This window comes from Lepisosteus platostomus, chromosome 3 (genome assembly GCF_059453375.1).
Source record: "Lepisosteus platostomus isolate fLepPlt1 chromosome 3, fLepPlt1.hap1, whole genome shotgun sequence".
NCBI classification, from domain to species: Eukaryota; Metazoa; Chordata; class Actinopteri; order Semionotiformes; family Lepisosteidae; genus Lepisosteus; species Lepisosteus platostomus.
In genome coordinates, this window is record NC_142613.1 from 65,813,155 (window position 1) to 65,935,050 (window position 121,896).

The window sequence follows — 121,896 nt, forward strand, 5'->3', positions numbered from 1 at the left end:
GTTCCAGTTTTTAATGGAACTGAATTGAATGGATATACAATTATTTCAACTGTGTTAATCATTTTGATACCAATCATGTTGGGGAACAGTACAATGAGAAGTCCTCTATGGCCACTGTTGTTTACAAGGTGTAAGGAAGATGTTGCATTGCATTCCCATTTAATACCCTCTTTGATCCCAGGTGCTTTTGTATGGTTTTTGCTACGTTTTCCACTGGGAATTAGCTTGAATTGTGCAGGAAGTTGATTTTAATGACACAACACTAACGTTCTGTCATTTCATTTTGATATAACTATTCTAGCCTCAAACAATAGCACAGGGATGCACGCATCTGTCTGATCTCCATGGAGGACCATAACGATTTTATTTTTCTCATTAAAGCACATTATCTGTGAAGAATGAAATCATCAGATGAGTGTTTTAACAGCTAAAATCCTTCAGTTGTCTTTAAATCCACTTTTCAAGTAAGCCCCTGCACACAAATAAATCTTCTTTCATTCATTTAAAAATGAAGTCTCTGTACTAGAGCAGCTCATAATACTGTTTTATGTGGAGAAAGAAAACGTAGCTCATGAAGTGATTTTCTACGCAAGGGAAGCCTCAGCTCAAAATAGCATATGACCCTGCTGAGCAGTTCGTGAAAAGTAATTACGCCTCCAGAGCCTCCGTTTCTCAGTTGTGATCCTCCATGGGGAGTCTGACTGTCCTCTTGTATTTGCATTCTGCACAACGTGATTGCAGGGCAGTGGCACTGTGGTGTCAGTGTCAACCTGCATTTCTGCATGTGCAAGGTCGCGACAAGCATTATTGTCTTTTTTCTCTAAACAAGGCAACACATAAGGTGTGTTCACGCTTCAAGTTTATTTGCCATTTGTAACAAGTACATTGGAATTCTTATTTGGTGTGCAGTCGCATTTGCTGGTTTCTGTTCATGTGTGTACTTGAGAAAAAAGATACTCCCAGTGGGGTATTACCGAACAGGAACACAGCCGGTTTCCTCTCACACTGATCACTGCAGTGCACGTTCAGAGTTCCAGCCGCCAAAGTTCTATTCTTCACCGAAATCGCTTTTGTAATGCCAGTTTCCTAGCAGATGCTACAACGGCACTTTCTAAATACAAAGGACTTTAAATGGATATAGCTTTTTATCCTTTTGTGTCTTCGTCAAAGACGAAAAACAGTTTTGTACCTACAGAACTTTTCGCTTACTGCAGCAAACGAGGAATGCAGAAGCACACCCGGAGAAAAATCCTGTGGTGTGTAACACTCTTGTTTGAAAAACAGTACTACAGCTGTGCTGGTGAAGCAGTATGTGGCGACAGAGACCTGTGCACACTGCAGGCCGGCTTTGTTGAATTGTTAAGGACTTTGTGTGGACTTTAGGATTTGCCGTGTTGTTAAAAATGTCTCAAAAGCAGCTATACTGACTTTGCGAAGACAGATGCTTTCTAATTGTCAACTGTACTTAATAACAGCTAATATACTAATGTATGGCTTTTAAGCTATTTGATCATGTATCTCAGCTAAAATGAAGTACCACAATAAAATGGTCACTTAGAACCTCCTATTTGCTCATTTGTATGTTTTTGTGGATTCTTGTTTAAAACTTTATCTCAGGATCTTTTTCCTCTTGTAATTCATATACAATTATGACATGATATTGTTAAGGACACATTGCTGATGCAGACATACTGTACATGGTACATATCCATACTGAGTTCTATTTAATTCAATTTATTGTCATATATGAAATACTGTAATTACAGTATATGGCAAAACAGCGTGTAATAATTTGTTTGGTTTTTTTTTTTAAAACATGTACAGATACAGAAAAGGATCAAGGTATACGTTTAGTCACAGATGCGTAGCTTCATGTGTGGGTACAAGTACTGTTATAGGCACAAACACAGATTCAGCTACAGGTACCAGTACTGTAGATACAGGTAAAAGTGCAGATGCAAGAACAAGTACTGTTTACTATAGATTCAGATGCAGGTACAGATAATTCCCAGGTTACACAAATGCAACATGAATTTGCCTAATCTCATGGTTGCACATGTTAATTTGACACAGGTTTGACATTACAGTACCCAGCTAAAAGTATGTATTAGGTGTTTTGTATTCATTATTTTACTTTTTTGGAGTATATTCTAAATAGGAAGAATGGTTTATGCATATATCCCTTATTGGTTTAAGAAAATATACCAAGTTAAATATCAGCTATCAGAAAAAGTAAGATACAGTATGTGAGACTGCTCTGTTTGAAGCAGCTTGAGTGAGGTGTGTCTGTCAGTGTGTATTGGCTGCCAAGGAACAAGTAAAGGTTAATTCCACCCTGATAATCAGAAAGGAAAAACAATATGTTTCAGGTGTTGTCCCTCCTTCAAGTTACACCTCTTATATTTAGATGGTTTCCTCCTCCATTACTACAAAGTTTGCAGATATGAAGTCCAAATAAGTCAGCTTATTTAGTCATTATTTGCTTTTTCTTACGTTTTGACCTGTTGTTGATCTATACATACAGTAGGAATTTGCAAAGTTGGTGTTTGAGTACTAGAGTGACTTCTGTCTTGTTCTAAGGTATAACCTCATTAATGTTTATTTAATAATTAATGCCGCCACTTTTTATAGATTTCTACTCACTATTTTAAGCTACCTTTACAGTACTATGGCCCAGAAACTGCAAACCTTCCAGGTCTGTGTGATAACGTCTAAATTACAATAATAAAAGAAAGCATATTTCATACCTTTAAACTAAAAGGACTCAAATCCATCTTGCTTTTCACCATGTTATCTGACATTTTCTCTGATTTCAATTGGATTCAACTGCATTACATATTGTGACAGTAAGCTCAATCTCTATGGAAACTTAATAAGTTAATATGTTACACTTTAAATTATACCTTCCCCTACCATGTTTACCAGATTTTATAATAGATACATTTATTGGAGAATTATTTGTCTTAGATGTAGACAATGTGAAGGGGACTTTGAAGTCCAGATCTACATTGGAGATAGAAAAAAAACAGAGCACTGACTGCAATTTGTTTTGGAATTTAGCCCTTAAAGCTCTGATTTTACAGATGAGAAAAATCACTGGCTTTTTCTTGAATTTCTAACATTCTTGTGTATGTACTGTATGTATCAAATGCAAAGCTGGCTTAATAAGATTGTCACACCGATCAAACGTTTTTGTTTGATTGGCAGAAATCACAGCTGCAGTTACAAACTTTACTTAAAAAATGTGTCTGTGGTACTTTTTCATTTTGAGGTTGTCTATGGCAGAACATTCATCTCTGAAATATACAGACATTATGTCAACCATGTAGACAACTGTAATATTTCAAGTCAAAGTCAGAGCCCTAAAAATATTGTCCTTATAATCAAATCTTTTCCTCATCATTTTATTGGTTCAATGTTGCATTTTAGCTTTCAGTAAGCTAAGCTTTTTATCATTCCCCTAATTACTATTGAAATTCTAAGAAATTTTATTGCAGAGGTATAAATATTGTCAGCTGTACTATGAAGACATAACTTTACCCTGGATTGGAGAGATTTTAATAACAGAGATCAACGACTTCAATACTATGACCAAACTGTAACCAAGGGTTATTTGTCTCAGTTTCAAGATGTTCTAAATGAGGCCAGAGTTAGATCCTACATGATTAAATAAGAAAACATCTCAAAATGTGTGTTTCTGGGATCTTCAAAAAATGGCTGGGAAGTCTATCCCAGCAAGCAACAGGTTCAAGATGGTACACCCAAGTTTGGACTGACACTGACACACACTGACACACACATTCACCATGGCCAAATTCCTGAGGCCAATCAACCTACCAGTGTATCTTGGGTCTGTGGGAGGAAACTCTTAGCAAAAACCCACATGAACAACAGAAGAATATACAAATTCCACACAAATAGCACCCCAGGAATTGAACCCAGGGCCCCAGTACTGGGAGGCAACAATTGTAACCACCGTGCCACTGTGCCTCCAAGGTTTTGACTTTTTAAAATGTATTCGGTAATTTATTGCCACTTTTGACTTGAGTTTTCACTACTTAAAACATTTAACGTGAGTTATATCCATTATCTGGGTGCAGTGTAGTAAGTAGGTCTCTGAACTCATAACTGCTGTTCCTTGAGTGAGACTCTTTGCTCCAGTCCCTCACAGCTACTGTATATAAATGCAGACTAGAATTGCCAGGGGACCACTCACTCTGATGGGCTGGTGACCCATCCAAAGGGGAATCATGTGCTCTCTTGTTGGCGTAATGCCACAGAAACCTGAATAAACTCTGGCTGAATGAGATGTTGTGTGGCTTGGATATGGAAATTACTCAGTACTAATAATGTGACATTCCTATGATTATTATGATTCTGGAATGTGGTTTGATTTTTTTGGGGGGGAAATAAAGATAACATTACATACCTTGAAGGCGGCATCTCATCTTACAAACAGAATTTATTTTGTCTGTCTGTTAAAAATCAGATACATAAAATAAAAAGTCTGCCATTTAATTTTCCAAGACAAAGGTCCTATGGATAGTTGCTTCAAATGTTGTGCCTCCAGCTGGCAGTGACATTTCCTTTTTCATTTTGAAAACAGGCAGTTATTTTAATCCCTTTTCCAGTGTCATCTGAATTCATAAAAAACATCTTAGCCATTTCAATAAATTATTTTTATATCTCAAGGTCTATTGTAATTTAATAGGTCATTTAAACCCCAGTATGAGCTTTCTGTTTGAAAACTTTTACATTTCAACAGAAAGCCTGACTCTAGGATATCTGCCAGAAAATAATGAAAGCTACAAGGAGATTTAGGGCTTTATAGTACACTTTAAAGGTACAGTGATGCATTACTGTGGCTGTTTTACTTTTGTACCTAACCTTTTTAGATGCCTGGAAAAATCAAAACAATTGCTCTCATTTTGCATTTTCTGAATGTGAAGTGACTTGCCCCCTTATACTCACCTGCATTCAGCAGTGCTTTCACATTGCTAACACACATTTTTATCCTGACCTTAAACATATAATTTAAAAGCAAAACGTGTGCAACAGCTCGTACATCTACCCATCCATTATCAGAAAGGTAATTATCTGAGTGAGCGTCACAAGCCAGTTACTATTCCAGGAGCAAAGGGAGCAGAGCCGAACTGAGCTGGGTGGGAGCTCTATTCATCTCAGGGCCATGAAAAAGGAACGTTTCATAATTGTCAGAGCTACTGGAGCAGCAGAGAGCATGCAAACTCCCAAAGCAGAGGCGTTCAAAGTAAGATTCAAACCCAGACTCAGCTGTAGTGAAGCACAAGTCCTAACCACCACATCACTATATCACCTAGAAAATGTTCAGTTTAAATGCATGTATCAGTCATTTCACTGTTAGTTCACTTATAGCTTTGATAATACTGATAATAGGAAATGAACAATGGGAAATAGAATTAAAAAAAGGGTGGGAAGAGACAACATAAGCTTCTACAAGACAAAAACTGGGTTCTGTGAAATACATACTAAAGGTGCATGGGCCTGCAGTTTATTGTCTTTAAAACTGTATATGGCCTGATATGAAAATTGTGAAAAATCATTAGATATACTCCCAATTAAAAAAACATGACTGATTAAAATGTTGTATTGCAGTGAAAGACTATGCCAAATAGCTTGGAGAGCTGCTTCAAGTTTGTTGTGCTAACTTAAAGAGGGGCAACAGTGCCACCTCCTGTCCTGAAAGAGATTAAGAATATAAATCAATTAGGTCCATTAAGTACAGTATAAGCATTTGACTTCCGTGAAATATCCAGCAAGTAAAAATACTTGTGCAGACATATATCTATTTTGAGCATGCAAAGGGATATTAACAGTTACAACACTATATATTATATTTAAAAGGTTCACACACCTTTCAATATAAATATATAAATATATGTCAATTCCTCAATTTATTAAATATAAATATCCCTCATACATGGCAATCCTCTCATAAGCAGTCATTCACACTTGCTGTCACTTTTGAACATTACAACTTTGACAATTTGTCTCTATGAGCTGAAAGCACTAAGGATTTTTTTTCTGTTTTGTTTTCTTAGCTGCCAGTTCCCAGCCTATCTATCCTGTATGTTACTTTGGCATGCTATGAATGTTACTGTGTGCTACAGTACATTACTTAATCTTCTCAAATCAATGCCTACTCGTTTATATTTTTGTTTCTCTTAAAGACATTACTCTTGTATTCAATTATGACAAATACTACTGTGCTATGTGCAATGATATTACAATTACAATATAAAAATTTAGTTTTTTTTAAAAACAAGATAAACCTAAACTCACTCTGTCATAACTTTCTTTCATGTTCTTATTTACATAGGGGTATGAATAAAGGGTACAGTATATGATATTGGCTATAATGTACAGTACATACCGTATGTGATGAAATTAATGGGTTTTAAAGTTCTTTGGACTTAGAAATGTTTAAATATTTCAAAGTGACCAGTTATGAGAGACTTAAATCAGGAGTTTGGATAAAAACATCAGCCAACTAAATAAAATCAATAAACGTCAATACTGTACAGCTTCCTGGGAATGGTGTTTTCCACAATGAAGATAACTGTGAGAGCTAAAATCAAAAATATTTTTAAAACAAGCATTTTTAGATATCCAATATGAATTTAGAAAAGGAAAGTCTTATTTCACTAACTCACTTGAATCCAAGACAAGCAAAAAGGCCAGCTGATGACTAAATCGTACGACGTATTTACTAGTCTGATATGGCTGTATTAAAGTTCCTCATAAAAGTTAATTCACAAAATAAAGGCTATAGAAATTCTTAGCAACATGCATGAATAGTCTGATTAATTCAATTTAAAGGTTATACAAATACAGGAGTAGTGGGAAACACTTTCTACATTCCTCTATCACAATAATGTACATAAGGAATAAAAAAGTAAACAGAATGCTTAGGTATATATTGTGAAAATTAAATCAAGGGGGGAATATTATGTTCAGTTTACCAAAATAAAGAAATTGTAAGACTTTCTATTATTAACAAGTATAATTATGTAATAATCATAACTAATACATTTTTTTCATTTTTCACTTAACATGTCTTTCCAATAACATTTCTTACTAAAAGCCAACTCTACTTGCTAGATTTTATTCTTATTTTTGTCCTTTTTAATTCTTCACTTTGGAATCTTCTTATTAAGTATTTCCAAATATTTTGTCTCTTGTGTGGTCTAAACACATTGTCAATGTGTATATGTGTATATGTGGCTATATCATATTATGTGATGAAAAGCACATATGCCCAGTTCATCACGGCTGTCAGATTTTGACTAGTGGCCTTGATTCACATCATCTGGGGTATACAAACCCACCGGTGCCTCATGCTATGGGTAAAAAGAAGAAAGAAGGAAAAAGACAACAACCAGAGGGCACTATCTGGAGACCTCAGAGGAGTCTCCATGGGCACCTCTTCTGCACTACAGGGAAAAAGATTAACATCCCCTCCTTTAGGCAATCAGATGCTAATTGTTATTATTTTAACATTTTCTGTGTAGTACTAATTTTGAACAGTCTGTAGCAATTAAAAGAAACTTTTACTCATACTGGCTTGGGCCTCTGTCCTCTTTCAAACCTAGAGAAGAGAAACTGATCTTGCATCTTAAAAAAACGATTCAAGTAAACTAAAGTGTTCAGTGTAAGATACGGAGCGTACATTGTGGCTAAAATCTAGTCTGAGGAGGACAACCACAATTTGTGGGAGTGTAACTGATATTGTCACTGTCTGGGAAAGAGTAAGTTTTGTAAAAAAAGAAAAGGAAGAAGAATGATTTGTTTTTTCAGTAAATTTTCAAAGACAGTTTGAAGGAACTACATTTCTTCAGTTTTGAAGAATGGAGATTGAGAAAAAATTCAATTCAAGAGCATAGAATTGTAAGCGGCATGGGCAGAGTCAACCCAGGGGAGTATTTCTCACTCAGCAGTGAAACAAGGACAAAGGGTCACAAATGGAAACTAAAAGGGTATCCGTGTAGGACAAAGAAAAAGGAAAAGCATATTTTTATCTTTTGTGATAAACATTTTAGGTATTCAATATGGGAATAATATTTGAAAATAGATCTTGAGAAATATCTCAATTTATTTTACATACGGTAAATGTATGTCAGCAAGCACGTACTACCCTTAATCTGTTGCTTACTGTTAAAAAGCAATGTTAAAATTAAAACATAGCGAAATAAGTAAAATAATATTAACTAAACATTTCAAATCTCGAAATGCTCAATTTTTAAACAATAATATTAGAGAACATTATAAACAAAGCACATCAACTAAATCCACAAAAAACAAATGGATGAAGCATCTTTTAATCGCTATAATGATCAGATGGTTTCCTCTGGAGGAAGAGAAAGGATAACAGGCTCTTCTTCAAATTCTTTGTCAGACGTTCCCTCATCGAGTTCTGAGTTTTGAAACGTTGTCTTTGAAACGTATTTCACATACTGTGCAGCTCTTTGGTTCTGTGTGAGTTAAAAAAAAATCAGACTTGCCTCATAGTTTAAGCCTCATTGTGTCCCTACAGTACATTTCATACAGAGCCAATGTGTCATGAAAGAAGAAGCACACACACAATGTCAACACAAAAACATTTTAGAACACATAATCCAGGTCCTTGTTTTGCTAAAATGTCACCTTCACACTCTTCTTTACTACTTTACCAATACATAAACACTAAAGTCTTAAGCTGTTAACCGCAATCTATGAAGCTCTGCCATAATACAGTAGCTGCCATTTTTCTAATATTTCAGAAATGTACACTTAAAATGTTTTGCACTAACCGTTACCTCGGCAAAATTGTTGATGTCATCCCATTGCCTGATCTCCCGAGTAGACTCACAGATGGTAACATTCATGATGCTTTTGTGGCTCTGCACTGCAGAGCGTTTCACAAACGGAATCATGGCAAGAATAAAGGTGGCAACCACATCCAGAACTCCAGCAACCACAAAACCAAGATTGTAGGTTCCTGTGAGATCATTCATCCAGCCTGCCAAACAAATCGGTTGGTATGTGTGGGACATGGAGGTAAAACACAAGACAGATCATATTAAAAAAATGAGTGACTAGAATGTATGACATAGCAACAAATACGTAAATGACATTAATTGACTTTACTCATTTAGCTCAATTAGCAGATCCCATTCCACATACACAGGTGCAGGGTATTATATGTCCAGGTAAGGAAAATGAACTATTCAGATCTCACAGCCTCTTTAAGTGTAGCTAAGATAACTAAAGGTTAATGCAAAGTCTTAATTCAAAATAAATTAAATCAGCTTTGGACCAAACAGTGCTTATTACAAGAAGATGTCACCAGGAGCTAGATTCACAGGGAGATAGTAGTTTTCATTTCAGGTTTCATTGGGTCAGACTGATAACATTTAGCAAGATGAGCAAAAGTTCCTAAAATGCATGAGAAAATAATGGTTTTCTCTGATAGTTCTGTTTGAACCCACCTGTTTTTCCTACAGTTCCTTCACAAGACTTAAACTCTGCTGCATTACCTGCATAATCTGCAGCAGTGAATGAAACACAAGCAACATAACCCCAAAAACAATATAAATGAATATAAGTTATAAATGAGAGGAGGCCATTTGGCCTATCTGACCAGTTTGGTAGATCCTATCCACAAGTTTCTTGAAACAAGCCAGTATACCAGACTAAATTACACTGATAGGTAGACAAACACCTAGTTGTACAAGATGTTTGTACTACAAACAAGTACAACTCTTTGTGTAAAGAAGTGTCTTTTTCAGTTTTAAATCCAAGTAGTTTCCAAGTAGCTTCCAGTTCAAGAAGTCTCCATTTGTGTCCTCTGTCTCATGCGTCACTTTTCATTCTGAAGAAGTCCACTGCCTTGACTTGGTCGATGCTTTTGAGGATTTTGAATGAAGTATCATATCCCCTTGCAATCTTCTCTGTTCCAAATCTATTAATGTACAGTTCTTTCAGTGTGTCAGCGTCATTCTCTCTCGCCCCCAGATAGAGATGTATTTCATGTGGTTGGTCTTCAGTGGACTAATTTCAGAATAATATCTTACTTTATGACAGATTTTGTATCTAACCAACCTATTATTTCAGAAGCAGGGACAGAAAGTACTGTACATTGCAATTCTCAGGTCTAGCTGAATTGTTCAGAAAGGGACAGGTTCAACGTGTGATATTAGTGAGCTTTTTGTTTGGTTTCATCACCCTGTCCTAGTTATCTTATTAATTCTAAATCAGGCCTTTGTAGTGCTTTACACATAACATGCCTTGATTTAAATTATATGCTTTTAACTATGTACAGTCTTTTTCATAAGTAGTTTATTTTAGCTCAATGTTTCCCACTTTGTATTTATAGTTTATGTTGTTGCTACCTGCCTGAAAAACCCTGCTGTTATCCACATTAAATATTACTCGGTAGGTATTTGCTTGAGCTTTATATAAATCATTTTGAATTTTTTTTGCTGTAGGAAGCTGCAGTCACACTCATTCCACACACGACATTTATATTATTTAACACCAGAAAACTAAGACGAGTTACCACACCTTTAGTGTATGATTCCTAGTATACCTTGTGTGAGGGTAGGTTGTCTAGTGTAATACAATACATTATACACAGTATTGTGTTGTGTACACAATATTGTGTGTGAGGGGACGACAAGGTGGAAACTTTAGACAAGATGGAAACACTTGCCTGAGCTACATTCCTCAGGAAGCTGTGGGCAATATCCTGCCTCCCTCAGTCACATGATCAGTTGGGAGAATGCAATTGGCCAGGTGGCGACCTAATAAAACAGGAAGAGAGGCTTCCAGGTCCTTCAACATCTGCCATCTGAGACAGAGGGCAGATCCCCTGTTCTGCAATTTCACCAGAGGGAGAGGCAACCAACCAATCACACAACTGTGGAGTAAGGAGCATGGAAATTGTGAGTTCTGAAACTTTTCTGGGTCTTGGCGAGAGACTTGTTTTGGGGCCGGTTGGTAAACAGCTTAGCTACAGTCTAGCTGTCTGTGTAGTAGGTCAAAGGGGATCTCAAGCTTTTATTATCATGTCCATTTTAGTTATTTTTGTATGCAGTGCCAACCATAATGGGTTTCAAGTTCTTTTTGCTGCACTGGTTTTTGTAACTGTGTCACAAAAGGCGGCGTTTGTGAATGTTTCCTTTTGAACAGCCTGTTAAAAAGATCTCTGATATGGCACACCATGCCTGGATGTGTCACACTTGCCTCTGATTAGGTAGATCAATCTAACCAATTTTACCTTCTTATCTATGCAATGTGGAGAAGTATTGACAAAAATTGACCACGAATGTTAGGGTATATAGGTAAAAGTGCAGTATTCAAATCAAGAGATGTTAGAAACATACCATTCAAGATGTCATTCAGACTGTTGTGCATTTTGATCACCAGGTTATGAAAATGATTATGTCTCTAGAATCAGTTCGCAGAACAATAACTGATACATTATTAAGCTTAAAGGAATGTCCTACTCGGACAACTGAGTAGTCTTAGTCTTGAACCAAGAAGACAACAATGGGTAGTGAATCAAAACGAACAATTAAACCAGAGAAACCAATGGAACCAGAGGGCACAAGTGGGAACTATGGAAAAGTACTTTCAGAACTTAGACCAGGAGGCATGTTCTTATGCAAGCGTTGTGGAAGTGTGAAACTGTCTAAGCAGGCACCCTGGCTTCTTTAAAGATGAGAGCCTAGGATCAATTCATTTCTAGGAAGAAAGCTAAAAGGGCATATCCGCTGATATGATGGAAGAAGCATGACTATGAGGTTTGTTTCTGATCCCAAAGACATTCACTTTAAAGAAGTGTCTGCTGTTTTCAGTCCTTAATTAATATGAAAATTTCCACATACCTCTTGGAACACTGTTTTATTCATGAGCTCCACACGTTAGCTCCCTGGATTAATTTACCAATACCTTGCAGGATTGTGAATACATGAATCACGTCTCCATGCAATCTCTTTTCCAGGCTTAAAGAGCTCACTTCCCTCTGAGTACAACATTAATTTCAGGAATTAATCTGATTACTGTCCTTCATACTTTTCCAGAGCAGCTGTAACCTTGTTGTAATATAATGTTAATTTACCCGATTGACGGTTCGAACCAATTGAACCAAATTTACGTTAATAGCCATTTATGTAACAGACCATTTTACTGGAGTAATCTGAGTGCAATATGTTTGCTCAAGGGCACAACAGCAGCGCCCTGCCCAAGACTGGAGACTACCACAATTACACAATTACACAAATACACAGTTACACATACAGAGCCATAATAATTACTTCCCAGTTTACAAACACAATTAAATCTGTTTCAACCTTGCTGTTTCAGACGGTCTAGAGGAAATCTGCATAGAAATTATAAAGAAAGTTAATTCACTTTTCTAATATATTGAAAGGAACAGTGTCCTGTTCCGATGTGAAAATGAGCTCTGCTGACACAATCAAGGCTTTTGAAGTCAAGAGCCAAGATGCAGACAACCTCCCCAACGTGTAAACCAGCTTCACGAGAAAACTCAAACTCAAACAACTGAAATGCAAAGTGCTCTCGCACTAACCAGCAAACGGTGGGCCAAAGGAGCTGATGGAATTCACGGTCAGCATGAAGCCCCAAGCTACTGGCATCCGTTCTGCCCCCATCAGATCGAAGGTGAGGACAGGAAGCAGGATGTAGTTTCCTGCATCTGCAAATCCCAGTAACAATCCGAAGGCAATGAGGGAACCGTAAGAGTAAAACAAGGGAAAGAACAAGTACAAGAGCCCTGGAAAAAAAAGCCAAAGGCCACAGATTATGTGAAAAGGTCCTCCTCATGTATCATGTTCTCATGTCCTAATGTTGACTGATATTCATACTCCCTTTTAAAGTAAAATGGAAGTTAAATACATAACAAAATTATTTGTTTTTTTTTGATGATCTACCAGTACAAATCATGCTTATTTGCACAATGCTTATTTTGTTTTTCCTTTAACATTGATTACAGTTAAAGAGGTCGGATATGTGTTATGTGACTATGGCTTCAGGTGGCATGGTGGCACAGTGGTTAGCATTCCGGACGCGTTGAGACTCTGGGATCAAACTCCACACAATTTGGGAGGCTATCTATGTGGAGTTTGTATGTTCTTCCCATATTCACAGGGGTTTCTTCCTGGTTCTCCAGTTTCCTCTCACAGTCGAAAGACATACTTGTGGGTTAACTGGCTTCCGGAAACATGGACTTATGGACTGGTGTGAGTGTGTGTGTCTGTGTCTGTGTGATTGGGATCCCATGCAGAGTACTGTATATGCTGCCTTGGGCCTGTTGTTTGCCTTGAGGTTTTATTCGCAGAAAAGTGTGATTTGGTACAAATACAATCTTTTTAAAAATACTTTCATGTAATTCTCTTTCACTGATTGATGTTTATTTGTGTTTGTATCACTGTCACCTTTCATGTAAAGTTTCAAAATCATAAAATAATACATATATTAGCCTTCAAATGAAATTAGGAGAATTCACTACAGTGCACTATTCAACTATGAATGTTACATTCATTAATAAAGTGCTAAGTCTAGGTTCCTATCAATGGCTAGTATGATCTATTTGTGTTACTGTGTCAAAGCTTTGCGTGAATCCAGATAAAGGTGAAACACACCTAGTTACTCCGAGGGAATTAAAAAAATATATATAACTGAATGTAAGCACGGGTTTTAATGACGAGCCCCACTATAACAGCGAATGAATGGTTATTATGCTAGAGACAGGGCATACATCTATACAACTGAGACACAGCAGCATAGTAAGGCTAGTAGATCTTATACCATACTGGCTTCTTCTCTAACTTCACTGGAACAGGAGATGACATGAAAGAGACTTTAAACACTACAACGACATACTATGCATGTGAAGTAAAAATAGTGTCATCAAATGAAACAGAACACACAAATAACATTACTAACTACCAGCTATATTAATATTAATTCAAAGTTGTTGGGTGACAAACACAGAAGGTCAACAACCCAAACACACAACTTTAGTTTTTGTGACCAAGTACAGAAAACCTTTGAGTTTATATATATTACTCGATATTATAAATATATCTACATATATTACTCTAATATAAATATGTTCAAGATGTAGAGTTTTCACTTACCAACTAAAAACACAGATCCCTGGTTGATGTATAGGCGATTAATTCTTTCAGAGTCACAGATCTTCCCAAAAACGATTCTGCTTATCATGCTGCTTAGCCCCAGAACCAGCATGATATTACCAGCCTTGGAAGCTGAGATGGACAACTGAGTCGCATGCTTTAGCTGGGAAACAAGCCGTACAATTATCTCAACACTACTTACAGCATTATGAGATATACAAAATATCAAGTCATGTATTTCAAAACAGGAATGACAGAAAGGCACTACCAGCTTGCTTCTGTAAGCTGTGATAGTGCCCACCAGGTAAACTTCCCATGGGACAAACATTTCCAAGTCCATTCCCTAAGTATAGTAATAGGGGACACACTGTTCTGTAGGAGGGGCCAACGTTAAGACGAGATGATAACTTATTCATGAAAGATCCCTGGGCACAGTTTGTAAGAGTAGGGGTGATAACCCCAGGGTCAGGGCTACATTTCACTGAGTATAACAATCTTGCCTCTCTCAAGTTCCCTCTTAATTCAGTTGTTAAAACAGTTTCATACTGTACTTCTCAGCCTGACATGTTGTGCAGCTGGGACATAATGGCTGCTATGGGTCACCCCTGATAAGTAACTCCTATAAGTAAAGCACTTTGGAGAGCTTTGGGGTGTAAATTAATTTGAAAATGCAATTAAGAATAATAGCATTCACTGCAGTGATTACTGAACATCATAACCTCTTCAGGGGATTAACAACAAAGGAAACAGGGAATATTGCATCCAATGTTCACATGCCATAACAAAGAAACAAAACAAAATGTGACAGGTGCACATAAATCTACTGTACATTAAATGAGGAGAAACAGCAGCATCTTTCAGAGAAAACAATTCTGAGTCAATAAAAGTAATATAATAGCAATGTAAGTTTTTCAGGTGTGTATTTGCACACTTCAGGACCGTAAGAATTTAACGAACAGTAGAATTGGTTTTCATGAAATTGAACTATGGAGGTATTTTTTAGATTTTATTTTAATACTGTTGTGTAGTTATCAGTTAGATAGATAAGACGTTATTGATCCCGAAGGGAAATTGATGAAAGGGAAAGGGATCCCGAAGGGAAATTGAATTGATGTTAATGTGATATGGTGTGAGAGTGTGAGTGCATGTAGTAAATTAGTTGAACACATTGGTAACTAACCTAGGGAAGGTTCATATGCTCAGTAACATTGGCTATTTTAGTTCCTTTAACAGTCTGGAATAAAATCTATTTAATCCAGAAGGTACTGTCATTGCTCATCCTCATTACAATTTTACAATAAGTTGCCTTTATAGAATGTCCTTCCATGTTTAGTAAGCATTTGATTTCCAGAAAGTTACACAAACATTTCCAGAACCGATCGTATTACATAGGTTTTGCTTATTTTCAAAAACAAACATTTTACAGGTCTTAAATTTAATTATTATCATACACTTCTAATTTTGTAAAAACATTTCAGAAAAAAAACATAACACAATTACACACCACCTACCAGATGCACGAAGGGTATGAAGAACCCAAACTTTGCAAAGCCGTTTGCTAATACCCATATCACAAATACCCTGTCCTTCCACAGTCCAAGATCAACAACATACTTCCTCAGAGGGGAGGTTTTTAGGTTATCAGCTACACTCCGGGAGTGACCTTTAAAGTTTGAAAAAGTTTGAAACATTTGCATGAGGCTTGTCAGCACAAAATAAATATATGGATATTTCTCTATGAACTTTAACATAGACTCCAAAAATCAGATTTAACCTACTGTATACATTTGAGTTGCAAGCTTAATTCTTTTTTATTATGCAAGTGTCACATACATACCTTCAGAGGATTGCATATATCTTCCGCAGTGTGTATTGCAAGAATAAAGGATCACATTAAATAAAAAGGGAATATACTGTAAAACTATAAGGTTTGCTTGTTCAGGTTAACAATTCCAGAATTAAAATGCAATTTTCAAAATGCTCACATGATGGCAGGATTTTCCAAGATACAGCTCATGTTATCTAGCAGCCAAACAAGCTACATTAGACTGACCAAAAAGCTTCCTCGTATAAGGTTTGTTCTTCATGGTTTGCTGCACTTCAAGGATTTACATGCTGTTCTGCAAATACTTAAAATGTTGTATGAGCGTAAAAGAAAACATCCTCAAGAACACCCTGGTGGTCAATGAAGGAAGACTATGCATAAAACATTGATTTATATGTTCAAACGTCGTTCTCAGATTTCAAAGAGTAATCAAACATGCATTTAAAACACCATTATTAATAAAAAAACAACTAATTCATAATATAATCAAGGGGCAGAAATTCAGACGGCAACTTTTGTAACCACGGTCTCAGTTCTGTAGCAGATTCAACTTAGTCAAGGTCTGACATGTAAAGTCTCTCAAAAAAATATCAGTTCATCCAATTTTGGATGTCTGACAAATTCTGAGTACTAAGACAGATCCAAATACTGTAGCTGGAATTTTTCAGGAGGAATTACCTCTAGATGCCATTAGAATATCTCTGATGTGTATTAAACTCACATCTCTGATCTGGATTAATTCTACTGATGGTAATACAAAAAATGCTAAACTCTAGAATAGAACTTTAAATTATTTCAAGTACCTGTATCAGCTTGGCAATACAGGTTGCACTCAGTAGAAATATACAGTGTAGTAACCATAGTATTTTAGATAGCATCAGAACCATGTTCACACAGACTTATTATACAGTAGCAATTCCAGGATTCCAATAAAACATTAGAGAAGCCATAAAAACCCTTTACATAAGCTAATTATTTATTAAATGCATAGTGTTCTGCGTTATCTGTGTTAATTTTCATTTACATAAATTGAAATTCGAAATCACTGCCTATTTGCTAGACTCTAATCTAGCTAAGCTTATTCATTACCCTTTGGATAGGGATGTTATTTAAGTCATTATTAAACAAAATTATTTTAAAACATCACAGTTATGATTATAATGTTCTATCAACTATCTCATTGATGGAATATCTTATTAAACAATTATCAAAAACAAATGCACCATCATATGTGGATTAATATCAATGTGTTCACCATCATAAACTGTATTAATTGGTAAACAGCAGGACTGTAATGCAAGTTAAACAGGGATTCTTGAGGGGATCATCTGTAAACTATACTTGAGATACTGATCAGGTAAAACACTAAGAGGCTGCGATGTTAAGAGAAACACAATTTGCCATGTTTCGGAATTAACAGAGTTTTAGTATCTCTAACTGAGAATTGGACAAATGTCAGTTTAAAGGGAAATCATGCACCAACAATACATCCTTCATCCTTCATTATAAGTGAATTTTCATGAAGATTTATGAGGCAGCTCTGGTTTCCTCCCACAGTCCAAACAAAACCATATGAGTAGGTTAAATCAGGCATGAGTGTGTGTGAGTGTCTGTGTCTGTGTCTGCCCTGCAATGAATTGGCATCCTGTCCAGGGTGTACCCCACCTTGCACCCATTCCTTGCCAAGACAGGCTCCACCCCCCAGCTAACCTAAATAAATGGATGGATTTATAATGCTCTCCATAATTTTGACTGCCAGTGTGACGGATCGTTGTTTCAGTTTTAAGCTTTTCCTTGCACTTTTCAGTGCTAGCTTAGTAAAATGTCATGCAAATGTGATCCATATTTTGTACCTCTTGGATTCAGCGGTATATATGCAAATCCTGCGATTATACAGAGCACCATTACAGCAGCGAACACACGGAGGCTCTCTCTCCAGCCCAGAGCAGCAATAAGGAACTGGTGAAGACGGGTCTGGATCAAAGCACCTGCTGCTCCTCCAGACATCACTATTCCTGTGGCAAAGGAGCGCTTGGTGGTGAAGTACTGGCTTACCATGATCATACCTTTAGGACACAAAACCAAATTGTTATCACGTTTTTAACATTAGTTTAATCCTGCAAACATGTAATGCTATGTTTTCTTTGGAATGGTGTTTTAATGATACTGTATATGGAAACCATTTAGGCATGGATGTAATTACTGTGGCTAAATGTGATGGAAATGCATTCAGCTAGTTTGGTTATTTTTTTAAACTGAACTGTGAACGTCTTGAATAATGGAGGAAATTAAATAAATGTATCATTATATAGTTCTTTGTTGAGAGTCTAAAATATCAAAGTGAAACTGATTGGCTCGTTAGATATGTAAATACGTTTTGAGCATGAAAAAGGAAAATGGAGATTAACATAATTTCTTAAATTACAGACAGCGGTATTTGCTTATCTCTTCTTCGAAAGTTAGCTATCTTAAATGATCAGTTACGCCTGTGTTAAATTCTCACAGATTTAGTGGGCTTACTATCATTTCACACAAAAAGATGTACAGTATATGATAAAAGATGCAAATGGTAACACGAACTGACAATGAAACAAAAAAGAAAAGTTTTTTTTGGTTTCATTAGTAAAACATTAGTACTAAAACATTAGTATGCTCTGCACTAGTCAAGGCCCTGCCAATGTAAGAATGTAAAAAAAGTTGAAAAAAGGTATAGGGACAGTGACGTTAAATTTGTCATTTTTTCTGTGTATTAATGAAATTTGGATTTCAGATCAAAATATTGAGCCAAAAGTTTAGAATTTCAGCTGTTTCAAGGTATTATTTTTCATACATATTAAGCCTGGTTAGTACAATATCATTAATTGTATTCAATTCTCCCATTTCAGTTGAGCACAACTATTGGGATAAATAACTGACAGGGGTTTCTAATTGCTTGGGTGTTCCATGTTGCGTTAATTGTCAAAACATAAAAGAGCTATGAATGTATAGCCTTGGTTCCAGTCTTTGGGGTTTATGTTTTGGGTCTGCTTCTTGGGTTAGAAGCATGATGCCACAAGGGGCAGAATCCTCAAGGGGCGTTACTTTCCCCAAGGCCTCTCTGTGGTTTTAGAAGCTTTCCCCTATTCAAGATGGCTGACTGGACATGCAGCTTCCAAGAGGCTGGATGCTGGCAATCACTGGACAAGGGATTAATTATGCTCACTGCTCCAGCACACATAAATATAGCACATCAAACTAGGAAGAAGGGGTGAAACATATGTATAGGAGAAGAAGCCAGAATAATAATGACAGAATCATCACATCAGCCTCAACTCTCACACAGGCTGAGTTACCACTAAGCCAGCCTTACTAACACACTGATAGGGCACAGGCTGCTGACTTTCCCTTTAAGCCTCAGGGCTGAAGATTTCTGCCACTCAACTATCAAGTATGCCTTTGGGCTGAAGACAAACACCTCCTCTACCACCTTGAGTGCCTTGGACAAAATATCACCCATTTCTCTTACTGTGTTGGATATCGAGCTGGTATTGTACAGTACAGTATATGGTCCCTTTTAATAAACATACATTTGACTTCAAACCTGTGTGTGGGGTGTATATTTGACAGGGTCCCCCTGTGCCCCCTACTGTTAGCCAACCTACACAAGGCACTTCACAGAAGTTGCAAACCAAGATGGAGATTAAAGAGCTGTCTGATGGGAAAGCAATAGAGAACAAAGGAATTTCCAAGTAGAATCACTACAGACACTCAGAATTGACACAATGCAATGCCTTGAAAAATGAAGAAACTGCTGTAGTAGTAAGCAAAGGCAAAGATCAGGTTGTATTAGGATGAGGATGGCAGATAATGACAGAAAAATACTTTAAACTGTGAAGAAAAACCCTAAAGTAACAGCCAAAGAGATTTCAGACCATATCCATGGGTTAAAGTAACTGTATTAATTGTACAAAGGAGGTTTTTATTGGGGAATTAAAGTATAAGGGCCTCACGGCAAAATACAAACCTCTCATCAGCACTAAAAACAGAAACGCCAGATTATAATTTGCAAAGAAGTACATACAAAATTGAGCCACAACAGTGTTGAAACAAAGTTTGATTGACACAAGAGACGAAGCTAGACCTTTATGAAAGGAGCTGAAAGGCAAAAGTGCAGGGAAAAAGGAATTTGATCCTGCTTATGATCCACCAGTTCAAATGTAAAGTGCGGTGGAGGTAGCGTCATAGCTCAAGCATGCATGACTGCCTCCTGAACTGGCTCACTGGTTAATAGCAACAATGTAACTGATGATGGCAGCAGGAGAATGAATTCTGAGGTGTACAGAAATATCTATATGTATAATTCCACAAAACTGCCTCCAAATTCATTAGGTTGCAATTCACCCTGCAGCAAGACAACAACCCAAAACACACTGCACAACTAAGGAGTTCAACAGGAAGCAGTGGAAATATTTATAACAGTGTCCTAATTAGAATCCCACAGTATTTAACATGCATTTTACTTGTGAAGAAGCATCAAAAAGACAGAAATCCCCACAGACAATCAACAACTGAATGTGGCTGCAGTTAAGGCTTGGTGATAGCAACATACAGTAAGGGGAGTCTGGTGATGTCGATGGGTCCCAAAATTGAAGAAGTCATTACATGTAAGGGATATGTGACCAAATACTAAATTCACACTGATTTAAATTACTTAAATTTGATTCTAACCTGAAATTGGAGAGTGGGAGAGATAGCATTTTTGTACCTTTGCCTCATATTTGTCTTTTGATCAGAAATAGAAACGTCAATAAGCGCACATAGAAATGACAAACTTCATTTTCCTATCGCAATCATTTTTTTTTCATTGCATATATAATAGGGTCTCGCCATCCTCAGGGGTTCAGAGTGCAGAAAACTGTTGTGAATTGCCAAATTTGCATATAACCAAGTCCACTCCTACACCGTTGCATAATGCACTCCAGTACATAGTATACAGTATATAATTAAAATACATAAGTAACCCTCATTTACATGATACTTAAAGTACTAAAGCATTGGCTTCAGGTTAATCAAAATAATAGTGATAAACAAAACAAAATAAAAATAATCACATAATTATACCAATCGGCTAAAACAAATGACATGAATCCTTCCTCCGTGTCCAGCGGATGCTTGCATTTTCTCTCTCTACCCTACCTTTCCAGCTATTTCCCTGCTCCACGATCAGAACAATCCACTATAAGAAAAAGGGCAATAAAACTCTCAGTGAGCCTATGAGCCTGTCCTTCCCCACGCTGCCGCCACAGAACTAGGAGCAATCATTACCATGCTGAGATGTGGATGATGGGGTGTGGGTAAGATCCTAGTCTGTGCGATTAACATCCTTCAGCTCGGTCTTATCCTACTGTGCTCTTCTTCCATCCAAGACCCCATCGGCCAGATCGAATCACGATTAAGCAAATTCACCAATGTTAAATTTGCAGATGTCAAGACCCTACTGTATATGGTCCCTATAACACTGTATTGTTCCTATACCATCTGCTAGGTACAAACCTACAAGAACCTCACATACCTGGTGTGAATGCAAAACTTGAACCCAAACCAGTGAGGAATCCATGTGTAAAGAAAAGAACTCCTAAGCTGGGAGTGAACGATGAGCACACAATGGAAATTATTATGATAATTGATCCAATTATTGATACTTCTCTGGCTCCATATTTCACAGTCAATTTTCCAGAAAGTGGTCCAAACATCATTATAAGTCCATAACTGATAGATCCTACCCAGGCTGAAGAAAACACACAAACAATTACTGTACTATTCTAACTACATAACAATATACTGTATAGAATTTCCTGACAATGTCTGTAAGACTAATGCACACATACCGATGTGAAATAGAAACTGGGCAGTGTGTAATTTACGTGCTACAACAAAAAATTCAAGATATATGCTTCATACTTCTGTTTGATCATCAACTCTAATTATATGAAATCACCATTTTTCAATTTTAAAGTGAAATATTTAGACTTTAATGTTTTCCCCATGCATGATGTCTTTTTGACAAAAACAATCAGTTCTAACAGGCAAGTCTACCTTTGATAGGTGTTTGTACGAGTAATAATAAGCAAGGTAGGAATTCAGGTGGGTAGCTGCGTCAGCATGCGTAGGCTGCAAAGGAACAAGTAATAGGTTTATTCCATGCTGAAAAAAAGAAGAAAGAGAACACAACGTTTCAGCCGTGGAGCCTTCTTCAGTCACGTGAAGAAGGCTCCACAGCCGAAACGTTGTGTTCTCTTTCTTCTTTTTTTCAGTATGGAATAAACCTATTACTTGTTCCAAGGTAGGAATGTCTGCTCACTTGCATACATGAAAGATTAGGTCATGTCCAGTAAACTACCCTTTCTTTTCCAATCTGCGAAAATGCACAACATTATTAATATCATGTTGGAATGGGGTTACCTATTGTAGAATCTGCTTCCTCATATGTTTCCAGAAGACTGATGAGGTAGACTCCAAAGGAATTGTGAAATCCAAGAACCAGCACATTGAAGATAAAAGCTGACAGCACCACTACCCAGCCCCACCCCCCATCTGGCGGCTCCTTCACTGGGGCCGGTCTCCGAACCTGCCCTGGTACTGGCTCATCCGAGTGAATCCTCCTGAAGGGAATCCTCGAGAAGAAATGCATCTCACTTTACTTCTGAGGCAAAAGAAAAAAAGAAATGACCAGACCTTGAACGGGTAAATGAATCTTAAAGGTCCAGATCGAAAGGTAATGCATAATGCAATTCTTTGCCCTGGAAAACATGAGCATAAAATATTAGAATATCCCAGGTGTACATTTGGTATGTTTGCTGGAAATAAAACGAAAACGGTTTTATCTCATATCATGCTATTCATTATCGTTTTATCAACGGTGCCACGTTTGACCTGTTCTGCTTTTATCTGACTGACAGCAGCCTTTTGTTTCCCTTGGATCTCATAAATCCCCCATGGCCCCAGTCTATCACTGTGTGCCACAGGGTTCAGTCTTGGGCCCTTCGCTTTTTATTATTCACATGCTTCCTCTCAGTCAGATTATGCGCAAACACGATCTGTGGTTTACTCAGATTTACATTAAAAAGTCTTCCCCTCTGATCTCCCTTCTCTGTCAGTTATCTCTCATTTGTGTGACATCAAGCACTGCTTGACATCAAATAGCCCGAAGCTAAATGGCGACAAGACAGAAATATGGGTGGGCACCTGGAAAAGCGGGAGAGTTTCACAGTAATGGTGGATGGCTTCTCCATGCAGGAATCAGCTGTAGTCAGGAAAGTGGGAGTCACATTTGATCCCATACTGTCTTTTGAGCTCATAAAACATTTGATTGAACCCTCTTTTTTTCACCTCCGCAATATTGGCAATTCAACGTCTGATGCTGAGTAACCTATTCATGCATTCATAACATCAAGCCTCGTTTCGGCAACTCTTTACTCTGTGGGCTCCCCAACACTCTTCTCTGTAAAATGCAATATGTCCAAAATTCTGCAGCTACCTTGTGACACCAGACCTTGGCAGTACAGTATATCATTCCTACACTTAAGTTTCTACATCAGTTGCCTATAAAGTCACGATTTCAATACAAAATCTTATTACTGACTTTAAGGCCTTAAATAATCTGGCTCCATCTCTAAAGTCCATGGTTACACTACCTTCCGTAGGTTCTGTTCAGATGAGGCTGGCCCTTTGTCAACGTACCCCCTACTTAATCCCGTATTTTTGGCGAAAGCGTTTTTTATGTTGCTGCTCCATTGTTATGGAATGCTCTTCTTCTGTCTCTTCAAGAGGCAAATTCTTTGACTCTCTTCAGATCTATCACCTTTTTACCATGGTCTATGAATGATTGCTCTCCATTATATCCTGTATGTTCTAATTTTATTTTTTTCATTTACTTTTATTATACAGTATTTAAAAAAAAAATCTATTTCTTGAACTTGAACTTTATTGCCATATGTAACCGGTACATGTACTGTACAATGGAATTCTTACTTACAGAAAGTCCCTCGATTGTTAAAAAGTGTAAAAACACAAAGTGCAGACAGTGCATCAGGACAATATACAAACAGTAGACAATGTACAAGTAAAAAGTTTGAATGTAAACAATGCATGCATGTAAACAATGACTTCAGATGTGCAATAAATTAGAAAAAAAAGAAAGAAACTGTCTGGACCTGACGTGGCACAAGCCCCACAAGATGAAATGTTCTTGAGTTGCTGCCTTTGATGGAATTTTAAAAGTGTTTTTGAGCTAAAGACGTTTTACAAAGATACCATTGATAACAGTGCATAATAAAATCTAGCATGGTTGAACATAAGCCTTTAGAGAAGGTGGTGTGATTTTTACCAGGCTTGCCATTCAACAGATTGAATCAACACATCACTATCCTCAATCAAATCTCTCCCTAATTAATGTAATTTAATTGAAACGCAACAGTCAAAGTCACTTCATTGCATCAGGGTTAGTTAGATCATTCAGTAGACAGCCAGCAGCCATATCACCCTGCAACTCACAACTGGCAACCCACTGAAGCTAAGCAGGTGTGAGCCTGGTCAGTACCTGGATAGGAAAAACTAAGGTTGCTGCTGGAAGAGGTGTTAGTGGGGCCAGCAGGGGGCGCTCACCCTGCGGCTCATGTGGGTCCTAATGCCCCCAGTGTAGTGACGGGGACACTATACTGTAAACAGGTGCCGTCCTTCGGATGCGATGTAAAACCGAGGTCCTGACTCTCTGTGGTCATTAAAAATCCCAGGGCGTTTCTCGAAAAGAGTAGGGGTGTAACCCCGGCGTCCTGGCCAAATTTCCAATTGGCCCTTACCAATCATGGCCTCCTAATAATCCCCATCTATGAACTGGCTTCATTACTCTGCTCTCCTCCCCACTGATAACTGATGTGTGGTGAGTGTACTAGTGCACTATGGCTGCTGTCGCATCATCCAGGTGGATGCTGCACATTGGTGGTGGTGGAAGGGAGTCCCCATTACCTGTAAAGTGCTTTGAGTGGAGTGTCCAGAAAAGCGCTATATAAGTGTAAGCAATTATTATTAATTACTGTAGTGTAACTGTACTGTATCCGTTATTTTGGGACAAATCTCCTGGAATGACAGATCTAGCACATTTACATTGATAAATTCTCTCATAAATGCGATACTCATAAACCAATTTTTTGGTAGTTACCCCATGTCTCCCGTAGACTCTATACATGAGTGCAAACATATTTACTAAGGTTAAATTCCACAAAACTATACTCATTCTATAAACTGTTAAATTTAAAAAACAGGATTATTAAAATATATTTTTTATTGAGTATGCCAGTTTTTTATCGTTTTAATCATCTTCATCTTGGGGAATTTAAATTTACAACAAATCTGTGCCCAGAGATATTTTACTTTATTTGTTCTGTCTACGTGTTTCTTTCTTTTAGTCTTAAATGTTTTATAATAATACACCTTTTACAGTGTACCTATTAGTTTTCTCGTATGGAAAAATTGTATTGCCCTGCATCACGATCTACATGAGTAAAATAAAAATCGATAAAGTTTAAAAACCTGCAAACATGACGGACCTTGATTGGCCTTTGAGGAATATCGAGTTGCTCCAGATGCCTACTCCATAGGTACAGATCAAACACGGCACACAATCCTCGATCTAAGGAGAAAATAAAATCTGAATAACAGCGACTCCTAACGTAGCCAATAAATCGTCCATCGGAATCGGAAAGTAACAAAACTGTAAATCACAAACTTCACTTTCTTCTGACCAACCAAAGAAACTAAACTATTTTAAAATTAAAATATTTTTAATTGATATCACAACTAAACATACGTTGATCGACAGTAATGAATGATTTATGTTTTAATGAACTCGTTCATAGACAGATTATGATTTCTGATTTGAACCTAACGGAAAGTTTCGTTCGCTTTTCAAGTACAAACTAAATATCAAGTCAAACAAAGCACGTACGTCCAATTACCTTTATAAATATCCAAAACGTTTTAAAAGTCAATACAGATTGAACTCGCTTACCTTTTTCAACGAACTTTATTTAAAAACAAGCAGGGACTAATTGATCAACAGCAGCTTCGTCTCCTGTTCAAAGCTTCAAATTGCAACTACGTCCGTGAACCGCAGTATCTGATTTACTTATTAATTTAATTAGCTTATTCATAATTATTATTATTGTTGTTGTTGTTGTTGTTCAGTCTGAATCTGATATTTTTGTTATTGTCGCTATTTCGAGTATTTGATTAAGTAGACTGTGCAACAAACAGCATTGTACTAATTTTGGATGATTCCGTGGTAAATCTGCAGTTCTGTACTTAATCCAACTTCGATGCAATTGATCCAAAGATTTCAATAATTTACGTATAAGTAATGCATAAATTATCGAATGAAATGAACAAAAACAGATTGCACAAATCGTCGTTTGTGACCAATAGCTTTTATGTTTTCACCTTTATAGTTTTTTTATTACAAACACATAATATTTCAATTTTTACAAGCATTAAAAATACGGGTTTGTATAAAGGGTCAGTCATTCATAGTCATATTGTTAGCCTACATGGCATTTGTATTGGAGAACCATTCTTACAGGGTTGATAAACTCTTTGCACACAATAATGCCTGTAGACGACACATAAAGTCAGTAGCTTATTTTAGATTTGTAGGCTCCAGGACATAGAATGAAGACACCTTCTTCAAATTTGCATATTACTGAGAGCTAATTAGTGTCTGAAATCGTGTCTAAATCTAGAAAGAAGGAGAAAACTAGACTAAAAATCAATTTGCAATACAATTCTGCAGTCCTAGGGTAGACAGTGCTCCAAAGCTGAGAAGGAACCCCAACTCCAGACTGCTTCCAGCAGCCCTTACCTGCCTCTTGAGCTGCTCCAGCACAGCTGTGCCTTTGGAACCACAAAAACCGTGCATAATAAGGCAGTAGCGATGTTTATATATTTTAATTGATGCTGCTTGCTTTTCTAATACCAGCATATGTTAGATTAAGAAAAATCCAGAAGATGGTTTAAAATGTATTTTATTTTCCGTGTTTATTTCCTGGTTTCAAATGTATTTTATTTTCTCTTCAAACATACAGTAAATTGGAAAATGGCAGAATGACAACAGAGTTACCCTGTAGCCTGATCTTCTTTGACCGCAGAAGATAAGCCAGTTTGGTCCTCATCAGAACTGTGGCCACTAAAAAGAAACAGGTTGCTGCTGTAACTTACAATACAGTGTACACTAAGTAGTGTTGGTGGATCAGGAGGTGAGACATGAAACCAAGGAAATGACTACTTAATCATCAAATATTCAAAGACACTGTATATACATCTAGTGGTGCATTAACAGTGTCCTTGCAAAATTTTAGGGCACAGGTTCAAGGCACCCAGTTCCAGTGGCAGCAAAGCAACCCCCAAAACATCACTGAACCTCCTCCATGTTTCACTGTAAGTGTTCTTTTCTTTGAAGACTTCATTTTGTTTAAAAGAGTGCCTTGAATGTGTGCACGGCATCATGAAATCAGGAGAATACCAAGGCATTTCGGAGTGCAGTGTCATACCCAGTGTCAGAAAGCTGGATCTCGTCGAAGGTCATGGGTCTTCCAGCACGACAATGACCCCAAACAAGCTTCAAAAAAGATCCAGGAATGGTTCAAGACAAATCACTGGACGGTTCTAAAGTTTCTAGCAATGAGTCAAGATCTTAATCCCATTGAAAACCTGTGGAGAGATCTGAAAACAGCAACTGGGAGAAGGCACCCCACAAATCTGGGAGAACTGGAGCAGTTTGCACAAGAAGAGTGGGCCAAACTGCCAGTACAGAGGTGCAGGAAGCTCATTGATGGCAATAGGAAGCGCTTGATTGCACTTATTTTGACCAAAGGCTGTGCTACCAAATATTCAGTCTGGATTGTCAATAATTTTGTCAATGCCATTTCTTTTAATTTTCTGATGTAAAAGGATATATTAAGTTCTGAATCAAAAACAAAGGTTTTGTAATATTAACAGTGAAATAAAGAATTGTGGAGACCAAGTACTTTGGTCAGTTTGAACTTATTTTTAGAGAAAATTGTGAGTTATTTGCAAAAAGGGTGCCAATATTTGCGGCCATGACTGTAGGCCTTCTTGGACACCATGTGTGTAAATTGGTAAATAGTGTAACTTGTGTGTTGTATGTTTATGTTGTATGTAGCTTAGTGTATGACATTGTCATTATCAATATACATTTGTTTAACCCAGTGTGTCTGAATTGTTACTCTTTTCACCAAACTAGCTAGAGAACGAAGAACTCATGTGCCTCTAATTATACCAACCACTCATGTATATTCCTGGTAAAAACATTTACAAGATTATGATTATTTAATTTTAATTTGTAACCGCTATTTGTAACAATATAAATTCACATTTTGGTCAATAAATTGTCATGCCAATGCAAATCAAATGCTACTGACTTTCAGTACAGGTTCACAGATCGAAAGTACTGTAACAATCATGTGAGGCAGAAAACCTATTAGAAGTTTCTCATAGGAAAAAATCAGGTCCTTAAATGTTCGCAATTCTGTTACTTCATCTCCTAATATATTTTTACGTCTTCTAAATTAATTATATAATTTCCAAATACTTGAAAAAATGAAGAGCGTAGAGTGAAAATAAAGCTGTCAGTTTTTAAATAGATGTTTACAGAGATTATATGTCACAAGACTCAAATAAAAATGTTGTATATACTCTTACTAATGGAGGAGTTACGAAAATGGAGAATAAGCAGAAATTGACCGAGCGGCTTAGTCAGCAAATAAAGTAAATAATCATAAACCCCAACCTGTAAGGATTTCTCCAAGAATATACCCGAGTGGTTGGTATAATTAGAGACATGTGAATTCTTTGTTTTCTGTAACAGCTTTGGTGAAAAGAGCAATAATTCTTAAAATAACCAAAACACACTTGGTTAACAAATATTTATTAACAATGACTGTGACACACTACACTACACACAACATAAACACAACACAATTTTCTCTATGTACAAGTTTACAGACAAGCTGTTTCAGAGTCCATCCCTGACTGCTAGCAAGTATTCGACTCTTTAATAATGCCTACAGAAGCCAAAATAAGAGATAAGCTGCCCCCTTAACTAAATGCAATACAACCTGCAGTTAAATCTCTCTCTCTGAAAACATGGATGCCACAAAAAACTGTGAGCCTGTCTCCCTATTCTTAAAACGCACCCAACAAGCAGGAAAGGCCCTTTTTAACTTAGGTATTTTTCACTCAGGAAGTCCAAGTTCCCTAAAAACCCAGAATAGCAAGCTCTCTTTAGAAAGGTTCAAATAAGTAGCTCCGATCTGATCTTTTCGGGGCTTTTTGACTGGCTCCTCTCTCTCTCGTGGTCTGACCTTTCCTTCCTTCCTCTCTTCTTTCTTCTGTCTTGATCTGATCTGATCTTGTGTCTTTCTGGATTGTTGATCGTATGCCCAAGACTTAATTAACTAAGGTCACTGATAGACGTTTTGATTTAGCTTCCTATACACTTCAGTCCAAACTCTTTATGTATCTCTATATGTATTTCCATACTTAATTTCCTGTTGACAGAATAAATTCAACATTTCTGTTATAATTTGTAACTATTTTAATTTTAATAGCTTAACTACTTTCCTTCTCAACATTTTCAATATGCAATTGGAAAAGCATTTACCAGCTGGAATATTTGGTTGAAACAGGGTCTATTCATCTGTCATATTCAAAATGTATTGCTGAGTTGGCTCTTCTTTCAACTTAAAACAAGATTTTATATAGGCTTTTTTAATGAACTTCTAATTTTCATACACTAACTTATTTCAAGTTAATTTTAGTCTTCATTTTTGTTTTGTAAACAACATGAAAAAGTTATTTCTCTAAAGTTTCATGATTAATGCATTTATTTTAATGAGATTAGAGGGGTGAAAGTAGCCTTTTTCATTTTTTATCCTTATATCACTTGCAAATATAGGCAATATATGACAATATTTTATGCAATAGGAGCAATACAAAGGCCTTCAAAGACTGATATGAGGATAACTGGGCCCAACACAAATGATTTTATTATTAAACTATTATAAAACCCAAGCAATTTACTGTACAATGGCCACTTGAGCCCAGTGTGAAGAGAGTTATAACTGGGGGCTATAAATATCCTTTTGCTCCTCGATCTTAGTACTGCCTTTGATACAGCAAATCATTCAGTGTTGCTTAATTGCTTGCAGAAATACTTGTTTATCAGTGGTACTGTCTTTAACTGGTTTTGTTCTTATCTGACTGGCAGGCAGCATTTTGTCTCCCTTGGTCCCCAATCAATCACAGTGTGCCTCAGGGTTCAGTCTTGGGCCCTTTACTTTTTATTATTTATATGCTACCTCTCAGCCAAATTATATGCAAACATGGTCTTCAGTATCAGTGTTATGCAGATGATACTCAGATTTATATTAAAACTTCTTCCCCCTCTGGTCTGCCCCCTTCCTCACTTATCTCTTGTTTGTGTGACATCAAACTCTGGTTGACATCAAATTCTCTGGAGATAAATAGTGACAAAACCTAAATTTTTTGGTGGGCAGCAAATCTCAGATAAACTTTACGGTTTCACAGTAATGGTGGATGGCATCCCTATTCATGTGTCAGCCATAGTCAGGAATCTGGGAGTCACACTGGATCCTCTCCCATCTTTTGAGCCACATGTGAAAAATTTGATTAAGACATCTTTCTTTCACTTTAGAAATATTGCTGGTTATAGGGCAATTTTTATCAATGTCCGATGCTGAGTGCCTGATCCATGCATTTATAACATCAAGTAGTAGTTCAGGTGGCTAGCTGCGTCAGGATGCATAGGCTGCAAAGGAACAAGTAATAGGTTTATTCCATGCTGAAAAGAGAAGAAAGAAAACAACGTTTCGGCCGTGGAGCCTTCTTCACCTGAAGAAGGCTCCGTGGCCAAAATATTGTGTTTTCTTTCTTCTCTTTTCAGCATGGAATAAACCTATTACTTGTTCCTTTATAACATCGAGGCTTGACTTCACAAATTCTTTACCCTATGGGCTCCCTAACTCTTCTCAACAAGTTGCAATGTGTTCAAAACTCTGCAGCTGGACTACTCTCTCACACCAGACCCTGGCAGCATATTACTCCTCCACTTAAGTCTCTACACTGGTTGCCTATAAAGTCACAGACTCAATACAAGATCTTGTTGCTGACTTTCAAGCCTCTAAACAATCTGGCTCTATCATACATCTGTAATGTGTTCCATGTTCCCCCCGTAGGCTCTGCTCAGTTGAGGCCGGTCCTCTTCGCACTGTCCCCAGGACTAAAACACTGACTTTTTTAGTGACCCTGCCTCTTAAGTCGCTGTTCCAGTGTTGTGGAATGACCTTCCTCAGACTTTACGGGAGACAACTTCTGTAACTCTCTTCAAATCTAAACTTACCTTTTTACCAAGGTCTACAGTATGTCTGATTGCCTACAGTCAACTTTTGAAAAGTTGTTTTGTATTATTTTGTTTTGTTTTTTATTTACCTTTATTGAACTTTTTATCTTGACTTGTTATCTCCAACTTTTTAAGAACTTTATTCAAGGTGTACAGCGTCCTTGGGTTTGGAAAGGTGCTTTGTAAATAAAAGTTATTAACATTATAACTGCAATGCAGTATATGGAAGGCGAGTCTGTGAATGGTTGCAGTAACGGAGGAACCACCACTAGAGGTCGCCTTGAAGATGGCCTAGAACAGTTGTTCTCAAACCACCCCTGATCAAACCAAAGCATCCAAGTACCACCAAGTACCATCTTCTCATAGGAACCCCAGAAAATCTCAATGACCAACATGAGCGCCCATGTGCGCACACACTCACATACACATATAATAAATATTATAATAAACTTTATTTGATATAGCGCCTTTAAAGGTGGCTTCTCAAAGCATTTTACAGAATGACAACAGGAACAACAACAATGAAAAATAAACAATAAAAAAGCACCATTTCAGTGAGAGAGGTGAGCCTGTTTAGTTGAGCGAAGCAGGTGTGAATTAATTAGTTCATATCTGGAGCAACCTCTCTAATTCGTGCAACTACACCACTGTTTCGGCTTGTCATCGCTCTAGCACCGTCTGTACAAACTCCGATGCGTTTTATCCAGTTAATGCCATTCTCTTCGATAAATTCATTTAGAAGCTGAAATATGTGCGTACCACAGTTTGAGAACCACTGGCCTAGAAGACGTGGATTGTTCAAGTCTCTAACAACTCGCTTAATGGTTAATTGTGTTAATTGCACTGGCAATGTGCATATTTGGATTCTTGTATGTAAAAATGTGCCATATGGGAGTGGGAATTCAGTTAATAGAGTCATCTTCAGAATTTGAGTTCAGTTTAAAGTTTAGGTTTTAATTAGGGATAGTAGAATAGTTGGGGGGCCTCATTATCGTAAGGATGTGTTACTTTTACATGTGTAGGCCTTGTCTGTGTGAAGTCATGTTTATCCTTCCATTTAGGCCTTCCGAAATACTTAGTTTTGGATTTGGATAACTGTATAATCTGTGAGACACATTACAAACATGGACAAACCAGTATTTTTAAAACATACCATTTTTTATTTGAATAAAAGAAACATTGAAAACACGTTTTCTATGCAGGTATTTATGACCATTTGGTATAGAATTTGGTATACAGGTTATCCTTTTGAACATTTGTCTCTTACCGGCTACAGCAAACTCACAGAACATTCCGTACATTCATGAAGAAAAACTTTGATATTTACAAAGAATGCACTGATGTATGCATATGCTTTAGGGTCATGTCATAAAGCTCTGCTTCTGAAACACAGTGGCCATCATGACAGATTTCAGATGGCATGCAAATGGTCAGATTATTTTAATCCGGCTTTAGCTTTTTGATTCCTGTTATTGGCTTGGGGTTCATGCAGCTTCTGAAGGAATCATAGCTAGGCCATTGACAGGCTTTCCAGTAGATGTGTACCACTCAGTTTTTAAGTAATGATTAAAGTTCACCCTTGAGAAATTCATACCTACTGTACATAGGGCTGTGATCACATACTGTACCTATTAACTTTAAAGACCAGGCCCAGAAAGGTGTTCTTCCAACATTATCTGGTATGAAAATTTAAAAGTGTGGACACATAACAGATCAGAAAATTACCCACAATATCTCATATTTGTTATTGACCCTCAAAAGCACTTACAAAGTACTTTTTGCTATATGAACATTATGTTGAATACATGAAACAAAGAGACTATATTCTTATGTTGCTGGAATAAATTCAAGCTTGTTACCATGTCTTTCAAACTTAATATGAAAATTTACAATAACAAGAAATATACAAATAGCTGACAAATGTACTACACAGTGTAAACATTGTCAAAAGCATGAAAGCTTTGTTTACAAAAGTACAAATCAACTGTATATTTACATATATAAGAATTTACAAGAGTTTGAGGATGGAAGTAAACAACATCTGCCATTACTTTACACAATACTTTTTACATATTTCCTTTGTGGGCCTTCATAATAGTTTTGCCCTTTTGCTGAATGTGGACAATTCTTAATTTCACACAAAGGTCAAATTTCAAGGGTAATAAAATACCATAACTTTATGCAGTGTTTAATATAAACTTTGAAATCAAATTTGTGTGAACATTACTTTTGCCTTGCTGACAGACTTTTTTGTGTGTGTATTTCTTCAAAGGTTTTCTGTTTTTTTCATTTGTATCTTGTCTTTCTCATCTAGAGACTGTGCTACCAGACGGCTACTGTGCTGCTGTAGCAAAAATGTGCAGTGTGGATCAGATTTAAGAAGTAGCACAAGGCGGCATATTTGGATATTCATTTGCCCTTTTCGTTGAAAGAATAACAAGCAGGTATTCAGGCTTATTGAGATTATACAGTATGTGTATTGGAGGTCTAGCTATGCTCACAACTAACAATAAAATGCTAATTTCACATTGTAAAAGAGGAAGCATTTTCAGCATTGGAAACTTCGCTAGATTTCCTGGAAATAAAGACCTCTGATGTGAACCGAGAGGTGCGTCGGACAGAAATGTATCTTTTGCCCAAACACCACAAGTCCTGCATGATCTTCCTGAAGTGGTTCCTGAACTTCACCCCAATAAAGGCATACAGCAGAGGGTTGAGACAACAGTGGAAATAAGCCAGGCACTGCAACACAGTTGTAATCTTCGACCTCTCTATTTCTGTGTCGCACTTCTGGTCTGTTTTAAATTTCACCACCGTGTGGATGAGGAGCATGATGTTGTAAGGCAGATGGCAGACAATAAAGACCACCACTACGGCCATGACAACTCGCACAGCCTTGTGTCTCTGGAAGTTCTTTGCCTGCAGCAGAGTGACAATGATGCTCGAGTAACAGAAAACCATGATAAGTAATGGAAAGAAGAAGCCAATTGAGATCTGCATGCTTGGCATCAGTGTCTTCATCAGCACTGCCGTATCATTGCTGTCAAACCTGTTTTCACAGACCGGTATGTCATCACCATCGCCCACATGAATGTCATATTTGTCATAATATATGAAAGTAGGTGTCGATACAGTTATTGCAACCATCCAGACAGCTGCGCAGATGATGTGACTGTAGACCAGTGTTGTCGATCGAAGCCTGAAAGACCTTCTGGCTTGCACAATGGCAATGTAGCGGTCAGTGCTGATACAGGCAAGCAGTAACATCCCACTGTACAAGTTAATGCTGTAGATGCCCCTCAGCAGCTTGCATGCCCACTTGCCCATATGCCACTGATACTGTTCATTGTATATTATTAGAGGAAGTGCAATGACAAATAAAATGTCTGCTATTGCCACATTGAGCAGATAAACATCAGTCATGGACTTTGGTTTCTTGTAAAAGGCATAAGTAACAATAACCAATGTGTTGCCCAACAGGCCTAATACACATATTATCGAATTCACATAAACTATGATATCTGAGTGCAAGTCACGAGCTTCTTTGTGGTCACAAGGAAAAACGATATCACTGTAGTCAAAAGATGTTGTGGTATATGGCTCAGATGTCATTTTTTCAACGGTGACCCCCTGTGAGAAAACAGAAATCATATAACTTTAGTCATGAAACCTTGCAAAGTTTTTTGTTTCTTTTACTTGACACATGTAACATATAAAGTATAAAAGAAAAATAATGGAAAATTAATTAACCTTGAGAAGAAAATTCCACAAAAAATCCATTTTCATCTAGCAGTATCAATGGCATGTCACTTCAATGTTTAATCCTCTGTTTCTGGTATTGGAGATTTATTTATTTTTATACATTATACATTTTATGTAATTAATGATCCTTAAAATAGCATTCTATATATGAATAAAATACAATTCTTGAAATATATCTGTATTGGATGATTAAAAAAAGGTTTAAAGTATTATACAGTAAGATTCATACAATTTTCATTAAGACACTAGGAGCTCTTTAACAATGTTTCAATTCAATTTATTTTTATATAGTGCCTTTAACAACAAGGTTGCCCCAAGGCACTTAACGAAGCTGTGTGGCAGTACATGACATTACAATACAGAAAGAAAAAAAGCCAGAAGACAATGGAGGAGAGGAACCAAAAACTCCTCTGTAAGAAGAAAAAAACCTCTAGGGGTCCAAGGTCAACTGGCTGCCCAACCCAACTGGGCATGCTAACATTATACAATTTTAAAAAAGTACTAAATGTGGAGTATTAAGTCTTCCGTCATGTCCTTCTGTGTGCCAGTAATCCATGCACTTCTCTATGACTCAATGATGAATGCTAGTCGCACATCATGTCATGTTAATCTGCAATTGTGTAATTTCACTATAATTTCCAATGATGGCTGTGAACTCTGGGTTCAAAACAACATATATAGTAGGTCCATTAATGTTTTTAGTACCTGGTCTACACGAGTTGCACAAATTTAGCATTGCAATTGAATTATATTATAGGTTTACGGTAGGAACAGTCATTCATCATCAAATTCCAATAAAACGATGACATTGCTTTCATGCAACATGTCCCACATTATTAATCCTGACTGACCAGGAATGCATGAGTGTCATGGTAGCTAGATCACATGACAGCAACCTTATAGACTTCCATTTAAGGGCATCCACAAGATATTAAGTGTATCAACACCAAATCATTTCTTTGCCCATGCTCAAGATGCATTTCGAGGTACCAAATATCAATATTTTCCCTCAGATGCTCACACTCCATTGGACCATCTGTGTGCACGGTGGATGGATGTGGATGTTTGCCTGTTATGCCTTCCAGCATGAAGGGGCAGCAACATCCTGTTGCTGTGTCCGTAACATTGTTTTTTTACGTGACAGGGTTGTCAGCCTTGTGCCCAACCTCCAACATGGAGGACCTGGTGCCCGACGTGGGACACAAACCCACTCCCCTGAGATTATGCGTCTCATGCTCGACCAACAGAGCCATTTGGAGCCTTTTGTGTGCATGGTGCATTTCAAGCAAACTGGATATACACTTAGAGATAATATTCTTAGAAGTGATTGCTGGATTCTTATTACCAAGTTCTACATATTGTAGGATTCACCAAGACTACAGGGTTTGCAACATTCTAAAGAAATCAACATACAGTAAGGATTTAGAATAGCATAAGGGGTCACACTTGATCCTAGGTACTTAACTGCACTAAATCACATTGGGAGATTGGGGTGGACTACCTGCACTCAATCTTTTCTCAAGGTACTCTAGTATTACAAGGAAAACTGGATTCTACAAACAGTCCCAAAGAACAAGTAAAATGCTCAAGTGGATTCAACACCATAGCACATCTGTTAGAAATTCAAGCGCCTCCAAAACAATATCAGATGTCACTATTCACAGGCTTCATTCATTATATGCATACTCTACCTAGACACTCTAGACTGTATATCATGTGTTTACTCCCACTTAACAAACAAAGCCATTGAAGACAGATGAACCATGACCAAATCACCACCATTTAGTGGGCTAGCTCCACCAGACTCTGTAACAGCTTTTTCCTACAGGCTGTCAGGCTCCTCAACACCCTGGAATCTACTTGCACCCACTCCAATTCCAGAAACAGGGATTACATTCCCCCAGTGTTTAGTGTATATTGTATGATGTATTCTTTGTACTATTCTGTGATAGTCAAATTGCACTATGTGTACTGTATATCCTGTGTACACTGCCTTAGTAATTTGCACTATACGTGTCCCGTCTACACGCGTCTGTGTCAGTGTCCTGTCTGTAATTGCACCGTGGACCAGGAAGAACGATATTTTGTTCCACTGCATATTTGTATATGTCTGGAATAACAAATAAACATGAACTTGAACTTGTGAACTTGAAGAAGGAAACATCCTCATAAATGAAGGGAGATAATCGAAACCGAGAAGAGTGACCAGCAGGAGGATATAATGTTACCACATCACAAGAGGATGACAACAAAGTTAAGCAAAGAGAAAGTGACTTAACAAAGATGCTCTTCCAAAACAAATTCAATTCCTGTAAATGACATCGAGCCATGTCAACAATTGTGTGTCCATATTCGGGTCAGTTAATGTATTGCCCTGCTAAAGAGATTTCTAAAAGAAATAAAAAGACAAATGTGTAGGATTGTTTTTGGAAAGATTGCATTGCATTTAAGTCTTGCATTGTATGAAGACTTGCATGTGGCCTTAGATTTGTGAGCCTTTTTTCTTGTCACTGTTAGGGAGAGAGCTCAAAATTGGGCCACATGTTTGTTCTCTCTAAATGAACTTCTGAAGATAGTGGTAAAAGTTTGAGTTTGGGATGTGGACATATTCTTAATGTAAAGAGTGAGAAAGACCTGCTCCTACCTGATTTCAATGTGTAAATTGGTATCGCAAAGGTGGTTCTGGGTCTTGAGAGGTCACCGTGACAACGCTGATGATTGAACAAAATCTGGTAAAAAGAAAAATAAATATTTATAGGATTATGTCATGTCTTTAATAGAATATCCAAACCTTAGAGGTGAAGAAAGATATAAGATGTGAAAAAAGGGTTAACTAATTCCTTTCTGCACAAAGACTTCTTTTGGTACAAAACATTCCATGCTTAAGCTCTTTTGAGTTATGGCAGGGACAGGAGTTAACTGATAAGAGATTTCAAGTGCGAGCTAGAGACTCCCGAACCATGGGCAGAAGAGACCAGCCGTGCAGAGTGTTCAAGGTCTGGAGAATGTCCGAACACAGGTGACCTCCCACCATTACCATAGTAACAATTTGCGTCAGAAACGGCTGAAGTTTGCTATATATACTGGAGCTTTGTATCTATATCTCTGAACAATTATTTGATCTTATTGTTCCTTGCATGCAATAAACTCAGTTGTTTAAACTTCATCTTGGGGTCCAGAACTTATTTGTCTGTTACAACACAGGAAATTCCAATTGGATCCAGCAATTGTGCAGTTGTGTTTCTAATGTCCAATCTAAGGTCCAAATTGGTACTGTACGTCCTGATATAAACTGGTTTAAATTCTCACCAGTTAACTCCTACTGATAATATAAGAATTACCAGTATAGTAAACTGCATTTAAAAATAATACTTCAATAAACTAGTCTTAACTGGATTTTCATTTGTTCTGAACTGGAACGTACCCATAAACTCTAGTCAAAGCTTTACTATTGGAATTTCCACTAGATATTATATTTCTTCCATTTAGAACTTCAAATTTTAATTTATTCTGACTCATCACCCTGTGCTGGGGAAAAAAAAAACATTTTCTTCTGTTTTTCCAGAGTTTTGCAACAATTTTGCGCAAATGTCTTTAGTGCAAAACATTGTTCACATTGATTTGCCTGAAATGCTACTAGCACAATCACTAAGCAATTATTAACCCATTTTCCAAAAAAGCCTAGATGTCAATGGCTTTTTTCTTACTTTTTATTAAAATGAGAAAAAGAGTAGTTTAACTGTAGGGTTCCTGCAATGGTGGTTAAACACTGTGCTGTACTGGATGGAGACGGACGTTATTTTTGACAATTTGTTACTGAACAGCCACGTTTCCAATTCCGTGTTCTTGCTCCCTCTCTTCCTGATCTTCCTTTTTTTTCGTCAGTCACGCTCTCCTCGCAACCAATCAGAAACCCCAGAAAGTCAAGTTAACGTGAACCTACAGTATCCGCCAATTGAATCAGAGAACTCCACACAACTCAAAATAGTTCAAACTAGTCAATTGAATAAAACAACAATAACAGGACCTAAGCTTACAGTATTAATGTTTTCATGTTAATGTTTTCTTTCATTTGAATTGTGTGTAATAATTAACAATATGTTTGCAAAGTCATAATTACCGGTGTTAGATATACAGTACAAGTGGAATAGTGTATAGGGGTTTTCATAACTGACAAGTACATGCAATGGCACGAAAGAGAGTAGATTGACCCAGGTACTGTACTGTAGCTGCTCAACCTGAGATACATATATATACAAATAACCAGATATTTTGCAGAATTTAGACACTTCATCTGGACTGATTGGATGACATCATTTTGTTAACATAACCCAAAGTGGAGATCGGAATCTATTGAGGCCAGGTTGTGTATTGTGTGTATTTGTCACACTGAGTTAATTGAGAATTTGTTTTGCATACTCCTTTAAAAGTGATGCTTTACACATGAAGTTCCTAAGACTTTCTTTTATATAACCAACCTGTCATTTCTTGGAACTCTTTGTTTTGTATGGCTTTGTAGTGGCATTTCACAAACAATTGTCTTAACTGTTACTATTTTATTTATTTTTCTTTCCTTAACTTAACACACTGCTTGTTTCTTAAAATGAAACCTATTTTCTATATCATGCTCTTTCTTTGTTCCTCTTCCAGACAAAATGTTTGGAGGCACGTAAGCAGACAACAGCAGACAGTTATGAGGTTCCTTTTAGGCCATTATTCAAACTTTACCTCTCACATACACACAAAATGCTCTCACATTCACTAGTTTTACCACGCACATACACATAAAACACTCCTTCACAATGTGAACGTGAGAGACAAAACTAGTGAATGTGAGTGCATTTTATGTGTATGTGAGAGGTAAAACTAATTAATGTAAGAGCGTTTTGTGTGATAAAATGGAGAGTGTGAGATCATTTTAGAGAGAGGTGAGTTATGGCCCAATATAGGCGGTCCATCTAAATGGCACAATGTGATTGGCTGAGAAAATGTATCAACAGGCTTTCTCATTTTCTGCTGTGCTCCAAGCTCCATGCTTAGTGAACATTCTAGAAAGAATGACTGGCTCCAGAAGTATTAATAGACTGTTTTTTAAATATTATTAATTGCCTGAATTTTTGTCACACTACACTAAACCTGAGAATGAAGCTTTGAGTTTGAGTCCTGGGCTGTGGTTGCTACCTGGATACCATCAGGACATACTGTACAGTATATTAATCCTACACAACTGATGAAAAAGCTGATCACTTTAAGAGAGTTTTTGATACATACTTAAAGTGGTATTCATTATAAACTGCAGACATACTGTAGGTGTTTTCTTATACTTTTGTTGTTATTACTTTTTATTTATTTGCCTGATGCTTTAAACCAAAATGACTTTGGTTTAAAGTTTAAAGCATTCGTAGAGCAGAGCATTTTATTGTAGCAATGTGAATGAAGTACTTTGCTGAAGGTATAAGAGCAGCGTCCCACCAAAGATTTAGGTTCACAATCTTCCAGTTATGAGTCTAGATACCCAAACCAGATCTGTTGCCTGGGTGATTGCTTTTCTCACATTTCAAATCCAAAATTGGACTGACATTCTAGGTCAGCAGAGTGATGTATACATACAGTTTGCATATAGAAACAGTTTGCATACTATTGCATACAGGAAATAAATTGAGGATCCTCTAACTCAGGAGTTGTTAACCTTTTTTTGGCCAGGGACCCCCTTTTTAAGAAACATTTCACGATGTTAACCAGTAAATATACACAAACTTAAAAACAGAATGTATAATTATTAGTAATACTGCTATTACTATAAAATATTAAAAGCAAAATACACAGCAGACCCCCTATGTGAGAGTGAAGACTTTAGCTTTTACTATATTGTTTCTTGACTGTATTTACTCTCAAAGCAATATTATTATTATTATTGCTGCTGTTATTTTGAAGAAAAGGGAAGCAACTACTGTATTTCACTATACAAAGTAAGTTCCATTCGCTTAAAAGCTATTGTGTTTCCATTTCTTTATGGCAAAGCAAAGGAAACTTGCAAAGAAATAGGTTATGCAATGCTCTGATACATACTGAGACATATACTGTAGCGCTCAGCCCCTCGTGTCACAAGATGGGTTTGACTAAGACATGAAAATATGACCCACTTTCTTTTTAAAAAACAGAAAAACAAGCTTCAAAGCCAGAGAATTGTCATTTGCCTAACATGGTAAGTGACAGCCTGATGTTATCTCATTGGAGGGACCACAGGGTCCTTCCTGCAGTGTTGAAGTGCTTCAGTTCCAGACTGTGTTGTCCCAACAGGGCAGATGTCTTCTGAGAGACACCTAATGAAACTAAACTTTCTGCAGCTTACAGAAACATGGCAGAAAGGCACTTGACATTCTTCTTAACAAGTTTCTCATTTATCCAGGTTTGCCTGGGCTCATCACCAGAATGCCAAGGACATTTCGTTTTCCCCATTGCAATTTCTTTAAATTAAGCTTGGGAAAAAACAATTTCTGAAACTGAAATTCATAAGTAATATGTCTGAGATCAATCACATTTTATTCAAATATTTAATCATTTCTGAATTGGTTTTCACGTTTTATCTTTTTAAAACCAGTGGCCTTTTGTTATGTTATTTTTGTAATTAATTTAACTTCACATATGCTATGGGTGTTGACCAGAGGTGCTACTGTATAACCACCACTATAAATGAATGTATTTTCTGACCAGTAACAGTATGATTGCTAATGTTTAGCTATTTGCTTCAAAACACATTTTATCCTTGGATCATCTTACAAATTCGGTTTCAAAATGTAACACGGAAGAGAGGACATAAGAGTTCTGACCCCCCCCAAAAGCATGAAAATTTTCAAGGCACTGAATATCCCCCAAAGCTCATTAAAGCCCATTATAAAGAAGAGGAGAAAATATGGCATGTGCATGCTCTAGTCCAATATAGAAAAATTATATTTATTTAATCTGATGCAGTGCCTTGTGGAAGAGTCGTCACTGGACACGTCACCTGGTGTGTCTCTTGCCAGCATCATGAAAAGTGTATAATTAATAATAATTGCTTACACTTATATAGTGCTTTTCTGGACACTCCACTCAAAGCGCTTTACAGGTAATGGGGACTCCTCTCCACCACCACCAATGTGCAGCCCCACCTAGATGATGCGACGACAGCCATAGTGCACCAGTACACTCACCACACATCAGTTATCAGTGGGGAGGAGAGCAGAGTAATGAAGCCAGTTCATAGATGGGGATAATTAGGAGGCCATGATTGGTAAGGGCCAATGGGAAATTTGGCCAGGACGCCGGGGTTACACCCCTACTCTTTTCGAGAAACGCCCTGGGATTTTTAATGACCACAGAGAGTCAGGACCTCGGTTTTACGTCTCATCCTAAGGACGGTGCCTGTTTACAGTATAGTGTCCCCGTCACTATACTGGGGTATTAGGACCCACATGGACCGCAGGGTGAGAGCCCCCTGCTGGCCCCACTAACACCTCTTCCAGCAGCAACCTTAGTTTTTCCCAGGAGGTCTCCCATCCAGGTACTGACCAGGCTCACACCTGCTGAGCTTCAGTATAGGCACCAAGAGTCACTATTGCACAGCAAACGGAGAACCCCACGACAACAAACACCCACCCAGCCAAGGTGGTGGACGGGCAGTAGTGTGTCACTAGTTGGTTAATTCATATCATATTCATCTAATAATATAGCCCAGGCCTGAACCCGTGACATCTGGGCTTCAGAGATGAACTTGTTCTCTGAGAGTGCAATGTACTGATTGTTACATACCAGCTTCTGTAATGTTTGTGTTAAACTTTTAAGGTTTTGTGTTTCATTTATTTACTGTGTTTCAATTACTGTATTTGTACTCAAGTGGATCAATTAGCTATGTACAGTATGTTATTATGAGACAACGTTGTCATGGCAGCATCCTGATATTAACAATTGAACCTGTAAACAGGAAGCAGTGGTTAACCTGTTCTGTCTACAGATGGTATAAGCAGTGCTAAGGTTCGAAGTGGGAAAGAAGCTGTGAGCCTCCAAGATTTGTATGGCTGCAGCAAATGCTGATAAGGACTTCACTTGCTCACAGACATGCTTAGACATTACAACAGTGGATTTAGAAACAGGAAGCTTTCCCAACAACTGACTGAAAATGCACTGAGAACTAGCTGTTGTAGACATGGGCACATGCATTTTTCCTCTGAGTTACTGATGCGCTTAATAGAATTATAAAGCTATAAATATATACTACAGCAATGAACAGTGATATCTCTGTAATAACAGAGGCTTATTTGTACAGTGCCTTTATCACATGGTATCATGGAACTGACATATAGCAGCTTTCAATGGCTTTAGACTAAGTCTTGATCTTGACATGAGACTGTAGTGAGTACAGATGGAATACTAAGGTAAGATAATCTAAATGAGTCTAAGGTAAACTACACATACATTATTTGCTGCAAACAAGAAAATGGCAAGAGGTTATGTTGAAATTTTTACAATGTTTAAAACGAAGTACATTGTCAGAGGTATATTATGAAGTAGTTCAAGTGGGTAGCTGCGTCAGCATGCGTAGGCTGCAAAGGAACAAGTAATAGGTTTATTCCATGCTGAAAAGAGAAGAAAGAAAACACAACGTTTTCTTCATGGCTCAACAGCCGAAACGTATTTTCTTTCTTCTCTTTTCAGCGTGGAATAAACCTATTGCATGTATATTATGATACAATTCATTAATGATATACCACACTTCATAAAATATTAGGATTGTTTGTGTTACCTGAGAAAAATATGGTGTTCTCATCCTGAAGGGACAAACAGTAACGTATTTTAATACGTCAAAAAGAAAACAAATTATTAAAATACATTTCTGGAATGTATGTTGTTCTCCATCTCAATGTTCTCATTTTCTCAAAAGCATTTGTGGGAAAGAATTCAGTGTCCCATCACTCTTGCAGTTTTTGTACTTGCTGCAGTACACAAATAAATACGGAGAGTGATCGGGAAATGTATTGTTATAATCGTAATGATTTTAATTATGGTAATGGGTCTGTTAGCCCACCTTGCTAAAATTATGTATCTGTGAATTCCCCTTTGAGTACAAATGAAAACAGTGAGTAACAATGTAAATGTAAAATATGTATATACTGTTGTTAAAGGTAGTTCTGTTCACATAGTGGGCATAGAATTTCTTTTACAACGAATGGTGAATGAGTATGAAATCTTTTGAAAATTTTGGATTTGTAAAATTAAAATGTTTCATACTGTATACTGTAGTCAACAAAAGAAGTATTTTGAGTCACTAGAAAATCCCATTGAAGTCGTTTGGTAATATTTCATTAAACACAACATTTGCGTTAGTATTTCCAAGCTCATTTTTTAACATAAAAAATCTCATTCAGAAAAATGGGATACATTTTAAAGAAATTAATTTCATATTTTTGTTCCTGTTTTAAAAGTATCACTTCTTTACCCATGACTAAGCATGAACAATTACACCTAAAACACACTCACAGAGCCACATGGTAAAATGGTGGTTAGATGCACAAAGACTTCCTAATTAAGTGTCAATAGCAGCACTTGTTCTGTCGAAAGCTGGAAAATCAAATGTCTGGGCCTAGTGACACATTAGAAACCACTGATAAAGGCTAAAGAGATTCCCCTGAGTGAAACCAGGCACAAACAACATTCTGAAAAAATATTGCCTTCTAGAATAAGGATTCACAGCCCTCCATTTTATTCTTTATACAGTACCTTTAATTTAATTGTCCATGGCAATGTCCCAAATTGCTATCTAAAATGTCCTCTGTGTTCCTCTATCCTCTGTCTGTTGTGTAAGGAGTGAGCTGCAAAGCAGATGCACTCCCTTTGATACTTTAGAGTACAGCATTTGACTGTACCCTGCATTTTCCAATGTTAAATGCAAATGAGATGCTAATTTGACATATTCTGTTTTCAATGATTTAGATCAGATACCAGGGTGAAAAGGCACCTTCACCGTTAAGTATAGACCAGCGAGAATGTGTGGTATTAAATGTTTTTTGATCAGATGTTTTGTTCTTATGTGTCTTCAAACTAAAATTCTGATATTAAGCAATTTCATTGTCCTTTTCCACATATGGCGGGTGAAATGTATGTTTTTGGGAAGGGGACATACAGTATGCTGAAACAGGACCTGTATATGTATACAGTATGAGCAAAACAGAAAGAGCCTGTGGTATTATGAGTCAAAGATTGGCTCATTTGATCTCTTTGTGTGATTTGGTGCTATCGGGACAGATTTGCTGTGTTTTTTTTTTCAAAATGTGGGAAGTCATTTGAAGTTTAACCAGATCTTTGCCCTCCACTATATATCTCTACATGAAAAAGAACTCAACAAGCAACTTTGACAAAACTCAAATCATGTTCCATTGCATTAATGCATTTATTGTAGTATTATAAATGGACACTTCACTTAGCTGTAAAGTTAGCAGATTAGAACACTATGCTACTTTTATGGATATCTTTAGGGGAAAAATACTTATTTTTATTTATTTCTTTTAAAAAATTAGCTTTTTCTGTTGCAATCATAAAATGCTTCAGTTGATCTTTATGACCATTCATAATCCAGCCACAGGGACTTGAAAAAGTACTGTATTCCCTCCCCTTCAGTGAATGTTCTATTTTCTTGAATAACAATTTATATAAACAAATTTTGAAAAGTGAATATTTTAATCAAAATTTAGATGCTCCAACTGAACATCTTTATGGGCCAAAAATGTTATAGTTTAATCCCTGAGCCTAAATTATTTTTAGTTAAATGGATTTTAGTTTCTAAATAATTAAACAAACCAACATCCCTCTTTGTTACTTGCTTAATTAAACACACTTCCAGATCAACCTTGTTTAGATAAGATCATGAGTTCTACATTCTTTTAAAGAAGTGTGTGACACCTAAACCCTCGGATTATGTTGTGAGACAAAATATGCACTAGAGAGACAGTCAAAAGTTCTTCAGTGAAACTTTCAAGGTCCTAGTATGCAAAACTTTTCAGGTATCTAATGACTCTAACAAAGGATCAGTTAAGAATTACAGCTTTACTTGAGATCTCAATCACATCTCAGCTTAATCTTTATGAGTGTGAAACAACTGTAATCTGTTGGCTACCTTTGGATATCTTAAAAAGGAAACTAAAACCCCATAAAAGTATTATTCTTTCTAAGGAACTTTTATATGAGCTAAACATGTAGAATATTGATTGTCCTGTCTTCACAAATGCCTTAAAGATTATTTTCTTAAAACTGTAAAAAGTAAAAACAATTCAAGACCATGTGAACTACAGCACGTTTATTAAAAAGACCAAAGCAGCCTTATGTGAAGGAAATCAATCAACAAGAATGAAATGATGACCAGAAATTAACTTGACAAGACAAACCAAAAGCTTTGTTGTAGTATGTTTGAAGTTTGAAGAAGTATGTTTGCATCAGTGCTCTTAATGTGCCAATGCTGAGTTGCTCTTACTGTATACTGCATTTCCTTTGCTGATGAAATTAAAAGAGGCTTTAAAGTAATTTTAGTAAAGCTATATTTTATGATGATAACTATTCTGTATTATTTAATATCTTGACTCTCTTACAAAAAACAATCATTTTGGAATCCTATTCGGCAATTTACATAACAAACACATGAATAAAATATGGAAAAACTATGACAAAGAAATTGTTCTTAAGAGGATTGTTGCTTTTGAATTATAACCCATTGTAATAGTTTTCTCAAAACACCCATAATCCCTATTATAGCAAGAAAAAGCAAATCCTGTAGATTTTTTATTGATACTTTGCCCAGATTGTCTCATCTGAAGTTCATCCATGTGATAAATCAGTTTTTGTCCTCTGACAGCTACAATGCAATGTAGCTTATACAACATCTGTAAGGACTAGACAACGTTCCATGTGTGGTTCAGTTGTTGTAAACAGTGCAAAATAACTAAATCCTTTAAAAAAAATGGAGATCTGTACTGTATGTACTAGCTGTGACTTGCTCTTCTGTTTTTTCATGATCAGCTTGTATTTGGAAAACCTGTATAACATAGTGGTTTGGCTTTAAATAGTTCATCTGAAAATTCATATGAAAACCTATACATATGTTTATCAACACTATTGGCTGGATTTTTGGTTTTCCTAAAAGCTGTTCAATGCAGTTTCCATTATGCTAATTAATATTAGTCATTAGAAGCAATCCAGATTGCTTGAATTGGTTCCCATTCCTCTCGCAGAATCTGGATAGGCATGTGCCTGTTCACTGGTATCTGAGCACTAGATTCCACGCGTTCTGCTGGATCATTTTATAAATGTTCTGTGGGAGATGAGCCTGGAGAGTAGGGTCTCCACCTCATAACTGTCAGTATTTTGTATCACGCAGATGAGAACAAATGAGTATGAAGACAGTGCTGTCCTTCTATGTCACCAGGAAGGAAATCAAATGAGGTCTGATTATTTGATCCTTGTATTGCCATGCAATCAAGTTGTCAATCACTACAGTAGAGTTCTACTGTAGTGTTTGAAAATAATAATAATAATAATTAATAATTGCTTACACTTATATAGCGCTTTTCTGGACACTCCACTCAAAGCGCTTTACAGGTAATGGGGATCCCCTCCACCAAAGACACTCTTACTTGGATCTCCTGTAAATTAGTTTGCTGTATTATGGTTGTGCATGTTGTACTCTACACAAAACTTAAAATTATTGCGCAAGAGACTCTGGTGCTAGCAAGTTCCCAAGAGGTGTTGCCGCAACATACCGACAGCAGGAAGGCATTTTTCACTTGATAAGTGGGTCATTGTGGGACTTTCATAGAAGCGCTTACTGTGCTTTTTTTCTTTCTTGAAAAAAAGACGAGCACCCGGAGCAAACCTACATGAAAAAAAGAGCTCGCACACATCACACAACCAGGTGTCTGAAGGCACTACTAAACCTAGGACCCTGGGCCTGTAAGGCAGCAGCACTAATGGCCGTGCCTCCATGCTGCCCTGATTTGACTCTAAAAAGAAATCTGAAATTCTTTCTACATAAAACTGTTTATACTCCCATTAAGGAGCTCCTTTGACTTGTTTCACTTCTCCTCACTCTGCCTCTGTGTGCACCTGAGAACTGGAGCTTCTCTGCCAATAATATAATTCTGGTTACATTCATCTGGGGGCAACAGGGGCCTGGAGTATGCTATAAGAAACAAGACATCGGCCCAAACCGACCTGAAATACAGATACAACTTCCGGCCATGTCTGAAGAAAATATAGTGGAAATAATTACTATGCCTCAATTTAAATCAGTGTTTCAGTTCTGTTCTGTGGTGGAGCAGGTGTTCCCTCTATGCCAGCAAAGCTCACAGGTGATTTTGTAGGGAAATCCTCTGTTTTCTTTTTCACAAAGAGACCACTGTTAGCTCAGCTCATTCCAGCCTCTAAGTAGCATTTTGATTTTGGAGAAGAATTCCGTACTTTTTATCAATGTTGTATTGAGATGTTAAATTACAAAAGCAAAATGAAGGAAATGACCAGTCTGATGTCACATAAAGAGTTGGATCTGGGTTATCAGTAAAAATGCTAGCTTCCTGAGAAACCATTACAAAATATTGTTCCCTCTAAATGATCCTTATTCTCATTGAAGACAAACATGTACAATGTCACTGTCTGGTGACAATAAATATAAGAAACTTATTGTGTATTGTATTTTAAGAAGCAGTTACAACCTCTGCTTGTTTGCGATTATATCACCGACTTGCCTTAATGCACAATATCAGATTACTAAAAGAGTTGAGTCTATAATATAGTAGGTAATACATTGGGTGAAAATCTAAAAAATGACTAACTTAAATGTGGTGATTATTGCCAATAAAATAATGATATTATTTTTTTAATTAGATTGTGTTTGCCAATAATAAATGTAGAAATACTAAATTTAAAATATTCATAATGTTTCCTTATATCCTATCAACTTTTAATTCTAAAAGTAGTATTGTTAACCGGTTTCTATATACATGTGGAGAAACCACGGATATCTGGTGATGATAGATAACCTCCGATAATGTATTTAATGTCTACCTAAAAATGTACTTTAAAAGCATTTTTTCCACACAGTAATTTGGCTGTACTTACTGCACATCACTTACACATCACTTACAGTATTTCATTAAATAATGGCATATTCACTTTGAAGGCGTGTTATTCATCACATGACAAAACAGGGAAATAAAGAGCAACTGGGATAGTTAAAGATTGGCCTGAAAATGAATATTCCCTCTATAAATTAAGTGAGAGCAATGACATAATGAGTAAGTATTGCTTTTTACGTGAACAGAAAAAAATGTTCAAGAAAGCACCTCTTTGGTTCTGTGCATCCATAATTGTGTTTAAAATATAAATTGGTATTAAGAAACAAGAGTAGTGTGTTAGGTGTTTTCCACAGCGTTTATTCACAAAAGGTACTTACACAGTTTAAATATTGTTCAAAACAGAGGTCTAGTTTGTTACATATTTATTTTTAGCTTGCTAGAATTAGCTAATGGTGTAGCCTGTGTAAGATGTGAGCAGTCTGAAGGCTGCATATTGCATCCACTTTTTGTTTTTGTCTTTCTAATGGAGGTGCTTTTAGTTAGCAGAGATTGTACAGTAGGCATCCTCATAGAAATTCCCAGATGTTGGCTAGTTTTTATTTTCCGATTTAACACACCCGCTCTTCCAAATTACATTTGACTTCTGTGATTTTATTTGACTTGTAGTTATATGTGCACGCAGTATGTAACCCAGTGATCCAAATTACTTCTCATTAAAAAAGACACAGTCACAAAATGAATGTCTCATACATCTGCATTGAAAAGAACCAGAAAGAAAGCAGCTGGATACAGTTAATTTAAATCTCTACCTGTGACGCAGGTCAATCAGAATTGAATTTGAAAAGTCCAGGAAACTAAGAATCAACAGGAAGTTATTCCAAAGAATTCCCTACTAGTCTTGTATAGTGCATGGCAAGACTTCATTTGTGGTTTAGTGTTTGATGTACTGTACGGTCTGTAATGGGATTAACATAATTCTCTTTTGAGGTTTCATTCTTTACTACTGCATTTTCATCTCTGCTCACAGAAATTGGCTCCTCCCCAGAGGCTTTTTTGTACACTTCTCTTTAATTTGCTACGTGTGCTACAGTGGCTAGATTTTGAAAAATGTGCACAGATCCAGATTATATGCAGTTTTACATATACAACTGGAAATTAATTTTATGTAATGTTTTCGTAATGTGTTATGAATAAAAGAAACGCAGGTGTTACTAAAACTGGCAGTGTGGTGTCCTTTCAAAACCCCAAGTGAAAAGCAATAATAGTATTTCATATTCCACCCAACCATCACCAAAGAGTTTATAATGTTGACTAAAAACAACAATATACTGAGAGTCCTAGAGTGCCAAATTTGTGTAGATGTAACTCAATTTTCTGACGTCGTTACTGTATAAATACTCACATAGCTCCCCATTGCACAAAAGCCATTGGCCCCACAAAACACTTATAACTGGAAAGTTTGTATTTATTCAAGTTGTGCAATTACAGTATTCTGCATTACAGCCCATTGAAGTGCAGACTGTTAGATATAATATAGAGATATTTTTTAAAGAGAGAGGGAATTGAAAAATAGATGGTAACATGGAAAGAAAAAAACTACGAAAAAAACATAAAGTTGCACATTCAAAAGAAGCAACTGTCACAAAGAAAAAAAGTATGATATGAGACTGTTTGTAAAGTTTTTAAAATGTCTCAAATGTTTATAAACCAAATAACCCTGTATTTAATTCAAACAAAGATGATTATTGGGGGGGTACAAATTATTATGATGTATTATATATTGCGTGTTTTTTTTTTTGGAGTTGTGTACATATTCCATAAGAAATCAACTTATCTAGCTTTTCACCATTGTTTGGTATATTTGGTATATATTTGTATTTAGTTTTGTTTACATTCAACAAATTGTTAGATAATATCTGTATAAAAATTCTTACTTACCTTATGCCTTGTTTCTTCTGTTTTATTGCTCAAGAAAATGGGCAAAGGCAGGTTGTTGAATTAAAGAAGTATGCTGTATATTTTGTTGGAATTATATTGTATATTTTCTGTATTTCTGATGAAAATAAAGATGTGGGAACAGTCCGTACTTCATGTGCACTCAGCCAGCAGGAAGTCTGACAAGCTGTGATCTGCAGAGCTTCAGTTCATTCTCTTCTCTGGAGAACCACAAATTACTTTCAGCTCCTCCTGTTAAAAAATAAGGTAGCAAACTGATAATCAGGCAAATCCAAAATCAATTCAATATCCATTTTAGATTTTATTATTACTTATGGAATAATGACCTGTGGGAGGGGGGAATGTTCTTACACCAAATTGTTTATGGGGCTGTTTCCTTTTTTTTTCAGTCCTATATCTGGGGTCTAGATCTTTTTCAGTCTTAGAATCACAACCCCTATTACACACAGAAATGTGGTGAATTTACATTACTTGCTTTTTGGCTTAATACTATACTTTTCTGAAGGAAAGGTACAGAGTGTTAATTCACACTTATTTTAAGTGACATAAAGCACTGGGTGTCATTGTTAACTTTATAATTACTTAGTTCTTGAAATACTAGAATCAAGGTCCAAACACTGGATCATGCTGTCTAACAAAACTATGGTATGTTTTGTAAAGACTTTAAATTGCTTTGTTTAACAAATGCTTTCAAATTTAATTTAAAAACGTTTAGTAAAAATGGAAAAGCTAAAGGTTGCTACAAGACAATAATTGGGAGTTCTAACAGGACATAATTACTTATATTGGCAACAAAATATTATAATTGGTATTCTGAAGTTTATAATTTGACATGAACATAGCTGACAATGTATGACTTTCATTCATAGTGAAAAAAAATGTGAAAAGTTAAAGACACAAAATTAAAGCTTCTGTTTTGCACATTAAAAGCTGATGTAACAGCACGCGGCTTTTTTTTAAAAAAAGCACCAATGCACGTTATGTGGTTGGAAATATTCAAATTGCCATGTCATCTATTTTCTGAGTACAATTTGAAAAAAAAAATAGCTTGACATCTTACTGAGCACAATTTCTCACAGACATGTACTGTAGAAGAAGCAACATCATAGTTTTAAGGTTTCATTTACCCTGATAACTGCAGGTGGGTGGGTTTGATTTTTAATGCACTGTGGATTCATCAGCAGACACAAAATACAAATATCCAGGGGAAATGTCTAAGAATTATGTTCCTTCCATTTTACACTGTGTACAGTATATACAGTATTTCTATGTAGATGTTTTATAGAATACTAATGTTAATGATTACTAAAAAAAAAATCTGAATTGAACAGATCCAGTGTCTGTACGTAGGTGCCCTCACGTGGTTTCTGGTAACACGCAGACTGCACCTCATTATACAAATAAGAAATGCAGTGGTTAAATCTTAACTATAAAACGTTTTTAAAATAGTGAACTCAAATTTGGTTAATGTTGACAGTGGTTGAAGATCGGAGGCCCATACCTGGGGAAAAAAAAACCCATCAGTGCCATGTTACAGAAAGTACATGGGTCAAGAAAAGCTGTGATAGTGATAGTTAGTGTTCTCGAGCACTGGTGTGGTTTTTGGTGAAATGACATCACAGGGGTCGGGGTGAGGGCTTCTCTGAAAACCTGCCACGCGAACAGCATGGTTTTGCACAGCCTGGTAAGACAAGTGGTCTGTGCGTTTCACACTTTTCAGATATCTGGGCAAGCTAACACCTTTTGTGGTTTTTGTGGTAATTTTTGTTTATCTGGCGTACATCTAATGCGTACATCTGAGTTGGTAGTATTGTAGAACGTGAACCTGTATCTTTTGTACTTTTTTTCAGAATTGACACCCCCACCCCATTATGTTGGGAACACATTGTTTCAACAAAATCACAAATGTTTTTGCTCTGCCATTTTGGTATTGCTGTTCAATTAAATACGCTCACCACAAAAAAAAAGTAATGAAGAAAGATTTTCTAAAATAGAATCCAAGCTTTTGTCAGTGGAATTTAGTTGACATGTATTTATATCTATTATGGATCAATTTAAGTGAAATGGTAAAATAATGGTACCTTGGTAATTTATTGTTGTATAGAATAAAGACTCAGTATTGTATAAAATATATTACCTAGCAATAACTAGGTCATACCTTTTTAGAATTTCAGTTCTGCAGAATGCTTTTATCTTGTTCATTAGCACATCACGTTGCACAAGGCTGGGTCTAAAGAGGATATTACAGAGAAATCAGGTCTTTTTATTTTGAGATAAATGGTGCTCTGTATACGTTTACCTGCAGGACACTGTGAACAATGCAGCATAGGAAGATATTTTTCTCAAATGGGGTTCTTAAAAACTTGGAGGCAAGTGAACACAGTCTACAGATTTTGAAGATTCAAAATAAGAGACTCAACAAACTGATTGTGAATGTTTCATTCATGATTGTTTTGGAATATTGTTAAAAATCTTAATAGGAAACTGACCACTTTAGAAGCAGCCTTAGAAGCAATGGAATGGCAAAGCAAAACTGGACAGCAATTATTGCAGTTGAAGTGAGGTGACAGTCATTGAAAACACTTTTTAAAGAAACAATATGAAAATAATGACTGTATGAATAATTGCTGTATGTCAAATGACATTCATGTCATGTCACATTTAAGAAGACATCAAGACTGTCTCAGGAACAGTAGTGTAGTACGGATTTAGTTTCACTTTTTAAGTACGTTAGCCTACCAGCATTAATATCCTCGATTTTTTAATGACAGCTAGTAACGTGTGTGGCCGTGACTGGAAGTCATACAAACTGTACACTTTTGTTGTTGCTTGCTGGTGATGAATACTTTAAATCAGGTTGCAGTTACTGTCCTGTGGGATTTTGTTCTATAACTCTCATACAGCTACATGAGATCCATATGTACCTGTTCACTGGTTCCAGAGCCCTAGATGCCACAAATGAACCCACATTATCCTAAAAGCCAGCAGCTATATCACCCTGCAACTCACAATTGGCAACCTCCTGAAGCTCATGGGAGACCTCCTGAGAAGCCTAAGGTTGCAGCTGGAAGAGGTTAATGGGGCCAGCAGGGGCTGCTCACCCAGCAGTCTGTATGAGTCATCCTTCAGAAGAGATGAAAAACGAGGGTTCCAACTCTCAGTGGTCATTAAAAATCTCAGGGCATTCCTATAAAAGAATAGGGGTGTTACCCTGGCATCCTGGCCAAATTTCCTATTGGCCTTTACCGATCATGGCCTCCTAATAATTCTCATCACTCTGTTCTCCTTCCCACTGAGAGTTGATGTGTGGTGTGCATCCTGGTGCACTATGGCTGCTGTCACATCATCCAGGTGGTGGTGGAAGAGAGTCCCCATTACCTACAGTATAAAGCGCTTTGAGTGGAGTGTCCAGAAAAGTGCTATATAAGTATAAGGAATTAATATTCAACATTCAAAGGCATTCCAATGTGACAGGTTGTCCCTTGTGTGATTGCAGCACGCAAGATGAAGATGTGGGTTGACCCACTGGAATGTTGTCATGTCCCACAGGAGAGACAGCAAGTGACAACTAGATCAATGTAGCTCCATGAAGGCAGTTGACATCAATCACTACAAGCAGAGATCTGTAGCGAGTAGACACTCCTGCCTTGAGCATCACACTTCATCCCCTTGATTGGTCCGTTGTAGAAAACAATGAATGAGTATATCATCCTGCATGTCTGTGCCACTCTCGCTGACGTCTGTCAGGGTGGTTTATGCAAAACCTTGATTTGTCACTAAAAAAAGACTACTCCACTGCTGATGTCCCACATGCGGTGAAGTCCATCCTCCAACATTCTAATGACACAGAGATGATCTCTTGATTGACTTATTGGTTATTCTATATTTCTCTATCTTGATTTTTGCCAGAATTGGCATTCAGCAGGTTAAATCATACTCATGCCCAACTATCTCATTAATGAGTAGATAATGATTATGCAATGGTCACAATGTAGGTGTATTATTATTACTATTATTATTATTAATAATAATCATAATCGTAAATTAGTGGTGCAACAAACTAGGATTGTGAGATGAATCGATCTAGTAAGAGAGCCTCTCCTTGCTGTCAGCTCTTGCTTTACCCACTACGCAGCATCTGCATCTCAACACAGTCTTGTTCTCGTATTGTAACGGACACTCCTGGTTCTGTGTCAGTGGTGTGGGGAATGACAGGCTGGAGACATCTTTACAGGCTCTCTGACAGGGACAGTTTTACTGCCTATTTCCTTACAGTGGGGCGTGATCATCACAGAGAGAGAAACTGCAAGGCTGGACGCAGAGGAGGGATTCATGGTTATTTTAATAGATTACTATTGTTTCTTTTCGTTGCAGTCCAAAGACATACTGGTAGGTGAACTGGCTTCTGACCAAACTGGCCCTGGTGTGAATGTGTGTCTGCCCTGCAAGGGACCATGGTGTACCCTACCCTTCACCCATTTCTCCAACTCCACCTGTGATCCTGTATTAGTAAAAAAATGGTTGGATGGATCTATTTCAAATGGACATGTGCCATTACAAAACAATGGTAAAATAGCAAGCAAGGTCAGGTAAGAACAGTTTTGCAGAAAGGATAGTTTTCGGTAGAATGATTTATTATGTGGGTTTTGTGACAAAATGTATTTTTATTAGATCAGGTCCCACTCTTATCACAAAAATACAATGTGTCAAAACTCATTTTAACATCAATAAATATACATTTAATATTATTTATATGAACAGCATTTAGATATTGTATATAAATATAATTTTACACATTACAGGTACTGTATATGGAAAAAAGTCGACTTTTCAACGGACATTACAGCTGTACTTACCTAAAAGAAAAGAAAATAGTGGGCTGCACATTATTGTGAGTAAAAATTTAGAGTTTTATGAATGTAAAGAAGTCTCATTGTAATTGTGTCCCATAAATGAGCAATGTGTTTCACTGTCCTACTTTTTAAATGCCAGTACATATTTCATACTTCAAATGCCTTATCACTGTAAAATACATCAATACAACCTACTCAATGTGTTATAACAGAAATATTTGGTTTTAGTCAGTTTCTCACAGGGTGCTTTCCAGTGAGAGCTAAGTTAAGGAATTATAATACAATTATAATACAGGGAAGCAAAAAACAAATTCATTTCAAACAGAAATGTATACTTTAAAAAAGACATTAGATATAATGCAGCCTTAAAGTCTTTAATTCAGTTCAGTTAATTTCCTGTGTTTTATGTGAACACAAATTTTTCAGAAGGAGTGGCTTTTGCTTAATATGCTGATACTATTTTCCTACAATGTTGCACTGGTACCTTAGTACGTCTGGACAGAATTTCAGAAATATCCAGTGACTAGTTTTGACAGGGCAAAAGACAGCCTGACTACAGTATATAACGATGTCTGAGGTCTCCTTAATTAAATCAGATTTAACAGGCTTTTCTCAACAGAAGTGAGAAAACAGGGAAGGGCTAGTTTTATCTGAATTACCTAAGGAACATATTGGATCATAAGCAAGTTTTAATTCTTTCTGAAAAAGATGTAGATCTTTTTCTTTTACTTACACTTTACTTACATTTGACTTTCAATAAGCTTTGTGCCTTCATAAATAAATGATTTAAATCCCACTGTTGCAAGTGATGAAAATAAATGCAAAAATACCAATGACTATGAAATGTCAGTCCTGATTTTTAGATTTTGCTGCTCTACAACTGAAATACTATCCCCCTCCCCACTATCAGTGCTCTTTGTCACACAGGACACGTTTTTACTGTAAAATAGGTAAATTGAACTCCCACAGATTTCTGTGGTTTTCATTCATTTAAAAAACCTGTTGTTTCCACCTCGAGATCTAATCTTTAGACTTAAAAGCATCCTGACCTACACTAACTTGAATTCCGAGACTGAAATGGGTAAACAAATGGGGAGTCTTTTATGAGTCATTTTCAATACCCATTTTAGATTTTTGTTCTCTAATATCTTTTGATATGCAGTAACACTTTTCCATTCAGCGCTAACACTATTATAATTTTCTTTAGTGACAATGTACTTGCTTATACACTGAGAAACATTAAAAATGTAGCAAAAGAGAACTGGATACATTAACATTTGTTGTGTTTTAATGCTCTTTAGTATAAATTCATGAAAGTCCAGTCTCATACCTTCCTTTTACATATATACAATATAAATCAGATTTATATGTCACAAGCATTTTTTGTGTGTTGTGTCACAATGTGCTATTCTCATCTGGCTCATTGTGTAGACCTTAAATTAAATGCATGTTTACAGCCTAATTATTCTTCCTGTTTTACCTAACAGGATGCCAATGATATGTGCAGGGGATGAAAACAAGAACTAACAGTGTTCAAAAAGAGCACAGATAAGCTTTTATATGTATCATTATGTTTATGATACATACATGGAAGAAAAGTTGTATTATTCCAATAATTAGTCCTGATTTACATCCTGGATAAATATCCAGACTTCATCGGCAAAACTGACTATTATTGAAATAAGGGTAATTTTATAACACCACATTAAAATGAAAAAAAAAAACATTTACAATAAAGCAAAAACAAATAATTTGGATCAATTTAGAGGTGAGTTATTTGAGTACAGCACACACATCTGTTCCAAATAATCACCAGACTACTTTTTAAAGAAGAACAGCATTTTAATGTGCAGTTTAAGCGATATAAATTATCCAATAAAATGTGGTAAAATCTTGGCTAAACTTAGGCTGCTAATGCAATTGAAAATCAACAAACTAGTGCTGCACAAAGATTCAGAAGATCGAATGAACATTTTTTCACATGCACATTGCAGCTCCACAAGCATTTGCTAATCACTCAAAACAATGTTGAAAGATCCAGTGTTGTCTGGAGCGGTTTTATTTTGCTGTCATTTTCAAAACAATAAGCTGTTGTCATTTTTTGTCCCTTATTGCTTTTGTTTTCTCCCTCGAGCACATTACAGCTGATGACAAAGCTGATGAATTGATGCTCTTCCAGGATCTTAATATTTCACCTGCACGAATAGCTGGGTCTTCTCCTCCGACTCTTTCTGAATTACAATTTGCTTGTCTGATCCATTCTATGTTAACATGAAGGACTGTAAGAACAGCTACTCCAATCAGTTTTCAGCACCAAAGGAGCTCCTATTTTAAAACTGCTTTCAAACCCATAACGTCGAATACATACTAATACAAAATCAACCCAGCTGGATGCTGTACTTCAGTGATAAAGCGGATCTCCTACTACATTTAAGAAGCTTTGAAATTCTTCGGGATGAAAATTTCTATATAAACGCAAGGAATTAGGATGATGATGTTTAGTTTGGTGACGTTAGCATGGGTTTAAACATTCATATGTTTCAGTGCTGCTTTTTCACAGCATGCTTCTTAATGGACCCCTTAATACGAGCTTCTTGCCTTGCTTCATGTTTTATTGTGAGTGCACTCACTTTTTTTTAGAATAATATCAGCTGTTTATTTTTTTACTATATTATTTAAAATCTATCAAAAAGATCCCTCTTGTCCTTAATCTGAGGAATTGAGGAAGCCCTCCAGATGTGACCAAGTTCAACATATTGTGCAACCCTTCGTTTCTGCTCTATGAAACATTCCTCAGACAAATTTGAGAAGTGTTTTTGAGGAAACTGATCAAATAAAAAAATATATATAAGAAGAAACAGGACTCCATTACAGATATGGTAAAAATGTTATGCTGAAGAAATAAAATGAAGAAATGAAAAGGTTCATCAAATGAAATGTCGATTGCAAACATTTATTAATATCCTGAGTCCATACTCATACAATGTGAATGTATTCAATAGTATGGCTATAGCACACTGAAACCTGTAAATACTGGTGCTTAACCTACAATGCTTTGAGACTTGGTACAGCGGAAAAACTCAACCTCTCTTTAAAGCACTCTATACTGCATTTCCCCATTTCTCTTTTTGCTTGAATAAGCCTGTACTTTCATTTCCATTTGTATCCTCTACTTCTGGTGTCTGTTTTATGAATAGTCACAACATCTATTTTCAATTAAAACAGAGTTGGGAATTTTAACTTTTCTGTACATGACAAAGCCTACAGTAATGCTAATTGTCTTGCAGTGTTTTGTCCTGTTATGAACAGTTCTACACACACAGCTTGAACACAACTGATTTTTCTTAAATTTAATTAAACTCATTTAACTAAAGCGATTCACATTTACTGTATACAGCTGTGCATTTTGCTAACCTGTAACTGTAGCCATGTAAAAATATACACTTCAAAGACATTAAAAACATAAAAAAATAACCTTTTTTCTTTGGAAAAGAAAAAATGAAGAACACAAAGAATAATTCTGGTCTTTCTACTATACTGTAGTAAATAAACTGAAATATTCATATAAATACCCAATAAAACTGTTTATTTTGTGACTGCAATAAAGTCAATATAAAACTGCCGTCAGATAAATTGGAAACTATATTTGAGGTTTTATATATCTATTCTAATCATCATTAAACCATAAGCCACATTTGTTCAGTAAATTTGGTCACACTGTATTTCCAAATCAGGGTCACCATGCAAGATGAAAAATGTGCTTTGCTTTTTTCCTTTCCTGTTACATTAGGGATTCTACCTGTTTTGATGTGGTATAATCATTTAAATTTAATGGCATAACCTATTTTCTGGTTTCACTAAAAGTATCTTTACAAATACTTTATGTTGGCACAAAAAAAAGGAATTACACAGCATGATAATGTCTAGTGATACATGTACCTTTTCACTAATTATGGCACTGCTGTGATACAGCAAATGAATTTAGTTCCACTTGAAAACCTATGCCGACATTCTAAATTCCTAGTGAAAATTGTATGGTCCACTAGGGAGATTAAAATTAAAATGGATTGAAAAAACTTTTGAAATGCTCTATTATACTAGATATATTTAAACTCCATTTTAAAAGTTGGAAGTTGTGTGGCTAAAAAAGTTTCAATTTTAACACATAAAAACAGAAGTAAAAAAACGTGGAAAAATAAATCAAGCTTTAAGAGTAAGTGGATGCTTTCCCTATAAATGAACAATGAACAATTTTTAAAATTAATATTGCATTTGAAAATAGGTAGTCATAAACATTTAGATTAGTTCCAGAAGCACACATTCTTGTGTTGCGAAGCTGCTGTGGCCAGGCGTAATATTATGATGATGAAGTCAGTGTAATGCTTGCCAACAGAGTCTGTTTGCAATGTGAGAACAAAGCGGCAACTGTGCAGCCATATTGGTATATATGTGTGAACAGCAGCATGTCAGGTGAACACTAGAAAAAAAAATGCTATCCACATTTGAATTTAACTGGGCAAAATGGTATAACACTTTTGACCACCGTATTAAAAAAGAGACCAGAAACATGCCAGTGATAAAATAACTTATCCTCCTTTGTTACTTTTGGTTTGATAGATTTTTTTCTGATCAGCTGTGAAATACAATGTGAAGAGAACTGGAAACTATGTAAAAGTGCACTGAATACTGAGAACAGGTGTCATTTGTTTACAAAAAGGTTTGGGGAAGTGTAGTATGAGCGACTCAGACATGTTACTTGATAAGATCTTAGGATTTTTGGATCAATTAGCTACTGGCAACCAAAAAAGCTAAATGGTCTGAACTGATCTATCTTTTGTAACCTTTCTTATTACTACTACTATGGTAACAAAGACTGAAAAGAACAAGACAACAAATGTTGCTAGCATTAAAAACCCTATTCTACTAACTTTATTTTGCTATGATTGATAGATGAAACCAAAAAGTAAACAAACTCTGAAACCCTGTCCAGTGAATAGACTCTGTTCAGATGCTGCGCAGTCTGAACCTTTTTTGATATTTTAAATTCAGGTACACATACCACAGTTTTGTCCTTAATGAATTAGACAGGTGTTGTGATAATTTATTTTTTAATACACTGACTATCAATTTAACAGCAATTAAAAAGATTTCTTGTGCACTAAAGATTACCTGTGAGTTCAATACATAAATTTTCACGTTTCACTGCCTGTCCTTTTTTTTTATAACAAATTATTTCCCAAAGGCTTTTGCGATTGTTGTTCCAAGAGGACCATACCAGACAAGACAGGGATTCAATTTTATATTTACACAAAATGTCCCCTAAAAAATACTTTTCACAAACTCCTTATGATGTATAGCAAATTAGTGTCTTAAGGTCATACCGTTTCAAATGATCAAATCACTAAAGTCTTGTGCAGAAGGTACACATTTTAAAGTTCAACCTAAAATAAATCTCACAAACTTGACAATGAGTTCCATGACTGTTTACTAAACCAAAATCTAGGCAACAACTATATTAAAAAAAAAGATAGGAGAATTAACTCAGTTTTCAAACCCACTTTGGGTTTAATAAATACATTTATGGAACACATTAGCAAGTATGTGGTAGCAGGTATTTAATATAGCATAATTACACTATTTTTTCTCAACCCAATCTTAATGGTTAAAGTACTAAACATCTCTTAAGCCATAAGAGACATTCCTAAATGTGGATATCTTTCTCAAGATGATTTTTATGCATGGGTGCATCAAAATATTTACACGGCGGTTTGGTTCAAACGACAGTACACAAAATTTAATATTTTTGCATTGGTATGTGGTACATTTCTCTACCCCTGAGTAGCTCTATAAACCTTGTACCATTTAAAGAAGTGTACCATACATAAATTCTTAGCAGTTATCAAAACCTTTGTCACAGCCATCTGTTTTCGCTTGAAAGATAATGTATTATGTTTGTCAACAGTCACAGTACAGTACTACACCTTAAATAGTTGCAATAGCTTTGTATTGACTAATCTCTTTGCTGCTACAGTTCAAAACTGTTCGTTTAACAACACAGCAGTAGATTCTGCTGTGATCTAGTTTCACTTTCCAGACAATGCACAATATTCGTAAAGGGTTCACAACAGTCTTTTCTTTCTTGGCATGGTTTCTGGAGTGCACCCAAACACAGACATAACTTTTTTTCTGAAAAGCATCTTATTTCATAAAAATGAAAATTGTAGTAAAATCTAGTTCACCAACATTTAAGAACTCCATAATTTACTCAAAAAAGACTGGCTAGAACCAGGTGTGTTTCAGGCCTTTCTTCAGATACACAGTCACTTATATTCCATTTATTCTACTCCCTCCATGTAGTCTGCAGAGTTACTGAACTGTGAAATGCTGTGATCCAGAGTTAGGTCTTCAAGCTACAAGAGATAAGAAACAACATTGTAGATAGATACTATCCCAAACTAAATGACAGAAAGACACAATTGAAGGTCCAGAGATAATACAGATAATTCTGTATGGGTATAAATATGACTTTCTATATAGCCATAGCTACAAAAGTCTGATCTGAGCATGAACAACAGGTTAGGTTACATCTACACTGAACATAAACACCCTTGATGGCATGCCTGTGACCAGCTTAAATTTTTTGTACTATGCATTTTGATATGTAAAATGTTTCATTTAAATGTGCATCTTTAATAAAAACAGTGCTTTCTGGATCACAAACTTATTCAACAAAATTAATGCCTCATGAATTTCTCCAACATGAAAAAGATTAGTATCTAAACTTCTACAGAGAATAATGACTTTAGTTTTTTTTTTTACTTTGTCCAAATAAAACTCTGAACCACACAATTTTATAGGTATTCTGTGCTTTTCATATAGGATATAAAAGCTTTTTCAGAACAGCTATTTGTAATTCCTCAGATGTCAGAAACTCAAGTTAAATAGCAGAATAATTAAAATTATACATAGCCCAAGAGGAATCTTATCTGTTTTTTAATCCTTCTCGTGTGAAATCTCTTCCGGTATACTTGCAACCAAGTTCCTCTGTTAATATAATAATAGTACACCTCTATTGTGGTAAATTGTGCTGACTTTATATGAACTTCCCCTTAATTCAGTATTTGTAAAGGGGTGTGTGTTCCTTTTAATTTATTTCCCTAAAAATTGTCAACACTTTCCTAACATTGCAATGATTTAAAAACATGCCTGAATAATGCAGACTATTTAAAATAACCCTACATATTAAAACTGCAATATGAATAGATTACTGCTGAATTCATCACCTGTTAGTGAAGGTAGAATGGTATAGTTTTTACAAGTGAAGAATAGTGTTAAATGTTAATGTGTTGCAGTGAATTTTAATACAATCAATTATACCTTGTCAGTGGTACTGAAATCTGCCCCTTCGATGGAGACCTCCTCTTCGATCTCTTCTCCAATGCTTACCTCACTTTTTGTTTTATCTGACTGATGACTGGTGCTATTTGAAAATGCAAAGAATAGATCTAGTTACAAGGAATAATATTTTTATCCTATAATTGTACTTAGAGATCAAGCATATTTGTATTCCACTGTAAATAGCAGAGTATACCACACAGAGAGATAATTAAGATATCATCTGCTATGTTTTCCAAATTGAAATAAAGATTTAAAAACAGGTATTGTAGTAGGTATACCGTATACCTGTTAAAATCATCATCATATTCTTCATCTTCATATCCTGTGAACAGAAAAATAATGTAGTAGAGAACATTAGATATTAACATCACTATATATGCCCGGAGGACAGGCAAATATTGAGCTTTGAACATCCAGAGATTTATTTTCTTATGGAATTTTTATGTTTTTCTCTATTCTATGCCTGATGGTTACACTGTTACACTTATGAAACATCCCATTACATCATTTCACCCCGTTACACAAATTCATGTTGATTTATTGTGTTGTACATAAACTGTGTAAATAACTGTAAATGTGCTCTATGATAACTTGTTGTGAAGGGTGCTATACAAGACTAAAACTGAATTGAACCGATTGACAGTGGTTGGCTGGCAGCACAATACACTGTCATAAAAACTGGAATGTGGAAGTTTAAGAATCTTAAGACAGAAGATAACTGGGAAAAATTTAAATATTCAATTCAATTAAAAATACTTTATTCATCTCAGGAGGGCAATTTAAGATTTATATAATTTAGTTTAATTTAATATAAAATTCTTCACACCACTTCCAATAATTAGAAAATACATCTCATACATTAAAACAAAGCATATCTGAACATTATTTTGTCAGAATGTAGTTATGCAAAGCTGCCTTACATATTCTTGTATTATAGTTGGAAGTACAGAAACATTCTTCATACAGTGACATAGGAGGTACTGATGTTTAAAATCATTTCTACAATAATACCCCAAGATAGGCAATGCACTGTTGTAGCATAACAATAGTCCAAAGTAGATAACACGAGAGAGGAACTTGAATCTGTACCTAATGGTGAGGCCGATGAAACCGATGAGCAGGGCCTTGTAAAACCAGACATCAAATACAACCACAGCGAATACGATGACACCACTTGTAAAACCACACAGATACTTTGTATTCATAGAAAGTGGAAAGGCAGCAAATATGCTAACATCCACTGTTAAGTCTGTGACAAACTAATGACAATACACAGATTTGAATATTTATCAGTATATTATATATGCAAAGTACAAAATAATTATTTACTGGATTTACTGGATGTACTGTTGTTAAAACTGATAATTGTGATAAAAGCCTGTTGTACACCCTATGATGAAGTCTCTCATAATCTCTCCATTTGCTTCTTTCATCATTTTCATTATTCCAGAAGATATAAACATTTTTTTGTATATCCCCACCCATTACTGTTATAATTAATATCAATATTCACATTGTGTATTAGGTGTGTTTTGTATATTATCTATTGTGGATCCACAATGTTGTCCTTATCTCCTGTCTGTTGTACCATTATGTGTCAGGTTAGACCCTGACTCACCTCAGTTTACATAGAGACTCGCCTGTCTTTCAAGAGCCAGGACTGGAGCTGAGGATATTTAAGCTGGCACGCAAGGTATAGCAATTGAGTTTGTTTGTTTGCATTGAAATAAAAAATGTAGTTGTACTATAGTAAAAATGCAGTTTGTTACTTCTGTTGCATGTTAAGTCTTTTCACTTTTTTATATATTCTTATTTTGCACAAGAGCACTAGAGCAAATAGTCATGGAGTCTTGTGGCTTACATTTCATGTCTTCAATCATCAGCCCTGAACTTACAGCCAAGTGAATTTATTACAATCACGAGGTCACAAAAAGTTATTATATGATCTATGAATATATTGCTACTGAAAACCACATCATAAAATGTGAAATACAGAACAAACACTAAATACTCCATTCCCTTATTAAATGAATATCCCGTGGCGATTCTTTGCTTTACTGCATTCTAGTTTGCAAATTGTGGTCCTGTAAAATGTTGGGCCGTGTCCCGTTATGCACACTTGTGGTCTTGCGGCCTTCATAAGCGCATTCTCGCTCAAGTCTACAACAGCTTAGGGCATCCCGTTGCTAAATGTGTGTTTCACAAGGGCGCTCATGAGCACCCCTAATGCACCATTCTCTGAAGTCCACATCTGAGCAGACTCCACTGAAATTAATTACCCCCAATTCTTTGTGGAATGTTAAAAAAAAATTCTAAGGAACATGACTGACAATCTTACGTGAGGGGTAGTGTTTCTTATAGAAAAGTAAAAAAAGCCATATCAAAAGCAACTTACCTAAACCAAGGGAACTTATTTTGTCATTTGTTCTTGTCAAGTCTTTCAATCCTCTGTCTTTTTCATTACCTATAAAAAATAAAAAGAAGAAACACATTCTAATAACTTAAACCCCCTTTCACTCCTTTCACAACAAATTTTATACACAACGGTGGTATCATGCCATCCCACTAGTGAAACAGGTCTATCCAAAGTCCAAATTCTTAACAACTAAAAATAAATGATATAAACTGTTAAAATGCAAAACACCAGTCATGCACTTTTTGGGGAAGGCAGTAAAACAAAATACGTTTTGAGATATTGAAGACAAGACTATGGATATTTTTTTAAAAATCAGTTCTGCTTCACGATCCCTGATGCCTTCTTGGGACACTAACAGGAGCTTGACTAGTCTAGAACTAAAAGATAACTAGAAGTTATCTTTTTTACCTTGTGTGTTCTCCTGTGTCACCCTGGTAAAGTATCAGTCCTCCTATTCCTACCATTACACTGTGCTAAAGTAACAGTCTTTCTATTCTTACCATTACAACTAGCTAACGTACCAGTCCTAATCTCTATTCTTACCACTACACTTACCATTCCTGTTTTCTGAAATTGGCTTCAGTGGTGCTTCCCCATCTGTGGATCCTAAACTTGTCTTTAGAGGAGGTGCATCTGACAAAGAGGTGAGGCTTCCAAGTGGTTTAGCAGAGTCAGTTCTCCTAGGAACAAAATGTCAAATAAATCATAAAGTGGAAACTCACAAAGCACTCAGAGTTGACATAGTTCGAATGTAGACATTTTTCCCAGCCCTAAATCCCTTGAAGTCTGCATTTATTAAAATGAAAACCTAATAAGCAGAATCATTTCAAGGCATGAAGCATTCTTATGATGGAGTTGCAAAAATACGACTGGAAAGAAACAAATCAGACAATACACTTGCATGTCAGACATTTCCAAAGAGTTAACTGACAAAACAGTCCAACGAACAACATTGTATGTGAACACTCTAAACTGGAAGCCCACTGAGAGATCAAGAGTGGCAATTTACCATATTAAGAGGGAAAAATGAAACCACTAGACCTTCCCATACAATGATGTTTAATCAACTGTGAACACACACCTTAACACATTTTATTTTAATGTCCAGCATTGTTTTTAAACAGGTTTGATGCACACAACAAGCAACTGTTGTATGATTTTTTTTAAATTTTCAATTCAGTCAACATCTCCTGTAATTCTAATCTTTTAGGGGATCTTTAAAAGTGTTGTAGTTGAAGTTTGTATAAATTGCAGTTGTCCCTTCACATAATATAGTACTACACAATTATCATTTTTCTTTATAATGTTACCCTACTACATTTTCTAGCTAAAAGCTGAGTTAATGAGACAAAAATATGCTTTTTGGTATACACTGCAATAATGTATTCAAAAGCATTTGGTTTTAAGCTTGCCTGATATTTTATAACATTTGACTCAAAGATAATAAATGTGTTAATGTCTTGTTCATGTTTTGTATAGTATATAAACAACTATACTATTAGAATTTTTTCTTGCTGGAAAGCAGATGTTGTGTATGATCAATAAAAGCAAGGGCTAACGTTTTTGTCAACACTGCATGTGCAAGTCAGAGCAAAAATAGCTTGGATTAATTCTAAAGAGAGTAAAAGACCAGGGATCACAAAACCAGAAAACCACCGACATCACCATGTCTCTTTTTATATGTATTTTTGTATGTATTATATTTTGAACCTGGTTTGTACATGGTGGAGATGGAGCCTTATCTCCCACCATGTTCCTACCTTTTTGGCAAATAATAATTGAAATAATTTGAATCTATTGTTTTGGACAAGATGACTGCTCTCCTATATAGATCAGCAAATCACCCTACTAGCAAACCATTCCACAGCTTTTTGAAAAGGAGAAGGCGGTGTTGACATCCTAGACTGCTGCAACAGGAGAGTACTTAAACACTCATATAACTGTTTAGCAATTGGCTTCTATATTGGGCTTTGCTTTGGGTAAAACAAACAAAAAATGAGCACAAGAAATGAATACCCCTGCAACAAAAAGCATCAAGTAGGTAGCTGCATCAGAAAACGTCAGAAGAGAAACACAACGTTGAGAAGAAAACGTGTTTCTTTTCTTCTCTTTTCAGCATGGAATAAACTTTTACTTATTCCTTATCTGATTTGTAGGGTTACTGGAGGAATCTGAATGTGATGAACCAGATGAATTCCCAAGCAATGCATTTGCTCTTCTGGAGGAAGCAACAAGCCCATAATGTTTTTTTCAGGTTTTTACAGTACAGACTCCTACTGAAGGCAATGCCTTTAGCAAGGAGGTAGGCAGCCTGGCCCTGCTGTCTCAGTGGGGGGATCCAAGTTGCACTTCTAGTCACATTACTAGTCTAGAAATGGCCTGCAGGGTTTCTTCTGTGTGTTATATACATGCCGAGGAAGAGAACAGACTGTACTGTTGTATGAAATGTCTTCATAAAGAGTAAATCACATTTTAGAGCAACTGGAAGGTAGGGATAGGCATTGTCATATTATACTAGTTCAGGTGGGTTGCTGCATCAGCATGCGTAGTCTGCAAAGGAATAAGTAATAGGTTTATTCCATGCTGAAAAGAGAAGAGAGAAAACACAACATTTTGGCCGTGGAGCCTTCTTCAGGTGTGAGAAAGACAGGTCAGTAAGCAAAGGTAATGTAGCATAGGAGAACAAAAGCTTCTATAAACATATGTAATAGACTCTCTTTCCTAACATGACATTTATGGCGATACAACAGATTAACTATGGCTGTACTAAGATTATAAAAACCTTTGGAGAATGACAGTATTGAGAGCATAACAGAAGCAAAGTTTTGTGTTTTTGTTAGACCCATTTAGTCTTAGGAAAAGGACTTTTCTGTAAAAAGATTAAAACTTTTTTGAAACCTTTACTGTGCTGCACTGCAGCTTCTTGCAACTCTTCAAGCTCAGTGCTTAAGGCCTTTACCACTTGATTCTTTGCCAAATAATTGCAATACTGACTTGGCTGCAATCAAAAGACCAGTCTTCATGCTACAGTAAATTTGGTGGGGAAGCTTGATTGGCAAAACATCAATTTCTGGGATGCACTAATTTAGAGAAAACACTCTCACAATGTGGCAACAGTTTTAAAGTGCCAGGGGTCCTATGTCCTTTTGTTACATAAAAAAACAGTAATACCTCCTTTAGATGCTATGTGTCCATTGCAATGAGGTAGATCTATATTTGAGGAGATGAGCGAGAGTAGCTTTAGACTGTAGAAGGCCTGGACTCAGAGACTGTAGTATCAGCAAGGATTTTTTCCTAGCAGAAGGGTCTAGACAATCCTTAGGTTGATAGTGAGCTGGGGGCTTTTTTTTCATGATATATATTTAATATTTTGCGAAGGAGTATACATTAAGCACGAGATGGATACATTTGATTTCACAGTAAGGGTGCAAGTTTTTTTATGGTTGAAAAACAATCTACACCGTTTTTTCACAAGTTTTAGAACCTGTGATTAAACTCTAGCTTGTTAAAGAAAAACAACTGACCCCCTATGTCTCACCTCCCATCTAGGCTGTACCTGTTATCATTTTCTGCAAAACGATCCTCTGCATCTTCATCAGTGTCACTGTTTATAGCAGAGAGGCTGACCACAAAGACATGTAGAGGTTAAGAGTTGAGAAACAGAATTTGCATAGAGAAAAAAGCACAACAGATTGGTAAAGGACACAAGGCAAGCAGAAAGAATGAAAAAAAGCCTTAAACAAGAAATAAGTTCTAAAAATAAACTATTTACTCTTTCAAATTTCTGCTTAAATCTAAATTCTTTCTTTTAAATAATTTTAAAATACGATTTTTTTAATTTATGGGGCTAAACCAGTTCCCCATAATCCAAATTGTATTATAATAGCCAATTTGTGTCAAACCAATCAAAGCCATGTTCCACAACTTCCTATGGAAACTTTGCAGGACAGAGATGTCAAGAACATTGAAGGCACAGAAAATGAAAGGGCCATCTATATATGCCTTGCTAACTTCCTTAGATTTTTTCAATTTACTCCTAAGTGGTTGCTACATCTTCCACCAGAATACTGGAACACGTGGAATGACTAATATTACTGCTTTTATTATTCGTCTAAAAGACTTCAAGAAATGATCTAAGAATGACTATGCTCTGAAGTGTACAGTACACAATTTAAATACTATGTGTTTGGTTTTAAAAAGACACTGCATGCACTTACTCATTCAGGCTACTGTTCTTCTTCATTTGCGAAAATAAAATACTTTTGTCCTTTTGTGGCCAGTTTATTCTTTTATGGTAAAAGAAGACAGAAAAGAGAATGGAAGCAGAAAGAACAACATATGTAAGTACCACAATGTAACTGAAACTAAAAGAGGACAACCAAAGCATATTAGTTTAAAGAGAAAATAGTGGCAGCGTTCCTAGAAACCACAAGAAACCTCAATGTCCTTTGTCCTTGATCTCCATAATCAAAACAGTCGTCAGTTATCAGCATCTAGAATCCTGTTTATATCAACAAGCAGGTTATGTAATAAAACCGTTTGTATTTTTTGGAAATCTTGATATTAAGAAGGTAGCCATGTCACATAAATCAAAAAACTATGTAGGTATCAAATAAAGAAGTGGTTTGGATTAACACTTAGCTTTTAATCTTAAATTTCCATCTTAAAGTGAAAATTACAATACACTCCATTTATTACCTTATAAAACTGAAAAATGTAAAGCAAGTCTTGCCTTGCCCATACTTAACCAAAACATAGGAATCAAGTCCTTTCAGTATTTTCTAGGAAAAATCAAGCTGGGCTTCTTTAGTCCACTGATGTATATCTAATGACGTACACATCAGGACTTCCACAAATACATGTAAAATTATTCCTAATTAAGTTAACTGATCCAAAAACTGAATAATCAATGTTCTCAACTTTTGTATTCAATATATATTACCAAAAACAACACAAATATTTGGGGGGTTCTGTATCAACGGAGTTCAAAGTTCAATAGCACAGCTTTGGAAAAAATAGCTACACTTTCAATTTTACATATGTAAAAATGAAGATATACAAAGAAATGTGTACTATTTCGAAATATACTATTATAAATTGAGAAATTAAAACCACAATTACATAACTGTTCATAAAAAATAATATAATTGGCCCCATCCAATATTTGTGAGGCTCATTTCGTTCTGTGAAATTGTTACCGATTATTATCATAGTTATATTTGATACTGCATTGAAGGAAGCTGGCAATTTTGAAAGTAGGTGTCATTTTTACTTGGGTACATTTTTAAAATGGGGAAAAATACTTCCTCAATCTTAAATGTTATCAGAATTCATCTTCTGTTAATTGCTGATATTTTTCTTCTACAAATAGGCTTCAATCATACATTTTAACATTGAACTCCAACTACTTCTAAAGGCATAATTTCCCTTAATTTGTTGAAGTGCGCAATTCTTTTAAAGTATGATTTTTTATAAGAGTTCAGGTGGGTAGCTGCGTCAGCATGCGTAGGCTGCAAAGGAACAAGTTATAGGTTTATTCCATGCTGAAAAAAAGAAGAAAGAGAACACAACGTTTCGGCCGTGGAGCCTTCTTCAGGTGTGAGAGAGACAGGGCAGTAGGCAAAGGTAAAGTAGCGGGAGAACAAAGGTTGGGAGGATCCTCTTGATTGGCCTCTCTTTCTGTCCCCTGCTCCCGCCTCTCACTCCTCCTCCCTCTCAACCTTTGTTCTCCCGCTACTTTACCTTTGCCTACTGCCCTGTCTCTCTCACACCTGAAGAAGGCTCCACGGCCGAAACGTTGTGTTCTCTTTCTTCTTTTTTTCAGCATGGAATAAACCTATAACTTTTTCCTTTTTTATAAGACTACAACTGATTTTATATTAATAAACTGATCTATACTGATTTATATTGCAGTTTTGTTCCTTTCTGGCTAACATGATTGTGTCAGCAATTGTGCTAGGTTCATGTTATAGGAGTTACCTGAAATTAAAGTAGAAAGCCAATACACTATAGACTATGAAAAGATCATCTTCATTAAAGAATTATTAAAATAGGCTCCTTCTTCCTACTTCTTGAGTCAAGGAGCTAATTGTAAGAACATCAGTGCATTTAATTGTAGGTTTCGCAAGCATCTAACATTAACTGCTTAGCAGCAACATGCAAATTTACCTGTGCATTATGCAAAACAAGGCCAACATACTTACTCTTTGGGACTAATGCTCATCTTGTTTTCAGGGACACTTGTCCCTGAAATACTTTTATCTGCCATGGTAAGACTAATTCCAAAATGCAGCAATGATAATGAAAGAAAAAAGAAACAATAATAAGCTTCCTGTACTTTCCATAACATACATATTTGAAAAACAATATAAACAGTGGACTATATCTGATGTAATTATACACTTTTAAAAAGGTTTTACACAATTTAATTAAATTTCACCATATTTTTTGCAGATTTTCTGCTCTTTCATTAAAAGTAAAGTACATTGTTCAAATTATCTTATGACAAAATTATACTTTATAAAAAAACTATGTGCAAAGCAAGATTATGTGCAGGACATTGTGCTCGCAATTTTCTAAGGCATATATAACTGGCATAAAAACGCAAGCAATATACAACACAAACTCAGCTTGCTTTTGTAGGAATGATATATACAAATACTAACACGAAGCTGTGCATAGATTTTCAACATAAAAACTTAATCTCAAACTTTGAAGCCCATATTGTATAATTAATGGTTGCAGCATTTACATATCTTTGTTGAAGGGAAATAATTTAGATAAGGTATTGATGGCCAGCAGTAAAAGGCTGGTGATGGATTAAGGAAGATAATCTTAAAGGTTCAGTGTTCCAGTTTCTACAGTAGGGAGAACCACTGAGAAGTTGAAAAAGATTAACCACAGAGATGTGAATTTGACGTGGCAAATCTGTCATATTTCCATCAAGAACAGTTCAAGGGACTATGAATCAGTGAGGCACAAATTGCATTTCGTTCATCATACAGAGTTCTTTTTTTGGTCTACCATGAACTTTTATTAATACACAAGAACAGCTCTCAAAAAAAAAATAACACTGTTGTAACTGTGAAGCATAAAGGTGAGATTATGATTGTGGGCTGCTTTTCTACTGCACGCACCAGTAAGTCAAGATGAAGGAAAGACGAATCCTGACAAGCATCAGTCATATCCTGTTGTGGTTTCATTTCTATTCAACAGCTTGTTCTGGGTCAGCATTGAGTCTTCTGAGATAATAACATTATGACTAACATCTAGAAGAGATTTTTAAGCCAATGCCCCAGTATGGTGACAACAAACATTGGTGCCATCCCCTGGGTAAGACAATATACCAGGGAGGCTTCAAACTACTTTGTCACTAACGATCCCACTACCCTGTTCATATGAGTAGGGATGTGACTCCAATGTCCTGGTGATATTTCACTGTGAACAAGCAAAATCTGATACACTTGAAGTTCCTCCTAAATGGAGTTGGTGAAGCAAGATCTTTCATTTTACTTCTGATCTGCTGTGCAGTGTGCATATCACAGTTGAGTTCTCTACCTCAGTGAAGGCAGGTCCACTCCTATATTCTGGGATATTTGTGGATGGAAATATCCACATAAATGTAAGTAATCATTATTAAAATTGAACTGTATATGCAAGGAAACCTTCAAATATAAAGGACTCTATGAAAGTTAGTAAAAAAGACAAGAAAAACTATTCCAAGGGTAATTAAAACCAGTCAAAACCAATTTTCTGTTCTAATTCAATTATCATATAATTTCTCACGTATAAGTGTTCCATTTTGCAATGCGTTTACATCATTAGATTAAATTAATTTGATTTTGGAACATATAGAGATATGAAGTTAAAATTTTGTGCTGAAAGTGTTGAAAACATATGCACAGCAAAGTAAACAAATAGTTCAGGTGGGTAGCTGCGTCAGCATGCGTAGGCTGCAAAGGAACAAGTAATAGGTTTATTCCATGCTGAAAAAAGAAGAAAGAGAACACAACGTTTCGGCCGTGGAGCCTTCTTCAGGTGTGGCATAGGTCTAACCACATAGGTCTAACCACACCTGAAGAAGGCTCCACGGCCGAAACGTTGTGTTCTCTTTCTTCTTTTTTCAGCATGGAATAAACCTATTACTTGTTCCTTTGCAAAGTACACAAATGCTTAATTTATAAACAGCATAATGTAATCTTTAAATAAGCTTTAAGAGTTCAAGGAAACAAAATCACTTAATGTAATACAATGCTCCAAAATGCCATGATGCTGAGAAACATAAGCAATAAAATGGAAATCATAAGACACAGATGGGCTTGTTTTGATCTTGGTTATCAGCAGCTAAAGCGCTGTTTCCAGCCATTATTTCAGCATTGCTCTTTTTTAATGTACTAATGAAGCAGAAGGAATTGGGTTGCAAATGTACACATTTTGATCAGGATGGAAAACCAGTATAAGAAATTAAATGAAGTAAATTAGCTGCAATAGCAACAGCAACTATTCATACATCATTGCAGAAATGGACCAGTAGCTTGCTATCAATATTCCAAGAAGAGCAAGATCATCGTATAATGAAAAATGCTGAGAATTTAAAGCACAATGAAAGGTATGTGCCAATGGATACAAAAAGAGCATTTCCAGTTATCATTGTTAAAGTTATGTACTGTATGTTGTAGACCAGATAACAAACACAATAGTTCCTCAACAAGAATATTTTTTTAATTTGACAACACATTGCACACAACCTGTTCAGAGAAATGTGCTTCTAAAAGACATCTCTTTTTTAGCCAGGGGAAAAGGAACCTAGCTTCTTACCAGCCGTATGTTTTCTGAGGTCTGGGAAGTGGATCATCAAAGAAAGAATCACCTTCATCCTCTTCATCTACATCCAAATCTCGTTCTTTCTTCATCAGAGACGTTCCTTTGCTGTTCTCGCTTTGCTTTGATTCTCTGGCTGATGTGTGGACGCTGCTTTTACTCTTCAAAGATGGCAAGCTTGTATCACTATGGCTGGCTTCCATCATCTTAAGAACAGTTAAAACAATGATTAGGCTTCAACAATCAACCACATGCCCAACAGCATACATCAGGACAGATATCCCATCCCATTCCAGCACCTTGTATTAGTGAGTCGCTTAAACCAAGATCCAAAAATCTTTATGGGGAAAAAAAACAAAGATTAGAGACATTTTATTGCCCTTTTTTCATGGTACCAACAGCTACAGTATGCCACGGATGTAATGTATTAATACTTAGCCAAATCTGGATTTAACGGGAGATGATAAAAAATGCACATTTTCACATGACATATTTAAAAATAGTACATGCTATAAGGGTTCATACAGCGATTGTGTAGAAAAACAGAAATCCTTTACAAACGCCTCATATTGTGTGACCTAAGTGCAACAGCCATGTACATGAACATCTTTCCAAGCATCTCCCATGCCCACGTCCTCGGTTTTCCATTGCAAATATGGAATGCTCACTTGCAAGTTACATCCTTAAAGCTGTCAGTACAATGAAACTGCAGATTTACATTAAAGACATCCACAAGTAAGACAGCATCTCTTAGCCAATGCAATTGTAAAATTCTAGAGGAAGACCATTGAGCACTTTCTCTTGGTGGCCACCTACCTGGGATTGTACTGAGCAGGTTTAAAGGATGCTTGTTTGTTAAGACAGCAATGTACTACAAAAGAAGAACTCAGTTGTGTAACTTAATGACTTCCGAGGTTTAAATATACCCCATTCATTCACTTTGGTTTGGTTACAATTTAATTTAGGGATAGAACAAAATGTTTGGGCTACCAAATAGCTCGATGAGGAAAAGGCTGTCAGTGAGAGTGCACTATAGAACTCTCAAAAATAGCTGTTTCGAATTTGGGTCATGTCATCACACAGCTCTGACTGGGATTATCAAAGGGGCTGTATGCTGTAAGGGTTAATCAGCCAGGGGACTCTCAACATTCGGGGAAGCAAGAAATGTTGTGACTGGATGGGGTCCTGGAAGTCGCATCAAAGGCAGATATTTCTGCCCTCCAGTAAGTGTTGACTCACTTGCTTGCAGTTTGTGAAATCATGAAAGATTCTGGTTGTAGAGCATGTGAAATTTGGTAGACATAAATATCTAAAAAATGTTATTTTAAAATTGTAAAGAAAAAAGGACATACAAATTCATCTGTATCACTTGTTCCAAATAACAAAAATTGAATAGCACAAAAATGTAGAAAGGTCAAACATATTCATGACCGACAATGTTAGATATTTCTTTACATGTAAAGTTGTATTAAGAGAGCTACTTAGTCATGTAGCAAAAGCCTTTCATCTCTTGCAAGACAAAACTACTGAAATAAAGTCACATTTGGCCAATTTGCTTAATTTGGTCTTAAAATGTTCTTTTATGTTATGCTTAAAAATGAAACGTGTTCTGGTTTCACTTGTTAGTGAAATCACATCTTTGTTTATCCAGTAACAAACTGATAAGCTTAAACATCAAACAGAAAACTGCCATTTGCGACTATTGCTTGAAGCCTAGATTGAAATAACACCCCAAGATAAATATCCACAATGTTAAAAGTTTAATTTCAAAGGGAAACCACTACAGATGGTTAACAACAACAATGCATTCTTCATTGTACATTTTTCATGGCTAGTTAAACATCACATATTATTACTTATGCCACCATTTTATTAAATAAAAAGCATTGCATGGACGTCTGCTGCGATAATTGTGGTGAAGTCTAGGGCACTGTTTTCATTAAGAGTTAGTTATTGATCGTTCATAAACCATTAGCACAGAGCAGTGGCATAGCAGAAAAAAGGAAAATAAAGTACTTGTAAGAAAAGGTGTTTTTTTAATTGGCATGTTCAGATTTTATTCACATTTCCCAACATAACTTTTACAATTCTAATTTTAAATCACTGCTATAACCAACATGTGTCTTAAGTACACCTCATGCACAAGACTTCTTTAAATCGTACCACTGTGGCAGATCTTGCCACAGATACCGAGTGCTGAAGGTATGCCATTTTCTCCTCACCTAAATGAGGTCTTTAAACATCTATTAGATATGCATCAGAAAGACTGACATTTCTTGTACCCATGACAGTAGACAACAGAATGTTCTTACAAGCTGCCTATAAACAACATACACAATAAGTTAATCAAAGTCACTTTAAAAGATTCTGAATTTAAAAACTAGATAAAAGGTATGACTGGCACCAGAATCAAAACATTTAATTTTCTTCTATTAAATTCAGTTTTTTCTCAGGAAAAGCATTTGACATTCTACATAGAAAAATAATTTTTAAAATATTAAAAATGCACAACATTTTTATTAAAATATTATATCTAATTTTTAGATATAATTTGAGTTGAACCACAGCTTTGGCTGCACACTGTCTCTTGTGCTAAAGGTGAATGAAATAATCAAAACTATAACATTATATATTGTTTCAAGCATGCAATTACCTTCTTACCAGCCTTCTCCTCTCTCTGTTTAACAAATCCTTTATATCTGGGTATCTAAGCATGAGAATAAAACTATAAGGCTCTTTTAAACTTACTACAGAATTAATAAATTGGGTGACCCTATACAGGAAATGAAACAAGCCTGACATTTTCACATATGAAATGCATCAAAGAAAAACAGTAGCAGGATATAATATATCAATTACTGTTTCATACTTCTGACATGTTTTTACATCTCTAGTACCCTGTCCAAAAGTGTGATGTTCCACACATACAACAGCAATCTAGATGCTTAAAGGAAACATTCAGAGGTGTATTATAGGCTAGAAACACTCAAAGAGTAAATAATTTGGAACATGAAGAGTGCTTACAGCATCACTGCAGACATATGGACATGCCTTCTAAAGACACAACCTCTACAGTGTATAACTGATTAACATTAAAATGTGGCTTCAAATACACACTATGTTATTTTTCCTTTTAGGGCCACTAATATAAAACCGAATACTAACCTCTTCATCCTTTCAACGAACGCATAAAAAATAACATTATTAATTAGCACTGCATATGTATCAAAATGAAAACAAAGTAAATGAAAATTAAAAATAAAGGTTTAAAAACAGGGCAATGCACCTATAATGAAGCCTACGTTTTAACACAGTGAAGGTACCCATGAGATAAGTTAAATTCTATAATTATCTTGGATGATGATGTCACCATCTTTGAGGAATGAACACATGTTCCTTTTAGGTTTTGATTATATAGATCATGAAGATGAGGACTCCAAACCGGTACACGTTTTATTGCTTTTTGTAGATGTCCTAATATTTTTTTACATTTTATACACAATACGATTTTTTTTCCTTTGCTATGTCTCACACTGCATTTTATTGATTCAAAATCAAAGATTCATTTTTGTTTAGCAAACTAAAACACTTTGGAAATGTGCAATTGACAGGACACATGCTGTACAAATTATATAAGTCCTGGTGGGCTGCAGTCTCTTCTGGTTTGTGTTCTTAATAACCTAAAGGACCTAATCAGTAGTTTAACAAGTTGAAAAGGTCTTCAGCCAAATCCCATTTTTACAGAAGTTCAGAAAAATGCTGCATTCTGGCCCACAAGGCATGAAGCTTTGCATATCAATACTGGATCTTATTAAAAAAATTATTGAAGAAGTTGAAGTAGATATCTGCTTCAGCACGTGCAGGCTTTTCTTTACAGCGTGGAATAAACCTTTACCTGTTCCTTTTCAAAAATGATGTTGTACAACTTTCTGGAAGTGATGTACACATTAAGAGATGTATAAAAAAGCTTACATGGAGGGATGTTCATTGCACGTCACATTGAATGCATGCTATCAACTGTCCAGTCACTGCATGTATAGCACAGGTTTGCAGATAATGATCATGCAAATGAGAGAGGACAGTGGTATGGTCTCAACAATGCAAAGCACCATACCTTCAAGATAGTCTGCAAAACTGTTTGTTGATAATGATTGGTCAGTCCATAAATTACGAAATTATGATTTTTCAAACAAACTATTGTCAAGTTCATGATTACTTGTATTCTTCCCAAAGCTCTTTTGGGGTAATCAGAAACTATGAGATGTGCATAGGTTCTTTCACTACTGTACATGCTGCATGTATAAATGAAAAAGCTTTCACATATATATATGCACTTTCTACAATCTCGTGTTTAGAGGTCAAATAGTAAATTCTAATCAGAGATGATGAGAAGAGGAATAAAAATGGGAAAAAACATACATTTAGATTTTTATAATTGCTTATGTATTTTTTTATAACTGTGGTGGGATATAAGTATATATATAATAAGTTTATATCCCAAGGGCTTTCTTTGAAAATCTTAAGAGGTTAGAACTTCTATTACTCATGGTGAAAGACTTTGAATTCATTATATGACAAGCTGGTACATTTTTCTTATTTCACTATGTAATGGTTTCCATAAATATAATACAAAGGCTCCAGAAATTACCAATTAAAGCAAATGTTGCAGCAACGTAGCTCCAACCTTTGGATAGAAAAGGTCATTTACAGTCAATTATAACTATTGGTAAGAAAAATAAAAATGGAACACAGCTTGTTTAAATATGATGCCACAAAGAAAGAGTTCAGCTATGAAAGAAAACACCTGTTCAATATTTTCCTGCCTGAATGCAAATATTAAAGAACAGAAATGACAATGTATAATGAGAAATTGTTAGATCAAAGAAACACATCCTTTAGGGGACTTTCCCAAAAACCTTTGGGTTATTTCCTCTTCAAAGTTTTACACAAATGCTTGAGTTAATATCTGGGACAGACCAAGGACCAGTTCCATTACCCTCTGCAAACTGCTTTTATATAGCAATGACCAATGGAACATAATCTGCATTCTCTAGAAGTTTATTTCTGACCCTACAATTACTTCAGTCCAATAAAATCCTAGAACTATAAACTTTAACAATTAATTGTTAACAATGTGATTGTGTTTTGATTGTTCAAGTGGTTATAAACCTCAAATCAGTTACATACCAGCAAATGAAATGATTTATATAGGCTAGAAATGTGGGCAAGCCATTGAACCCTTGTGTTCCATATATATTCTAAATAGTTTGAAAAACTCTTCAGTTGAAAATTGCATGACCAAGATTATTCAATTTATTGCTAAAAGTATTCAAATCACAGTGCACAGAACACACTATCAGTAGTGCAATGAAGACCAAACAGGGTCTCTTTCACAGAAGGCTGTGTCATATAGACAAAGTTTAGATGCATGTCATGTAATATCACATGCACAAACCACAATTAAACAAGCAAAAGACGTATGTAAAATGCAGCCCTTAAAACTAAACCTATGAGTTCACTACGTGCAAAACACATGAATAGGCAGCACGGATGAGACTTTGTAAAGAATGAGAGCACATGGTATTCACAGAAGTGTTATAAGGATAATGATTATGTTGCTTTATTAGCCATATACAATTTCTTGCATTAGGAATTCATCTTTTTGCATACCCCAGCTTGCTCTCCATCAGACACAGACAGGGAGAGAAGCTTGGGGTCAGAGTGCAGGGTCAGCCATTGTACAGCACCCCTGGAGCAGTTGAGGTTAAGGGCCTTGCTCAGGGGCCCAACAGAGTAGGATTCCTCTGCCGACTGCGGGATTTGAACCGGCAACCTTCCAGTCACAGGCACAGATTCTTAGCCACAGAGCCACCGCTGCGACCCAAATTTAAAAAAAAGCTACAAGTTGAGCTTGATCTTATTGCCAAAGGTGCTGGAGAAAGGTGCTGTTACTAAAGAAGAGAGGAATAAAGGGGGGGGGGGGGTACTTAACAGGCTTTATCCTATGAATTTCTCCTTTCCAGACGTCTCTATTCACTTCTAGTCCATGCACAACATAGTCTATAAAGTCTAACCAGATTCTGACATTTTAGAGCACTGTAAAACTTTTCTTTCCATTTCCTGCAAAGGCAATATTTGTGCTAATGGCACTGAAAGTGCAGTTCTGCAGATAATATCTTAAAAGCTGCACATTTTTCTGTACAAGCTGTATGCTGTTAATTTCCAGTACTCATTCATCAAAGCAATCACCTCTGTGGATACCGACTAATCTATAGTTGAACAGCATCTTACAGAATGGTATTCACACATCTCTTAAGAGTTTTAAGAACAATTTGTAAATCAAGGCCAGTATTGTCTCAAACGAAGGCCTCTAACATCCTCTGATAAAGACTGCATATATATAACTGACTCTACAAAACAGTGTATTTCACTGAATATAAACGTGTTAAAAAAGCAGTGCTAAAATTTAAGACTGAAATGGTGTAAGTGTAAGTAACATAAAAAAATTAAATATTTATCAGAACAGAAAGAAGTCCTTAAACACTTCATAATTAAAAAATTAAAAGGCAATTGTAGATCCTACCTTGCTGGCTGGCTGAGAAGTAGTACTTCTTTTCTCCTCAGTAGACTTACCAGGCAAGTGAACAAAGTCAGAGACATCATTTGCAACCTTGTTGAAAAAAGATCGAATAGTCAGTCTCCACAATTACATTTTAATAGTGATGTTTTATGATTGGCCAGATAAGCAAAGCCTTTATATGTATTTATACATGTATTTATAATGCATGGCAAACCCATTTGGCAATGATGGAATTGCAAAATCATTCAAAAAAAGGCAATAAGTGAATGTAAGTTGAACAGTATAACTTCTAAACTAAAATGAAAAATGAAAACAAAATGCCTCATTTTCATGGAGTCTAAAATCATTTAAAGAAAATTAGGCAATTAAGTAAGGCCTGGGCTAATCTGAAACTTTAACCCAACGGAAAACAGAAATTCTCAACGCATCACTTGTTGGGTGATTTTTCGTTTGCATTAATATTCTTCCATACTCAACTAAAAGCCACAATTAGGCACTGACTTTGCAATATGCAGTTGTTTTGCGTGCGTTAGCTCTCGCTATGGTTACGTCTAGAATGTAGATGTGTCAGATGTCACTCACATCTGACAACTGACATCACTCAACAAATCAAAGGTCACAGTGGATGCTAAGGTGAGGTACAAGCTGCTTTAAAGGAAATCTGGAATATTCTCCCTTTAGGCATATTTACATTTTTTGCACATCACTTGCACATCTGGGAAGTGCCTCCTGATGATCTAAGTACAAGATGTGACTCACTGCCTTGTCTTTTATGCCTGATAAATATGCACATTTATTTCAGTACCTGTCACTAGCAATAAGAAAAGCATGCTGTGCTAATCTGGATCATACACTTAAAGTTAGAAAATCGATCATTTCAAGTAAATATGATTGATAATTGCTTTCACTTTTACTTGCATGGTGTTGCTGCATATACTGAATTCCTCTGGATATTAAATTATTACGTTACATCCACGCAGCACATATAAAATAAATCACCATATTAGAATAAGTTTTAGAAATATTCTACAAAAATGTGCCATCATGTTTTATGATTCAAAAGACACTTTTGTCCCCCAATTACCAATCATAATGATAAAATTACAAAGTTTTTAGCAAGCGTCTTGTTTCAGTTGATATCTGACGTATTAAAATGTGTAAAGGGGAGAATAGCTGGAAATCCCTTTAAAACGGCATGCACACTCGCCTTATGAGTTGTGCAATTTCAGAGCCACAGCCTTCTTCTTCTGCACATTAACAACACTAATACAATTTATATATATATATGACTGAATATGCTTGCAAACTGGCAAGATGACTTGTCCGAAAACTGTAGAACATCAAAAACAATAAAGCTTGTTTTGGACCATTTAAATAAAACAGTGTTTGCCCAAAATCTTAGATATACAACAAAGAGTACGACACTATAATGACACTATAATGGCTCACGGTTTAACTACAAATTCAGGAAATAAAGAGGAAGAGGCACACAACGTGAACAGAATTATAATTTTGCAATGCATACATTGCTTGAAAGTGAGACTCAAACATTGCTCATCACTTTTTACCCATGTCATGCAACCATTAGAATGCTTTTGGGGACAAGTGTTAAAACGTGCATTTTTTGTTATATTACTGAAACGTGCAAATTTTCTGTCAAACAGAAAGACCTTCCAATCTTAATGTTAATCTTAATGTTCAAAGAGACACTTACCACACTTCTACACTGTATGAATAAACGCTTGTACATCCCCAGAAACTCATGGAAGTCTATTGCTGCAGCATTTCCAAAATAAAGAAAAGCCAATATTAGAATAAATATTAAGATAATTACATTTCAACTGTAGAAAAAGGACATACCAATTCTGTTTTCTAAACCATAGACTGATACAGAAAAAAGTTTATTTAACTTCAGAGCTCAAGATAAGCAACTTTATTATTCACAAATTATAATAGCATAGTATTAGCAGCAATAGCAATACTAAATATTTTATACGAGTTAAACAAGTAGTACAAAAGGAAAAAATCCCTTTTCTGAACATTCTAAAATATCAGAAATTAATGTTTTAACTACGTGCAGCATGATAACGGAGGTTTGGACCTTGAGTATTTGTGCTGGCAGGTTGAAAATGAAAGTGATTACAATACCACTGGTTAATAATCAACTAACATGCATAGACATTTTTACATTTTCTTTATAGAGGTTTTCCAATTTCCCAATTAGTCTTTATGCAAGGCAAACTTCTTAATATATTTTCTCTTCTTTTTCCAAACAGCTAATTCAGGTAACTAACAAAAAGGTATTTAAAAGTTCTATAGCTTGAGTGTTTTCCAGCATATCTTTATCAATGATGATTCAGTGAATATGAACCTTATCCATAAAACTGAAAAACTAATTAGCCAGATTATACTTACAATTACTGAAGTCTTTGTCCATAGCTCTGAACTCATCTGTAAGGTATCTCTCCAGCATATTCCTTTAATTAAAAAAAAAGATAAAAGCTGTAGTCATATAAGATAATTATGAATTTTCTCAGTTTGCTCAAATAACACCTAAATAATTTGCAAGTACTTTTTTCATACCACTCATCAGATGCCTTTTAAATTGAAAAAAAAAATGTCTACTTTCAATTTACAACCACTGCCTTGTGGTACAGACAGCAAGTGTCACCCATCCTATACTTGTACAGCAAGTACACAAGTGGTCTAAGAAGCCTGTCCTGATAGTAATATTTTGCATGTCTAAGGTTTAAATGAGGACATTACTGAAACATTAAGGGTTTTCTTCTTAATCTGTTTTATGGAGTTCAGACTAAAGTAATAAGCTAAGAAAAAGTGCAACAGCAACAGTTTGAGAAAATCTGGCATCTTAATATGGATTGTAAAAGAATATAATTGTGAAAAATATATTTCTGATTCTAAACATTAAAATTGTGCAAAATTATCTTAAACAATTAGTAATGTTAAATATTTTTTCAAAATCTACCCTTAAAATGTCAACATTTTAATTATGAAAATTTTCACTACATATCTTTATCTTCATTAACTAAAAGACCTACAAAAATAAATGACAGCTATAATACTTCATTTTACATTCGAATACCTAAGTTTTCAATTTGTACTATTAAAGCATTTGAATAAACACCGAAAGAAGGGAAAGAATTAGACTTTACAGCCAGTCATTATTCTATGTCTAAACTAAAAATCGAAACTAAAAAAGATACAGGAAAGCATTGTAATATAAAAGGACAATTGCATCTTCAGAATCTGCAATATTTAAGAATGTGGGAAGATTCATAAAGAAGCAGCATGTCCATATACAAATCTCATCTGAACATTTCTGCAAGCAGCTGTTAATAAATAGGTTTATAAGTTTACATAACACTGCAGCATGTCTTTTTACCTCAGACAATTCTTTTTTATTGTAACTTTTAGTTTTTCACATTTACTTAAAATTCTAGAAAGTTTAATGTAAGATTCAAAATAAAATAAGCTAAGAAAAAGGTGATTGTGTTTTGCATACAGTAATTAATTTTGTATTGTTCAACAGCTAATGTTGTTAACTATTTCAACACAAGAAATAAAATTATGACTATAATTCTAAATTCTGTTTTAAAAAAAGTTAAACTTACTTGTGAAAGTTAGGAAAAAGATCAGTGAAGACAGTTCTCAATTCATCTTTGCTTATCTCACCATTTTTGTCCTAAAAAAAGCATATATATGCATTGTAAAAGGCTAATATGTTTGCAGCCAAAATAAACTTATTCGAAGTCCATGCTAATACAGCTAAGAATAAGAAAAATAATTGCTAAATGGACACTGTACTGTTTGCGTGCTTTCAAAAACAACTGTAGTTTCTGTGATAACATCAAAGCAGAAAAGAAAGGTATAGCAATTTGTAATATGAATTATTTAATAATAATAATAATAATAATAATAATAATAATAATAATAATAATAATAATAATATCTGTACAAAAAAAGTTATTCAATTAATACTTCAAGAGCCTAGCAGGATCATAACTAAACTAAACTTGAATGATTAAATGTGAAACTTTCAAAGCAGAAAAGATAAAAAGAAAGAACATCAAATACTCTACACAAATACAGCAGTTTCAATACCTGTAAGTTAAATTATGAATGTTTAAACTTCAAAATTTGAAGATTTAAAAAATGTGCCAACCCTGTAATGCAAATGTTAATTTAAATTAGAAATAGAAAAGTAGTGAAAACATTTACATAAACTTGTTTATAAAACTATAACAATATATTACCTTGTCATAATGGTCAAAGTTTTTCCTAGCGTCAGCAATCTGTTTAGGTGATAGTTCCTGGGGTACAAAATATAGGTTCATTTTAAAGGAGAACATAAAAGAATATGGTGGTATACTAACATATATATAAAAACATTAAAATCCAAAATTCTAAATCCTAAAGGTGTTATATATTATTTAATAATGTATTATTTGAAGTGTATTTAAAAACACAAAGCACTAAAAGTGCTTTTACAGATATGAAGGAAGAAAAAACTGAAACTCAAACCCTAAAGAACTATTCTAAGCAGAAAGGATGTGTACAGCTTTTAAAAAAAGTAACCCATGAGAATGCTAGTTTTTCCTTTTTGCTAAAATAGTACTCCTTTATACTTGTATGTATCTGTAACAGTTTACTTTTTATACATAAAATATTTTTCCAGTGATTAAAGTAAAACTACTGAAACACTTAAGAAGAACATAGTGGAAATTAAAAAAAATGCCACTTCAACTATAATAAGTAGGACATAACCCAGTTTTGCTGAAACTTTCTGATCAACAGGAAGACAAATCATTTTTTTTCTACAAGTGAAACACCTCTAAATTTTTAAGTAAAACGAAGTAACAGACCAAAATGAAGAGATACCTCTGGGGGGAAATGTCATGATGAACTTTTAGCATAGCAAGGAACAATTTTAAAGAATATGAAGGACAGTGCCAATTCAACTAAAGACAGTGCAAGTTTTATTTGACTATTTTAGAGATAAACACATGCATTTAGGTCTTTTCCTTTCCAATTATCCTTTGTACTTCTGTCCTTGCAATCACCATCTCTAGACTGCCAAATGTAATTTTACATCTGTCTGCAGAGGACAGAGGACAAAGCGATAAGTGTTCTGGCAGAGAAAGGATGAATGGAAAAAAAAAATCAAAGAAAGATGCAGTACCTTAGGAATATGAAGAGCCCGATCCCCCTGAAGCAGAAAGGTACACATTAAAAGTAGAGCAAAATCACAGTAAAGAAAACAAGATTTTTTTAAAAGTTAGAAATAAACAAATACCTTGTGTCAAAGAATATTATTTATTTTAACAACTGCCACCTGTTACATAACATGCAATCCACTAACACCATCAACCAGACGTCTTCATATGCTGATATCATCAGATCTAGTGTAGATACTGTGGCTAAAACATCACCTTGCTCAATGGTCCGCCTGACATTTTGACTTTGAAGGTCATCAAAGAGTATAAATAAATGAATGATAGTACAAACAGCAGGTGACTTCTCCCTCTAGGCACCAAGGAACATTCTTTTGTATAAAACCAGGAATTCTTGTTTTTAAATCTTGCCAAAATCATTCTTGTTTAAACTGGCATTCCTACAGATTATATGATGTACACTGTATACTAATATTTTATCTTAGTTTTGTTTATATTTAGAGTTACTGTTTAATACTTCTGATATTGTTATCTGAATGATAATAAAAAGAATCATTTTTATCATAAGTATTAATCATGCTTTGAAAAAAATTTAAGCACAAAATAAAGAGACTTAACTGCATATGTGACTCATATGAAAGAACTTCACTGCGTTAATTTAATATCTTTGCACATTAAATGATATATTTCTAATGTAGTGCTGTCTGACACAGTTTGCGATTTGATGATTTGTGTAGTAACTAAATTTAACTCATGAAAACAGACTGAGAACTTGTTTTTTGCCCAAAGCATGGGTAATCTACATTTAAAATTCCTACAACTATACCTGCTCTCAGCTTGAATCACTGTTGTAAATGTAGCCACAGTATTTTGAGACCTTTTGATAACAACACATTGAAATGTATAAATTATAAACCAGAGAAACCAAGATAAAGGCATTCAAGATAAAGAGATGATTAGATAGGAAGGCACTAAAACACAAAATATGAACAGGGCTTTTCTCATGTTGGCATTTATTTTGGTGATCAACAAAACACACAATCCTAGATTAATGGACATTTAATTTAGGGTCTCTATAGTAACACTTTATAACATTTAAAGAAGTGAGGGCTCACAGTTTGTAATGAGAAGAATATAAAACCCAAACAGTGTTAAAAAAGCACTCAGCATTAATCTAGATTAGTAGACTTTCTTTATCTGTTGCAAATTATTACATTAGAAAGTCCCACACTTTGAAGTGCATGTGAGAAGATTACAGGAAAATTGATGCAGCACAGATAACTCTCATAAACCACTGACAGATTAGGTGCTTTCATCAGCATCATTGCGCAATATACTGTATATTTTCAGAACAGATATATGCATAATGACTAAAAAATTTCCATCTTAAAGAAAATCACATTTCAGTACAGCAATGTAATGAATTGTTAAGTCAACAATCATATACTATATTCCAGCTAGAAACTAGTACATCATTTATGCAATGTATATTTTTTATCATATGCAGACAAAATGAGCAGTGCTCCAATACGCAGCAGGATAATAATAATAATAATAATAATAATTAATAAATATTATTACACTTATATAGTGCTTTTCTAAACACTCCACTCAAAGCGCTTTTACATGTAATGGGGACTCCCCTCCACCACCACCAATGTGCAGCATCCACCTGGATGATGTGACGGCAGCCATAGTGCGCCAGAACTCTCACCACACATCAGCTATTAGTGGGGAGGAGAGCAGAGTAATGTAGCCAATTCATAGATGGGGATTACTATGAGGACATGATTGGTAAGGGCCAATGGGAAATTTGGCCAGGACGCTGGGGTTACACCCCTACTCTTTTAGAGAAACACCCTGGGATTTTTAATGACCACAGAGAGTCAGGACCTTGGTTTTACGTCTCATCCGAAGGACGGCGCCTGTTTACAGTATAGTGTCCCCGTCACTATACTTGGGCATTAGGACCCACGCGGACCGTGGGGTGAGCGCCCCCTGCTGGCCCCACTAACACCTCTTCCAGCAAAAACCTTAGTTTTTCCCAGGAGGTCTCCCATCCAGGTACTGACCAGGCTCACACCTGCTTAGCTTCAGTGGGTTGCCAGTTGTGAGTTGCAGGGTTATATGACTGCTGGCTGACTCAAAGCACATGACCAATGCAACCAGGAAGTAAAAAATGGAAAGTCTTATAGCATTTCTTCATGAAGAATTGTGCTGGTGAGTTCAATTGATTACAAAAATCAAGAACTTGGGATATGCAACAAAATACTGACATTTACACTCTGAAATTGACTTGAAGTTAGTGACCAAATACATATAGGCACTTCTAGTGACTGGATGGAACACAGAGTATGTTTTTCCCCAACACAATTCATGAATTTCTAAATAAATTGTCCATTATACTGTGCTTATTATTCACATTACTACCATGACCACAAATACAATTTACTTTATTGTAAAACAAAATTGATAATTTTGACATGATCCTGTCTCAATACTTTTTGAGGGCACTATATTTGTCAAGCTACCTTTCAGACCACCAAGCTCCAGAGACCACCGACAGCAATGTGCTCCCAGTGTTCCCAGGAAGATCTTCAGTGCAGGACTTACCTCTGCAAAGCCGGTTTTCTCCTTGTGGCGGCCTCTCCTTATTACCTCCAACAACAGCGGTGTAACTTTGTTTCCCTCGGGCTCTGTAAGGCCCAGCTCCTTGGCCACAGCCTCTCGGTTCTCTAACCCATTTAGCTGCACAAAAGCAAACACAAAAGCTCCATACCACATTGCTGAAAAAAACAGAAGCAGCTATAGACTTTAGAACACAGTTTCACATTTTAACCTTTAAGATATGAAAGAAGTGGAAAGGGTTTTAAAGGAAAACAGAACGGACTGTGGGGCTTTTCAATTAAATGATCCAATTCATGTGCTATGCTGCCACCTGCTGGCAGTCCTTCCTCTACTACTAGCCTTCTACCATCAAAAAAACCCTTATTCCTGTTAAGGAAACACGAATAATAATAATAATAATAATAATAATAATAATAACTAATCTATCCAGCATTATTTGGGAAGTGGGACACCCTCACGCAAACACAGAGAGAAAATGTAAACTTCACAAAGGCGGCAATCACTCCCACTCAAGTAGTATGCGTAGTTCAAAAACATGACAAAATCTGAGTGGAAACATAAAAGAACAGCTCCAGAAGTTTCTATGCTATTGCCGAACCCAATCAGAGAATCGGGACCAGCTCTAGTAATGTTACAGTATTAAAGTATTAAGACTTTGAAAGTTAAATATATAACAGCAAAGATATTTCTAATTTCAAACTCTTCAAAAAAATCTTTAAAACTTTAAACATTCCATATTACATCAATAAACATACTCACTGTGTTTATCTCCGGTTGAAAAACAGCCAATGTGAAATCTAAGTTAAAAACCTGCAGAAAATCCATGATGAGGCTGACCACCAAGCGCCCTGAGAGGGAAGAAGAGCAAAAAAGTACATGCCATCAAATTAAAATAAATAATTCAAGACAAAAACAAGGTGTGACATCATTAGTTCATAAGATTTTAGTGTATTCTACAAATAGCATAGGCTGATAATGCTTCAGTTACTATCTTATACTGAATGAATGCATGCTTCCTTCGGTCAAATGCCACTTTGACATTGACATTAATTTGTCAGATCTGAAATATTCACCAGTCTTGAATAAACAATACACTAAATGATAGCCAAACACAGTTGAAGAAACCACTTACAGTACATTCCTTCCTGTTAACGCCAAGTTGGCTTGCTAAATCGCTTACAAGTTTACTTTCCAGTCTGATACAAATTCTTTATGTACTGAAACAGAATTACAGGCAAATATGCAAGTTTATTCAACCTTTCATTTGCCAGGTGGTTAAGCATGTGAACGACACTTTCCTAAGAAATGGGATAAATCTTGTGTTGTTTGTGTGAGAATTACACCAGAAAACTAGAATGACAGGAAAAACACACGACATCTTTCCACCCTTCTACCGTTTCAAGGCATCTTCTAGGCCAGGAAAGAGACCGTATAATAACTTACCATCTTTGGTATTCAAAAACTTTTTTAAGCTTTCATTGACCAAAGGTGTTCTGCTCTGCAAAAGAAAATGAGCAATTAGAGAGTATGTATAAAATTATTTATGTATAAAAAGAATTGCAGTAAATAGTTAAGCTACAGGACACTGACCATTATATTACGGAGATCCAACACATTTAATATAAAACGCTGCTGAAATGTGACAAATGATTTTACATTATTTGATAGAAAATATGTAATAGAAAAAAACTTACTTCTATTTTCTCTTGTTCCTCCAAAGCAAGAAACACAGCAGCCCGTAGTTCAGCCTATAAAATAACAAACACAATTTCTAGTATGTAGTGCATAAGGGAACAATGAAATTCAATTTTGAATGAAACCAGAATACCTTGAGCACTAAACTGTAAATGATTTTCTAGCTGTCACATCAATGATCTAAACAATAATGAAATACATAATTCTGTCATTTGGCAGTCTGACAATTTGCATTTGGAAAAAAATTAAAATTATTCATATTATTTGATATTGTCAGATCTAGTGCATATGATCCTAATGTCTTTGCAATAAGTATGTATACATTGCAGTCTGTAAGTATTTGGACAGTGACAATTTTTGTTGTTTTGGCTCTGTACACCAGCAAATTGGATTTAAAAATGAAACAATGACTAGGACGTTAAAGTGCAGAATGTCAGCTTTAATTCATGGGTATTTACATCTTTATTGGATGAACCATATAGGAATCACAGCCCATTTTATACATACAGAGGACCAAAAGTAATTGGACAATTGGCTGCTCGGTTGTTTCTTGGCCAGCTGTGCGTCACTGCTTCATTAGTTCATGCACAAGAGAGCTAACAAAAGATCTAGAGTTGATTGTAGATGTGGCATTTGCATCTGGAGTCTGTTGCTGTTGTCTCTCAACATGAGGACCAAAGAAGTGTCAATGCCAGTAAAGGGGCCATTATGAGGCTAAAAAATTAAAATAAATCAATCAGAGACATAGACAAACTATTAGGTATGTGTCAAAATCAACTGTTTGGTACATTGTTTAGAAGCACAAATGCACTGGTGATCTTAGCAATACCAAACGGCCTGGTAGACCACAGTAGTGGATGACGGAAGAATACTTTCAATCGTGAAGAAAAACCCCTTTTCGACTGTTGAACAGATCAGGAACACTCTCCAGGATGTAGGCATAGATGTGTCAAAGACCACCAAAAAGTGAAGAATACACCAGCATAACCTCAGAGGGTTCACCACGAGATGCAAACCACTGGTAAGCCTCAAGAACAGAAACGCCAGGCTACAGTTTGCTAAAAAGTACATAACAAAGCCTGGAGAGTTCTGGGACAAAGTCTTATGGACCGATGAGACGAAGATTAACCTGTACCAGAGTGATGGAGAGGGGAAAGTGTGGAGAGAAAAAAAGGAACTGCTCATGATTCAAAGCATACCACCTCATCTGTGAAACATGGTGGAGGTAGTGTCATGGCTCGGGCCTGTATGACCGCTAGTGGAATTGGCTCACTTGTCTTTATTGATGATGTGACTGCAGATGGATGAATTCTGAAGTGTACAGAAGCCTCTTATCCGTTCAGATCCAACCAAATGCCTCAAAACTCATTGGATGGCACTTCACCTTGCAGCAGGACAATGACCCCAAACATACTGCTAAACCAGCTAAGGAGTTTTTTAGTGGAATGTTCTTTGCTGGCCAAGTCAATCACCCGACCTGAATCCCACTGAGCATTTCACTTACAGAAGACAAGACTGAAGGCAAAAAGCCCCCCAAACAAGCAGCTGCATTACAAATGGCTGCATTACAGGCCTGGCAGAGCATCAGCAGGGAAGATACCCAGCGTCTGGCGATGTCTATGGGTCGCAGTCTTCAGGCAGTCGTCGACTGCAAAAGATCTGCAACCAAGTACTACACATGACAATTTTATTTAAGACTGTGTTGATGTGTTCAATTACTTTTGGTCCCCTGAAATGGGGGGACTATGTTAAAAAAGGCTGTGGTTCCTATATGGTTCACACAATTTAGATGTAAATACCCTCGAATTAAAGCTGCCATTCTGCACTTTAACCTTACAGTCATTGTTTCATTTCAAATCCAACGTGCTGGAGTACAGAGCCAAAACAACCATAATTGTGTCACTGTCCAAATACGGACTGCACTGTAAACAATGTGATCAGGAATACAGGTTAACTGCTAGCTGCATCCCTAACGTTCACATCACAGCCCGGCCTCATTACGTATGAACGTATGACGTTAAGACCTTTTTACCTTGAATCACTTGAATATGAGTATCTGACCGCAGAAACAAAATTCGCATATCCACGGGGAACACCTTAAATTTCGGAGTAAATTATTGGCAACTATCTCGAGAAGTGTTTTTAAGCTACTGATACCACTCCAATTAATCGTGCAACACAAATCACATTCATGGTGTATTCTTAACGTATTATCAAGTCGAAGTCATAAACTTAGTAGTTCGGTTTACTTCTATCCGATTGTCTTAACAGTTATACAGCTACAGGTCGAAATTCGCAAAAAAAAAGAAAGATGCTGTTACCAATAAACTACCAATGTTTTAATCGCATAAAATGTGAATCTTATACTCGCCACCATCAAGTATCAACACGGCCGTTTTAAACAGATGCAGGTAAAAAAAAACTCGGGAACAGGAAGTGGCCTTGTTAATAAAAACCAACAAACAATCGTGCTCAATTGTAAAAGGACAGTAATTAAAAAAGACTGTTGATTAAACAATCAACATATGAACACATTCATATGTTCATATGTTCATATGACACATTCGCCCCCATTCCCTTACCTTGATTTTATTCAAAACCCCACTGTTTTCCAAGTTTTGGATGAGCAGGTCTCGAAGCTCAGTATCCTCCTCGGCGGCAGACATGTTTCACCTAGACAACCACACACACACGCCACGGTCCTGTGATTCAGAATCGCACGTTCTACACACAGCTTGCGGTCCTTTTTTGCTATGTTTCTAAGGGCTCTAATATTTTAAATAAAAGATTAGTTTATATTATGTGTATTATGTTATATTATTTAATATATTATACTCTATAGCGGTTATATGTTAAAAACGTGGAAAGTGCCACGAATGAATTGAGCAAATGTAGCGTTGCGCTTTACATTGGTGTACAAATACTCCTTAAATTCAAGATCACGCAGTATGTTTTCGTATAACCTGATAACTGATTTATGCCAATTGTAGACCGCAAATTGGTGACACAGCATATCATGTTTACGATTGTAACTGTAGGGTAAGATTAAAAATTGTGACTATATTACTAATCACCCACCCATTTTCTTAACGGCTTCATCCAGTTCAGGGTGGCGGACAAATTATACATTTAATAATGATAAAAGTAATAAGGTGAAAGTAGGTTCCTTTTCTATGCGATGCTTAACCCACATGAACACATTTAGAAATATAATGAATAGAATACATTTTGGAATAAAATAAATATTAATTAATGGATTAAATAGATTATGTAAAAATAAACTAAAAAAAGTTAAGGAAATGAGAGAAGATGATTACACACATATGATTTATTAAAGAAATATACGGTGGTATCACATTACATCGAATTTCCTTTTATCATGTAATCCTTTTATCATGTTTATCATGTGGCCAGCAGCCATGTCACCCTGCAACTCACAACTGGCAACCCACTGAAGCTAAGCAGGTGTGAGCCTGGTCAGTACCTGGATGGGAGACCTCCTGGGAAAAACTAAGGTTTTTGCTGGAAGAGGTGTTAGTGGGGCCAGCAGGGGGCGCTCACCCCGCGGTCCGCGTGGGTCCTAATGCCCAAGTATAGTGACGGGGACACTATACTGTAAACAGGCGCCGTCCTTCGGATGAGACGTAAAACCAAGGTCCTGACTCTCTGTGGTCATTAAAAATCCCAGGGTGTTTCTCTAAAAGAGTAGGCGTCCTGGCCAAATTTCCCATTGGCCCTTACCAATCATGTCCTCATAGTAATCCCCATCTATGAACTGGCTTCATTACTCTGCTCTCCTCCCCACTGATAGCTGATGTGTGGTGAGCGTTCTGGCGCACTATGGCTGCCGTCGCATCATCCAGGTGGATGCTGCACATTGGTGGTGGTGGTGGTGGAGGGGAGACCCCATTACCTGTAAAGCGCTTTGAGTGGAGTGTCCAGAAAAGCGCTATATAAGTGTAAGCAATTATTATTATTATTATTATTATTATCCTGGGAGGCAAATCCTAAAGGAGGCTCACCCAAACAGTTTAAAATTTAGGCACAGCTCTTTCAGAAACGGGTCCATATACGTTTCAAGACGATGTGGCGACACCTAGGGGCCGGTTGCAGAGACCGAGAGCCCGGTGTTACAGAAGGAGAAACAGAAAGCAGGAGTGGGAAAAATTGGGGAAGAATTGGGAGACTGGGATGATGATGATGATAATAATAATAATTACAATAATAATAATGTTATTAATTATTAATAATAATATTAATTATAATTATGAATAATAATAATTGCTTAAACTTATATAGCGCTTTTCTTGATACTCCAGAAGTGATTTACAGGTTATGGGGATCCCCTCCACCACCACCAATGGGATGACAGAAGAGACAGAAGCGGAGTGGTATTTGTGGATTTGCATCACTTATTTGTATTTAATTTCACATGTATCATATGCAAATGTTTTCACTTTATTTAATTATTGTGAGAAAAAGTGATTTTTCTTAAGTCCAGCTAATTGCATGGACTAAGTGGCCTGTCGGGGTCCTGGAGAGCCACAATCCTTTGGCTCACCCTGCGGTTATTATCTCCTGAACAGAATCCTCTTGACTACTGAAGTAGGTGAGTAGCTACAGCAGTTAGCTACAGTAGTTCAGAGGTGATATGAAATGAAAACATGAATGAAACCAAGCACCTTGTACAGTACCTATGAACATAAGAAGTTATGACATGAGTGAGGAACATTCTGAAAACATTTGGCCTTTCTAGATTTTATTTAAAATAATCTCTTAAAAGAAGAGCTACTGCATCTCTGTCTCATGGAAATATAAACAGTGCTTCAGAACGTATGGAAAAGCAGCCTTTTCTTACTTCGTAATACCTGCTACAGTATATGACACACTAAGATAGTTAAAGGTAAGCCGGGCAATGAAAGACTGTAGTAGCAGCCAAAGTGCCACTAGAGGCCGCCAAACAGCTCTGTCAATTGCATGTACAGTGATTGATATATATTTGGAGTAATAATAATAATAATTGCTTACACTTATATAGCGCTTTTCTGGACACTCAAAGCACTTTACAGGTAATGGGGACTCCCCTCCACCACCACCAATGTGCAGCATCCACCTGGATGATGCGACGGCAGCCATAGTGCGCCAGAACGCTCACCACACATCAGCTATCATTGGGGAGGAGAGCAGAGTAATGTAGCCAATTCATAGAGGGGGATTATTAGGAGGACATGATTGGTAAGGGCCAATGGGAAATTTTGGCCAGGACGCTGGGGTTACACCCTTACTCTTTTCGAGAAACGCCCTGGGATTTTTAATGACCAGAGAGTCAGGACCTCGGTTTTACGTCTCATCCGAAGGACAGCGCCTGTTTACAGTATAGTATCCCCGTCACTATACTGGGGCATTAGGACCCACATGGACCGCAGGGTGAGCGGTCTGGCCCCACTAACACCTCTTCCAGCAGCAACCTTAGTTTTTCCCAGGAGGTCTCCCATCCAGGTACTGACCAGGCTCACACCTGCTTAGCTTCAGTGGGTTTCCACGTGTGAGTTGCAGGGTGATTTGGCTGCTGGCCGTAAATACAGGTGTAGGGCTAGAATTTGCATTCTGACATGGAGTTAAATGATTTGGAAGAGTACTAAAGCTCCTTCCTACAGCTGACACAGTGTAGTTTTTATAGGTGCAGATCATTGGGAGACCCCTGCCTATATTACTGTAGACCTTTTGCATATGTTCTGTATTTCTTAGCTTAAATGTTCTGTATGGAACCTTCTCATTTCTGCCATTGCAAATAATTGAGGCTTAACATTGTATGAGATATGATTCAGTACCCAATCCCAATATCTGTTGTATTTTTTGCTGTATCATCCATTGTAGCCAACCAGAGTAGCTCTGTATATATGTTGTAGTTAAGGCTTTCTCAGAACATGTAAAATATATATTCTACTTGGAAACTATCTTTGGGGAATTCTTTAATTTATTTTGTCTTAAAGTCACTGTGAAACTGGGAGATGCACAATATATAAGTTTTCTCAGTTCCATCTTGTAAAAAGATAATGATGTAGCTTATCAGGTTGTGCAGTATCTTCATCACACCACAGTAGGAAAAAAAACTTTATTTTGTATAAACTAATTAGAACATCCAACCATAGCATATGTATTGCTTCAGTTGATGAAATTATACAAATTAACACTATCTGGGTAAGAGAGGCCCTTTGAAACATGTTAATCTGAAAATTTATTAAAAAACTTGAAAGCTTGCCTTATTTTTGTACTTTTAATTCAACCAAGAGCATCCCTTAATTCCTTAAAACATTTAATGAATAAAATATATTTATAAATTCAGGTAGTGACTTATCTTACAACTTTTCTATGCTATTTTAATATGAGCTCAGGTTTGTGTTTCTTGGAATAGTCTGGCCAATGAATGAGAACCTAGCTAGCTTCAATTGCCTTCTGGGGAAAAGAGCAACAGTTTTCTTTTCTGGTACATGTCACCGAGAGAAAATACAGCATCAGCAAGAAATGTAGGCAAGTAAGGAAAGGCATAAAATAAAACCTTTTCAAACATGTTTACTACCAAATACCTAGTTTTTGGTCTACGAGATGTAAGAGCATCTACCAAAGCATCTATGACCATATTAATGTCTTGAATCCCTTCCCTTCTTAGTTTTCTAGCATATTCAGTGACCAGCTCAATATATTGTCTGTTAAATGTCTGTTTTTGCTCCTCATCAAACCGATTCCAGATGTCCTCAGCCATTTTCTCCTGCAGAATATTAGTCACTGATCCAAAGTTGCCTGGTTGGATGATACTGACCTATAAAATGAAGCAAATAAATAGTTTAGAAATATTTTTCATATGTGGAATCCCCCCAACTTAGAATATCTAAATGTGTCATGTGAAACCACTCTCACGGCACTGTGAGACTTTGGCTCTAGCCAGTACTCAGACAGGTAGTCCCTAGTGAGACTGCATTAATTAGAGAGCAGGTAACCTTTCTTCTAGGTACTAAAGCAATGCCTCAGATTGGGTGGTAGGATTTATTGAGTTAATATTCTTTTCAGCTTTATTGTTGTTTTAGGATAATAAACCAAGTTTCCACCAATACTTTAGGTATAAAATAATATACTGCCCAACTCACATTGGATAGCTATTACGTGTTTCCTTATTTATGACCCTTTCAAGCCATCACAATTTCCAGGAACAGGTAAAACTGTATTCCTTACTGAAAGGAAAAAAAAAGACACACTGTTTCAGCTTTGGAGCCTTCTTCGATGAAGCCTTTGCTACCTGAAGAAGGCTCCACAGCCAAAACACTGTGTCTCTTTTCTTTTCAGCATGGAATAAATCTTTACCTGTTCTTTTATAGCCTGTGCATGCTGATGCAACTCCCTACTTGGCATGTCCAGCTCATTGTGTAGAGTCTGTGGCATTCTAGTACTTGAGATGCCTGCAACACAGTACCAGAACTAACTCATATGGCAATTTCTCAATTATTGTGAAGCATTTTGGATCTAGGCCCGATACAAACCTTTTTATAGGTTGATTTATATACTGTAAGTCTGGCAGTCAATTATATGATCTTGGCAAACAGCAGGTCTTACTGTACGTCTATGGAAAAATAGACATTTCTATTTGCACATCCACACACCTACATTCATTATTCAATATTTAAATGCAATATGTACAATTTCACCACGTAAATGTTCACCCTCGTGCGGGCTGACTATGAATTTTGTTGAATTTTTCTAAACAAAGCTCACAAAAATCAAGCCTGCTATTGTCACCAAATTTGCTTCCTTTTTCGAACAAGACGTGTGTTGAAGATTTTTTCCTGAATTACCTTTACACCAAAGCAGGCCATTTCAACCCTTAAGCAGTCAGCAAAAGCCTCTACAGCTCTTTTAGTGATACTGTACGGACCCATGTTTGGAGCGTAAAAAAAAGCCAAAATGCTGGATACAAACACCATGCGGCCTGGAACAGAAAAAACAACAACACACTACTCAGCAACCACCACATTTGTTTTGTAAAGTGCTTTCAAGATTATACTATTTTGATACATATAAAAATGAATTTCTGGTAGAACAGAAGACGGTGTCTCATTGAAATTTGACAGTAGAGATATACAGTACTGGTGTGAAACATATTAGAAACAAATTAGAGCAGCACTGTGATGCAGTGGTTAGCATTGCTGCTTCACAGCACAGGGTTCCTGGTTCAATTTCTGACCTGGGGTGCTATCTGGATGGGGTTCATGTGTTTTTCCTGCATTTGTGTGGGTTTTCTCCAGACGCTCCAGTCCTAAGACACACTTTGGTTAATTGGTAGGTTTTAACACTTGATATGTTAATTGGCCTGTTAATTGGCCTGTGGGAAAACTGGCCCTGGTATGAGCTTATGTGTGCTCTACAATGGACTGGCTTCTCATCCAGAGGGTATCCTGCCTTGTGCCTGTTGCTTGCTGGGATAGACTCTGGCTCCCCTGTGATTCTGAACATGGTAAAGTGGTAAGAAAAAGGATGGATGGGAAGAAACAAATTAAATCAAACTTGAACAAAGTTTCTGTATTATGTGTATTAAATTGTTAATCAAAATAATCAAAGGGTCTTTGTTTTGTATTGTGTCATGATGCATCAGTACACTAAAGTCTCCCAATAAGAAAGCTTCCATGTTGTTTTAATAAGAGAGTTAAAATGCAATTCATTGGTAAAAACAAAAATTAAAGTCCTTTCTGAGCTTTGTTAAGCTACTTCATTTTTATTTTATCATAATGGTTTCATATCTGTGATGCCCATCATGTTGATTTAAAACAAGTCGTTTGCCAAGGAATTCTCAAACGCTAAGTAATACTTTTCTGTTGTGTATTTTTACTATGTATTCTACTATATAGTATTTGTAATTATTAAAGTATTTTTGTATTTACCTTATGTATTATTGAATACACTGATTTTTCTAAATATAGGTGTCTGCTAAACTAATAATAATAATAATGCATCATAAAACAGAGAGAATGCAATTTACCCCTGAAAAAAAACCATCTACCTTGTGAGGCTCGGATCAGGGAAATGAATGGTAAAGTGGTCCTTATGCTTCCGAATAAGTTTACGTCGGCCATTTTGTTATAGTCTTCAATATTGTTCCATTGTGTTTCAGACCAGTCAGAAATCCCAGCATTGTTCACTATTCCCCAAAGACCTACAAATTAGAATAATTGACAGTCAATAAAAAACACCCATCATACAGTCTGTTTTCAAGTGATTTCTATGTAAGAGTTTTAATGTTTTACAAAAAGCGACAAAACTATTGAGCATATCAAGTAATTGAGTCTTTTATGAAGCTGCAGAGGTCAAAGAGAAATCCATTTTGAAAATCTTTTTTAAAAAAACAGCAGAAACAATATTTTGCTTAGTATGTAGGATTATTTTCTAATAAACACTTTTTTTGGATTGAATTTATCCTATACGTCAAGGAAGAATACCTTACCTTTCTCTGGCAAGTTTGTTTGAATGAATTTCTTGGCCTGTGCCACATCTTCGTCTTTTGTAACATCTAATTTAATGACTTTCAAACGACTGGAACATTCATTCACAAGATCGCAAGCTCCCTTTCTCTCAGGGAACTGGCAGCCAGCGAATACCAAAAATCCCATTTTGTCTAATCGCTTAGCAAGCTGATAACCAAAGCCGCTGTCACAACCTGTGATGAACACAGCTCTTCCTTCTGGATTAAACTGATAGCTTTCGGCCTGAGCCAAAAGAAAGATCACGAGAGGTACCATGATAAAGGCTGGAGTGAGATAACCAAAGAAATAAAGTAAGCTTGCTGTGGCAAACACAACGGCAATTTCAAGTATAGTTCTGATCATTTTCAATGTGATCGACAGTATGCAAGCAAGAAGTGTCTCCCCTGCAGTATTTATCTTCTGCCCGGAGTGATGCTGAAACACAAAAGAATGCGTGACATTAGGGAAACCACACAATTGTTCTGCCATAGTTCATAGTGTGATTTCTTAAGAAACCTTGAGATAGATTTTTCAGGGAATCTAACCAGTACTTAGAAAAAGTATTCAATCAAAAGGCCTTGTGTGAGTCAACTTTTTTCATTCAATCTTCAAAAATTATGAAAAAAAAATAGCAACGATCTTACAAATTAAAAACAATAATGAGTGTTTAAAGTTGTAATATATGTAATCTGGATTCCCTTAGCACTGATTTTAGCATTCAGTTTAGCACAAAAGATTGTTTAGATTTAAAATTCATTTAAAATATTTTCACAGACACAGATGTTTAGTTTTTATTCTCTAAACGCCTTCAAATCCAGACTCAAAACTTTCTTCTTTAGAAGAGCTTTTACTTAACTGGTTCCATTCTTCTGCTTTTCTTAGTACCACCATCCACGGTCTCCTCTGTATATTATAATATTGTTTTATCTTGTGTATACTTTTTATTTATTGTTGTTCTCATTCTGTAAAGCGCTTTGAGAAGCCACCTTTAAAGGCGCTATATAAAATAACGTGTATTATTATTATAATAGATAACACTAGAAAACTTATCTAAAAATATTTTTACAAACAGTTTTTGTATATTCTATACATTCTGCAGAAAGCTTGCATTCATACAATTTTATACTTATTTTGCCATTGTCTTTAATGAGGTACATTTTCTTTTGAAGTGATTAATTCAAACTGGATTTGAGTTACTTGTTTTAGTTTGTTTTTGGTCTTATTATACATATACATGTTAAAATATCAAATTTTATATTTGTATTTAAAAATAAGTTTGAATTCCTGATGACAACATAGTCACAGTGAAATCTGTGATATCTGTGCTGGATATAAAATATCTACAGTGCTAGACAAAAAGAATTCACACCTTTGCATAGTTTTCACATTTGGTTGCTTTAAAGTTTGATGTAATAAAAATATGAATCAATAATTAATATTTGTTATAAATGAAACCTACTCCACCCAATCAAAGCAAAAAAAAAACAGTAAACGGATAATAGAAACCAAAATGAAAAAAAAAGCATGATTGCTTAAAATATTCAAACTTTGTTTTGGAAAACCTAAATTTAGGTGCACAAAAATACCTTAATGAGCTACAAAATTAGTTAAGTAGGTCCTGTTTGTGTGGAATAATAGAGGTTCACATGAATAAATCCTCCTATCTGTGTAAGCTCCATCAATCAGTGGATGTAGTGGATGTCAAGCAAAGATTCAATGATGATGACCAACAAGTTTTCAAAATAAGTCAGAAATAAAGTTGGATAAAGGCATAGATTAGAAGAAGGGTATTAAAACATTTCAAAGACCCTTTATACTGTATCTCTGTGAGCCTGATGAAGAAAATCATTAAGAAGCAGAAGGCACCAAGACACTGCACAGCTGTGTTAGGAGCACAATGACCATATACAGTATATAGTGTTGAAACCCACAGCGATTTTGAGTTACAGAGTTCAGTGGCCAAGATGGAAGAAAATGACTATCGGTCAGCTAAATGCTCCAGGTCACTTCATAAAATGGGCTTGGATGGAACTGAAAAAAAAACTCCTCATATCTCACACGGAATTTGCAACAAAGTAACTAAGTGATACTGCAAACAGGACAATACTTGAGCCTTTTGACCTAAATTCAAAGTATTACATCTTAGGAAGATCTAATATAGCGTATAATTTAGACAAAACCATCTGCCATTATCTAGCACGGTGATGGCAGTATATTATAGTTCTGCTTCTCATCAGCTGAAATTGGGAAGCTTGTCAAGACTGATGGGAACACAGACAGAGCAAACTATTGCAAATCTTAGAGGAGAACCTGCTAAAGACTTAAAACTGAGAAAAAAAATATTTTACCAGGGCAATGATCCAAAGTGCAAGGGCAAGGCTACACTGGAGTGACTTAACAAAAAGAGTGATCGTCCTCGAGAGGCCCAGTCAATCCAGTGACTTGAATTCCGTTGAGAATCTGTGGAAAGACTTTGGAAACTGTTCTCCATGTTTATGTTTCAAACATGCTCGTTTAGATGCTGAATGCTGTATATTGAATTACAAGGTGTATTTGTAAAAGTTAAATATTTTCCCCAAAATGTAATTACTCTAAAGCAGAAATGTAATGTAGTAATGTAATGTAAAATAAGGTAATGCACGACAATATTTTTTTTTTCATGAATTCTCAAAATCAGCAATCTAAAATAATATTTAAAAGCATCACAAAAGCTTTTTTTAAAATATAGTTTTGCATAAATGCTTTTTTTTTACTGTAAAGTGCTTTGAGATGTTAGTTTTAAAGACACTAAATAAAAGTTAATTATGATGAAGACATTTTAAAAGATTTGAATACAATTCAACATATTTTTAGAATTCAATAATGAGAACATATTTGAGTTCGTTACATTGAGTTGATGTAAAACTACAGGACAACCAACCACATGAAATCAAATCTAAGGATTTTCTCTTCATGCTCCTTTCACTTCTAGAACCATGCTGTATAATGTAGGTTAATTAGTGTCTGTAAACTTTGGGCGTGACCACCAGAATGGACTTTCACCATTTTCACTTTGCCTTATACTGTACTTCAGTGCTGGGGTTGCTGTGACCCTTATCAGGAATAAACATATTGGTGTGATGCCATGTATTATTTATGTATGAGAGAAATAAAAATAGAGTTTTACTGAACACATTATGCATTATCCATAAAACACTGCATCATAGCTGACCATGTAAACAAAACAAATTTTGTAAAAGTTTTAAAGCATGAATTTCCTTAGGAAACACACTGTACAATACTACGCTTTTCTAAGTCTGCTTTAATGTTTCAGTACACATGCAGCTAACAAAAGCAGGTAGCTTTAAGAGTTTGCACTATCCTTAAGATGCAAACACCTTAACCTTTTCCATAGATTATTTTTGGACAAACTTGAAAAATTGATGAAGGACAGGCTGGCTGTGAGGACAAGGTGTTTTGAAAAGTTTGAGGTTAGCCAAAGGTCTCGCCACACTGACTGGAATTCAAGATGGATACTAGACAACAAATGCTGAGCGAGCACTGGTTACAATTAATCTCTGTTTGGCATATTAGATAGGTGTGTTGGGGGCAGTTTCTGTTACAAAACATGATTGATAGCAGATTACTTGGTGGCTACAACATTGAACTAACAGTTTAGATTACAGAAAAATACTGATGATTTTTTTTAAAAAAGAATAATGCTGCTTGAAAACATTATGAGATAAGAAATTATGCTTATATCTTAAGTAAAATAGTAGGTTAGAACCTACAGTAAATGATGATAAAAAAGTTTCTCAAATTGTTTTTTGTTTTTCTTTCTGCAACAACCTGATATCTATCACTTTTAACTCTTTGTAATCTTTAATTTTTCATTCTGTTCAGCTTCAGAATCCGTTTAATTCGTTTCATTATATTTAGTTTGAAACGAAGCACACCAACCCTAATATGTTTTAGGCAGAGAGGAAGACCATTCTAGGAGAGTAAGTGTTAATTGGAGTGGTTGTGTACAATGACATACCGTCTGGAGATTTTAACAGTGCTAGGTTTCTTACACAGGCTGGATGGAAATTTAAAAGCCAAAGCAGGGAGTGCAGATCATGATCAGATGTATGGAAAAATACCGTTGGAAAAGTAAGATGGAAAATGGGGAGAAGTATACAGATTATTGTGAAGCATGGACGTTTGTACACCCCATTGATCCTATCATGATGAGCAGCAAACTGTAAGGCTTTCTTCAAGAACCTACTATCTATTTTCAGACAGGCCTCAGCTAAATATGAAAAAGGTTTAATAAAAAGAACAAAGGTGCAAACACAAGCCACTGTATTGAAACTATAGTCAAAAAAGTGAAGTGAAATATTTTTCATTAAAATTAGAGTCTATGTTTCAGTTTAACATAACTTTTATTCCTAGCAACTTTATGTTGGTGTACACCCAGATGAAGAGAAAGATGTAGCTGGGAAGAAATGGGACAACATCAAAGAAACATATACTATAGCCAGCACAAAGATCCTGGGTAATAAGAAGAATTCAAAAGACTGGCTCACTTCCTTCACTTGGAAAGCAGTTGAAAAAAGATGGAAAGTGAAAGATAGACTTCTGGGCACAAAGCCAGCTAAGCTGGCAAAACAATTAGAACATGAATGCAAGATCAAAGACAAAGAGGTTAAACAGTGCAAGACAAGAAGAATGACTAGAAGACAAGACAAAACAAGTAGAGGAAGTGGCCCTTACAGAGGAGATGAACACAGCATGCAAGCTCACTAGGGAAGTTCTTGTATGTGGCACAGTAAACCAACATTCACAGATAAAGACAAAGGCTCACTACTGAGAGAGAGCAGACAGTAAGATGGATAGACTTAGTCTTTGTAGTCTGCTAAAGTCTGTTGATCCACTTGTACCTCTAGAGCCAACAACACTAGCTGCTCTAGTATACTGTGTAACACATGAACACTAACCAAGGCCTGCAGAGAAAGAACTCATATTACCTATTCAGATAATGACAGTTGGTTAAATCCTAGGCAAAGACAAGTTATTGAGAGCTTACCTGACAATTGCCAACAGAAGTTTTACTCATCCTGCATTGTGGGGCAAGGAGACTCATTGTTAAGATCCTTCTGAAAAGTGACCTTGGCAACCATAATTGGTGAAGAATAAGGATGAATGATGAGGGTGATGAGGATGAAAGGCTGAGATGACTCATTGTGCTGAAGACTTTTCAAACTCCCGGGTCCCAGATGTTAGTTCACTTTTATTCAGTATTCAAAGCACTGAATCTTCCTGACTTAAAAATGTGAATTGGTTACACAGAACACCTACGGTACATATTTAGACCAGGCTTCACAACACAATATTGTGATTATGGCCCTGTTTAGTACACTTCTAAAAGGAACTGTGTGTTATACTAAGTAATACCCATATGTTGATGTATGTATATCATACTAAAGCATTATAAAGTAAGTACAAAGAATCACTTGTTCATTTCTAAACATTACACACACAAAACATTCATCTGAAAAATGTTTTTCTAACAGTGATAGGCATAACTGTGTACTCAACCCATGCCTTAGTTTATGTTTAAGCAATATGAGACTTTTTGGTTCATGCTTAAAGCTGATCAGGAAGCAACCACATTTTGAACAACTTTGAACTATAAAACTGTCATGCGCTTCCCATGAAATCAAAATGTTGAGGACATTTCCGGTATGTCAACCAAAGCACGTCAAAACTTTTAACTTTTAACATAGAATCAACAGTAGGTCAAGAATTAACCTCCAGAACTTGATGTCCAAAAGTAAAAATTACCTTGAATTCTAAACTTCTGGGAACATAAATGCTTCATAAAAAAACAGCGTTAAGCTGGAGCTCAATATCCAGAGGAATTTGTGTTATATTTGGTTAATTGTGACTGGTTACTGATCCACAGTCTTGTGAAGCTAACAGGGAAAAAAGCCAGATGATAATTACTTTCAGTGTCTTGCTAAAGTATTCAGACCATTCCTACTGTGTACTGTTTAGTGAGATTACAAATTCTGTGTACATATTATGACATGTACATAATACACACCCGAAAAAGGCTCCACAGCCGAAACGTTGTGTTTTCTTTCTTCTCTTTTCAGCATGGAATAAACCTTTAACTTATTCCTTTACATATTATGATTTTTTCAGGGATCGTTGGTCCACAACCAATCAGGATCTCAACTTATATGGTAAGATATTGCAACTAGCAGCAAAAACTAAAAAAAAAACTGACACTGAGTTTGCAACAGATGCAACACTTTGCATTGAGGTAAAAAAGTTCCAACTTTGTCTTGTCTGACCATCATTCTTGACAGGCTACCCAATTCCTGCCAATGAGAAGCAGGACATAACAATGCTGCCACCACCATGCTTGACATTTGGGATGGTATTGAGAGAGTGAATGCACTGTGATAGGTTGGCATAAAATGCAATGCTTTGAATTTAGACCAAAAAGTTCAGATTTTTTCTTGCCTGACCACAAAATGTTTAGCCACATGTTTACAATATCTCTTACATGTTTTCTTCAAAACGGGATTTGAGGATTTTTTGTTCCATACACGCCTGCCTGTGACCGGGATAAATGGCTGACCATGCACTCTGACCCCAAGCTTCTCTATCCCTGTCTGTGTGTCTCATGGAGAGCAAGTTGGGGAATGTGAAAACACAAATTCCTAATGCAAGAAATTGTATATGGCCAATAAAGTGATTATCTTATCTTATCTAACAAGGGGTCCGTGAGAAGATCATCATCCAAGAACGTTGGGAAGGAGGGTAGTTGGCAAAAATGAGGGAAGATCTAGCAGAAGGCTTCTGAACTCATGCAAAAAGAATCTGGGTTCACGAGGCAAAGTCAAACAGACTATGACATTTCTTTAGAAAATGAAATGAAATGATTTAATAGGTATCAAAGATGATGGTTGTTGTTGTGACCTTTTCTTTTTAACCTCCTGATTTGATCACTGATAGTGTGGTCAGTGATTGCGCAGTGCAGAAAAAGTCATGGAGCAAACTGTTAATGCCATGGATTAGAAAGTCATACAGTGGTGAGGTCAGTGATGTAAAACTTCAACCACAGTACGTGTGGGTAGCCATGCTGAGAAGGCTAATCCTGAAGTGAGCAAATATTTTTTATTTGAAATCATTGATCATCACCTCATAATTTAAAATGTCAGTGAAATGTGCGTAAGTCATGTTAATCGAATTAAAGCCTGGAAGCACGTCAAGCCTAATATAGACCTCTGTCATATTCCCATATTAAGTATTTTACCCCACTTTGATGTTTCTCTCTTTTATTTATTTATTGTTATTTTAGGCAAGATTATTTTGTTTCAACAGCTTTCACAATATAAAAGCGTATACTGTAAAACTCCAGTTCCGGTTTATTAAAACTGAGTAATTAAAATGAAGAATATACTTTGCTGCTGGACAAACTTCATAATGCAGGCTAGATTGGCTTTTTCCATCCCTAGCAGCTGTCAAAAATAAAAAAAATAATAAACTACTTTATTAGGTGCAGGATGCAGTAAAGCAGTATTGTGCTATGACAACGTTTTTGAGGCTGTGATTTGCATGAAAAAGTGGGTAGGATTTAAAATACTGTAGCTACTTATAAAAATACTTCGACAGAAACACAGAGTGTATAGTATGAATTAAGGTTAACACAGTCAAAACACAAACACACACAAAAACTTAATGATGTTGGCTGAGACCAAGTTCTGATTTTCAGTGTTTCAAAGTTCTTGAAATCTTTTGTTGACTTAAAATGGCTTTTAAATAACTTAGATCATAAAAGAGCTTTGAAAGACGAGTAAGTCTTGTGCTTCCTGCTCATTTGAGTATAGCATTAAAGGCAGTTCTGTCACGGTTTACAAAATACCAAAAAATGGGTTAATTCAATGGAATTAGGGAAAACACGTTAATTTTAAAAAATGACTTTCACACAGAGATTCATTTTGAAAAGAAATATTCTATAATTATTCATAGTCATTTATAAAAGTAGCACAAACTAAGGTAGCCAGAGTAACACAATATTCAAGAACATCTGGAAACAATGTTCCTTTTACAATAATCTCCATGGCAGAACATTTTTCGAGGAAGTTAGTTCATAAGAAATATTTAGTTCTTAGAAGAAAATGTCTAATCAGCTAAGCATGTCATGATACAGTTCTCTGATTTAGATAAAATAATGTTAATACATAAAAACTAAACCATAAAAATAAGTTTTTCTTACCGTTTATTATTATTGTCCCCACCAATAACAGTCAGAAGTGGTTTTAGAACGACAAAACAATGGTTTTTAAATTGTTTAAAAATGTTCAGTTCTTTAACAAAGTATTATGTTATTCAATTATCAAAATGTGACCGATATCTCAATCAGAAGTTAATCGTAAGACTGACTATATTTAAAGTACTTTGGTTTGGAATATTACTTTTTCAACAAATGAATGTTCATATGATCATGATATTCTGTTAATTTTTAATATAACTGTTTATTTGGTCAAAGGTCATAATCTTGCTAAGTAAACTGTTGCAGTGCAGTACAGGAATGCCTTATATAAAACAGAAAAAGACTATTGTTTTGCCTTTTGAAGGTTAATCCTTTTATTCATTATGGAAGCTTACCATGGTAAATTGGCTTAGTACTTAAATCTTATCTTATATTAGTACTGTTTATTGCAATTTAGCTGTGATTATACCTTGCCTGTACTATTTTTAATGTACTTTACCATGGTTTGTCATAATTCCCCTTGCTATACAGTTTTTACAGCATGTTACAGGGTAACATCAAACATTAATAAAGAATGGTATGTAAAAACTATTCTTATAAGCCAAGAAGGATATTCAAAGGTGAACTGGACACTTTATTTGTAAAGGCCATGGACGTTAAAAGGATTAAAAGAAGCCAGAAGGAAAATAAACTAAAATGAAGGAACTGATTCATGTCTATTGACTTTATTTTTGATTTTGTTATTTGTATCAGTCAAATCTTTTTTGTCATGGATAAACATGTGACATGTAAAATGCTTACGTTACACTTAAAAATTTAAAAATAATATTTTTATAAAGCACCATTATAAGCAATCAACATAAAGTAGTTTACAATACAGTACATGTCCTGTGAAACACATATTATAATAATAATGAAGATTACAAACTCCATATAAAAACAAAGTGAACACAGAAAATAAAGCCTTTCTAAAAAAGTTCAAAGGTATAAACACTCAGGTTGGCCGAGTTCCTGATTTCTTTTGGGATGGTGTTTCAAAGTTTTGGGTCATAGCAACAAAGGGCCCTGTCACTTCATTTATGATTGTATAAAAGAAAGTACTCCATAAGCATTTTAATAAAATCATACCAAACAACAGCATTTTGTATTTTTTTTAAACATGAATTTGTAAAGACACATCATTGAACTTAGTTTTTTTTTTATTGGAAGACTAACAAAACAACAGATAAACAGCATTGTTTGTTAATTATAATATACAGTCATACATTTTATCAGGCATTTGAGTCTTATTTTCATGTCTCTTCTGCTACCTTTGACCATTTTATTCTGTTCACTTTTGTCGGTGTGCCTTTCTCTTTCCATACTGTTGCTCTGATTATAACCAAGAGTAATGCAACTATAATGTAAAGATCTAATTCTGGATACACTATTTGCTTTAATTGTGATTCCTTTCATCACCTTAATCTTCAAAACACATAAGGCTGCAAATCTCTTTCACCAGCTGGGTCGGTTTTTGACCACAATTTCTACCTTGTTAAAGGAGACACCTACAGTGTGTTACTAATCTCACTTGGCACCACATTATAATAGTTAATGTGGGTGTATATCATTTAACGCACACCTTTCGCTACATCAGATACAAGTTTTTTTATTCTCATCACATTTTCCTGGCTTTTACATTCCACATGGCAAAAGAAAAAAAAATAGAACACAGAAGCACATGATATGAACATTATTTTGTTCTGGTGTATATCTAACTACTACACTCTTCCATCTTGTAAAATTCTGGGCTCGGTTTAAGGTTGCGGGCATTCCTATAAAGGAAAACAGAGCTTTCAAAGCTGGTCAGTTATCTAACTTTATCTGGGACAAAACAAAGAAAAAGACTAAAAGAAAATAACAGACGCAGTGCATGGGTGAGTTCTTCCCTCAACTGTCCATCTGACCACACTTTCCTCTGGATCAGAGAACAACTAAAACTTCTCTCATACTGAACAAATTAACACAGTAAAAACAAACCTGAATGAGGACAAAAAATACAAAACACAGCTTAACAAAATCTGTTAACTCAAGTTAAATATGTCTCCCATTAGACCCACTGTTGAGAAAGAAACATCCATGTTTTTTTAAGTAACATTCCCGTAAGTAAAAAAACCAACTTCATTTAACAAATACTAGAACATTAAACAACATGAAACCACTGCAACATAACCAGGTGGTCATGATGACTTCTCAAGAGTTCTCAGTGGACCAGGAGGTACTGTCCTTTTGAGATGCTACCCTGGGCTGAACTGTGATCTAATTCCCTTGGAAGACTGGGCTGCGGGGTGGATTGTACAGTGGACTTTTCGTTGATTGTATGTCTGGTAGGAAGGGGGCGCTGCTTCACAGTAGAGAAGATGCTGGAAAACAACTCAAGTGCGGCAATAGGTACAGTACCTGCTCATATGGGTTGTCTCTATGGGGTGGCACCCTTTCTGTCTGTTGAAGCGGTGCAGTTGGAGGGAGACTTCCTGTTTGTGGGTAAATAGGTGTCAGATAGGCTTTTAAACGTTTGTGACGAACAACTTGGGGCTATTTGTCTTAAATATACAACCTGATCTTCACAAGAATGGCTGAAGAAATTACTGGTGAATTCAAAGTCCAGATCTAAAACTCATTGAAGTGTGACAGATCTTTCTGTAAGAAAGAAGGATTCATAATTCCTAACAGCCAAATGAAGGACTGATAAACAGTTACAGGAAATGTCTAGCTGAAGGCATTGCTGCTCAAGGAGGTGTCACCAATTACTGAATATATGGGTTCACACAAATATACTGATTCACACAAAGATATTTACTTTTGGATCATTTTCTAAATTAAATTATTCCGTTATATGTTCAACCAGGGTATCTTCACCTTTTAGGAAGACTTCCACAAGGATCTCATGTTTTAGGTCTAAAACATTGTAACACAATTCAACAAAGGGCTTTAACAAACTTTTTCTTGACACTGTGGGTTGATTACAGATAGTGTCCACAGTGTTGTTTCTAATTTATACTGGGTCCGTACAGGCATTCACAAGCTAATGCCTTCATCCTTGAAATGACCAGATGGCATTCCTGGAGGTTAGACTGTAATTGCTTCTGTGACTCCTGGCACAATGATATGAGATCCCTTCAGAAAACAGCCTTGTTCAGTTAATGGTTGATCCATCTTGTCCATGAAAGTCTTACGTTTCTCCTCTCTCAGGTAATTAAGCCAACCACTTACAGTGAAATGTAAAACTTTCGAAAGAGCTGGATAACATCTACTTTCTTTTAGCAATGTCTTTAGAAGAAATATGTGTGAAAATTAAAATGCTCATCCTGAGCATCATGTCTGAAAGGCAGTTAACATAGTGTGTCTGCATTTCCAAGAGCCTTAGAATGTCTATGTTCAATATCATAGATTTAGATATGGAGATAAATTTGCATCATCAGTGCCCTGTGTTATAGTACATTAGTTCTTCAAAAACTCAACTAAGACCAAGATGGCTGCCACATCTAAAAGCACCTGATCTACCAAACTAGCTCCACCTTCATTTCCTGCCTTCTCCCTGCCTATACTATCACAGACACCGTACACCATCACTGAAGTGCCCCCAATAAGTATATAATATTCAAAGCAGTTTCTTTACATAAGCAGTTGTAAAGTACAATAAGTCCAAATATAAATGATAAAGTTGTAGTAGTTGTTTTAGTTCTTAATTTTTTATTCCTCAGTATTGTAGTATCATTTGGTAAGTATTTTTTGCAATTAATTTTACATTAATTTTCATAGAAACAACAATTATTGGATATAAAATGTGGATAATAAAATGTCACTGACTTGGTAGTACAAAACGGGCTCGCTTACTACAATGTTTGTGTGTCGGAGTTGAGAGTAGCACTTCAGATTTATACTGTATGTTCTATCATAGTGCTACAGAGTACAGAACTACAGTATCATGATTCATTCAGCTTTTTGCATATATACAGTGAACTCAAAGATAACAGCCTTCTGACATACAGTATATACATCCATTTAATTGTGAAAAGTTAGGTATTTCCTACTGATAAGGGCAATGTGCAAAAAGGTGGAAGGAGCATTTGTAAGACAATTATGACTTCTGCTGCTTTGTGCTTGGATGGAGTTAATTAATATGAACATTGTAAAATATCTGCTGTATTACACAACATTATTCTTTATGTTGACATATTACAAATATAAGAGAAAATGTAATGAACATACAGAACAAGAAATGGATTTACTTTTTATACTTAGAGTTCTGTATCTTTAAAAAAAACTTTTCTGTAGAGTAAAATGTAAAATAATTTTATAACATTGTAGCCTTCTTTTTCTATACCTATTCTTAAATGTTCATCATCCTCCAGTGTACACACATATATATATAGCTGTACATATGTAGAGAGTCCAATGGCAGAGTACTGAGCACCAGACACACATTGGGATATGGCTTTAAAGAACAACTATATAAAGCAATAAGCTTCAATATTGTAAAATACTTTAAACTCACTGCCATTCTCTCTTTACCCCACAAGGGTGCTGTGGTAACACCTATAGTAGTTCAGAGCCATGCACAGGACCACAAGGCCATGTCCTTTTGTATCCGCTCCACTACAGACACGCATTCATACTGGGAACAGTAATACAAATGGAAAACACATGAACAGTTAGACCTTTTTACAAAAGTCCATTCTTCAGGGTCCATGACTGTTACAAATAGAATTTTGTGTGGAGTTAAGAAGCGTACACAGTCTGGTGAATATCTAACACCAGTGTACACTGCAAGGAAAGTGTCCTATCTGTTCATTTACATGCCTTCAAGATGCACTGACTGTCACAAGGTCAGTCTGCTTTGGAAAGTTTATTGAAGAACGGAAGAGTAATCCTACTGTACAGTATAACCTTTTTTCCCCACCATTCTTCTATAAAATCCAGTTAAGAGCAGCACTCTTAAAGAGTCTACAGTCCAAAGTTATTACTTTTCTGAGATTTTTCAATATAAAACTGATAACACACAGTCAGATTTTCTTATGTGAGTTCAGAGTTCAGTTTACTTGTGATATGCAAATACAGTAAAAGCTCCTGGAATTCTTATCTGCGCGTATGCTCCTTTACAAACACATTAAAGAAACATCAACTTAAACTCACAACAACAGCAGAAACAACAACAAAGTTAAATAACACTCAACCTGAATCAAGCTCAGCACAAGCAGTGCACAAGAAAAAAAAAACATCAGTGTGAGTCAGTGGTAGAGGTAGAATTCAATAATCTGACAGCTTGCAGGAAGAAGCTGTCTCTGAATCTGGAGGTCCATGCCTTTATTGTCCTGTAACGCTTAGAAGAGGGCAGGGGAGAGGGAAGTGAGAAACCAGGGTGATTGTTATCCTTAACAATACTCCCAGCCTTCCTCTGACCTTTTTTTACTTTCTTTAACCTTTTTTTTCCTGAGGCAGCAAGTTGTAAAAATGTCAACAATAGAGGGGAGCTGTAAACCACACTGTAATACCGCATATGAGCTTACTTTAGATAGCACATGTGTAGTATGTAGTATGTCTGAGGAAGTAAAAGTGCTGTAGTTCTAGTTGTAGCTCTAGTTGAATGCTGGGACCACTTTAAATCATTAGCAATGAAGTTGCCCAGGAATGTGAAAATGCTTACCATCGCTACAGCCACCCCATTAACGTGAACAGGGGAGTGGTCCCAACCCTGCTTTCTGAAATCAGCAAACAGCTCTTTGGTTTTGCTGATGCTGAGGGAGAGATTATTGTCAAGGCACCACGCCATCAGGTTCCTAGTATCATGTCTGTAGGCCATCTCATCTTTACTGGTGATTCGGCCAATGATGGTAGTGTGCTACCATCTACCTTCATGCTTGTAGATGGAGTTGAAGCTGTGTCCTGCCACACAATTGTGGGTAAACAATGAAAACAGCAGGGGGCTCATCCCTGCACAGCCCCAGGGGGTACCTATATTGATATTGTCAGCTTGGAAGAAAGCTTTCCATCGATCCTCACTGTCTGTGGTCTGCCAGTCAGAAAATCCAGAATCCAGATCCTGCAGAGAGGTGCTAATACCCAGACCGTTTAGATTTGTGACCAGTCTGGATGGAAATATAGTGTTAAAGGTGGAGCTGTAAGCAATGAATAGAATTCATAAATACAGTTTGTCTCTTTATCATCCAATTTAGCCAATGCAGTGTGAAAAGCCAAGGAAATAGTGTCGTCAATGGACCTGTTATGCCAGTATGCAAACTGCAGGGGGTCTAAACACTCAGGTACCATAGAGTTAAGGACCTGTCAAGGAATGCCATCTGGGACAGTTGCCTTCTGTATATTCACCTGTTTTAAAGTTTCCCTTACTTCAGACTCTGTGACAAACACACAAGAGACTGGGAGCTCTCTCATCGGAGGTTCTGTGATTTCTTTCTCAAACAGAATATACTGTAATAGGTATTCAGATAATCTGGTAGAAAGAAATCAGTATCAGGGGATGTAACACTTCTTCTAAGAGCTTTATGGTTTGTTATTGTCTGAATACCCTGCACCATTTGGTGCACATTGGAAGAGGCAGCTTGTCTTTCTATTTTGTAACAATATTAGCATCCCTGATAGCTCTCCACAGGTCATACAGTACCTTGCCTTCTCATAAAGGTCCAGATTGCCAGATTTAAAGGCCTTCAATCGTGCCCACAGCTTATTTCGGATATTAATGTTAAACCATGGTTTCTGGTTGGGAAAAAATCGAACTGATTTGTGAGCACACAGTCATCTGCGCATTTCTTAATAAAATCAGTGACGACTGTAGTGTACTTGTGCAGGTTTGCTGATGATATATAAAATATAGCCCAGTCCACAGATTCAAAGCAGTCCTGCGACACTTCATCTGTCTCCTCCGTTTTGAACTGTTCTGGTCGACACATTCTCCCACTTCAGCTTCTGCTTGTAAGCCAGCAGGAGATCCAACTGTCCGAAATATGGGAGAGGGATAGAGTGGTACTTTAGGTGTCTTTGATAGTGGTGTACCAGTGATCAAGAGTATTCGCACCCCTTGTTGGGGAGGAGACATGCTGGTAATATTTTGGAATAACTTTCTGCAGGTTGGGCTGATTAAAGTCCCCCAGCAACAATAGATACAGTATCAGGGTAAGCAGTTTCATCCTGCAGCCATATCACCCTGCAACTCACAACTGGCAACCCACTGAAGCTAAGCAGGTGTGAGCCTGGTCAGTACCTGGATGGGAGACCTCCTGGGAAAAACTAAGGTTGCTGCTGGAAGAGGTGTTAGTGGGGCCAGCAGGGGGTGCTCACCCTGCAGACCATGTGGGTCCTAATGCCCCAGTATAGTGACGGGGACACTATACTGTAAACAGGCGCCGTCCTTCGGATGAGACGTAAAACCGAGGTCCTGACTCTCTGTGGTCATTAAAAATCCCAGGGCGCTTCTCGAAAAGAGTAGGGGTGTAACCCCGGTGTCCTGGCCAAATTTCCAATTGGCCCTTACTAATCATGGCCTCCTAATAATCCCCCTCTATGAATTGGCTACATTACTCTGTTCTCCTCCCCACTGATATCTGATGTGTGGTGAGCGTTCTGGCGCACTATGGCTGCCGTCGCATCATCCAGGTGGATGCTGCACATTGGTGGTGGTGGAGAGGAGTCCCCATTACCTGTAAAGCGCTTTGAGTGGAGTGTCCAGAAAAGCGCTATATAAGTGTAAGCAATTATTATTATTATTATTATAGCTGTTAATGGTGGCATATAATCCTCTTAGTGCTGCTTTCACGTCTGCCCGGGGTGGAACACACACCGCAGGCATAATAACAGATTAAAATTCTCTTGGTAGATAAAAGGACAACATTTTATAGCTAAATATTCCAGATCATGGAAACAGAATTACTTCAGAATTGTCAGATCTAAGCATCAAGAGTTCTTTATCATAAGGCATATACCACTGTCCCTTTCTTTACCAGCAAAACCAGACCAATCCATGCAATAGGCGGAGAATTGGTCAAGCTGAATGGCTGAGTCAGGTGTATTGGGAGTCAGCCAGGTCTCAGTAAGATGGACAATACAGCAATCCTTGATGTCCCACTGATGGCTTGGCCTTCCCCTAAGCTTGTCCATCTTATTCTCCATGGATTCCACGTTTGATGAGAGAACACTCAAGGGTGTAGTCTGGGAGCCACTGTGTTTCACCCTCACTTGGAGTCCTCCACTTCTACCACGCTTCTGCATATGTCGTGATCACCGGTTCTTTTCTGAGCCACGTGGGGGTCAGAATGCAGAGGTACATAAGATAGCTGATTGAAATCCAAACAGGATACTCAGTATCTAGTGTAATGATATGGGAGGAGCCGGAGTGAACTCCAGTAAAAGTCAATGCCCCATTTGACAGGGCGGAGGCACCTGTGTGAGGCTAGCAAAAATGCACCACTCAAACAGCGTCGTCCAGGCTGGACTATCCCTAATTAGCGATGTGTCCGGATTGGAAGAAAAGGAGCGCGAGGCCAAAACAAAAGAAAACTCAACCTGTCTTGGTGAGGATACACAGTGGGATGGGAAAAGAAAAAGAAAAAATATGGTCTTAACGGTCGCATCACAATCCCCTAAAAGGTTTTCCCCTAGCGGGGTTCTGCTCGTCCCTCTGGGAAGGTGCTCAGTGTGCCTTAAAGGTCCCCCACAGCTGTAGGGGCTCATACCTTAATTAGCCAGGACAGATGTGATTGCTAAAGTGATGCGTCACCCTTAATCTAGTCACTGCCTCCACAGTGTGTACACACCCCAGCACACTGACACACAAGGTTTAAATCAGTGATTCTCAATCCAATGTGCACAAGCAAATGTTGATCATATGGAATTACTGAAAAAGCAGACAGGACACAAAAAATCCATAACACAAAACAAAGATGTATAGACAAGGAACAACATGCAACACATTGCCACTCTCCAGCCCCATGAAACACCAAGAACCAATTCAATTCAAGAATTTCAAGCTTAGTGAAAATCACCTTGCAGGGTTTTTATGCAGTTTCCAATCAGCATCTGAGAAGATTATCTGAAGTAATCACTCAAATGAAACCTATCATGCTCCTTGGATCCAGTTCCCACTTTCTTGCAGGGTGCATATTTTATAATTCTCTGTTTCATTGTCAGACACACTGTATCATCAATTAAGATAAGATAAGATCACTTTATTGGCTATATACAATTTCTTGTATTAGGAATTTGTCTTTTCTCATTCCCCAACTTGCTCTCTATGAGACACACAGACAGGGAGAGAAGATTGGGGTCAGAGTGCAGGGTCAGCCATTTATACAGTACCCCTGGAGTAGTTAGGCTTAAGGGGTTTGCTCAGGGGCCCAACAGAGTAGAATTCCTCTGCCGGCCGCGGGATATGAACTGTCAATCTTCCAGCCACAGCCACAGATCCTTAGCCACAGAACCACCACACCGCCCAGTGAACTGATCCCTCAGCCCTTAAATGTGCACTTATTATTCCTCTTTTTTAAGAAAGATGAATTTAGACTTTTGCCTGCTCTGTAATCATTACCCAGCAGCCATATCAACCTGCAAATCACAACTGTCAGCCCACTGAAACTAAGCAGGTGTGAGCCTGGTCAGTACCTGGATGGGAGACCTCCTGGGAAAAAAAAGGTTGCTGCTGGTACCTGGTACCAGCATGGGGAACTCAACTTGTGGTCTGCGTGGGTCCTAATGCCCCAGTATAGTGACAGGGACACTATACTGTAAAAAGGTGCCCTTCTTTGGATGAGATGTAAAACCGAGGTCCTGACTCTGCCAGGGTGTTTCACAAGTAGGGGTGAAACGGCCAAATTTCCCATTGGTATTTACCAGTCGGCCTCCTAATAATCTCTGAACTGGCGTCATCACTCCATTCTCCTACCCACTGATAGCTGATGTGTGGTGAGTGTACTGGCACACTATGGCTGCCGTTGCATCATCCAGGTGGTGGAGGAGATTCCCTGTTACCTGTAAAGTGCTTTGAGTGGAGTGTTGGGAAAAGCACTATATAAATGTAAGGAATTATTATTCTTATTATTATTTACCATTTTTGGCAAAGGCTTTAAAGAGCACTGTTGTTGTTCAATTACAAGTTAACTTATTAGCAAATATTAGGAGGAGGCAGAGGGGCATGGTGGCATAGTGTTAGCATCGCTGCCTCACAGGTCTGGGGCCCTAGGTTCAGTTCCTAACTTGGGTGCTTTCTGCATGGAGTTTGTGTGTTCTCCCTGTGTTTGTGAGGGTGTCCTCTGGGTGCTCCAGTTTCCGCTCACAGTCCAACAACATACTGGTAGGTTAATTGGCTTCTGGGAAAAATGGCATTGGGGTGAGAGTGCATTTGTTTGTGTCTGTGTCTGCCCTGGGATGGACTGGTGTCCAATACAGCGACAGCTCCTGTTGGAGTTAGTCATTATTTGATGCTGTTGATCATACCATTGTACTGAACAGGTTGCTGTTACTAGTGACGGTGCTTAGTCTTGGTTAAGATTTTATGTAACTAACAGAAAACAGTAGTTCAGGTGGGTAGCTGCGTCAGCATGTGTAGACTGCAAAGGAACAAGTAATAGGTTTATTCCAGGCTGAAAAAAATAAGAAAGAAAATGTTTTGGCCGTGGAGCCTTCTTCAGGTGAGGAAGGCTGAAGAAGAGCCTTAAGAAGGCTCCACGGCCAAAACGTTGTTTTCTTTCTTTTTTTTTCAGCATGGAATAAACCTATCACTTGTTCCTTATAGAAAACAGTTTTACTGTACAAACAAGTCATTACCCGTTCTAAGGTCTTTTTTTTGGCTATTACTTATACTTACTTGTCCCTTACTTGTCCCTTACTTGTCACTTTTAGGATGTACAATGCAAAACATACAGTAAAAACAAACCCCAGAAAACTGTCACATATCCTATATATATAATAACAACTGAGCAGAACACACCAGTCAGAATTTGGTTCTACACCAGCATCGTGTCAAATGCTGGTGCCAAATCAATCTATTAAATCCCCACAGAGTATGACTCATACCACTTAATTTTAATTTCTTAAAGTAGATAAGATTGTGTGCAAACATTAAGTTCAACATCTTGAGTCTGTCTCTCCTTCCATAAAATACTCACACTGGACTGGCTTTATTGAATAAACTCTTTTTTAACCAAGGGTGCCAGTCTCATATCATATGCTCCCCTTATACTGAACACACCCAAGAAATTCTTGAACAGATCCCAAGAATCTTTCACCACACTCACAGTTTTTCCATTACTGACATTTTCATGGTTTCATGTGCAAAAAGAAAAATCTCTGGACTTTCTGTGCTTCCAAAATTAATAATTGATTTCTCACTTCTAATGAATCCCAAATTTAAGGGAATACTTCACTTATTTATTATGCACTATTCACTATTATGCACCTCACTTCTTACACAATCCACCATTAACAAACACCGAAAATACCATGGAAGCATGATATGGGCTTTGTAAGAAATCTGTTCCTTCACTTATATCTCTCTTATATTTCTCTATCAGTGCTGTTGTGTTTTATTTATTGGTCTCCTTAGACAGGTTTTAAAATAAAATACATGATGGGGTCACATTTTGTTTCTTTGACAATTTAGTGCTTCCAAATTTATCCTGAAGATTTATGTGGGAGTCACTATCATAATGTTCTGTTATTTTTCACTTCCTGCATGGTCTGTAAACACACATATATTAGTAAGCCACAGGGTGTCGCCATTGCTAAAACAAAGATTCTGCGATGTTTTGCCCTAGACGTCTCAGCCACACATAATGGGAATTAAATGTTTCTGAAATACAGAACTTAAAAAATGGAACAGAACTATTGCACATACAGTACTTGTTGCAAACATACTAGGTGGCCCTTCATGCATGGGTATCAGAACATGGGATTAAATAAAAAATTCAACATATTTATAATTATTCCATTTTTTAAAGCTAACCAGGAAAGTTTAAATTTGATATTATAAGAGTGTGATACTGTACATCTGTGTCACTTTTTTTCTAACTCTTAATGACACACTGAGTAAGAAATGAGACAAAACATGCTTGACAGGAAATATGCACTTCGAGATCGCAAGTATAATGATCGATAACTTAGTGAAGGTATAAGGGAATATGCACTGGGAATATTAATGGCAGGAGTGCTGGAAGTGGGAGTTTTTAAAGGAATAAAGATAATATGCTCTGGGAAAGCTAATGGCAGGAATGTTACAATTGGATGTTTATAAGGAATGCAGGGGATATGCACTGTTAACATTAATGGCAGGAATGTAGCAATTGGAATTTGCCAGGGCTTCAGAATTCAACTTCAACTGCACTGCCAACTGCCAGGAAACACCCATGAACAGGCTGGTCCATGACATGTAACACCTCAGAAAGGACTGACAGAGGGACCATTTCCACACTGCAATCATTGTATCAAACACAACTGAAAATCATAACCTAGCAAATATTTCTGTTCAAATAGCACCTGTGCTTCTGAGGTGAGACAAAGTTGTAGCATCCTCCATTTTGTAGAAAAATAAATGGATGGATGTTTGCAATTTGTAATTTTAATAATTTTATTTTAATTCACATTCTTTCTGTATCATATTTCTTTCTTGACATAACACAATAAATCAAGTTTACCATGTCAGAAAGATGATTTTGAACTTGCCGACAAATTCACAAGAATTGAAAAAACTGTGAAATGCTACAGTATCTTTCACTTTCTACATTCTATAACTAGACCTGCAAAAACTACAATGGAGAAGATATTTTACATGAAAAGCTTGTAGTTATTTACAAGTGCTTATGGAGGTCAAAACAATGAGCTCCCACATTTAAATATTTTGAATTTGTTCATCATTATCATGGAGAAAACATATATACAACATAGTGTTCAATGTTAAACTGAAACTGGCATTCATTTAAGCACTGTTAGTTTATTATTTTGGCTCCTGAATGTCTAAAGAAGAAAAAAAAATGAGACGAGCTTATCCACCAAATTGCTCAGGAAATGAATCTTGTAAAGACAAACAATCCTTATTTCTTAAGTCTATCATAACCAATCTAAATCCAACCAAATACTCAACAGTCCCAAAAATAACCCGAAAAGACATTTCCAAAGAGTTAAACCTTTACACATATTGTACGTCTATTTTGCCCAAAATAAACCAGCCAACTAACAGACTAAAATGCATTGTACAGGTTACTTGACAGGGCAGCACAGTGGTGCAGT

The 121,896-nt window shown here is 36.3% G+C and overlaps 5 protein-coding genes and 1 long non-coding RNA gene across 26 annotated transcripts in view; 2 read left to right on the forward strand and 4 right to left on the reverse strand.

Annotated features, from left to right (window-relative positions):
• kbtbd11 (kelch repeat and BTB (POZ) domain containing 11) overlaps window positions 1-1,565 on the forward strand; it is an 8,723-nt gene extending 7,158 nt beyond the window's left edge. The window contains exon 2 of the mRNA XM_088626485.1: window positions 1-1,565. This exon is cut by the window's left edge and continues 4,961 nt beyond it. The gene's annotated coding sequence lies outside the window, so the exon portion shown is untranslated.
• A 6,776-nt stretch (window positions 1,566-8,341) lies between these two features.
• LOC148675302 (monocarboxylate transporter 10-like) lies at window positions 8,342-26,157 on the reverse strand. 11 transcript variants are annotated; one of them, XM_088626491.1, is made up of 10 exons: window positions 26,051-26,157; window positions 25,590-25,672; window positions 22,447-22,684; window positions 21,557-21,772; window positions 17,859-18,071; window positions 15,692-15,843; window positions 14,181-14,343; window positions 12,611-12,814; window positions 8,835-9,037; window positions 8,342-8,510 (listed from the first exon to the last, which is right to left on the reverse strand). In XM_088626491.1, the coding sequence occupies exons 3-10, from the start codon at window positions 22,673-22,675 to the stop codon at window positions 8,373-8,375; spliced, it is 1,518 nt and encodes a 505-aa protein (XP_088482617.1). In that variant the 5' UTR covers window positions 22,676-22,684; window positions 25,590-25,672; window positions 26,051-26,157; the 3' UTR covers window positions 8,342-8,372. The 11 variants fall into 11 exon arrangements, with proteins under 11 accessions (XP_088482617.1, XP_088482614.1, XP_088482616.1 ...); XM_088626488.1 differs by having other exon boundaries at window positions 22,447-22,687; XM_088626490.1 differs by lacking the exon at window positions 26,051-26,157 and adding an exon at window positions 25,998-26,046.
• Window positions 26,037-28,057, forward strand: LOC148675303 (uncharacterized). The gene is made up of 2 exons (XR_015935487.1): window positions 26,037-26,140; window positions 27,120-28,057. It is a non-coding gene; the product is annotated as an uncharacterized LOC148675303 (long non-coding RNA).
• A 4,556-nt stretch (window positions 28,058-32,613) lies between these two features.
• Window positions 32,614-51,608, reverse strand: LOC148675304 (C-C chemokine receptor type 6-like). Of its 2 annotated transcripts, XM_088626498.1 has the most exons (3): window positions 51,271-51,606; window positions 37,881-37,965; window positions 32,614-35,104 (listed from the first exon to the last, which is right to left on the reverse strand). In XM_088626498.1, the coding sequence occupies exon 3, from the start codon at window positions 35,084-35,086 to the stop codon at window positions 33,998-34,000; it is 1,089 nt and encodes a 362-aa protein (XP_088482624.1). In that variant the 5' UTR covers window positions 35,087-35,104; window positions 37,881-37,965; window positions 51,271-51,606; the 3' UTR covers window positions 32,614-33,997. The 2 variants fall into 2 exon arrangements, with proteins under 2 accessions (XP_088482624.1, XP_088482625.1); XM_088626499.1 differs by lacking the exon at window positions 37,881-37,965 and having other exon boundaries at window positions 51,271-51,608.
• Window positions 51,609-59,078: 7,470 nt separating this feature from the next.
• On the reverse strand, window positions 59,079-93,566 carry cep43 (centrosomal protein 43). 8 transcript variants are annotated; one of them, XM_088626502.1, is made up of 21 exons: window positions 93,453-93,566; window positions 90,870-90,923; window positions 90,619-90,673; window positions 89,935-90,023; window positions 89,161-89,295; window positions 86,556-86,582; window positions 85,630-85,686; window positions 84,988-85,058; window positions 83,771-83,832; window positions 83,070-83,131; window positions 81,359-81,445; window positions 77,429-77,482; window positions 74,773-74,981; window positions 72,159-72,230; window positions 70,173-70,241; window positions 69,512-69,577; window positions 66,511-66,635; window positions 65,935-66,003; window positions 63,825-63,861; window positions 63,519-63,621; window positions 59,079-62,551 (listed from the first exon to the last, which is right to left on the reverse strand). In XM_088626502.1, the coding sequence occupies exons 1-21, from the start codon at window positions 93,534-93,536 to the stop codon at window positions 62,477-62,479; spliced, it is 1,662 nt and encodes a 553-aa protein (XP_088482628.1). In that variant the 5' UTR covers window positions 93,537-93,566; the 3' UTR covers window positions 59,079-62,476. The 8 variants fall into 8 exon arrangements, with proteins under 8 accessions (XP_088482628.1, XP_088482626.1, XP_088482629.1 ...); XM_088626500.1 differs by having other exon boundaries at window positions 69,494-69,577; XM_088626503.1 differs by lacking the exon at window positions 86,556-86,582 and having other exon boundaries at window positions 69,494-69,577.
• Window positions 93,567-96,970: 3,404 nt separating this feature from the next.
• On the reverse strand, window positions 96,971-108,854 carry LOC148675306 (D-beta-hydroxybutyrate dehydrogenase, mitochondrial). 3 transcript variants are annotated; one of them, XM_088626510.1, is made up of 6 exons: window positions 108,631-108,854; window positions 107,815-107,872; window positions 100,361-100,814; window positions 99,920-100,072; window positions 98,718-98,851; window positions 96,971-97,690 (listed from the first exon to the last, which is right to left on the reverse strand). In XM_088626510.1, exons 3-6 carry the CDS (start codon window positions 100,740-100,742, stop codon window positions 97,316-97,318), a joined length of 1,044 nt encoding a protein of 347 aa, XP_088482636.1. In that variant the 5' UTR covers window positions 100,743-100,814; window positions 107,815-107,872; window positions 108,631-108,854; the 3' UTR covers window positions 96,971-97,315. The 3 variants fall into 3 exon arrangements, with proteins under 3 accessions (XP_088482636.1, XP_088482635.1, XP_088482637.1); XM_088626509.1 differs by lacking the exon at window positions 107,815-107,872; XM_088626511.1 differs by lacking the exons at window positions 107,815-107,872; window positions 108,631-108,854 and adding an exon at window positions 102,728-107,703.
• Window positions 108,855-121,896: the final 13,042 nt, after the last annotated feature.

Coding starts and splice junctions, on each gene's coding strand:
- LOC148675302 (XM_088626491.1), bottom strand. CDS start 22,675: ATGCATTTCTTCTCGAGGATTCCCTTCAGGAGGATTCACTCGGATGAG. Junction 18,072..21,556: donor AAGTTTTGCATTCACACCAG/GTATGTGAGGTT, acceptor TGTGTCCTAAAG/GTATGATCATGGTAAGCCAG. Junction 14,344..15,691: donor TCATACCCTTCGTGCATCTG/GTAGGTGGTGTG, acceptor CTTGTTTCCCAG/CTAAAGCATGCGACTCAGTT.
- LOC148675304 (XM_088626499.1), bottom strand. CDS start 35,086: ATGACATCTGAGCCATATACCACAACATCTTTTGACTACAGTGATATC.
- LOC148675306 (XM_088626509.1), bottom strand. CDS start 100,742: ATGATCAGAACTATACTTGAAATTGCCGTTGTGTTTGCCACAGCAAGC. Junction 100,073..100,360: donor AACAAACTTGCCAGAGAAAG/GTAAGGTATTCT, acceptor TCTAATTTGTAG/GTCTTTGGGGAATAGTGAAC. Junction 97,691..98,717: donor TGGCCTGCTTTGGTGTAAAG/GTAATTCAGGAA, acceptor TTCATTTTATAG/GTCAGTATCATCCAACCAGG.
- cep43 (XM_088626500.1), bottom strand. CDS start 93,536: ATGTCTGCCGCCGAGGAGGATACTGAGCTTCGAGACCTGCTCATCCAA. Junction 83,833..84,987: donor CTTTTTCCTAACTTTCACAA/GTAAGTTTAACT, acceptor TTTTAATTAAAG/GAATATGCTGGAGAGATACC. Junction 77,483..81,358: donor CTTCTCAGCCAGCCAGCAAG/GTAGGATCTACA, acceptor TCTCATGCTTAG/ATACCCAGATATAAAGGATT.